The following is a 144,179-nucleotide window of genomic DNA, read 5'->3' as shown; positions in this document are numbered from 1 at the left end:
ACAAGTATAGAATCGATATAAAATAAACATTGACGGTAAATATAGCGCTTGAAATTGTGAAAAAATGATGAGGATCTTGAGCATATAGTTTATTGGAGAATATAGACATAGAATTGATTGGCCAAAATAGAACTATGCATGTGACATTTAATTTACTTGGAAAGTAAAATTTTAAAATTTTAATATGGGCATCAAGCGATATCAAGCCAGTAGAATACAAATATGTATTTGTGCGAAATTAAAATAAGGTCATGAGATATAAAGCAAACTTGTTGCACAAGTTTCTTTTGCAAGAACTGACATTTATTATGAGAATAAATACCCTTATATGGTGGATGCAATTATAATTTGATATTTGATTAGTCTAGCAATTTATGAAAATTCTAAATGTATTTAATGAATCAATGGCTGTCTATTTATACGCTAACTTGATGTAGATATCTATATGAAATATAAAGTTAAATTCTCGAGAAATTTATTCAATTAAATTATATAGTGCTCTATATGGATTAGTATATAATGATATCCGTGAAATATTGAAAAATGTTTGAAGGAAGCAAATAAAGACCCTGATAAATATATTCAAGATTTCTATATAGATTAAAGAAATCTCACTATATATGGTATAATCGTCTTAATGATATTTATGGCTGAGAAAATATTATATTATCATATTATTTGGTGAAAGTCACATGCTTTCATACTTTTGATAATTACGTTATGAAGTATTGTTACTACTTCTTTTAGCCATGAAGAAATTTTTTAGCAACTAATGGAGAAAGACAAGAATTTGTTTGACGGAGATAAAATATTTCAACATGTTCAAAGTACGTGAAGTCTACTTGTCAAGAAAGAAATCTGTACAATATTATATGATGATATATTAAAGAAATTTCTTCTTGGAAGAATGATATATGTAAGAAAACCAGAAGATCATATTTTACCAAAATTCTTCTTCGCTCATGATCTACAAAAAGAATAATGATCTTGAAATTCAACCACTCAAGTGACAATATTATTGATTTGCTCATCAAAGCACTTCTACTGCAAGCTTTCTACTACAAGGTTTTAAAGAACTAATGCACAAATTGAAAGGCACAAACTCAAAGATCTCAAGCTTTAATTTCATGTGAGCCGTCAAAACCACTACACTAAATTCCCCTCATTTTCATTTTTACAAGACGTGATGTGAACACTAACTTCTTTTCTTTCGGAGTACCATACGCCATCACTGTACATATATACACACTCTCAGCTGTAGCCGACTCTCCTTCCATTTGGCTTTTCTCCAAAATACACTAGTAAATTCTTCTTCTTCTTCTTCTTCTTTTCTTTCCTTTTCTCTTTCTTTCAACCTTTTTCTCTTTTCTTGAAAACCTAATCCTCATAATTAATAGCGATTGCTTTTACATAGACTCCAAGTTTCTTAGCTTCCTTTTGCTGCAAATGCTTCGTGTTTAATTGCCTCGTTGTAAAATAATTTATAAGAAGGATTGTTAATAAAATTAATACTCTCTCTGTCCCAAAATGTTTATCCTATTTACTTTTGCCTAAAATTTAAGAAACACATTAATTTTAGTGTCACTTCATACAAAATATCAATATTTTTCCAAACTTGTCCTCTTCAAAAAAAAAAAAAAAAAAGTTATTCCTAAAATTTAAAACCATTTATAATGAGAGATTTACAGGAAAAGTAAATGTCTCGTAAGTCAAGTAGAAAAATATTTTGAGACATTCAAAAATGGAAATATGGACTAATATTTTGGGATGGAGGGAGTATAATTATTACATTATACTAAAATACAAAATTAATATAAATAAATATGTAAATAAACTAGTTCACAAGTCTAATAAATGAGCCTGAAAAATAGATTTAAGTTTGATACATTTAGAAAATTAACTCGAATCCACCTAAATTTTTCTATTGAATTGAGACTTGAACTGTTCGTGAGCTTCCTGATTCATTTTATAACCGTATGAACATTCTTCTCAAACTTCCATTTATTCTTTGTAGAAAAAAGATAAACATATCATATCTATATTAACTACAACTTTTTAATTTCCTACTTGAATGAAATTCGTTTTTTGTTTTTGCTTTTAATTTAAGATTTGTACATTTAAGTTAATTTTAGAATAATTTTATTCAAAAATAAAAATTATGAGAAATTAAAATGAGTGTCTTAACATGAAGTACATCAGAATCTTTGGGGTTTAACCATTTTCATTAACAAATCCTATATGTTAATGACTTTCATTTTAAAAAATTGGCGTTCAAAGAACCAGAAAGGGCAACAAAAAATTCTGAGGTAATAAATTAAATTAAGAAACTTAAAACACATTTTTTTTCTAGAAAAATCAAAAGCAAACAGAGAAGCTAAAAGACCACTTAATTTTTAGAAAAGCAACTAACAATTAGTTGCATGACGTTTGACTGCACTCCTCAACTGCAAACAATCCCCTTAAACTTAGGGGAAATTTGAATTTCGTATACTTAAGAGCTGACTTGCACGCTTTTGCTTCCTAATCCTCATTATCAAAAGTCATTCAAACAGCCTAATTGAAAAGGATTTTTTTTTTTAGAATATTAAAATTTAAAATTTAGTCCAAGTGGTTAGATGGGTTGAAAAGAATTTTTTTTCTTCTTAACTAAAGCTTTTGAGTTCACTATCCATCTCTTTAAATACTCGAAAAGGGCCCCTATGCCCTCTTTCATAGACCAGTTTAGCACATATTTAAATTAATCGAGCTAGTGAGTTTTAAATACCGAAAGGTTTAATAAAAATAAATAAATTTAAAATTTTCTGTATCAATGTATTATAAATTACTCTGTGAATCTTAATGGTATTATTAACCTAAAAACAATAATGGTAACATTTAGTAACAATTAGTTTGTAATATAAAAAGAAAGGAATTAAAAATCTTCTTCGTCTTCTTCACAACAAACTTCCAATATCCTCTTTTTAATTATATATATTAACATTCTCTCTGGCAACTAGAATTGCTAAATTGCAGTTAAAAAAAATATTTATAATAATTGCAAATAACACCTCAGCTGCTAATTGCATGTGGGATTTTTCAGTTTTTTAATTAAGTTGATGAACATTAAGAATAGCAAATATAATAAAAATGGGAATGCAGTGTAATGCCAAATCATACTCTTTTTTTTTTTTTTTTTTTTTTGAAATAGCCAAATCATACATAATTAATAAAACAAGTCAGCCATATTATATATTAGTATTAATCAAACTAAGATTTTGATTCAGGGAAGTTGTTTAACATTACTCGCTAATTAATTAATCAATGAAAATGACACTTTAAATTCCATATTATCATTTTCTCTTAAAACAAATTACATCACCACAGAGAGAACAAATAATTAAAAATACAATAATATAAAAGTTTGTCATTTCTGTCGAAATATTTTGTAAAACATATCATCTTTGAATACGTTAATTAGATATTATCAAAAACAAATTTTAAGATAATTCTTAGCATATGTTTAATTATAAAATTCTACAATAACTATATATATATATATATATATATATATATATATCAGTATTTAAAAATGTGGCAGACTTTTGAAGTCTAAGAAAACATAATATTTTTATATATAAAAATTTTGAAGAAAAAAAAATCAAATCAAAATAATAACAAAATCTATAAAGAGAAAAAGAACAATAAACGTAAAAATCTATGTATTGAAAAACATAGACTAATAGATCTAAATAGATATGTATTTATTGAACAGAAAAATTAAACAATATTAATCAAGATAAAGTAAAAAATTAAATTGGTCCTAAATTAAAGTCATATTAACACATGAGGCTTCTATTTTTAAAAATAAAAGATTTAATAACTTACAATTTATTTACAATATGGTCTTTTCGTCCAAAAAAAGGAAGTAAAGTGTTAATAGAATCATAAGGTTATGAACATTCAATGTTATTTCTATTCCTAAAATCACAAAGGATGATTACGAATATTGTCTGGTTGGTATGCTACTGACTGTGTTGAGGATTAATTTTTCAGTTATGCAAAATATGTTTGCAGATCTGTGCCATCCAATGAGGGGTATTACAATCATAGAAATTGGAAGCAAGAGATTCCTTTTTCATTTTTATAATGAGGTTAATGTGGAAAGGGTTGTTACAGGATCTCCTTGGCACTTTTATAGGCATCTTTTAGTGTGGCACCAGTTGAAAGCGGGTGAGGATCCTTTCGAAGTTCCTTTGTTGTTCATTGACTTTTGGGTTCAGATTCATGATCTCCCAAAAGGTTATTATTCAGAAGCAATGGCCATTTTACTTGGGAACTTTGTGAGACAATTCCTTGACTATGATTCTAAGGCAGTGGTTGTTGGGATTAATTCCTATATGCGTATTAGAGTTCATTTCAACATCCGTCAATCATTGAAGCATAGAAAGAAATTGGTTACTAATGATGGAGGTGCTTTTTTTGTACAATTTTGTTATGAGAAATTGTCTGTTTTCTGCTATCTTTGTGAAAAATTAGGCCATCTTGATGCTTTTTGTGAATTGAGATTAGGTAGGCAGAAGGATGGATTAATTCTTCAATGGGATGATAGTATTAAGGTTCCTACTTATAGGACCAATCTGCCCAAAAGTCCATGGTTACGTGAGACTTCTTCTTCCACAGTTACTCTTTCACCAACACCTGGTTGTACTAATATTAGGATTAATGGAACTATCACTAAAAGCATGGAATTTCAATAGTTATTCCAAGGAAATCAGGGACATGTATCTACAATTGGAATCGTTGGGAGCATGATAGAAATAGAATCTGATGATGTGGGCCTGTTAATTAATATTGTGGGCCAGAAGGAGAAGGAAGCCCTAACTAGACTTGATGTAACTAGACCTAATGAGGTGAAGAAAAGAGCACGTAAGGGAGTTATTGCACAACCAGCCACTGTTGTTTCTGCAACCAAGGATTCTACAGTTTTGGCATCAAATTCTGATTTATTAGTTGATCTTGCTGTTAGATTATTTAATAATCTGTATGTGGCCCATGTGATTAAAGGGCTGGTTCTAATTAAGGTGGCCCAAGATGATGGTTATTGGGCTTAATGGATAAGAGCCAGTTAGGGTTTTAATACCCTTCCTCTGCCTTATAAAAGATAAAGGAATCAACAGATTAGGGTTAACATAGAAACAAGAGAGTGTGACGGCTCCCTCAAACACATACAGAGATAATTTGTTTGAGAGAGCTCATAAAAGAAACTCCCGCAGCTGTTGATTATTCTCTGACCATTAAGAGAGCACTTACAGACAAAAGGCCAGGGTGAAGAAACGTAGATCTGCTGTTACGGTGAGAATTGAATTGTCCCAACGAGGTAACCCATAACATAGATCTGCCGTTATGGATCAAGGTACGCTTTCGATTATTGTATATTCTTGTCAAACAAATTCTATGAACAATAGATCTGGGCTATATTAAAGTTTATTCAACATGTGGTATCAGAGCCTGTACCTGTTCTAGATTTGTATGATAGCGTTTTGTTTGGCTTAATTAATGAAAATTAATTTCATATGGTGAAATTGATTTATATGGTATAAGCGAAGCCAAAATTATAGAAATTTGAAAACTGTTTGTTTTCTTTATGCTTTATAAATTATTTTGTTATTATTTATAGAGAATGGTTATGACATATTATTGGGTTATGTCGTTAAAGTTTTGAGATATTAATTTAATCTTATAAAAATTTTGCATAAATCAATATTTAATAAATGAAAAACTTGTTAGTCACCAAAGTGGCCTTGTTTGGATTGTTTTAGACATTGATTATGCAGTTTTCAACTGTTCATATTTGTGTGATGCCGTTATATGACATGAAAGTGAAAATTGAACAATTGAGCTCGTTGATTATAATTTGTTAGGTTGCCCAAAGGTAGACCATTAATTATAATCAATGGCATTAAAGAGACTTATCATTGTACGAATTAATATGAATGTATATCCAAAGATAACATGCATATTGTGTGGAGCATTATTGAATGTTGAATGGAATAAAAAAAAAGTAACTGGATTGCAGAAAGTAGCACAGGCGTGCTGCAATGAGCACGGGCGTGCTTCTCTCTGACTGGCATAAAGGCTCACAAGTTGCTCCACAATGAAAGTCTATTAAAGTATTTTTCTTCTTGACATCATTAATGATTAAAGCTATGCATTTAAATATTACCCAAAGGTGAATCTAGATGCATAATTAAAGTTGTTATTGGTTTGAATCCATTTTATGTTTACTCAAAACATTAACTTATGAGTATATGTGTAATGTTGCAGCTTCTTTTAACATGTTTGCTATGGGCACTAGGTTGATTAAGTTCAATGGATTGAACTATGCTGATTGGTCCGAACAAATCCATTATCAGTTAGGAGTTCTGGACTTGGATTTGGCATTAGTCTCTGAAAAGCCAGCAGCCATTACAAGACCAGCACTGAAGCTGACAAGTCCCATTATGAGGCTTGGGAGCGGTCTAATAGGCTGAACTTGAACTTAATGAGGATGACAATGGCTGAAAATGTTAAGCCATCAATGCCCAGAACAAACAATGCTAGAGAATACATGCTGAAAATTAAGGAATACTCCCAATCGGACATAGCTGACAAGTCCATCGTAGGATCCTTAATGAGTTAGCTGACGACCAAAAAGTTTGATTGGTCACAATCCATTCATGATCATGTGACTGGCATGCAGAATTTGGCAGCTAAACTAAAATCAATGGGAATGGATGTGAGTGAATCCTTTTTAGTTCAATTTATTATTAACTCACTTCCTCTTGAGTTTGGTCAATTCTAGGTGAATTACAACACCCTTAAGGAAAAATGGAACATTCAGGAAATCAAGGCCATGTTAATACAAGAGGAAGGGAGATTAAAGAAATTGAAGGAACAGTTCATCAATCTCACATTTCATAATGGAGCTAGTAGCAGCAATAACAAATCAGGGAAGAAAGGCAAGAAAAGGGACAGTGCCCCAATGAAGGTTAATGAAGGCCAAATCCGTAAGGAATTGAAGTGCTACTTCTGTAGGAAGAATGGTCACTTCAAGAAGGACTGTCCTAAAAGGAAGATTTGGTTTGAAAAGAAAGGTATACTTTATGTTTCAATATGTTTTGAATCAAATCTTATTGAAGTGCCTAATAATACCTGGTGGTTAGATTCTGGTGCAACTACTCATGTGTCTCATATTATACAGGGATTTCTTTCGATGCAACCCATAAACGAAACTGAAAAGTTCCTATTCATGGGAAATAGAATGAAGGCACGAATAGAAGGAATTGGGACTTATAGATTGATCCTGGACACTGGTTGTTATCTGGATCTTGAAAAGTGTCTCTATGTTCCTGAATGTGCTAGAAATATAGTTTCTGTAGGGAGGTTGGATAATGTTGGTTTCAGTTTTAAGATTTGTAATGGTATTTTTTTCATTATACAAACTTAAGTACTATTATGGTTATGGTACTTTGATTGATGGTTTGTATCGTTTTAATCTTGATGCTGAATTTATTGAATCCCTGTTTAATGTTGAACACAATATAGGTATTAAACGTAGTGCACATAATGAATGTTCTGCTTTCTTGTGGCATCAAAGGTTGGGTCACATATCCAAAGAAAGGATTTTGAGGTTAGTGAAAGGTGGAATCTTACATCAATTAGATTTCACTGTCTGGGACGTGTGTATAGATTGCATTAAAGGTAAGCAAACTAAACACTTTAAAGAATCCAGCCACAAGAAGTAGTGAATTGCTTGAACTTATACACACTGATATATGTGGCCCTTTTGATGTTCCCTCTTGGGGTGGTGAAAAATATTTTATTACCTTTATCGATGATTTCTCACGGTACGGTTATGTATATTTACTGCATGAAAAGACTCAATCAATGGATATCCTTGAGATATTCATTAATGAGGTAGAAAGGTAGTTAAATAGAAAGGTTAAAGTGGTGAGATCTGATAGAGGTGGTGAATATTATGGTAAATTTAATGAAAATGGACAATGTCCAGGTCCATTTGCAAAGTTCCTTGAAAGTCGTGGCATTTGTTCGCAATACACAATGCCAGGTACACCTCAACAGAATGGTGTAGCTGAAAGGCGTAATCGTACTCTTATGGAAATGGTTAGGAGTATGCTGAATAATTGTACTGTACCTTTATCATTATGGATGCATGCATTAAAGACTGCTGTATATTTACTTAATAGGGTTCCTAGTAAGGCAGTTCCTAAGACCCCTTATGAATTGTGGACGGGAAGGAAACCTAGTCTGAGGCATCTTCATGTTTGGAGTTGCCCAGCGGAAGTAAGGATATATAATCCACATGAAAAGAAGCTTGATGCTAGAACGGTTAGTGGATTTTTCATAGGATATCCTGAAAAGTCAAAAGGGTACAGATTTTATTGTCCTAACCATAGTACGGGAATTGTTGAGTCTGGTAATGCTCGGTTTATTGAGAATGGCCAAATTAGTGGGAGTAGTGAACCACATAAGGTGAATGTGCAAGAGATTCAGATTGAAAATCCAACTCAGATGGATTTTCCTAATGTCTCTTCTTCGGTTGTTGTTCCACTTATTGTATCACGGTTTAACAGCATGGTTGAACAACAAAACAACATTCCGAACCCACAAAATGACCATATAAATGATGAACTAGCAAATTATGAACAATTCACGAATGATCAAGTGGTTTCACAAGAAATAGCATTATGAAGGTCATAAAGGCAAAGAAGGCCAGCTATTTCTACTGATTATGTGGTTTACTCACTTGAACATGAATGTGAATTGAGCATTGATAAGGATACAGTCTCTTTCCAGAAAGCCATGGAATGTGATAATTCTGAAAAGTGGTTTAATGCCATGAAGGAAGAAATGCAATCAATGAGTGACAATCAAGTCTGGGATTTAGTCGAGTTGCCTGAGGGGTCAAAACAAGTTGGTTGGAAATGGGTTTTTAAGACCAAACGAGACTCTAAGGGCAACATTGAAAGATATAAGGCCAGACTTGTTGCTAAAGGTTACACTTAGAAGGATGGCATTGATTATAAAGAGACCTTTTCTCCAGTTTTCAAAAAGGACTCTTTAAGAATTATTTTGGCTTTGGTGGCTCATTATGATCTAGAGCTTCACCAGATAGATGTAAAGATAGCCTTTCTTAATGGTGACTTAGAGGAGGAAGTATATATGGACCAACCAGAGGGGTTTGTGGTCACAGGAAAGGAAAACTTAGTGTGTAAGTTAAAGAAGTCAATATATGGACTGAAGCAAGCTTCCCGTCAATGGTATCTTAAGTTCAATAATACCATCACTTCATATGGTTTTATAGAAAACACTATTGATCGGTGTATCTATATGAAGGTCAGTGGGAGCAAGCTCATTATGTTAGTCCTATATGTTGATGACATTCTTCTTGCTGCGAATGATGTTGGGTTGTTGAATGATGTAAAGGGTTTTCTCTCTAAGAACTTTGAAATGAAAGATATGGGAGAGGCATCCTTTGTGATTGGAATAGAAATATTCCGTGATAGATCACAAGGACTGTTAGGATTGTCTCAGAGAGCTTACATTGATAAGGTATTAAAGAGATTCAGAATGGAAAAATGCTCCGTAGGAATAGTTCCAATTCAGAAAGGAGATAGGTTCAGGGAAATGCAATGTCCTAAAAATGATTTGAAACGTAAAAAGATGGAGCCTATTCCATATGCGTCAGTGGTTGGGAGCTTAATGTATGTTCAGACATGTACTCGACCGGATATAAGTTTCGCCGTATGAATGTTAGGGCGATATCAAAGTAATCCCGAGATGGATCATTGGAAAGCTGCAAAGAAAGTACTTAGGTATTTATAAGGCACTAAGGATCATATACTCACTTATAGAAGGTCCAGCCATCTAGAAGTGGTGGGATACTCGGATTCAGACTATGCCGGTTGTGTAGATTCGAGAAAGTCTACATTTGGCTACTTGTTTCTCCTAGCTGGAGGAGCAGTATCATGGAAAAGTGGAAAGCAGTCTGTCATTGTTACTTCCACAATGGAGGCTGAATTTATGGCATGCTTTGAGGCCACTGTTCATGCATTGTGGTTGCGGAACTTTATCTCAGATCTAGGCATTGTCGACAGTATAGCTAGACCGTTGAGAATTTACTGTAATAATTCCGCAGCTGTCTTCTTCTCTAAAAATGATAGGTACTCTAAGGGTGCAAAGCACATGGATTTGAAGTACCTATCTGTGAAAGAAGAAGTGCAAAAACACAAAGTGTCAATTGAGCATATCGGTACTAATCTGATGATAGCGGATCCACTAACTAAAGGCCTGCCGCCCAAAATCTTCATTAGCCATGTTGATAGGATGGGCATTATAGATAAGTCCTTGTTAGCATGATGGTTAAACTTGTATATATATATACATATGGTTGTTTTGCTCATATCATTGTGACATTTGGAAATTCAATTAAAGATGTGTTTTTGCTTATTTATGTGTTATCCTCATTATAGATGTATACAATAATGGTTTGAGTGAGATAACAATAACAGTTGATTGTAACAATGTATTGTTTGTTGAATAGTTTCTCCATTAAAGTTTTATGAATTGAAGTGGTCTGTGATATATGGAAGGAATCATGTCGATGAATGACTTGTGACGGCCATAATCCGATCATCTTAATTCTAATTAAGGTAAACATGATAGATTCAAGAAATGCACATGGGCCAAGTGGGAGATTGTGAGATTATTTAATAATCTGTATGTGGCCCATGTGATTAAAGGGCTGGTTCTAATTAAGGTGACCCAAGATGATGGTTATTGGGCTTAATGGATAAGATCCAGTTAGGGTTTTAATATCGTTCCTCTGCCTTATAAAAGAAAAAGGAATCAACAGATTAGGGTTAACACAGAAACAAGAGAGTGTGACGGCTCCCTCAAACACATACGGAGATAATTTGTTTGAGAGAGCTCATAAAAGAAACTCCCGCAGCTGTTGATTATTCTCTGACCATTAAGAGAGCACTTACGGACAAAAGGCCAGAGTGAAGAAACGTAGATCTGCTGTTACAGTGAGAATCGAATTGTCCCAACGAGGTAACCCATAACATAGATCTACCGTTATGGATCAAGGTACGCTTCCGATTATTGTATATTCTTGTCAAACGAATTCTATGAACAATAGATCTGGGCTATATTAAAGTTTATTCAACACTTGCCCTACAGGACAGCCACACATTATGCAAATATTAAGTTGGAACTGTCGAGGGCTGGGCAACCCTCGAACAGTTCGTGCTCTCAAAGATCTTTGCTTGATATATAAACCTGATGCCAGTTTTTTGATGGAAACTCATATTGATCAATCTCATATGGAACGGATTAAACGAATCATTGGTTTTGATAGTTGTTCTTGTATAGACACACTTGGAAGGGGTGGACGAGGAGGATTAGTTCTGTTGTGGAGTAGTTCGGTTCAATTTAATGTTGTCCGCTTTTCGAATTTTATTGATGGTTACATTCGGTTGGAAGCTGTAGATATAAATTTCAGGAATTTATGGTTTTCCCGAAAATTATAGAAGACGTAGTTCTTAGAATATGCTCCGGGCTTTGGCCAATCGAGATAATAAGCCATGGTTGAACTTTGGAGATTATAATGATATCTTATCTCCCTCTGAGAAATTTAGAAATGTTGATCGATTCCTATATCTGATATGTGGGTTTCAAGAAGCAGTTCAGATTGCAATTTGGTAGAAATTCCTTCATTAGGTTCGGTTTTCACCTGGATAAAATGAAGACAGTATGAAATTGTTTGTCATATAAGATTGGATCGTAGTCTGGCAGATTCATCTTTTTTAGCACTGTTTCCGAATAACCTTGTTTCTACACTTATGAGTCCTGCCAGAGTTATCTATCGGGAAAGCTAGCCATGTGGGAGTTGCTTCTCTCAAAGGATATGCGCATTATTACTAACCAAGTATGCTCCATGTTGAGATAGTTGGAAGAGAGTGATCGTATGCCATTGTTGATTCAAACCTCTTCTAATACTAATCAGCATCACCGTAATGTTTTTCGTTTCGATAATTCATGGTTGCTTGATTCTGAAATTCAGTCCATTATTCACAGAGGATGGTTTGAAACTGGCATATCTAACTTAATGGAAAAGAAAGCCTCTTGTGTTCAAGTTATTCAAGATTGGGCAAGGAATTGAAATCAAGAGTTTCATCAGAGGAAAAAATTTCTGCAACATCATTTAGAAGATGGGCAGCAGAATATGACTGATCAGGAATTTTTATGTTTACGGGTGTGAATACTCAAATTTTGAGGCTCAAAAAGCCTGTTTTCCCAGACTGCAAACAGTCCGGCCGGACCGAAGGCCATTCGGAAAGTTCACCGAAAATATGCCAATATGGTACTTGAAACGTCCGGAAAATTACGAGGATCGCAGAACTGGTCCCGGAATATTTTTGGAGGTACGGAACTCTCGAAGAAGCCTTCGGAACAAAAAATTAGCAAGTGGACAGCCGGCCACGGCGGCAGCGGCCGCCGTACACGGCGGCGGCGCCCGCCGTCCAGCCTGGTTTTTCCTATAAATCCAGCCCCGAATCGACAGTTTTAGGCACTCAGTCTGTGTTGACGGACGCTTTCTTCTCTCCTACGCTCCTTGCGGTTCTTTTACTGCTTTTCTGCATTTAGTGTAGGCTTTTATTACTCTGCTTTTGTGATATTTGGTCACTTAATTAAATTAATTTTAATTAATATTCCCCAAACGAGGAGCTTAATCTGGAATTTTCAAGCTGAAGCTAAGAAGCGGCTGCCGATTAACTCAGGTAATAACGAAACCCTGCCTATCTAATTTCAGCATTTTGTGCATATTCTCTTCTACTCCTAATTCTAATTAAACAACTGCATTCACACCATAATCATTTTGGCAGCAAACTGCCTTAAGTAAATAAGTTTAGGCTAAAATGCCCGGTTAATCAATAATCGTGGTATTAATGCTAAACTCCGAACATATTGGCTAAAGTGCCTAGTTAATTAATAACTACGGTGTAATTGCCTTTATTTCGAACAGTCCGACTAAAAGTCCAATTAATCAATAATTGTGGCTAAAAGCCTCAATCAATCACGTTTTGGCAACAAATTGCCTACAGCTCAATCAATCACGTTTTTTTTTTTGCAACAAATTGCCTATAATTCAAATAACCACCTTTTCGGCGACAAATCGCCCAAATAATCACCTTTTTCTTTGGCAATAAATTGCCTAAATTACATATCATCTTTGGCACGAATGCCTTAATCATTTTGGCGACAAATCGCCTGGCCAATTTTGGCAACAAATTGCCCAACTTTTGGCACAAATGCCTTAATCAACCATTTTGGCGATAAATAGCCCAAACATCATTTTCTGGCAATAAATTGCCCAATCAAACACCTTTTGGCAACAGATGCCTAAAACAAAAAATCAATCAATCTTTGGCAAAATGCCTAAAAAATGCACGAAGCATACACACACTCATGCATGAAGCATACCCCTTCAAGATGCCTTTGAATAGGCTTTATCGAACTACGTCGGCTGTGATCTCTCATTCAAACGAGAGTACGTAGGCATGTTCGGGATTTGACCCCGAGCGGCAAGTCGAAATTATCAAAACACTTTATTGGTCCAATTGCATCATTACTTTGCAAAGCATTCACACTTAGGTTAGTTAATCAGCATGACATAATCTCGGGATCCACCTCGGGTTCGTAGATTGTGCCTTAAACTTTGGGATAATTAACCTAGACTTAGGTTAATTAAAATTGGAGTCATTTAGGGTTCTTTCTTAGTTTTCCCTTATAAAAATAAACTAGGTGGCGACTTCATAAAACACGCACGTGAGCATACCTCGTTCTTCTAGCACAATTTTGCCTTCGGGGGAGGGTTCACAACGGGATGAGTGGAATCAAATTTTAGAACAAGAGGAACTTCGCCTTCGGCAAGAATCTAAGGCTTCCTGGTTGAGGTATGGTGATTAGAACACGAAATACTTTCATGCTTCTATTAAAACTAGGCATAGAATTAATAGAATAAATGAATTGCGAAATAATTCTAATAATTGGGTTACTACTAAAGATGACATTCATGATTTAATTTTAAATTATTTTCGCAACATTTTTTCCACTTCTATTACAAATCCTAGTCGAGTAATCAATCTCGTTGATCGAAAGGTTTCTACTTCTAATAATGCTATATTAATTGATCCCTTTATTCATGAAGAATTTAAGCATGCTATTTTCTCTATGCATCCGGATAAATCTCTAGGACCAGATGGTTTGAAAACTACTTTTTATCAGAAATTTGGGCCAATGATTGGTAATGATTTGGTTGCTGGTTGTGCTAAATGGTTGGAGGATGGTTGTTTTCCTACAAAATTGACTAATACTTTGATTGTTTTGATTCCGAAGATTGCTAATCTTGAAAAAGTTACTGATTTTCGACCCATATCCCTTTGTAATGTTTTATATAAGATTGTATCGATGGTTCCAGCTAACATATTGAAATTAATCTTGCCTCATGTGGTTTCTGACAGTCAATCCGCCTTTGTTCCATGTAGACAGATTTCAGATAATGTATTGGTTGCTTTTGAGACAATTCACAATATGAAACGTATGACTAGAGGTTATATTGGTTATGCCGCTTTGAAAGTAGACATTAGTAAGGCTTATGATCGGGTAAATTGGGTGTTCTTGGAGGAAATGCTTCGAGCTTTAGGGTTTTGTGAAAAATGGATTCACTAGATGATGTTGTATGTTATTGATGTCCAATATTCCTTTATGTGTCATGGTGAGATTATTGGTCCTTTGTCTCCTGGTAGAGGTATTAGACAAGGTGATTCACTGTCGCCTTATCTTTTTATTTTATGTGCGGAAGGATTATTTATTTTATTTCACGATGCTGAGAGAAGACGATGGATTCATGGTTGTAGGGCAGGGGTTCATTGTCCTGGAGTTTCACATTTACTTTTTGCTGTTGATTCTTTATTTTTCTTTAGGGCTTGTCAAACCAAAAGTAATCGTGTAAAAGGCATTTTAAGAGAATATGAGGATGCCTCTGGTATGGCTATTAATTATCAAAATTCTGGTATTCTCTTTAGTCCTAATGTGAATCCTTCTTTGAATGATATTTTAGAGGTTTATGTTGTTTTGGGTAATGGAAAGTATTTAGGTTTGCCCTCTTTTATTGGTAGAAATAAGAAACAAATTTTTAACTTCTTAAAAGATAAGTTTTGGGGTAAGATTAATTATTGGAATAATAGATTTCTTTCCCCAGTTGATCATGAGATTTTATTAAAATCTATATCTCAATCTATTTCTACCTATACTATGGGTGTGTTTCTTCTTCCTTTATCTTTATGTGATGAGCTTCAAAAGATTATGAATTCTTTTTGGTGGGGAAGTAAGAGGGGTGAAAGGAAGATTCATTGGTTGTCATGGGGTCGGATGAGTCATAGTAAAAGAAATGGGGGAATGGATTTTAGGGATTTACATTGTTTCAATATTTCTTTATTAGCTAAACAAGGGTGGACGTTGCTAACCAACACTAATACTCTTATATATAGGATTTTCAAAGCCAAATACTTTCTTGATAGGGATTTTTTGTCAGCTTTTTCGGGTAATAACCCTAGCTATACATGGAAGAGTATTATGTCTGCTAAGGAGGTATTGAGAGAAGGTATTAGATGGAGAATTGGAAGTGGGGAAAGTGTTTTAGTTAAGAATTGTCCTTGAGTTCCAAAAGCAGATTCTTTTCTAGTGGAAGATGACTATGATTTCATTAATAATCAAATGACAGTTAGTGATCTTATGTTCGAAGGGAGAAGGGAATGGAATGTTGGCAAAATTATTGATCTTTTTGCAAAGAGGGATATTAGAGCCATTTTATCTATTCCTATGAATTGGTATAATAATGAAGATAAAATGGTGTGGCATTATGAGAAGAGGGGTTTGTTTAGTGTGAAATCATGTTATTATTTATGTCAAAGATTAATTAGAGTTTTTGGTATTGGAAATAATAGTGGATTTTGGCATAAGTTATGGCTTTTAAATATACCCCCTAAAGTGAATCATTTTGTTTGGAGTATTTTCAAAGATATTTTGCCAACTAGAGTAAGACTCTTTTTGAACAAGGTATTAATGTAGACATGCTTTGCTCTGTCTGCTTGGGTATAGAGGATGCTGACCATATCCTATTACATTTCCACAAAGTAATGGATGTTTTGGAGTCTTGTGGTTTTTTCATTATTAATCCAAACATTTCTTTTAAAGATTATTTTTTGTAGATACTAAATTCCTCTAATATTGAAAAGGCTTCAACTTCGGCTATTGTCATATGGAAGATTTAGTATTGCAGAAATCAATTTGTGTGACATAATAATGTTTTGTCTACTCATGCTATATGTGAAGACATTATGAAAACTATTAATGATTGGAAGCACATGTCCCATATACCACACGTAGCATTTACATCTTATGGCAATGTTATTCCTGTATTTCGAGGACTCAACAATAGTACTGATGTGTGGCAATTGTTTGTGGATGGTGTTTGTTTTAACCATCTTCATACATCAGGCTTTGGGGCGATAATGGAGGATCAAGAAGGTCATTTGATTAAGGCAATTTCAAGTTATGTCCCAGAGTGTTATGATGTTATGCTTTGATTGTGGAAGCTAAGGCTCTTCAACAAGTTTTGCAATGGGTCTCTTCTTTTAGCACTGAAAAAGGCTGTAGTTTTATAGACTCTCAAACATTACTTTATGCTCTTTGCTCTAGTTATGTTGATGTTTCCCCTTTAGGTCTTGTGATTGATGATTGTAAAGTTATTTTAGCTAATCATTTAGATATATCCATTCGATGGATAAGGAGACAAGCCAATGTAAGGTCTCATTTACTAGCTCGAGACTCTTACAATCATGCTAAGTTTCTATGTTTGGAAGGGTATACCTCCATGTTTGTTATCTTTTTATGGTTTTTAATGAATTTGATCATAAATTATCAAAAAAAAAAAAAAAGAATCATAAGATTAGAGACTTTATGGTTAGTTTAACTATAATTTAAAGATCAATTTTCCAATTAATTGACGATAAAAAGGAACTACTTTTAACAAAATGATAAGTGTTAATGTAATAATAAATTAGGAACCTTATAATTAGTTTTTAAAAATAGAAATTCTCATACATTAAATTTAATTATAAGTTAGGAACCAATTTATAATTGTTTTTCTAAAGATAAACAAATGACAAAATTACCGGCATCAAAGAAGGCAATCAACACTAACAATGCAAACAATATAATGGGAAAATAACCACCACTACTATTACATGACTTATTATTAATAGACTCATAGATTCATGTCATAAACAAATTGACCCATTTATAACATAAATTAAAATGAATTGTGTAATGGTTAACTCATAAGCTTATTTGATTATGTGTCATGTTGGATTATATCAAACCACATTAATCCATGTCATATATTATAATATTAGGAATAAAACAGTCATATACAATACGTATTTAATATTATAGGTTATGTAATTACGTTACATTTTATGATTTGTATATGATCCATTTAATTGAATATGTTATACATATTACATGTAATCTATTTAAATTTCATATTACGTTAGAGTTAAAATATTTGACACAATTAATAAATGGATTGTATTCGTATTAGCTCTTATCATATAACATTTCAAGTCAACCTAACACCAACCATCAACCCATTTTTACATCCCTCAGCATTAGGCAGTAGCACAAAAACAACTCACATATGTATTTACTCTATAAGGAAATATCACAACTACTTATGGAAGTTTGTTTTTCATATAAATAATGTAGAAAATTCCATATGGCGAATTATTCCTATAATTAAAATCCAATAGACTATCAATCAAGTGTAGTCTAATTGATATATTTATATTTTATAAAAAAAATATAAATAGAAGGTCTCAAGTTTAAGTTCTCTCCATTACAAAAGTTTATCATCAATTTAATGAATGTTAGTCGCAGAGAGGTTACATGTACTGTGTAATATTATTCTAGTTAATTAGATTTTTATTCTAATTAATTGGTTCTTCCGTGTAAAAAAAAAAAAAATAACGAGTAACAATTATTATATCATAATAAAAACGTGTAACCTCTACTAATTCGCTCAAAGTTTTGGTTTTACACAATCTCTAGACCTCAATGCTTCCACGTATATATATTTATATATACCAAGTGTCACGAATCTTCACGGATTTATAAATAATGGAATTCTAAACATATGATACAAACATAAGTGTTACATACTCTAAAAGATTAGCTTTTCTCCGAGCTTTTTCCGGAGAAAGTAATGGCCTTGTGACAAAATCGTATTAGCGCCATTCGAACCCAACTCCCATGTCTCACCAACCATTATAAGGTCCACAACTCATAAATTCAATCTCATACTTTACATAAATAAAAAATAAAAGATTTCTTGGTACCTTCAATTTTTATATTGATCTATTAAACATTTTTATTAAACATTTTAACTTATAAAATTGTATAAATTCAATACTTCAATTTACAAAAGTTATTCTATTGAATACTCAAATTTATAACTTATAAATTTAAGTCAATTAAATACTTACTCGATAGTTGAAAAATATAAAAATTATTATTTTAAAAATTGTACTAACCACATATCAAGTGAATATTTTACATATAAATACTAAAAACACTAAAAAATTATTATTTCTGATATGTCGATATGTCCAGTGTTATCAAAATTTATAACTTTAGGGGCATAATAGACCCCTCACAGAATATTAGGTGGCACAAGGCTTTTCCAGTCAAGTACAAAGGTAATTTCATGCATTTGGCCATTCGAGTTAAGTTTGTCCAATCAAGTTACACCGGACCTTATTAAACTTGTAAATGAGTAATGAGTTTAGATTAAGCAATCAACTGTTAACTTCATACGCTTCAATTATAGAGTTTAAACCGTTCAATCAGGTTGCATTAACATATAAGTCGTCTCAAAATCTTATACTTCTATCTTAATTAACCCACATAAGAGTCACAATATCTATTTTAATCAAATGAAAAAGCTTTACGTACATTAATCCCTAAAAGCCCACACGCAAACATTGAAACAACCAAAAATGGAAATTAAAAACAATTTTTTTTATAAAGTTAAAGCACACTCCATGGATATGAATACCAAAATCTTTTCACTATCTTCCTAAAATCTCTTCTTCCCACACGAAACCTCAATGGCTTCAACTAATACTGTCACAGAAAGTTACTGACTCAACAGCATACCATGAACCAACGAGGAACAGTAAAATGGCTTTTGCATAAAATCAAACAATATTCATTTATTAGAAAAAAAAAACAAATTAAGAAAAGAAAAAATGCAATTGAATGACGAGAGATTATGAGACAAATGGGACACAAATTACAAAGCAAACATATTCTAAAACATATCATCATGATTAATTCACTTTCTATCAAAACCAAAATTCCCTTGGTCCCACTCGGTTCAAAAAGAAAGAATAAGGTCAGACATAAGTGTATCATTCAAGAACATTGACAAGGAACGCTCACTGTATTGTCATCAAGTGATTTCAGAAAGTAAACAATCTACTTTCCTTTTCCTATCCACCATAACTTTTGCTGCCTCTCGAGGGAAATCTAAAACAAAAGGAGGGGGAGGGGGGAAATTCGAATCCATTTTTACCAAAATAAAAAAAGATATTGCAAATAAGCATTTAAAGTTTTTCTTTCTTTTTTTTAAAAAAAAAAAAAAAAGATAAATAATAATATTAATAATTCCAGAACTTCTATGGCAAAAGAGAAATAATAATTAAAGCTTTCTGTTCTGTCAACTTTAACCTGTAGACTGTAGTGTCCAACTGATATTACAGGCAGTTACCCAAGTTCTCACTTATAGTGATTCCACAAGAAATGGCCAAAACATAACAAACAATATATAGTTTCTTCAAAAGATTGAGACAAATCAACTCCAAATAAGATTAGAACTAAGTCAAAATTCTGCTTCATGATTGGTTATTTGTCAGGAAAACATAACAAATTGGTTCAAGATTAAGCAATCACAGCATCCATTCGAATAAAAAAGAGACCCTTGGCACATGAATGGTCTTGGAGACCTTGGCACGTAAGATTTGAATCAAGTCAAAATTCTGCTTCATACTTGGAGTCTTCTTACCCCAGAAGGCTAGAACAAAGAGAAGTAGTACTACTACACTTTATGGGAAATTTATAATTGCTTGATATATGTTGCTGCATACTACACACAAATTATTCTTAAATAACGTGTACCATCCACACCCTTCAAACAACTACCACAATCCCTGGCCAACATAAGCAGAACGATGAAGGGGATAGATTCAGGAGAGAAAGGGGAGCACGTAGCCTAGAAGTTGAGACCATAAATTTCCGACTATTCAGGTTGTTCAACAACAAGATTTGCTAGAAAAGGGTATTTTGGCTCAGAGTTTTCAATCAAAACAAAGTTGATAAGAAATTCATACATGTTATCTTTTAGTGATTTCTGTTCCTCAAAGTACACTACCAGCAGTTAATAATTTGATTTCATTAATGATTAATCAGGTACAATGGCAACCATCACAATCATACCCCTGGCATCGTTACCAGCTTTTTATCCCATGTTAATACTTAGATGATTCAAAAGATACAAATACAAAAATCATCTTTCCGCCCATCAGAACCAAATTCACCAAACGGTAGAGTAGGAGAATTTCAAGAGATAACTCCAAGCTGACTACTAAATTAAAGACATGGAAACAAAAATGTTCAGCAATTAACCTCTGTAGAAATGGATTGGCCATTCAACTATGACAAAGAAAACCATTCACCTTTGCAAGCACTCCATACTAGATGGGACTGAGATAATTAGCAAATCTACCTGTCATCAAAAGACAAAGGCATAAATTCCAAGATCAACATTCAAATAATATAAAAGCAATATAAAAATGGTGCCCATGGGCAAATCACCTGCTCCTGGGCATTTCTTTTTTACCCCACTAAAGGGGGAAATTTTACTAAAAGGGAGATGGCAAATAGCTCTTATCTTTCCTATTGTACAAACTAATTAACCACATCGAGGGTCATTTCTTTCAACATTATAGACAATCAATAGTGTTCCACATCCTTATAGAGAGAGATGCATTGTGTTTACAATTATGCCATTTAACTATTTAAATTATAAGAATTATACTTTTCTTCATCAACCATTGTTTCTAGGCCAACATTTGGTCCCTTGAAAGCTTGAGTGGAAGAAAAGAAGACAAATTTTGAATCATTTCTTCCTTAAATATTTCATGTGTTATATGATAGGAGTATTTTGTTTTATTGAAGCACTGTTGATAAAAAAGATCTCTTGATTCCAAAAGATCTTACCTGAAACTAGAATTACAATTTTCCCACCAACTGGAGACCTAATATTATTAATATTCTCAACAAGAATAACTACCAAGCCTCCTAGGCAAGTGCCCTAGATCTTTCATTGCATCCCATGGTTTATAGATCTAAACAAATTAGCAAGCAACATTTTCTTTTCCAAGAGAAATCCCTAGCAATTGAAGAGGGTCAAATGCTTTCATTCTTGATATGGAAAAAACTTCCAATCAAGTCTGAATGCTACAAAACCGTAATAAGGAAACATTGTCAGTAAGTTACGGAATGACAAAATTACATGTCTGATTCAACCTTTAGTCATACAGCCACAGGAAACGTAGGAAATAAATAATGAGTCAATAACAAATGTTAAAAGAGAAATTACAATCTAAGAAAAAATGGCTGCAGTCTATCATATTATTCAAAACTAAGCACCAATATGCTTAAAAGTCACTTCCAACCTCGCAAAAAGGTCCTGAAGACCTGTACTAACCACATACATATGGGCTAAAAAAATCCATCCAAACAAACTTCATTGCACGGGTACTAGCAACTAGGTCAACTAAATGAGTTGGTGAAAGGTTCTTTTCATAGCAGCACACATCTAAATCTCACAGAGGTGGAATCCTATGCATGAGATAAATAATAGAGATTCAATAAAATATTCTCTGCACTCAACTGAAACTAACACAAGTAATCATCTTAACCAAGAACCAATTAGATTTTTCCAAAACAAAAACGTGACAATCAGAAACTTCTCTTTCTTCTTATCCTCAGTTTCCAAAGAAACTGAACTCAGGGAAGTAGATACGCATATGACATAACATTCATCTTTTACCTTTTAAGGAAGTAAAAAGGATATCTTTGAATAACTATACTCAAATTAAGCCTTCCTAGAACAAATCCTCAATATACACACTATGTTTTTATCCCTACAAAGCACTTTGAACAAATACAAACCTCTAACATATCCTATAAGGTGCATATTCCTAAATGCATATGGACTTAGGTTAGAATTATTTTTTCGCGTTTTCATTGAACTTTGTGTTGCTTCGCCCAATGGTTCTCCTCATCCACAACTAGGTCATCCGAATCAATCCATCATCCAACCAAATTCATCCACACAAGTCATAAAGTCAGTGCATCAGTGCATCCCATATTCCTTTCTTCATATAATGATCAACTTCAGAACTAGTATAAAACCATCTGTCTCATAAAATTTTATTTAGAACTTTTACTCAATTAATGTGGTATGAAACTAAGCCCTGGATTACATATCTCAATCATTGATATTCACTTTCTTTTTTCGTTTAAATTCCATTTGGACCTTTGCATTAAAACAACTTTCCTAGTACTTAAGAAATCATAAGGACACCATTTAGTTAAGAAGGCATCCATAAGCCAATATTTAAAAGCCTAAAATTTTCTCAGGTCCCACTATTACAATCTGATCCCTTTTTTTTCCCAGCAAAACGATCAAAAATATGACATATTAGAAAGTTCAGCCCATTTTTTCGATGTTGCAGGTGAGTGATGGACGTTTCCTATTTAGCATCCTTAAATGGATGCCAACAATGAGAGTTATTTCATTTAAATTTCCAATCATTAAGTTGATCTAATTATCAAATTATTAAATTACTAATTTTCTCAATCATCGTAGAATAAAAGTATCTCCAATATGCATTCATTAACAATTTGATAAAACAAAAGAAACGTCGATAGAGAGAGAGAGGAAAGGACCTTCGGCAGAGGTGCTGGCTTCACTGGGAAGCTTGGAGACAAGACAAGCGGAAGCAATCACGCTATGGACAGGTAAAAGTGAGCTCAATTCTCGCCGCAAAAACCTTCCATTTTCGAATCAGCACAGGTATACACAACATTAACATAGAAGAATAAGAAAAGTTGGAGACTTGATAATGCAAAAACGAAGAAGAAGAAGAAGTAGTAGCTAACAGATAGTTACTTTGGAGAAGGAGGGGGAATTCGGGACTGGCGAAGAGTCAAATTGGGACGAGTCCAAGAGCGAATCGAAGCTGGAAGCGAAATTCTTGTCGTTGCTGAGTTTGTTGCATTTGAAGCTCTCCATACTGCACGCGTCAATGTAGACGCAGATCTTCCTGTTATTGCCCAAGTAGCCATTGTTTTAATGTTATTGCTCTTTTCGATCTCTTTGAACCCTAAAACCTCTATAAAACCCCTTTTCCAAATTCCCCATTTTCTCTATGGCGTCGTCAGATCATGAACTATGAGATATCAGGCCCATTAAAACAAGCCCAGCCTAACGAACTTACCTTCAGTATGGCTTTTCTTCTAATACAAACCAAAAAAAAAAGAGAAAAGAAAAGAAAAGATATCCATTATATTGCTAATTTTCAATTTACCATGTAAAACAAAATTCCTTTTAGTCAACATTTGAATCGAAATTCTTATTTTGTGAATCAAAAACTAAACCGAATTAAAAGATTTACTATAACTTTTCAAAATCAATTAAAAATATTAGATGTATATTTATAAATATATTTTCTATTAATTTTATAAAAAAAAAACTAAATTCAATTGCTAATCATGTGTTTATATAAGTTTCATTAGGCATGGTTAGAAAATGAAATTAAGTAAGCTTCATTAAAAACTTTTATTAAAAAAGTTTTGGCATACAAACACGATCCCAAATAAAATTTGAATAATTCTATGCAATCTTTACAAACTGCAATTGAGAGTTTCAAGACTTGCATAAGTTGGAATAGAATTAATGACAGATTTTGCAAGGATTATATGCCCTGTGATGATCTCTTCTTTTTGCTTAAAGGAAAATTGAACGGTTTCGGTTGATTTTATTTAATAGATTGGTTTTCGTCATTAGACCCATTTATTGATCTTCGGAAAAAAAACTCTTACTTTGATAAGAATTTTATTTTTATGTCGTCATCCTCTTTAGGGAAAATTCTCGAATTAATCGATTCTTTAGAATTGACTAACTCGGGTTTAAACCAAAAACTGGATAAAGGAGATAGGTATGGTATCGGGAAAGTGTTAGGCACCAGAACCGCCCGGTTTAAGCCGGCATCCTAATTGTCCATTAATTTACAACAATTAATAATAAGATTGACTTAAATTGAGGTGTAAAATCGGTTTTGATGCAATTTTTAGAAACCGTCAATCATGCATGCAATCTCATCACAAAACATGAAACAATGGATCCAAAGAAAAGAGATGAGGAGAAAAAAGTACAAATCAATATCTAATGTACAATCTACCCTCAACCCTTTAAAATTCTCAAATACTTTAATTAATTACACATAAGCAATAATAGGACCCATTAAGGTCCTTTACATTAAGCTCATAATAAATAACAAGCATTAAAGAATCAATCATCAAAGCATAATAAACACAGAAATAATAGACATACACAACATCACAAAACATACATTCATTCAATCAATGGAAGTACGGTGTGTGTTTATGTTTACAAAGCAATAGCTAATGGATCAACACAATGGAAATCATAAAGCAATAAATAAAAGTGCAAGAATTTAAAAGACAAAATAGTAAATGTGCATAAAAGGAAAAGACAACAACTTAAATGCGAGAAATCTAAAGTTTTAATCAAGAGCCTTAATGTCCATCATGAATGATGAACAAATACACTTGTCACTACCTATACCTTATTTATTGGTGCTCATTCAACCCATTTATGGTTAAAAACGCAATTCAGAATAATAAAATCTGGTGCTTAACCACTGAAGTTCTGAATTGGGTCCATTTTATTGATTTTTAGCATTCTGAACCCTTGAAATGAAGTGCTTGGGACCACAACGGAAGGGGTGTGACAACGGAAGGGTGTGCGCCGCTTGAGGTGGGGCGTGCGCCACACGTAGTGGCGCTAGGCACTTGCCTTGATTAGGGTGTTACAGAGTGAAAAACAAAACATCCTGACTATAGGAAAAGTGGAGTGCGCCACATGTAGGGGCGTACGCCACTTCTGACGCAATCAAAAGCTATTGATTATTCATAGATTTCTCTCCCAACCAATCAAAGAAATGGTGCTTTCACACCTAAATGAAAGAAAGAAAAGACGAAGGAAAAGTTTAATGGCTCTCACAATTTACCTCTTTGAAAGAATCTAAAGATTTTTGGAGGATTGAATGCAAGAACACCCAAAAGCTTGCCTCTTGAACTAAAGATCCAAGATTAAGATCAAATGTATATATTTGTGGTTTTCTTGATTAGCCGAAGGAAAGTTTTCTTGATCAATGAATAAAACCCTACATCTAAGAGGAAACACTAGTTTTCTTGAATCAAATGTTTGAGTTTTTGAAAAGCAATAGTTTCCCTTAGCTAAGCCACAAAAAATCCCCCTTTTGGCACTAATTCCAAGGCCTATTTATAGGCAAATGGGATGTGTTGCCTTAATTGTAAGGCCTAGGTGGCATGCCACTGATGGGCCCCAAAATCGGGCTAGGCCCATTTTTATTGAATTGAATCGAGTGACATACAAAATGAGGCAATGCACCAGGAAGTGCACCGATAGACTCAAAGCGCTTCTTCGGCCTGGTTTAGCTACAAAACGCCTAGTAATCCGAAAAAATAAAAATGGTCAAATACATGTGTGACATCCTACTGAGTCGAGTCTTAGCATGGAGTCGAGTTGAGTCGAGTTGAACCAAACCCGGTTGGGGTAGAATGGGTTATTAAGTGGAGTTACTTGATTGAGAGAAAAGATCAAAGCATATAGGTGAGGATTGATTTGCATTAAAAGATTGAGTTTGGGTATTAAGTTGTAGCCTGTTTACAATTGATGTACCATTTAGGAAGTTTTACATAACATCCCTTGATTTTTGATGGCCTACCCGTAATACTCATTTTCACTTTCCCATTTGTCATCTTTATCTTTATCTTCTTCATTTTCTTCCTTTCCTCTTCCACCTTACTTTTAATGGTAGTTAAGCCTTAACTTCAATTTTTCTTCTATCCAAGTAAGTAAACCTTCTTGAAGTTCATAAGTGAAACATTTGGTGCTATTGTTTTAGAATTCATAAGAATTCTTATTTATAGGTGAAGGGAGTTCTAAGAGTGTAGAGAAAAGAAGCTAAAGAGGAGCTCAAGCTTTTGGAGTAAAGGTTTGATATCTCTTGTTATTTTCCATTTTCTTTGCATGAGATTTGTGTGGTATGTTGCTATTGAGATAATCTTGCTTTATGTTGAGTGGGAGGACTGGTAATGGTGAGAAAACAGGGGAGAACAGGGGAGGTATTGAATAAATGAAGTAAATCTTGAGTTTATGTTGAAATAGGTTTTGCTGGAAATTTTACCAGTAACTTCATCTTGATTTTGACCACATTTAATGATGGAATTAGGAAGTGTCATAGAAGAGTTATTTGTTCCTCTATGTGTTAGCTTTACATGGGTTTTTGAATCATCCAAATCGGAGTTGTATATTGAGAGATATGCCCAAAAGCGTACAGACAGTGCAGGCTGGAAGCGTGCGCGCGAATTGCATGAAGAGTTCGCGTTGCACTTCTCGCGCTCGCGAATTTGAATTACGCGCTCGCGACTTTCACCTGAAACTCTCTGACTTTCATTTGGCACATCTCGCGCTCGCGACTTTGAAGTGCGCGCTCGCGCACTTGGCCCTTGGCCTGTAAGCGCTCGCGACCTTCATCGCACGCTCGCGAAATTGGCCTGGGAATTCACTGTCTCTCATTTGGCACTTCTCGCGCTCGCGACTTTCAAGTACGCGCTCGCGACTTGTGCCCGATAACTCACTGTCTCTCATTTGGCACTTCTCGCGCTCGCGACTTGTGCCCGATAATTCACTGTCTCTCATCTGGTGCTCTACGCGCTCGCGACTTGTGTTTTCATGCATTTTTGGACTTCTTTTTCAATGCAATTGTATTCCTTTGCTTCACTTATATGCCTCCAATCATTTTAACATCAAATACAACATTAGAACATGTATCAAAACAACATGAAAGCATGCAAATGATGTGAAATCAAATAAACATTATGAATTATGAAGTTATGAACTATGACTATGATGTTGTGTGATATTATTGACATATCAACATTATGCTCCATTGAGGTTAAGTAGAAACCATGTAGATAAGGCTATGTCGCGACATAGGATAGCAGATCTGCACCTCATACAGTTTGATACTCCGGCTACAGGCCGTTGAGTGGATATGATTATATATGGGCCATAGCAGCCAAGCATACAGTATTCATCCAGTTTCATATAGTTTTTCTTATCACTTCGGTTTCACTATAACCTTATGGAGCCATACAGATATCTTGACATAACATTTCATGAATTATACAGTATATTATAAACAGTACAAAAGATAATTAAGGTATCATGAAAGTATCATGATGTATGTGCCATATGTGTTTACATGGTTCTTTCTATACATGTATGTGTTTAATTGTTTCTTTATATGTTGAGATATCCACTGAGCTTTATTTGCTCAGCGAGTTACTTGTTTAACTCGCAGGTTTTGAGATTGGACCGTAGAGAGTCAGCTTACAACTGCTGCAGTTCATCTGTAGAAGACTCAGTCTTCAGGGTAGCTACTCATTTGGATATGTATCTTTTATCTATCCTTTTCATGGCATGTACAGGGCACACAGTTGGGCCCATTTCATTTTGACATTAGTATCATGTTTTGTAAATATAAATTACATTATTTTTGTAAACAATATCAGCATGCTATTATAGTCAATATACATTATGACTTCAGCATGTCAGACCATACAGTCAACCAGTTTGTAGCGTCTCGGTCCGGTTCATTCGGGTTTACGGGTGGACCGGGAAGGGGTGTTACAACATGCATCATCTCAACCACAGACCATCGGTCCGAAAATCATAGCAATCGGGAGTTCCGATTCAATCTTATGTTAAAAAAAAAAGATTATCATCACTGAGCCATTAAGGACAAGAATTTAGAATCTACACCATGTTAGAGATAGATATCAACCTCGTTCGCTACTAAGAAGGAGTGTAGAAAAGGTTCCATAATTGGTTTCAAGTATGCTCTAGTAGCATGGTTCTCTCATAAGTCTTTTGAGTTTTGAAACTCTATCGCCATCAACATGAAAACAACTATTTTCATCGTAGCCTTTACCATGAGCAATTTAATATACTTGCAATACTATTTTAAAATTTCCATGTATATTGCCAAAATTAACTAATGACCGTATCTTTTTAATTATTTGTAGTATATTACTTTTGAAAGAATTTCTATTCTATCCTTAATTTTTGCCAAAATTAACTATTTGGTTCCGACATATTTTACAATTATTTGTGAATTTTAACGGGGAAAAGTACAAAACATCAACAAAATGATATAACGGTATAATGGAGGCAAAAGATAGAGAGAAAATACTGTATTTTCAAAAGTGCAAGGAGCAAAGTCATGTATCTTGAAAAAATATAAGGATAAAATGATAATTTTTCCTTCATTATTTTTGAGAGATGCGCTTTGACTGGGGTGAGCAATACTTGGTTTCTAACCCCAAAACAGAAATAAACCGACTTAATTTGATCGGATTCAGATAGTTATTTTAGAAATTCAATTACCGATTAATTTGACAAAAAATTGATTAGTTTGGATCCATTTTTATTTTTAAACCCAAAATAGCTAATCTAGATTGAAATAATCGAATTTAAACCAAATCAAACCACTTCAAATCGATTTGGATCAGTTTTAATACTATTTGATTCCAGATTTAGTTACTATAAAAATATATTTGGGTAAACCGAAATCGAGCTCAATTTGGTTCGGTTCGGTTAACTGATGATGACCCCTGGTTTTGACAGTTATTTTAATAACTTATGGGTCCCAGCACAAACTGCATAATAAAACAAGTACACAGTATAAGATGGCAGTAGATGTAAATAGAACAATCTTTAGTCAATGTGAGCAACGAGTTTATGCGCACGACTGAGAGAAAGCAAGAAATTTCATGACATTAGAATATTATATATACATAAAAACATATTTACATATATTATTAAGCACCTGATTAATGTACATCATGGTCACATGCCATTTGAGGATGGCTAACTTCCATATTGAATTATCAATTTCAAGTTGATATTGACAGGATATCTTCACAATCAAAACTCTTCATCATCTAATGTTGATCTTGTAATAGGTATAGACCATCTTCCCAAGTGAGCTGTGTAATTTATGCACCGAATAACACCTCTTCCAGCTGGCCCATCAGGGAAGTCCAAAACGCTAACACTACCTGCATCAAGATGAAATGATCCCATCCACTCTTTAGTTAGATTCAGGCAATGTACCATCATTGCTATATGAATTGCAGGATCACCCACTACAACAGTAATCTTTTCTGGGTCAGATTCATCGGATAATTCATTCAACAAAGCTTGCCAAGCTTTTCCAGACTGTTCCCACAGAGCTAAAAGTGCTTTATCCTCAAACTGATTCAAAAAACCAGGCTGATGTGCTGGAGCTTCTCTTCCGTCCTGTGAGAATTGCCAAAAAAAAAAAAAAAAAAAAAAAAAAAAAGGCAAATTGGAAATCAATCTAAGATTGGAAATTGTGTATTAGACTATTGCAAAGCAATGAGATCAATTGTGACTAAGAGCCCGTTTGATATAAACGAATTCCAAATTTTATAGAATTGTTTAACAAATCTATGCATTTCATGTTTGGTCTAACTAAAACTTCAATTGGAATTCTATAACATTTCTTCTAGGAGATTGGTCATATTTGAACCAAATCCAATTAAATTTTGTAGACGTTAACACAAGAACTCCAAAATAGTATGTCTACAAGATTTTACTTGACTTAGGTTTTTACTAGATTTATTTACCTGGGCAAATTTAATGGCTAAAGTACCATAATATGTGAATTCATTTGCAAATGAAATGGAATTCTCATTCGCTTGATCCAAACACCATATGAATCCAGTCCTTTGCTAAGCTAGGCTCAGTTCATACTTAGTGGCGGATTTATTCACAAAAAACGGGGTCAATTGACACCCCCCCCCCCCCTCCTCTTTTTTGGCTATTTTCCTTATATTTATAGAGTAATTACTCAATTGACGTTTTTTTTTTTTTTTTTTTTTTTTTTTGTTTGCCTATTTAGCCCCCTTCATAGTTAAAGATCTTTTAATGTTTTAATATTGGCCCCAGGAAAGAAATAATTCTAGTTCCACCGACGTACACACATACTCTAACTTGTGTACTCTAACTCAAACAGCGGAAAATTGGGCAACCACGGGCGCAAAAACTTACATCAGATAGATAGCAAAAAAGACAGAACTAATGTTATCAGTATTCTTTATATTTACCAAGAAAAAATAACAAAAGGGGAAAAATTAACCTTGCAAGTTATTACTCAGATTAAGGCATCATATTTTTTCCCTGGTAACTTGCCTTGTTTGATTGCTGAAGGATGTCTCTGACATCAAGCTCATTGATTTGTTTCATTTCCACATAACGTGGCACACAATCAGCACCCAAGCAATCTGCTGCTTCTTGCACCTAATAATGGTAGCCAGTTTGAATTAGACCACAGAAAAAAAAAAATCAACAGTAGAATAAAGATATTATCTTTCAGAAAGAAAATTGGATATTGCAGTACACAAAAAGCAGTCTCATCAAAAACAATTTATCAGATTTTCCATATAATTCATGAAAGGGAATAATATAATCTGCTGCTTCTTGCACCTAATAATGGTAGCCAGTCTGAATTAGATCACAGAAAAAAAAAATCAACAGTAGAATAAAGATATTATCTTTCAGAAAGAAAATTGGATATTGCGGTACACAAAAAGCAGTCTCATCAAAAACAATTTATCAGATTTTCCATATAATTCATGAAAGGGAATAATATACTGACTCAAGAATGAAGGGCATGAGCTTACTCTGGAGATGGCCATGGCTGTCCCAACACAAGCATTGTTAGGGCTGTTGACTATAGTGCTTACTTTCAGATCAAGAAGAAGCTCTGCAGTTTTCTGGGACTGTCAAGAATCCATATAAGAACTTCAGGACACAGCCATGCAACCAAATTATTTTACACTTTTGGATGAATGATTTACCTGGATAACTCCAAGCATATTCATTGGCTGATCCCCAGAATTAGGAAAACTAGCCTGTGAACATTGAAAAGGTTGACCATGACCTGATAGTTATTAAAACTGATGTGGCTGCAAAGTAATATTGTACAACGTCGCAGTGAATCTTCATGAATTATGTTTATCTAAAGTCAACATGAGAGGGTTAAGTATGAGATGGGCCAATAATGGTCTTGTTTTACGGTTATTTCCTGACACTGAATGCAGTGGAAGTTTGAATACTTATTTTCATGAAAAGAAAAATATAAATTCATTTCTGAATCGCACATTAGTGCATTATTCTTAACTTCTGTTCTTCTTCTGCATGCCAGCTCTTGTGTCTCAAAATCAAGACAATTAAGGAAAACATTGTTACAAACCGAACAGATTATGACTTTCATTACAACCCATTGGTTGAGATTCAAATCCAAGTGCAATCTCAGATGAAAAAGACTTGTTAACTTTTTTTCTTTTCTGACAATCGAAATCTAATTCGAAAAGATTTAGGAGAGAAGTCGGACATGATATGAGCAGGAAAAAAAACCCTTCAAGATATGGTTTCAAACCTCTGCATCACCCTGTAAGGTTCCATGACAAACAAGTATAATCCGCTTACTGGTTTTTCTTCCAGCAGAACTTCCAGCAGCAACTGGTGAATTTGGTGTCTGCATCAAGTTTCAATGAAATTTAAGAGAAAACAGAAGAATCAAGTCTTACTATGTTTATTTAAAGTTGCTGTCAACATATTGAAACCTTAATCCTAATATAAGCACATTATATGTTGATTTTATGCAGCTCATCAATCTGTTGAGGTAGCTCATAGTATTTTCCTCTAAACTCTTGAATAAGCAGCTGTTAAAATTTTGAAATAAAAACAAAGTAAAACCAATTCAACATTACAACCTTACCTCCATTTGAAAAAGAAAATTTGATTGGTAATCATCTGCCTTACTTCCACATGTTAATAACAGAATATTTAATCAAATAGTGTTATGAAACACATCATATACCTGATTCAAACGATTAAGACATATATTGGGCGACCCACCCTCAGCTCCTGGGGTGAAATCCAGCACACTTACACCACAATTACTCTGAAGTAAAATCCTGAAATACTCAGTTCCCAGTCCTGGATAACAGTAAAATGAAAGAGAGACAAAGAAAGTAAATCCGACATGATAATCCTGATAATTTCATGCAATTACAAAAACGAAAAGGGGAACAGTACCAATAGCTGTAGCAACAAGAGCCTGATTAACAGCATTGTGAGCAACCACAAGAACCGACCTACTTTCATGTAATAGGATTTGATTCCAGCAGTTTCTAGCACGAGCCCACAATTCCCTCACTGGGTAATGACCATCAATATTGAAATTTGCAGCATCTACCTGCCATTGACGAAACGCTGCACCAAATTTCTCCTTCCCCTCATGCTTTAGAAGGCCCTAGAATGAATTTTAAAAAATCGTTTGATAAAATATTCTTAGAATAAGATTATTTATGGAAAAATAAAAAATAAATAAATAACTTACTTGAAATGAGTAGAGATCAATTTCTCTCAAATCAGAGTCCGTAATTATTTCCTCTTTGCGAGATCCCCAAATGATTTCAGCTGTTCGTTTTGATCGAATCAGAGGGCTGAAATTACAAACCAGTAAATCGATCACCCGAAATAAATAAAAAAAGACACGAAATGGCAAGTCCTTTACCAGCAAAACGACAACAGACCTGCTGAAGCAGACATCGAAGGAGTCATCAATAAGCATCTGGCGCGAGGTCTCGGCCTGAGCCTCGCCTTTCTTGGTTAAAACAGAAAAATCAGAGCTCCCTTGGATCCTTCCTTCAGCATTCCAGCTGCTCTGCCCGTGCCGCACCAAGACCACTCGCTTCGCAACTTTAATTGAAGGAAACGGCGCCGAAGAGTAAAGCTCAGAGCTCAATTCTGTGTCTTGCGGGGATTTCTCGATCTCTTGGATGCTTGAAGAAGAGCGGACTGTAAATGGAGAGTTGGAGTTTCTATGGCGAAAAAGAAGACGATTGTGTAGAAGTGGAGAAGGGGAGAGTGAAAACATTTGGAAGTGTTATGTTTTTCGTTATCTGCGATTGCTTTTTGCGTTTTGGCGCTAATTTGTTTTCCTTTCTGTTTTGCACTTAGTGGTTACCGTTGTTTCTATCGAACTGATGATAAGCGTAACGATCAGCAGAATGACACGTATACAGGAGAGAGAAGATATTTTCTCGTACTTCTTTATATTTTTTTTTTCTTTTGAAATATCCATTCTTTTTAATTTTATTGCTTTAGTATATTGCATTCCCTCAAATTTTATCTACAAATCAAGAGTTCAAATTTAAAGTTAGCCACGCTAGAAAGACTTTTTAGATATTATCCTCGGCTTGAATATAAATACAAGAGCACAATTAGCAAATATTGGGTAAAGAGCGAAACAAAAATTTTCAAATTTTTGGAAGGTAAAAAATTAGAGTTAATTTCATTTATCTTAGATGTGATATCACATTATGGTTACTCAAATTTAATTTGTCACGTACGTATATATAAATTTCTATTAAAATAACATTAAAATGAAAATAACCTAATCACTTATTAAGATTACTGAAAATCTGATGTGAAAATTAAAATAACATTTATATAATGTCACATCCATCAGTAATAAATCCGTCCAAATGGTTAGAAGAGGCCAAAAAATAATTTTACTAAATATAGAGAGTAAAAATAAAAATTCTTTTCAAAAATTTCACTCTAAAAATTTTAAAAAATTTTTAATTTGAGGGTCCCACAAAAATTTTTAACACGGAAGACCACAGTCCCTCCCAACCTCCTGAGTCCATCCCTGACATCAACAGTCAACTTTCTCCTATACCTATTCTCTCTTATCCAATTAAGTTCTTATTTTTGACAAAGCCAAATAAAGATTTGGGAGGAGTTTTTCTTCTTTTACTATCATTCTCCATGGTACACCACCATCATCAACATGACATCCATGACCACTTGTGTATTCGTATCTCTCTACAATCCTAAAATCAACCCCATCAAACCAAGGCTTTTTTTTTTCTCTTTCTCTCCCGATCTAAATCCTCTTCCTCTTTCAGATCCTCTCTCTCTTTTCTATTTTCCCCTCTCTTCTCTCTCCGCTCTCTTCCCTCTCTGCTCTCTTCACTTTCTTCTCCTATCCCATTTATCATTTACTTCTTTCTCTCTCTTCCTTTTCTAAAGATTCTAAAGAAAGCTAGGGTATTTTAAAGATTTTCAAAAATAGTTTTTCATTATATTTGTTTCCATAATTGTGTTGGATTTTTCTAATTTTCACTTTTGGATCTTTTGTTGTGTTGATTTATTTGTCAAAGTAATCAATCAATATTTTAGCCATCGAATTTATGATCGAGTTCAGTGGTGTTACATTTGTCATTATTTTTGGTTCAATATTGGAAATGGGAAGAGAAGAAGGGTAAGAAGAAGAAGGACAAAAAATTTTTGGAAAAGAAATTGTTTATATGCTGAGATTTGAATGTTTTTTTTTAAAAAAAAAAAAGTGAAAATAAAATTTTCATTTAAAGGAGAATTGAAACTATATATTAAAAAAAGAAACTATTGGGAGAAAAAGCGAATTTTCCATTACTATAAAGTAAAAAAGTTGAGAGAGAAATGAAATATTATCAAGTAGGTCGCATCCTATTCAAATTATGTCTTTGAATGGAGAGAGATTGTTGACGTTGCATTAAATAAATGTAAAATTTACTTAAAACTTTTCCATTCGGTAATTTTAGCCGGTTATCAAGTCATTTTAATTTTAATGTTATTTCAATAGAAGTTGATATATGTTTATGTTGCAAATTGAATTTAAAGTATGATAATGTAAACCACCTATTAAAGCACAACGAGTGAAATAAACCTAAAAAATTACTCTTTGAGAGTTCAAAATGTAATTTTTATAAAGAAATTTTTATTTTAATTTTTGTGTTGTCCTCACCCCCTCCATCTAGTTCTGACATATGCAAACCAAAAAAATTAAAAAAAAAACATATGCAAACCATTTGTGTATGTGTGTCTGTTTGTGTTTTTTCAAAGAAGATCATGAGAGAGAAATGTCTAGTCTAAAGACATATAAACAATATTATTATGCTCCTATAAACTGATTTATAATGTCCATTTTTTAGAAGATGATAAAATTTTAAATCTACGATATGTTTTGTTATGAGGGAAAGTAATTCATGTCTAATAAAAGATTAACTTTCATTATTTTAAGAGAAACAATATCTCCCTAAATTACAGTGAAATTAACACATACCTCCTTTTATATTCTAAAACTAACACACGACTCCCTAAATTTTCATTCCGTCGTATAACCACCTCCCTCCTTCCAAAATCAGCCTAATTTTCTATTAGTCTACCTCATAAAGTAAGGTCAAAGGAAAGAGAAAAAAATAAAAGATAATTTCTACCCTTATAATCCCTAACCCCTAAACCAAACCTACTGCAATATTAGACTGTCGTTGCCACTACAATGAAATCAAAGTTTAATTACACCTGATAAATCAAAGTTTAATCTGGTTTCTAAAACAATTAATGACTAATAAAAGAGAAAGATAATATAATAAGAATCCACAACTGCATATCCAATGTTCATTAGAGAATGGACAGCGATGTATATCCTTATCTTGCTCTTTTCTTTCTCCCTTGTATGATTTTCTTGATCTAATATCTACAAGAAAAATTCAGATCCAACTAAGTAAGATTTCCAATAGAAATGAATCAATTGAGAAAAGAAATGAAAGCATGCACTCAAAGAAACAACAAAAAATTTTGAAATTGTACGTCAAAATCAATGCAAATGAATTCAAAGTCCACAACTTTTTCTCTGTAAATAGTACTCCTTTCGTTTCACTTTAATAGCAACAAATAGGTATTTACCTGGTTCCACTTTAAGTGCTTATTTAAGATTTTAAGAGTATATTAATTATTTTTTTTCAATTTTACCCATATGTATTAGGTGTTTTATAGCAAAATTAAATAGAGAGCTTTTAATTTTAAGAAGGGCAATTTAGACATTCTACCATATACTTTCGAAAAATTAATATATTCCAATCATTTTCTTAATCCTTGTGAAAAGATCAAATGTTGCTATTAAAGTAGAACAGAGGGAGTAATATATTGATAATAGCTGGCAACTACAAGATACAAAATTTACAAATGTTTAGACTTCGTGTGCGAATAAAACCTATTAACACAATGGGACAAAAATTTAGTTAAAAAAAATCCAGAATAAAGATAACAAATTTAAACACCTACATAATATATATTCTCTCATAATTCAGGTAATGAAAACTAAATTAAGCCCAATATTCATACTTTATGTAATCCAGCTAAAGAAAAAATAAAAATTAAAAAAATGCCCCTTAAATCTTAAACAAAACTAACAAAACAAAATGATATCAACAAAATTCGAAATCAAAGCTACAAAAACATAATAAAAAGATTCAAACTTCATTTCAACTAAAAAATCTGAATTATTAGCTCACTATCAACAGAAGCACAAGGAAGAAATCATCTAAAGAACATCAAGGCACAATATTTAAAAGAAATTCAAAATCGATGAAGAATCAACAAAGCGAGTGAAGTTACCACAGTAAATCTGAAAAATATCAACTTGATTTGAATCCGGTAAATTTGTAAATTCTCAAATGCATATTGGATTCTTCTTTAGTGTATCTGTGTTTAGTTATGAGCGAATAATAGGTTCTCACTATGTTTATCAACTCCTCAAGCTAGAGCTAAATTGGCAAAGACCATCACTTCCAGTCGAACTATCCTCAGGCCATGTTTTCACCATATTTGATTCTTTTTGCATAATACATAGAGTAATTTAGTTACAAAGTTAAAATATAGGCATTTTTAATATTTTGCGTAAGTAAAAATCTTAATTTCATCTCAAAGTAGTCTACATTGTCTTTTAAAATATTAAATTAATGTTAACTAGCCTTAACGGAGGTAGGCATGATCACCAAGCTAGTTTGAGCCAGAACCAAATCAAAATTGAAATTAAATTTTGGCAAATCGAGATCGACTCAAAATGAAAGTTTAAAAAACATAAGTTGGCACCGAGGGTTCATATATCAGTTAATGTTCATATTCTTGTAAAAAATTAACCAATACCGGCCTAAAATTGGATTTTGAACTTGCAATCCAAGTTGATTTGGTTCAATAAATGCATACCAAAAAGTTATACACTTTTATGGGAGAAAAGGATAACTATTTATATGTGCGCGCATGTGTGTGTTTAAGGAAGAACATAAGAGAGAAATGTTCAGTCCAAAGACACAAATAATGACATTTCGCTTTGGAAGATGCTAAAATTTTAAATCTACATTTTTTTATTATGAGGGAAGACAATTCTTGTCTAGTCAAAAATTTTTAAGGTTTGTAATCGTAAGTAATGACCTTGTACTTAGATTTTTTTTTCAGGTTTGAACTGTTTGTTGGTGCTGATCAACAACTCTTTAGTACAAGAGAATATATCAATGCATATTGTGTGTGTTGATACAAAGTGGTTCCTATTTCTTTATTCCCTTCATATTACCTTCAATATGAAGCCTTTTATTTTTCTTTGATCGCATATGACAGGCTCCATTCTAAGCCTAAATAGGTTATTTGACTCTTTTTGTATAATTTATTGAGTAATTTGGCTACAAAGTTCAAATCTAAGCACCTTGAATATTTGGCCCAAATAAAAATCCTTACTTTTATCTCTATTCTATACTATCTTTAGAACATTAAACTAATGCTAATGGAACTTAATGGGTAAGCTTGGCAGACTGGTTTGAGCAAGAACTCTATCTGAATCAAATCAGATTTTGGTGAATCGAAATCGACTTGAAATGAACGGTTCACAAATTTGAATTGGAGCCGATAGTTCATGGACCAAGTAACTAAAATTGGCCCAAAATTGAATATTGAACTGACAATCGAGGCGATCTGGCCCAATATATGCATAGTTAATAAAATTTATGAAAAAATTTTTGGCTCTTCAGTCTATTTTTAGCTATAGATAGGCAGAGTAGTCACATCTTTGAAAATTGAGGAAATTTATTACTTTCTCACTTGGTTTAGGAAGCAAAATTTATGTCTCTATTTTCTAAAATTAGCTTTAATTTTGTTTCTAAAGAAAAAGAGATGTGTAACTCTGAAATCCAATTCTTAATAAATTTTTTATTAGAAGAATATAACTTACTATTAGAATTATGGTCGGAACCAAAATCAATTAGGAACCATTAGTCCATGCACCGTTTCAAGTTTAAAATTTTAGAAATCTTAAACTGTTAATTTAAAGAACAAAAATCATCGATTCAATGGACCAGCCTTACCTAAATGGAGGTAATAGTTTAAGTGGATACATATTAAATAACAAATAACATCAAGATGTATGTACATGATATGTACTTAATGTTAATTATTTATTTCTGAAAAAGATCACACAGGTACATAAGATGAATTAACCCTTAAAGTTTGATCCTTTAGTCGATAATTCCCTTCCAGAGATCAGGACCTTGACCTTGACCTTAACCCTGGGTAAAGTGAAAGAGGGCGTTTATCGAAGAACTAAGTGAACCTTGAGTAAATTGAGACTTTACTTCAATTCATTTTCTGCCTCTTTCATCTCATTCGTTTTCCCAATTTGCAACTTGCATAGATTATAAATTTATCAGTAGATTGCAATAAAATGGAAATATATAATTTAGGCCATGTTTTTAGCTTATCTATCATATCTACGCTTGTCAACAAAGATTATATTATCCCTTATAGTAACCTAAAAGTACAGTGAATTGGGTTAATTAAAGATTTTGGTGAAAGTTTGACAGATTAAGAGGCAATTAGAATAAGAAGATGAAGATGAAAGGAAAAGGCAAATGAGACACAAAGAATTTAAAGAGGTTTAGCTATTCCAATCTTCTTCTTAAGGTCCTCCTCCAAAGTTTCAATCCACCATCAACTTCTTCATTGGATGTAGAACAAACCTTTACAATCTCTCAATGGCAAATCCTTACACTGTACAAACTCAATTTCATAATTGTGTAATAAATACACCTACAAGAACTTTCTCACTCAATTAATACAATATAAACTCATTCTCTGTAACACCCTAGATGCAATGGAAGTCTTATACCCCCAATGTTATGTAAATTAAGTAAATAAATAATAAAGAAATATTTTATAAAATATGTGACTTATTTAGATCATAAAGGACTATTGAAATATAAGGAAGTGAAATTTATAAAGTATTAAAGTGATTTAAATGGAAAATTCTAAAACATCTAAGGTATGATGACACAAATACAGAAAAATCTCCTAAGGAAATTAAATTGAAATGCACCAAAATTCTATAAAAATAAAATATAATCTTAATCTAATTAAGTGAACCAAAAACTATAAATTAAAATACTAAAAAAAAAAAAAAGAAGAAGAAGAAGCTTATGTAATAAAAATGTGAAATGACCTAAAAGGGCACCGAGACTACTACTTAACCAACGTGACTAAAGAGGATAAAAGGGAAATCTTACCTATACAAGCGGTAATCCATCTTTTTAACAACAAAGCAAGTCACTCATCTTTGACCTAAGGGAAAGAAGGATAAGTGTATGAGTGACTCACCTCTTTAGTAAGAGAAAGGAGGCAAGTGTATAGGTGAGTCATCTCCTTAGCGAAAAGAAAAGAGGACAAGGGTATTAGGAGATAACACCCATCTCTTCACCTTTCATTCCCAACGTAGGCTTCTTCTTTCTCCTTCTTCTTTCTATCATTCTAACATTTGCTAGAATTTATTTACCAAAAAATACCAAGTGAAGATAATATTATCAAAGGAAAAATGAAGCTAACAAAGAAAAAAGAGAAGAGAAAATAAAAGAAATTAAAAGAAAGGTATGGAATTTAAATTCTGCCTTTGATTTTCATATTTTCCTAAGCTTAAATCCTTAATTTGATGAATCAAAACTCAAAATTATCTTTTAAAAATATGAATTGATCAATTAGGATGCTAGAAATTGGTTTGGATTGAAAGGAATTGATCATGTAAAAGTTAGAAACTTAAATTTCCAAAACTGTCTTAATGAAACTGCTTCAATTCAGCCACTGTATTTTGTTAAATTAAATATGTAAACAAGCTTTAAAATTAATAAAATTTTATAGAGATATAGGTTGGGATGTTGGGAAGGTTTTGGTAAAAGGAAATGTCCAGAAGATGAAAGGAAAGGAATTTATAGCTAAGTGAATACAGACGGCTCAGTGTGACACTCTAAACAGATTTCAGCACTGTGTTTAGGCTGTTTGGCCATGTAAATAAACTTTACAAATTATGAAATTTTACAGAGATGTAACCTAAGATGTTAAGAAGGTTTTTTTGAAAAGGGAAAATCCAATTGATGAGGGAAAATGGAGATATTAATAAAAGAAAGAAGACTGCTCAGTATGTAAAAGCTGAAAATTCTGATTCTGTAATTGGATTATTTGAATAGGTAAATAAACTCTAAAATTCATGAAATTTAATATGGGAGTGCCTTAAGATGCTGGGAACATCGTGTGAAAATTTCATACCAAAAGGATTTTTAGAAATGAAAATATATTCAAGAGAATGTAAGTGACTGATATGCTGAAAATTCTGGATCTCCTAAATGTGCACTAAATTGAGCATATTAAAACATAAGTGAATAGACTATGAACATAAGCATATAATGGATGAACATAAAGCTTAATGTGTGTAATTTCTGTCTCCAAAATTTTAGATTCAAATTTAATGAATAAAAATATCAAAAAACCTTGAATATCAATAAAGAGCTAGAAGCAAAACTAAAAAAGTTTAATATGTGTTTAAATGTGAATATAGGCCGAGGATTACCACGAAACTGTTTTGAAAATTATAAGTGCTCGAGAGGAACCAAATTGTTGCTTTCAAGGTGAGTTATAATGTCTAATCCTTTCTTGTTACATTGGAACTTTTGATCAAATGCATACCGTTATTGGTATTTGAAACCATTTGTTAATTGTGATATTGAGATTGTGAATTGTGAAATTGTTTGGCCTCTAGGCCTATTTGATTGTATCAAGCCATTTGTTTAGCCAATATGACAGAGTCCCAACTGGATGGGGTTTATACCATCAGGATATGTGCACATAGAGGTTTGTAATTAAAGGGAGAAGTTACTGCCATAAAGTGTGTAGTGTGTGATAGCACTAGAACGTACATAGTAATATGTTTTCTTCAGTGCTATCTATGTGATTATTTGTCATATTATTGATATTGCCTTTGTGATATTCATCCAATTACTATGAATCCTTTTATATGGACTTATTTCTGTTGATGAGCTACAATGGTACTACCATTTTGTATTACTATAAATGTTGAACCTTGAGATACTTTTCAGTGTACATGCTATCAATAGGACACTATAATTTCACTGAGTTGATGACTCACTCAAGCGTATGTGGTTTTAGGTAGAGGTGATCCAGATCCATTAGCTTCTTGATTTCCTTCTTCCAACAAGAAGCCTGTGAATGATGTAACTAGTTGTCAGATATTATAAGTTGTTAATAAGCTATATGAACTCTAGTTTCTCCATAGTACCTTTGTGAATGATATTAGTATTGTTTGTATGAAGCTATAATGTAAACAGTATTTTGAGAATGTGATATATGATTATACAAAGTGTATGAAAGATTGTAATCAATAATCATGGGAACTAAATGAAAGTAAATAAATTGATTATAGCCCACCTAAGTAATTAATCAAGATAAGTAATGTGTGCAATTGGATTAGTTCAGTTGTGGGTTCTACAAGGTTCCCGATGGCCTTAAGCCTACCTGGACCCTAGGACCGTCGCACCATCAATTTTGGGGTGTGACACTCTCAATCCTCCAACTATAATAAATTTCAACAATAAAAATTATCACACTCAATCTATTAATATATCTCAAGTTCTAGAGAAAGAGAAAATGAAAACAATGGAAAAACTTACTTAATCTCTTTTGCAACGTCGTTGTCACTTCTTCCAAGTCAATTCAGACACATATTTATAGTTAAGGCTCAAAAATAGTTGTTAGAGGTGTATGTAATATAAAAATAGATGTTAACTACCAAAAGAGTCGCTATAAATGTTTGGCAAAAAATTCAAGTTCGGTAATGTAAAGCCACTTTAGGCAGCCTAAAGTTTGGAGGCAAAAATGATCAATTTAAAAATTGACTTTAGGCTGCCTAAACTCAAATTTGGGCACCTAAAGTGCCTGAACTAGAAAATTTTGAATTGTTTCCTGACGCCTAAATTGAACTTTAGGAGCATAAAGTGCAGCCTAAACTCCCTAAAATATCTATAGCTTTTGTTAGAAAACTCCATTTTCAAAACCATTTGAACCATCAAAAAATGTATATTTAAATAACTTTCCAAAAACATGAATTTCTATAATAAAATACTACTCAAAACAAAAATTCATTTCAAAATACAAATGCAATATATTCAAAATGTCACCAAGACTTAATTTATTTGAATGAATTCCTAATTTTAAAAGGTAATTGACTTTAAAATAATTTTTAAAATACAAGTTTTAATATCATGAAATATATTCAAAAAAAATTTCTAGAATTGAGTCAATTAATTCATTGAAAAGAATAAAAAATCTAAAGACTTGACTTGTGGGCTTCTAATATCTTGAATATTTATCACTTGAAGCTCTTAAGGTTAATTTTCTTGGATGAATCTACTAACCAAAAACACTAATTGAAATTAATTTGTAGCACATCAATTTTTTATTATCATCCAAACGTAGTATAAAATATTTTATCCAACAGATTCCTATCATCTTCCATTTTCGATTTTCCTGACACACATTATGAAAAATTACTGTTATGGAAAGAATCAGTAATATGAGTTAGGATTGGGGTAAATACTATTTAGTCCTTAGGATTGAATATACTGGTCAAGACTTCTATTCTCAAAGTTACATTGTCAAGTCCCTCAATTGTAGTTCCGTTACATTACTAGATAAATCCATTCAAAATAAGATAAATTTCTATTCGTCGATTAAAATTTAATAATAAAAATTCCAAAGTCAATTAATGGAGAATTGTATGCATAGAAAAATATTTTATTTATTTATATTATATTATATATATAAATGTGGGAATAACAAGATTTTCGATATTGCCTTTAATGAAATTTAAAATGTGGTAAAATAACCTTAGTTATAGCCAATTAGAAAATTATATTTTATTTTTATTCGATACATTTATAAAAATCATTTTAAAAATAAATACATATAGATAAATAAGAATTTCAAAATTTTAAGTTTTATCTTTTTTTAAAAAAAATTATTTTTAATAAATATATATGATAAGCATACACTTGAAAATTTTTATATTTTAGTTTTTAAATTTATTTTTTAAATACTTGATTGTGTTTTTATTATAATTTAAAATATTTTATTTATGAGAGAGATAAAAAAAAAAAGAAAAAAAAAGCATATTTTTAATATTCACATTAATCTCATATCAAATTTTGTTTCAACATTATAAAAATATAAATAATATAAGATAAAAATATAATATTTTATTTAAGAGAGAGGTATAAAAAAGAAATATATATATTTTTAATATTCTTTATATTCAGATTAATTTGATATTAAATTTTGTTTTAACACTATAATCAATATTTAATACTAAAAAATAAAAACGAGTATAAATAATAAGTAAAAGTGAATGATAATATAAAAAAAATTAAACGAATATGAATAAAAGTATAATCAACGTAAAACGCACGTCGTAAAAGACTAATAAAGTAAAAAGAGTTAACCACACATCCCATTTAGCGTAGTTGGCTTTCAAAAACCTTATTGTTTCAAACACATACACTCTTTGTTGCAATCTCTCCGGCTCTCTCCCTCTTGAACCAGGCTAAGCAGATGCTCAGTTAGAAGAGGAGAAAACCAAATAGTTTTAAGAGATTGATTGAAATGGAAGACAAAGGGACAACCGTCAATTTAAGGAGAGAAACGTATAGCGATGTAAGAGAGAGAGAAGAAAATGTTAACCATAAAACCATCTTAAAATCATGTGACAGACAAGAATATATTATTTAAAGCTATTTTTACAGGTTCAGATCCATTTAATGGGAAATTTAACAGCTTTACCTGCCAGTTCAATGAGAGCAAAATCGAGAGACTTGATCTGTAATTTTCAAAATAGAGGTCCAAACTAAATAGTATTTAATCAAACCTTAGGGACTAGGGACTAAATAGTATTTCATAAGAATATTTTATTGATAATTATTACATACTTCGGCTTTTGCAAGCTTAGAAATCCTATATTTTGTAATCTATGCACCGATCAATAGGACCCTTCTTCCAGCAGGTCCATCAGGGAAGTCCAAAACGCTGATATTCCCAGAATCAAGATGAAATGATCGCATCCATTCTTTAGTTAGATTCAGGCAATGTGCCAACATTGCTATTTGAATTGCAGGATGACCAACTACAATAATTATCTTTTCTGGATCAGGTTCATTGGATAATTCATTTAACGAAGATTGGCAAGCTTTTCCAAACTGTTCCCAGAGAGTTTCAAGTGTTCTATCCACAAATTTATTCAAAAAACCTGATTGATGTGCTGGAGCAGACACAGAAATAAGCAAACTCAAAATCAAGCTAAGACAGGAAATCCTAATGCCCTAACCAAGTTGAAATACAAATCCAAGTGCAACCTCAGATGAAAGAACTCGATAGCTTTTTTCGACAATCTGACGAACAGAAAATCAAATCAAACAGCTTCAGGACAGAAAGTTGGACATCATATAAGCAAAAACAGGCAAAATATTTCAAGTGATGGTTTCGAACCCCTGCGTCACTCTGTAAGCTTTCATGACAGACAAGTATGATCCGCTTCCTGGTTTTTCCACCACCAGAACTTCCAGCTACAAAGGTGAATTTGGTTAAGAGAGAACAGAAATATCAGGTCTTACTATGTTATGCGCAGTTGCTGTCAACATATCAAACCCTTAAAATCGGTTAATCCTAATATAAGCACAGTAATTTTTGGTTGTGTGCAGCTCGTCACATCTGTTAAGCTAATTCAAAGTATTTTTCCTAACACAATCTTGAATAAGTAGCTGTTCAGATTTTCAAATTAAAAACAAAGTAAAACCAATTCAATATTACAACTACACCCCATATAAGAAACAAAATTTTAGTTGGCCTGCAAATTAGACGCCTACTTCCAATTCTAGCGTAATGAACTTTCAGTTCTAGTTCATGAGGAAAAAAAAAGTAAGTGGATAGAGATCAGTTTCTATCAATTCAAAGTCTGATCATTTCCTCTTGCGCAAAATCCCCAAATGATTTGATCGAATCAGGGGTCTGTAATTACAATTCATTGAATGGATTACAAGAAATAACAAAATGCAGAACGACAATAAATCTGCTGAACAAGAAGGAACTATAAAGAAAAATGCAAAACGACAATGACCCTGCTGAACCAGAAAGAACCATCAAGAAGCGTGTAGTCTGTAGTCTTTTAAAACATTAAAGGATTGCCAACTGGCCTTAATTGAAGTTCTGTTTAAATTACATAATTTATAAGCATTTAAGTTTTCAGTAGATGATCTATACTGTATTTCTCAAAAGATACCACGTGTGAACGTAGGACAAGATCTTAACCCCTAAAGTTTTCTCCTTTAGTTGAGCTTTCCCTTCTCCATTACAATTGAAAGCTATTCTCTCATCTATGGCGAGAGTGGAGAACTGAAAGCAAATATAATAACAGAAGAAACGTTGAAATCCAAGAAAGCTTATAATGACAAAAGCCAAGAAAATATAGAATAGTTATATTAACTAGTTCCATTATCATTCAATATCATCGTCTTCGTCAAAAAGAGAGAAGCAAAAACACATCACCTTCTGTTACATCCCCTATATATCAAAATACTAAGGCAAGCTGCAAGTACAAGTGCAGTAAAACTCTAGTATCCTCCCAAGCTTCTCACAAAGAAAGAACAGGACAAAAGAAAGAGAAAATGACCATTGCAAAAAGCTTCAATGCGACCAAATAGACTAGCAACAAAATTATTCCTCCATTGCTTGGTTTTCCTGGGTTTGTTCTTGAGAGACCTTGACCTTGAGCTTGGGTAAAGTGAGTGAGGGCTCTTCTTGAAGAGCTGATGGAGCTTTGACCAAATGGATACTTTGCTGCAATTCTTTTTCTGCCTCTTTCCTCTCTTTGGTTTTCCTGACCTTCAACCTGCACAGATAGATATGTTAATATATTTTAATAAAATGAAATCTATAATTTAGCTCTTCCATAAATAGAGAGAGATGTACCTATTATCAATGTGTTTGGCTTGCCTATCAGATCTGACTTTATCGATCTTCTTAATAGCCTTCAAAGTATTCTCAGCAAGATTCCTGTCATATCTCTCAGGCCTATTCCTCTTTCTTTCAAACTCAAAGGTTGCATCCTAGTTAAGGAAGAAAGAAACGCGAGGGTAGAATTCATTTAGTGTAAACTCAACCTTAAATTGTGTATTATGATAAAAATACAAAAGATCATCTGAAAAAAGCAAGTTAAAGCAAAGAAAGGCTTTTAACCTGTGTCATGTCCTTTCCATGCAACCGCCTATAGGCCTTGGTCCATTTTACTTTGCGCGGGTTTCTCTTCATTTTAAAGTTCTTATGGCATTTGGATCTACAAAATCGAAAAATCTGCAGAAAGATTGGTAGACAGAAACTTGAGCGACAAAATTCACCCTCAAAGATAACATGGGTGAGAAACTTGAACTAGCTACACAGGTGAGAGATTCTCAGTTGGAGACACCATAACTAGTAAACAGAACCCTTCTCATAGCCATAATTTAATCCATTCGTGCCCAACATCATAGATAACAAACCAAGTCAAATAAGCAATTTCTCATTCAAATTTAAAATAAACTAAAGAAAATACTTATCAAATACAGATCTGGAAATGTTAAATTACGTCCATAAATTTAATCATGCTGTGACCTCAGACAACCAACAATTTAATTTGACCAAGGTAACAATTTCATGCTCATGTAGCGAGAATTGATTAATTAATTCTATGGATGATCAGAATAATGCTATTCAATGTCAAATTTATCCAACCCAGCTAATGTACTTTGAGATAAGAAATTTTTTAGGCAACAGCATAAAAGTACACTGCAAGCAGAGGCCTGTAGTAAGATAAGGCAGAATAATGGATGTCAAAAATTTACCTTTGCATCATTTCGAACAAACTGGATACCATGTCCAGGATATATAGTAGAGGAGCAGAACCAACACTTCTCCAACCTCATTGTGTCTCCGGTTTAAAAAACCAGCTTTCTAAGCAGAGAAATAGCAATATTCAGAATAAGTACAAAAAACAAAGTAATCAACAGAAACAAGATGAGACTGCAACTGCAAATTTCAACATTAAAAAGGAGAAAAACTGCCAGCAATCCAAGTCTATATGTCAAATTGTCGATGCATGAATAGTTGCCATATAGTGCTGTCAGTAATAAGCAGCACATAGAAAATCTGTGTATCAAAGAAATGGTATCACCACATACAAAAAAAGAAAGGGAGGAAAGAAAGGAAGAAAAAAGGTAACAAACAAAGAACCAAAAAAAGATCCTCAATCTAACCAAATTGATAATAAAATCAGTCCTTCATATGCCAATTATTTAAGAAATTACATGAGAGTTTTGCTTTGTTCATTATGAAGAAATTCAACCAAACAGTAACATATAAATGGAATAAGCTCAAATCGGAATTCTGAAGTGGCATTTAACAGAGACACACCAAGGACTTGAAACAGGTTGCATAACTAAAGGGCAATGCCCCAGATAGAGGCAATGATTATGGTTTTTAGACGAAACTACCAAATCCCACACACACACACACACACACACACACAAAAAAAAAAAAAAATTCTTTACTTAACTATCTACTTAACCCTAAAAACTTTCTTGTTGACAAAATCCATAAGATTTCTTATTGCCTAATGCCTGCTTGTTAAGAAAACATTTATAAAATTCTAAAATCAATAACAATAAAGAAAATTCTTTATTATCCAGTTAAATGTTTTGTAGAACTTCTTCATTAAGGGCACTATATTAATCTTTTTCTTGTCTCGAATTTAAAGCACAAATACCAAATCCCATACAGGCAGCAAAAGATGTACCCTATATAATTTCACCATATCAGGTAATACAGATTATGATGAAATAAGTAAAATTAACACGTTAATGTTAAAAAAAGGAGTCCATATCATGATTCAGCAATTTCAGGCGGGCCTTAAAATTTACTTTTTTTTCTACTGAAAAACCAAAACCTAGTATAGTCAAAAGAAAAAAGAAAAAAAAAATTACGTTGATAATAAACAGTGGCATACCTACTATAGCGACTTGCAATCGTCGGAAGCCACAGAGGAGATTTGCCGCCGCTCGTGGAGATGGCCGGTCTTTGACAAGAAGCCTACTAAGAAAGCGGCAATGAATCGAGGAAGAAATAAAGCTGTGAATTTATTGGAAGACCTAAAACCAAATGAGTTTAACATCTAACTCCCCATATCAAAACTACGTCGTTTTACCCCCACGTCAAACGACGTAGTTTTGATGCAGGTTAGCTTAAATCAGTTTACTTAAAACAGTTTACTTAAAACACAACCGTCGGATAAAAAGCTCTCTGCTTAATTACAACCGTCAGATCAAAGCTCCCTTCTCTGCTGCAGTAGCTTCTGTTCCTCGGCAGTCGGCACTCGGCAGACTCACTAGTCACTTGCCGCCACCCTCCTCTTCTTCTTCATCTTCATCTTTTTTCTCTCTTCAACACACAAAATCCCTAGCCTATGCCTGTGCCTTTCGCGGAAACGAAAGAAGGTTGAAATTGGTAACTAATCGACTCTATTTGTATTTATTCTTATTATTTTATATTTTCTTAGAAAAATGAAATAATTTTTCTGACACAGTTTGATAGAGAAAGATCTAATTCTGTTGAAATTGAAAGTTAGCTTTATTTATTTATTTATTTTTGTGAAATTAACTCACTGTCTTGCCGTTATTTAATAATATGATTTAGTTTAGTTTTAAAAAGAAATTCAAATTAATAATAACTAGAAATGGTAATTGGAGTGTTCCTTGTTTTTCTTTTTCTTTTTTTCTTTTTATGCATTATTGTGATTATCTTTTGTGTAATTGACTTATTTGGTCTGTTGTTATCTGATTTTATGTTTGCTTAACATAGCTATAATTGTTCAATCTGAGCTATGAATTGTATAAAAATGATGGAGTTATGAAATTTTTATTTGTTTTAGTTATGTGTGTGAAACAGAAAATGAAATTGATTGCAATGTATATTCATTAAGGTGCTCATTTCTGTTCTATTTTTGAAAACCAGGGTCCCTGGAGATGATAATGAAATTAGGGTTTGATTGAAATAATGAAAGCGTTAATTATTTGATTTCTGTTCTTTTCTTAGTTTTTGAAATTTTAGTTTTTTCTGAGGTTGAATTGCAAATTTGGTCTGATGTTGGTAGATAGTGATTTCTTTTTTTAAAAAAAAAAATTATTGAAAGGATTGTTTATTTTAATTATTGATTTGGATGACAACTTATTGAAAGGGTACTGACATGGCTTTAGCACTCTTGGATTCCTGATACATATTCAGATGTGTTTTGGGCTACTATGGTTCTTGTTTCTGTGATCTAAATTAATCAATCATTCAAGAAAGTAGGTATGCCAGTGGGAATCCTACTTGCACTTTGTAATTGCATTCTATGCCTCTTATAGACAATTCTTTATTTACAAGTTTTACATGTTAAGCATAGCTGGAATATTTAGGAAGATCTATCAAGGTCATGATTGCAGAAAATGGAACCGAACTGCTAATGCGGGTTATAAATTTAATCAAAAGGAAGAAATTATATAATTTATCGAATAATCAATTAATTAAAAAAAAAGCTATCTTCATCATTGAAATAAAATGAGTTTATGTTGATCAATTTGTGTTGTTTTTCTTCTTTTGTGCATATTCTAGATGGAAGTTCAAGGTCAAAGGGAATTGTCTTCACAAGATAATCTTGCATACATGGAGCTTGCAATGGAACAGGTAATCCAAGACCATCTCTTCGTAAGAAGATTTAATTAGACAAAATAGTAAGGCTTTCTTATTGCATTTATTTTCTATCTCCATTTAGTTTTTTATTTTCAATACATTCTATGTTCCTACTATTCTTTCTAGATGCTTACAGGATTTGAAACAACATCCTTCATTCTTATCCATAAAAGAACTTGCAAACAATATTTTTAAATACAACTAAATAGAGGTTCATTTTATGTGTGAATAGGTTGTAAGATATTTGTTCACGAGTTGAGATGTTACATGAATTTGTTTCATGTACTTGATAGGGTTAAGCTGCAACGAGCGGGGTGAGACGCAGACATAGTTTTTAATACATTTTGATTCCCAAATTATAGTTTCTATAGTTTATCAGTTCATATGAAAGTTTCATAAGGTCTTTTTGGGGAGTATTTGGTTCATGAACTGACTCCAACTATGAAGTTTGAGTTCCTATATCATTTGTGCTAAAGGATATAGAGGTACAATCCTATAGGACCTTTGTATCATTTAGCACCAAGTAGACATGAACTCAAACATGGTGGTTGAAGTCAAGGCATGACAATTGGTATCAAAGTTGGAAGCCCTCTAGTGGATGTTTGGTTCAAGGACGAACCAGGCAGAAACTGGTGGGCCTATGACATTTCGACCCGGCAATGTTGTTTAAAGAGGGCGGGTAGGGCAAAGCTCTTGGCAAGCTTCTAAGATGGCAAGCTAGCTAGGGTAGTGGGATGTGTGGTATAAGAATAAATCGAATCATACATCGAAATGGAGAAAACTAATCACTAGAGGTGTCTTTTGTTTAAACGTGTTTGCGTAAGCGAAATCCTAAGATGCGTGACCTCCTGGGAAGTTCTTTATTCCACCCGCGGAATAAAATCGTGCGAATCCTATCCAAATTTAAAATAGGGTGGAATTGACTTGATCCAAAACGAACAATTCTTTTAGTGATTGGAGTTAGGCATGACAATTTGGATTTGGTTATTGTGGTCGCTATTAGCAAATGGCTGTTAACTTTGCAATTTACTCCTCTAGTTTGTGGCCAATGGTTGCTAACTGCTACTCAGTTAGGAATAACCAAATGTCAACTACTAGTGTCAACAATTTCTAGCTGGAACTTTTAGCAAATCATAGATATTTGGGTGCTAAATCAATTTTGGATACCTGGAGTATTGGCATTCACCAGCTGCCGCAAGAAAGAAAAGAAAATATTTTTTTTAATAAAAAAATTGTTGATTGACATTTGGGAAGCTAACATTGTAGTTTCCCTAACCTTTTTTTCTCTCTTTGAATGTCAACCTACTTTAGGAAATCCTTAACAATGTGTATTTATTTTGCCATGTGGATAGCGTGATGACCTGTATATTCTTACAATTGCTGATGTTTAAAGTATAATTAGCAATAGCATCAATACCTTTTACCTGAATATAATAGTAGGCTTTTTGAGCAAATGGCTAAAGGTTAGCCTTTTTGTTTTAGGTTCATATTCTGGAAGCAGTAATTAACAAAAGAAGGATCCATCCTTCGATGATAAAATTTTCTTGTGATCAATTATTTGGCTCTTGAGGTACTTCCTCAGTTGTAGTTTTCTTCTTTAATGGATTGAGTAACTGAAAAAACTGAATCCATATCTAGGTATCTATGAAAATAAAAATTCTGTTAACTAATATTTCTGAACTTGACAAGGCTAATCAACCTTAGCTAAAGGAAGAATGGATAGAGGGGAGTAAGTTTCCCGTGCATTAGACGGGTCCAGGTCTAGGTTTTGTAGTTGCCATATGGTATTCTGCTCCTGACATGTTAAGAAAAATAATTTTTATGCTTAAAGTGAGTTAGATGTCTGCTGATTCTGTTAACACATTTCAACTTCAGTTTTGTGTTGGCTTTTTGACTTGTGAATCTTTTGAATATTATTTGTTGGTCATATGGCAGGCAAAATATGCACTGGATTGTCTTGAAGTGCCAGTGGGGTAAACTCTTCTAAATTATTTTACTTTGTAATTTCCTTTCTTTTCTGAAGGACGCCCTGGGTGTTGGGCCATTTTAAGAGAGAGAGAGAGAGAGAGAGAGAGAGAGAGAGGAGGGGAGGAATAAGCTAGTTAAGGTTTTATGTTACAAATTGTTCATCCTTACCATTTGCACTTGCACTTTACCTGATAGATTTTTTTCTCTATGATGTCATTTTTCTGAAGTTATATTTAAAGGTAAACTGACTATGGCCTAGCATGCCAATTATCATAAAGGATATGAGCAAGAGTTTGGATGTTCCATTCATGATTTCTGATGACAAGGAACTAAAGTTGTAAGGTTGTAAAAAAGAAGATAAAGAGTAAATCAAGTTGTTAAGCAAGTAAGAATCTTAGAGAGACTGGAAATCGGAAGAAGCCAGATGAAAGAGATTTGAATGCTAGGTTAATTATGAAAAGTAACTCAAACATGTCGTGCTGTTAGAGAATCAAAGATGGGATAAGGTTAGACTTCAGTAAATTGGGAGTAACTTGACTCTTTAGTTTTTCTGCTGGTATTTTATGGTTAGTTTTCATAATTTGTTTTGAACTGTTTGTTAGTTTTATCCCTTTTGTGATGCCACTGAAGGTTGTGGGGAAGTATAGAAGAACTCATCTTGGCTTGGGGTGAACTTACTATAGTTATCTACTCTGCACTTGGCTTCTAACATTTACCGCAGGCACAATAACTGGTACATTGGAGGTCCATTCTTCCTAATCCTCTTGTACTAGGGGAAATGTCCTCTCAATCCTCTAATGAAATGCAAGTAAAATATATGCATTGAAATTTCTAGTTTTTCCGAGACCACCCTATTTTTTCAATTAAAATACGTCATTTCAGCAATTTGGGTTTTTTTTTTACATTTGCCTTCCTTGGGCAAACCTAGTCCTTGTCATAGTTCATACAGAAGTAATAATATGTATGAGTAATAAGGAAAAAACATTTGATGTAATTGAAAATAACTTAATTTCATTGGTTAATTTTTCAATTATATTAGGATAATCAACTCAGTTGTTGCTGTAACTCTGTGTACTTGGTTTATGAGTTATATTGTTATGGCGCTGCTGGACTTACGGTAGTTTTACTGCTATTTAGGTTGTTTTTATTTAGTTATTCAGTGTGTATCATGTTATTATCAGTTTCTTTGTTAGTGGGTATTAGTGTGGTGGTTAAGCAAGTTACTTATTGTAATGGGTAGTTATTAGTGGTAGTGGGTAGTTTTAGCTTTACATTTAGTTGTTTAAAAGGCTGTTATATCAGGAAAAATGTAAGCAGAATTTTATGAAAAGGTTTTGAGTTCCTAAAACTCAGAGATTGTAGAGTTCTCTCTTAATGAGCTCTAGGAGATTGCAGATTCTCTCGAAGTCTGTCACCATTGATAGATGGAAGAAAACTCCATCTCAAACCTGATCCCCTAATTCAAAGACCCATAACTAGATCCAAATTTGGGACCATAACATATATTCTTTAAAATGTTTGTTTCCTTCTGTCATAAAATTCATTGCTAGTTTTATGAGCTCAAATGAGAATGAGCCAGGATTGACTGAGGAAATTATTGAGACCCTTCTTATTCTGCCTGAATTGAGGCCTAGGCAACTTCAAACAATACCTGCTGGGGTTTTGTGAGCTGGTTTGTTGCTTTACGTGTTAAGGCTTTTCAATAACCTAAATTCACAATTGCCCCTCCATAAAAGTCAGCTCTCGTGAGGTTATCTCCATCAACATTGATGTGCAGCTCAGATGTAGGAAATGGATTAGATTTTTATAAATATCTTGTCTTTTGTCCTGAAACATATTTCAAGTTTTGATCAACGTTGTAGTGCTCCCTTGAAATTAGTCTTTCTTCAATTAACCTAATCAATTTTTGCAGATTACACTTTCTCTTTCCAGAAAGGATATTGATTCTTTTGCTTAAAGTCTTCATTATTATTTAGGCAGATCCTTCTTCACTAAAACTATATTTGCATTGACCAGTTGTCTGATTGTTGAAGGTGGGAAAGTCATTGCATCTGGAAGAAATCGAACAACAGAGACAAGAAATGTAAGTTTATCAATGCATCAAATATTTTCCCCTTGGTTTGACTTTCTAACCTGCTTTCTATGATGTTCTTTGATTAGTTTAATCATCTGGAGGTCCCTCTAAATTATGTTAGTTTTGTGCATATAAATAGTTTTTGAGGAATCGTCTACTATATAATGAGCTAGCAGTACCTTGTAATTTAATAGCCACTTGGATGTTAATAACCAATCTCACCTCTATTAAAGTACTACTCAACTATGCTGATCCTGATCTTAGAATGTTGTTAATTTGAATCAAATAATAATAAGGCAGAAATCAGAAGAGCATTCAAATAGGTAGTCTCTAAAGCTTTTGCAATTTTTGAGTTTCTACTTCAATTTCTTATTGTAGGCCACAAGACATGCTGAGATGGAAGCAATAGATGTTCTTCTTAAGCAGTGGCAAAAAAGTGGACTTTCAACATTAGAAGTTGCTGAAAATTTTTCACAATGTACTCTCTATGTTACGTGTGAACCATGTATCATTTGTGCTGCAGCTCTATCTATTCTTGGTAGCCTCTTGTTTTGAAATAACGCTTTTCTAATGATTTTAAATCTAACATAGCTTTATTTTTTTTAATCTTATTACTACTTTTTCACTTCAGTTGTTCACTTGCTTAGGTATAAAGGAAGTGTATTACGGATGTGCAAATGATAAATTTGGAGGGTGTGGATCAATATTGTCATTACATTCTGGGAGCTTTCAACCACTTAATAGGTTCACTTCTACTTTTCTTTTGGGTTAATTATATCAGTGATTTTTGAAACTTGCTAATATTTGTTCGCACTTCTCTTTTGGGTTAATTATATTAATGATTTTGAAATTTGCCTATATTTTTATTTTAGTGTCTTCACTCCATTTTTCTATCCATTAAGTGTCTGGATGCACAAACTTTTTTCAGTTAAGTGCATTTGCCAAGAATTTTTCATCAAAATTACAATGGATCATTATGTTACATTTAAACTTCCATTCTACTTCTCTCTCTCTCTCTCTCTCTCTCTCTCTCTCTCTCTCTCTCTCTCTCTCTCTCTATGGTTTCTTTCTCACTTTTTATTGTTATTTCTCTTTTTCTTTTTTTTCTTTGAAAAATGTCAAGATTCCTCTTAACACTTTTCCATGTTCTAAGATAATATCACATACAGTACAGGTAGCAGTAAATTCATATGTCATTTACTACATCTCCATGGACCATAATTAACAAGTTTTTTTGAGAGTTTCATCATATGCCATTGCAATACATAAATCACTTCATTGGTTCAAATTCTTATGGCACAAATAACAAAATCTATCCTGTTGATGGTAGAAGTTCTAGTTATTATAGTTGTAAATTAACTTGATTGTCAGGTTCCTGATGCAGGGATCCTAATTTTAAATGGTGGATATTTCCTTTAAAATCCATCTTCCTTTGTCGTGCAACTTAGGGCATGTCTAACATATCCTACATGTTTGATAATGACTCATCAAACATCACCCAAGAGCATGTTATTACAACCAAAATTCAACAAATCAATCATTTCATACAAAATCCGAAAATATACACATGATAGCATAAAGGCACAAAATCAAAAATTAGAGTAAGGTAAGTGTGTTTATGAACACTAACCTTCAAAACAAGGTTTAGTAAGCTTTAATCAAAGCTTCTTAAGCTTTGGTCTTGCCCTTATCTTTGGTAGAAGGCTCTCCACCCTCTACATGTAAGAAACTCAAAATCAAAACAAAGAAAACAAATAGAAGAAGAAATTGGAACATGATTAAGCATGTATATGCTAAAAGAAAACTCTAAACCCAAACATGATGAGATTATCATAAAATCACTTACTTGACCCAAGTAGAAAAATCTCCAAATTCCTTGAAATTAGTTACCAAAAATCACTTCTCTAGCGTCACAACCATGTTGGATCACTAGACTACTAGTGACTTAATCCTAGCCATCCAAATTGGGGAAAAGATCAAAATAACCTTGTTGCTTTATATAAGTAAACCATTAATTATTGAGCAACCATTTTTCTTTCTTTTTCTTTTCCTTACACGTCTTCTTCTTCTTCTTCTCCTCCTCCTCCTCCTTCATTTTCTTCAATTCTTACTTACTAAACACATCAAATTCACTCCATCCAACTTGATTTAACTAATTAATCTTAGAGAGTGAAGCTAGAGAAGTGATTTTTAGTGACTAATTTGAAGGAATTTGGAGATTTTCCTACTTGGGTCAAGTAAGTGATTTTGTGATAATCTCATTATGTTTGGGTTTAGAGTTTTCTTTTAGCATATACATGCTTAATCATGCTCCGATTTCTTCTTTTATTTGTTTTCTTTGTTTTGATTTTGAGTTTCTTACATGTAGAGGATGGAGAGCCTTCTACCAAAGATAAGGGCAAGAGCAAAGCTTAAGGAGCTTTGATTAAAGCTTACTAAACCTTGTTTTGAAGGTTAGTGTTCATAAACACACTTACCTTACTCTAATTTTTTATTTTGTGCCTTTATGCTATCATGTGTATATTTTGGGATTTTGTATGAAATGATTGATTTGTTGAATTTTGGTTGTAATAACATGCTCTTGGGTGATGTTTGATGAGTAATTATTATGTGGTAGACCTTTTTACCTTGTGTCTTTGTTGTTCATGTTCTTTTCATGGTTGAAGAAAGCTGAATTTGGGAAAAATGTATTATTGAGTGAGATTAAGGACCATTTTTCAGTCCTTTCTAGTTTCCATTTGTGTCTGAGTCCTCCATAAAAGTTTTAGGTCTACTTCTCAGCTTTCCAACCCATCCTCTTGTGTCCAATTTGGAGATACATAGCTCAACTTATGATTGAAACACCCAAACTGACTCTGTTATGTCGGGCCATATGCATCACTGAATTGAGTGCCCATTTTGATCACCATAATAACAAGATTAGGTTAATGATAGTTGTTGCCCTGTGTCTTGAGACTTCCCTGGTTCTGGATTGGTTTAATTTGAGTGTTTGGTTACGTAGGAATTCAATAAACATTGGACTTGGTTCTGCTGAATCAAGTCTAGTCTGGTCTGTTGGTTTGTATTCCTAGCTTTTGTTTGCTATCTTACAGATTGATCTGGGCTGTGGGCCCTTCATAACATTTGTAGAATTTTGTCTTAGCTTTCGAATGATTTCATTCAATTTGGAGACTGATAACTCAAGTTATGTCTTAAAAACTCAACAAAGGTCAATGTTATTTTAATGCTGGAAATTTTCTATGTTAAGTCATTTTGTTTAAGTATGAGAATCTTTATGAATTTCTTAAAGTTTTTATTATTATTTTAAGAAGATTAAAGAAATGAATTTTATAAGAAATGTTATGAAGTAAGAATTAAAAACAAGAATTTTGGGCTCTATCATACTTGGTGTGAATTTGTTGCATGATATGATTTATTATGTAAGATGAGTATGCTTGGCATTTAATGTCATTATGATAAGAAGCTATGATGATATGTTAGGCACGTGGGTTTCTTATGTTAGGGCGGACGCGCTCTATATGTTATGATAAGTTGGCGACTTAAGGCCATTATGACTACACTATGAAAACTTATCTGCTTTTTTTTTTCCTAAGTGTAAGTGAGCCCTTATAAACTATTTTAAGGAAATGAAATAAATGAGATCACAACATGTTAATAAATCTTAGTTTACAATAACTTATTTATGATATCAAATGAGTTTCTAAAGCATGATGTGTTAGTGTATATATGTTAATGCATGTTACAAGTTAATGATTCTATGTATATAAATGATTTTATAAAGTTGTGGTTTGTTGTGTTTTATGAGCACCACTGAGTTTTATACTCAGGTTGAAGTCTGTGTTTGCTGCTTGAAGACCAGAATAGTAGCATTAGAGCTGAAGAGAATATTTTGGTAGTTGATTAATGTTTACGTAACTAAGAATTATGGCATGTATTATTTAAACTAAGTATTATATTTTTGGAGACTATATTATTTAATTTATGACTTAAACATGTTATTGTACATAATTTTGGTGTATATATATTGGAGATAAGCTTGGGACTTATTTAATGGTTAGACTATTAGAAATTGATAAATTTAAATGAATGTATTTAATTTATGAATATTAAAATGTTATTGAGGAATTATGTAGTTATGAAATTATAGAAGTGCTATTGTGTTGGTATTGGAGTTTAAATTTGGGAGTGCTTTGTATTCATATGTTTGGCGACTTTTAGGGGAAATTGTTGCAGTTTTCTATAGGACTCTCCCAAATCATTTTCAAAACAAAATATTATTACTTGCTAAACTTGTGAATACTAAATCACTTCTAATTCATAATATGATTGTATGATTTATATGTAGGTTAGGACGGTGCCTCCGGCACCGAATGTGGCATCCGTCGTTGGGTTTTTCGAGATTGGGCGGCAGGTGTTATATTTAGTGGTATCAGAGCATAAGTTTAGGCGGTTCTAGGACTATATGTATATATAGGAATTTATCTGTTTTGAAGTGAAAGTATGAGTATAAGTTAAATACATGCCATATTAGTTTGGTTTGGAACTTTTCTTTGATGGGAACCTTTTGGTCTTTGTAGGAGCTGAGTGATGTCTCAACATCTATCTGATGAGGAGGTGGATAGTTATGTCCCTCCTAGTGGTGGTATTCCTGTTGGTGATGCCGCTAGTGGTGCTGTGGGTACTGATGCAGAGCACGCCTCGAGGGTGGGGCAGGCTGTTGCAGGTCATTCTGGGCCTAACCGGGATACGCTTGTTCTGCAGTTAGTTGCTACTTTAAGGCAGGCAGCAGGAGCTGTTCCCCAGACTCCAATTGCTCCAGCCCTTATTCTAGTTCGTCCCCCTATTGAGAAACTGGGGAAATATGGAGCTGTTGAGTTCAGGGGTAGAAAGGATGATGTGGCTTCTGCAGCAGAGTATTGGCTCCAGTCTGTGGAGAGGATATTGAAGCAGATGCAGTGCTCACCTCTGGACAGTTTGGTTTGTGCCACTTCCTTATTGAGGGAGGAAGCTTACCAGTGATGGCATACGGTATCATTGACAGTCAGTGCTGAGCAAAGGACTTGGGACTTCTTTCTTTCTGAGTTTAGACAGAAATACATTGGGGAGCTTTACATTGACCAATGTAAAGTCGAGTTTTTAGAGTTAAAACGGGGCGGAATGTCTGTGCTCGAATGTGAAAGAGAGTTCATCCGGTTGAGCAGGTATGCTACTGAGATGATTCCTACTGAGTCGGATAGATGCAAGCGCTTCAGGAAAGGCTTGCATGATGATCATAGAATGCATCTGGTTGTTCATCCTCATACATCATTCTCTTCCCTAGTGAAGGCAGTTTTAGAGCTTGAGGAAGTTAGGAATGAGCAGCAGGCTAGGAGGCAACGGAGTCAGCAGGGTCAACAAAAGAGGTTTCAGGGTATGGCATCTGGACAGACTTCTGGGGCTCAGTTCAGTAGTAAGAGGCATAGAGGTGCACCACAGACCTGGTCTAGACCGATTCAGAGACATGGACAGGGTACTTATGGTAGAGCAGCTCCACAGACCACATCTGTTGCTAGTGGTGGAGGTGCTGCGTGGATTGATATTCTGACATGTACTCAGTGTGGAAAGAAGCATCCTGGGGTTTGTAGGAGATTTCCAAGGCATGCTTTCGATGTGGGTTTATAGAGCATATGCTTGGAGACTGCCCTATGACTTTGGCTAGTTCAGCTCCTCAGGTAGGGAGATCAGCTCCCTTTGTTCCGAGAGGCAGAGGCAAAGGTCGTGGTGATACAGGAGGCATTGGGAGTCAAAGGCCAGTTTCAGAGACAGTGGAAAAACTTAAGTCCAGAGCACCTGCCAGAGCGTATGCTATCTGAACTAGGGAGGAGCAGGATGCCCCAGATATTATCGTTGGTACATTTTCTATCCTTGATATTCCTGTATATGCTTTGATTGATCCTAGCTCTACTCATTCGTATTTATGCATAAATGTGTGTAGATTAGGTAATATGCATGCTGATATGCTAGAACATAGTATTGAAGTTACTAATCCCTTAGGTCATAGTGTCGTAGTTAATCAGGTGTATAGAGATTGTCCATTGGTAATATATGGCCATGTGTTTTTGGGAGATCTGATAAAATTGCCTTTCCGAGAGTTTGATGTGATATTGGGTATGGATTGGTTATCTAGATATTGGTTGTGTCAACACTGGAGCCTCAGTAAGCATCGTCTTAGGCTTCTCAAAACTATTCTAACATTTATCATTCCACTCGAATCTGACATTCTTTCGAAGAAGTCTAGTCAATGGAGCCGCAATGAGAGAAAATCCCTTGACAAATCTTCTATAATAACCAGCCAATCCTAAGAAACTTCGAATCTCTGTAACATTCTTAGGTGGCTTCCATTCAAGCACTGCCTCTATCTTCTTCGGATCAACTCTAATACCCTTAGCAGAAATAATGTGACCCAAAAAAGCAATCTCAGACAACCAGAATTCACACTTACTCAGCTTAGCATACAGTTGTCTCTCTCTCAATATCTGAAGTACAATTCTCAAATGGTGATCATGATCCTCTCTAGTCCGAGAATATACCAAGATGTCATCAATGAACACAACCACAAACTGATCTAAGTAAGGATGAAACATTCGATTCATCAAATCCATAAAAACTGCAGGAGCATTTGTTAACCCAAACGGCATCACCAAGAATTCATAATGATTATAACGTGTCCTAAAAGCAGTCTTAGGTACATCTGATTCCTTAACCCCCGGCTGGTGATAACCCGATCTCAGATCTATCTTCGAGAATACACTAGCTCCTCTCAACTGATCAAACAAATCGTCTATCTGAGGCAATGGATACCGATTCTTCACAGTAACTTTGTTAAGTTGTCTGTAATCAATACACAATCTCAATGATCCATCCTTCTTCTTTACAAACAATACTGAAGCACCCCATGGAGATACACTCGAATGAATAAAACCTTTATCAAGCAACTCCTGAATATGTATATTTAACTCTTTCAACTCAACAGGCGCCATCCGATATGGAGCAATGGATATCGGTGCAGTACCAGGCATAACCTCAATACCAAACTCAACCTCTCTCTCAGGCGGTAAACCAGGCAACTCCTCTGGAAATACATTCGGAAAATCACATACTGTAGGTATATCATGCACATTAGGATATTCTGACTTTGGAGCAAGTACACAGGCTAAGTATGCCTCACAACCATGCTGGATCAGTCTTCTAGCAGTAGAAGCAGAAATAACATTAGAGAGGTACTCCAACCTCTCACCCACAACTACAATCTCCTCACCAGATGAAGTCTGGAGTGTAATCCTCTTAAGTCTATAATCAATCATAACTCCATATCTAGATAACCAATCCATACCCAATATCACATCAAATTCTATATTACCAATGGACAATCTCTATACACTCGATTAACTATGACACTATGACCCAAGGGATTAGTAACTTCAATACTATGTTCTAGCATATCAGCATGCATATTACCCAATCTACCCACATTTATGCATAAATATGAATGAGTAGAGCCATGATCAATCAAAGCATATACAGGAATATCACAGATAGAGAATGTACCAACGATAACATCTGGGGCATCCTGCTCCTCCTTAGTCCTGATAGCATACGCTCTGGCAGGTGCTCTGGACTCAAGTTTTTCCACTGTCTCTGAAACTGGCCTTTGACTCCTAATGCCTCCTGTATCACCACGACCTTTGCCTCTGCCTCTCGAAACAAAGGAGCTGATCTCCCTACCTGAGGAGCTGAACTAGCAAAAGTCATAGGGCAGTCTCGAAGCATATGCTCTATAGACCCACATCGAAAGCATGCCTCGGAAAATCTCCGACAAACCCCAGGATGCTTCTTTCCACACTGAGTATATGTCAGAATATCAATCCACACAGCACCTCCACTACTAGCAACAGATGTGGTCTGTGGAGCTGCTCTACCATAAGTACCCTGTCCATGTCTCTGAATCGGTCTAGACCAGGTCTGTGGTGCACCTCTATGCCTCTTACTACTGAACTGAGCCCCAGAAGTCTGTCCAGATGTCATACCCTTAAACCTCTTTTGTTGACCCTACTGACTCCGTTGCCTCCTAGCCTGCTGCTCATTCCTAACTTCCTCAAGCTCTAAAGCTGCCTTCACTAGGGAAGAGAATGATGTATGAGGATGAGCAACTAGATGCATTCTATGATCATCATGCAAGCCTTTCCTGAAGGGCTTGCATCTATCCGACTCAGTAGGAATTATCTCAGTAGCATACCTGCTCAACCGGATGAACTCTCTTTCATATTCGAGCACAGACATTCCGCCCTGTTTTAACTCTAAAAACTCGACTTTACGTTGGTCAACATAAAGCTCCCCAATGTATTTCTGTCTAAACTCAGAAAGAAAGAAGTCCCAAGTCCTCTGCTCAGCACCGACTGTCAATGATACCGTATGCCATCACTGGTAAGCTTCCTCCCTCAATAAGGAAGTGGCACAAACCAAACTGTCCAGAGGTGAGCACTGCATCTGCTTCAATATCCTCTCCACAGACTGGAGCCAATACTCTGCTGCAGAAGCCACATCATCCTTTCTACCCCTGAACTCAACAGCTCCATATTTCCCCAGTTTCTCAATAGGGGGACGAACTGGAATAAGGGCTGGAGCAATTGGAGCCTGGGGAACAGCTCCCGCTGCCTGCCTTAAAGCAGCAACTAACTGTAGAACAAACGTATCCCGGTTAGGCCCAGAATGACCTGCAGTAGCCTGCCCCACCCTCGAGGCGTGCTCCGCATTAGTACCCACAGCACCACTAGTGGCATCACCAATAGGAATACCACCACTAGGAGGGACATAACTATCCACCTCCTCATCGAATAGATGTTGAGACATCACTCAACTCCTACAAAGACCAAAAGGTTCCCATCAAAGAGAAGTTCCAAACCAAACCAATATGGCATGTATTTAACTTATACTCATACTTTCACTTCAAAACAGATAAATTCCTATATATGCATATAGTCCTAGAACCGCCTAAACTTATGCTCTGATACCACTAAATGTAACACTTGCCGCCCAATCCCGAGAAACCCGACGGCGGATGCCACATTTGGTGCCGGAGGCACCATCCTAACCTACATATAAATCAAACAATCATATTATGAATTAGAAGTGATTTAGTATTCATATGTTTAGTAAGTAATAATATTTTATTTTAAAAATGATTTGAGAGAGTCCTACAGAAAAACTGCAACAGTTTCCCCTAAAAGTCGCCAAACATATGAATACAAAGCACTCCTCAATTTCAAATTCCAATAACAACACAATAGCACTTCTATAATTTCATAACTACATAATTCCTCAATAACATTTTAATATTCATCAATTAAATATATCAACTTCTAATATTCTAACCATTAAATAAGTCCTAAGTTTATCTCCAATATGTATCCACCAAAATCATGTACAATAACATGTTTAAGTCATAAATTAAATAATACAGTCTCTAAAAATATAATACTTAGTTTAAATAATACATGCCATAGTTCTTAGTCACGTAAACACTAATCAACTACCAAAATATTCTCTTCAGCTCTAATGCTACTCTTTTGGTCTTTAAGCAACAAACATAGACTCCAACCTGCGCGTGATAAAATCAACGCGCTGAGTATAAAACTCAATAGTGCTCGTAAAATACAACAAACCACAACTTTATATAATCATTTATATACATAGAATCATTAACTTGTAACATGCATTAACATATATACACCAACACATCATGCTTTAGAAACTCATTTGATATCATAAATAAGTTATTGTAAACTAAGATTTATTAACATGTTGTGATCTCATTTATTTCATTTCCTTAAAATAGTTTATAAGGGCTCACTTACACTTAGAAGCAAATAAGTTTTCATAGCGTAGTCATAATGGCTTTTAGTCGCCAACTTATCATAACATATAGAGCGCGTCCGCCCTAACATAAGACACCCACCTGCCTAGCATATGATCATAGCTTCTTATCATAATAGCATTAAATGCCGAGCATGCTCATCTTACATAATAAATCATATCATGCAACAAATTCACACCAAGTATGATAGAGCGCAAAATTCTTGTTTTTAATTATTACTTCATAACATTTCTTATAAAGTTCATTTTCTTTAATCTTCTTAAAACCTTAAGTAATTCATAAAGATTCTCATACTTAAACAAAATGACTTAACATAGAAAATTTCCAGCATAAAAGTAACATTGACCTTTGTTGAGTTTTTAAGACATAACTTGAGTTATCAGTCTCCAAATTGAATGAAATCAGATTCATTTGAAAGCTAAGACAAAATTCTACAAATGTTATGAAGGGCCCAAATCAATCTGTAAGATAGCAAACAAAAGCTAGGAACACAGATCAACAGACCAGACCTGATTCAGCAGAACCAAGTCCAATGTTTATTGAATTCCTACGTAACCAAACACTCAAATTAAACCAATCCACAACCAGGGAAGTCTCAAGACACAGGGCAACAACTTTCATGAAGAACTCAGAACCTAATCTTATTATTATAGTGGTCAAAATGGGCACTCAATTCAGTGATGCATATGGCCCGACATAACAGAGTCATTTTGGGTGTTTCAATCATAAATTGAGCTATATACCTCCTAATTGGACACAAGAGGATGGGTTGGAAAGCTGAGAAGTAGACCTATAACTTTTATGAAGGACTCAGACACAAATGGAAACTAGAAAGGATCGAAAAATAGTCCTTAATCTCACTCAATAACACGTTTTTTCCAAATTTAGCTTTCTTCAACCATGAAAAGAACATGAACAACAAAGATACAAGGTAGAAAGGTCTACCACATAATAATTACTCATCAAACATCATCCAAGAGCATGTTATTACAACCAAAATTCAACAAATCAATCATTTCATACAAAATCCCAAAATATACACATGATAGCATAAAGGAACAAATCAAAAATTAGAGTAAGATAAGTGTGTTTATGAACACTAACCTTCAAAACAAGGTTTAGTAAGCTTTAATCAAAGCTCCTTAAGCTTTGCTCTTGCCTTTATCTTTGGTAGAAGGCTCTCCACCCTCTACATGTAAGAAAAAACTCAAAATCAAAACAAAGAAAACAAATAAAAGAAGAAATCGAAGCATGATTAAGCATGTATATGCTAAAAGAAAACTCTAAACCCAAACATAGTGAGATTATCATAAAATCACTTACTTGACCCAAGTAGGAAAATCTCCAAATTCCTTGAAATTAGTCACCAAAAATCACTTCTCTAGCTTCACTCTCTAAGATTAATTACTTAAATCAAGTTGGATGGGTGAATTTGATGTGTTTAGTAAGTAAGAATTGAAGAAAATGAAGGAGGAGGAGAAGAAGACGTGTAAGGAAAAGAAGAAGAAAGAAAAATGGTTGTTTAATAATTGATGGTTGACTTATATAAAGCAACAAAGGTATTTTGGTCTTTTTTTTTCCAAATTGGATGGCTAGGATTAAGTCACTAGTAATCTAATCTAATGGCTACAAATATTCTCTAATTAAATTCCTTCAAAATATTTTTTATCTCCACAAAACTCTTTAATTTACTCCATAAAAATAATTCCTCAAATTTCCTTAATTAATATAACACCATAATTCACTATTCACTAATTATCTAAATTCTCCAAAAATATTCATTACGTATTTCCTACCCATAAAAACCATGCATACATGCTCCAAAAATGTTAAATAAAATATAAAACATATATAGGAATTTGTTAATTAGCTCATAATGAATTTACTAGCTTAAACTCAAGCTACGACGGGTAAGCAATCTTTCTTCATATATTTGGATTCAGCATTAATATTTATTATTTCATATAACAGCGTCTCTTTTGGTGGATTTTTAGTGTAAAACAATTGCTTCTAATGATCCACATGTTATGAGCAAACACTTTATACAGCAAATTCACCAACATAAGCTACGTAAGCTAGTATGTGAAAAAATAGATATGAATGGTGAATCAAGAAATTATGAAGAGAGTTCCGTTGCCATTTGTTTCCTGAGTTTAAAGCTAAAAAGTCCAATAATATGAACACAATTTGGTTTTAATCAATTTTAATGTAGCCACATCAGGTTGTCCTGCCACCGAAGGCCATCATCTAGCCATCCATCAAGGAAGGATAAGTTTAAAAATATCAGAGATAACATTGATAATATAAACAAATGAAAAGATTCCAATTGGCATATGTGTGAGGCAAAACTAACACTAATGGTGGAGACACAGAAACCTATTTATAGCAACGCACCTATACTAAAGGCTGTGAAGAATAAACTGAAATAAAGAAACATTCCTAACAGAAAACTAATGAGACTTGAGAGCAGAGTAAAGAGCAACATAAAATCTTCTTATATAAAGATATATGGGCGTTTTGGATTAGTTTGGAATTGTGCGTGGATTGGTGGACCAATTCTATGTGGGTCTAGCACAGCTGCTTCTCAGTGTGTGAATGAAAATTGAATAAAAGTAGTGCTGTTATAATTAGTTGAGATAGAAGTGAAAATTTCGTAATTTCTTTTGATGATTCCTTCGATTTTGGTGTTTTGCTTTAAAGTTTAGACTTTAGACTAATGTTTGGTTGCCTTTCCAGCTCCGAAGCCTCACAGGCCAGTGACGCTTCAGGTAATACACCACTCTTGAAACTACTGGATTACCATTTGTTTCCCATTATCATGATTTAGGACTTGTTCTTACAAAGAGTATTTGTTATAAATTGATATATGGACAAAGCAATTGTATTGAGTTAAGAAATATTTACTTAAAAATGTAGTATTTTCAATTTTCATTCACTTTTGGAAGTGTATACTTCAATTTCTTTTCTTACCAAGTATAGAACTCGTGATGACTTTTATTCTTTTGGGTAAAACCTTCGTTGAATGAATTTGTGGATGAGCTACAGAATATCGGTGGCTAACTTGTCCACCCAGGATTCAGGTTATTTAGGCCCTCTTGAGGAACTCCCATTTTCATTTTCCATTGACTAAAGTGTGTACATACTGTGTTTGGAAAGGAGAAGGGAGGGAGAGTGGTTCAAATGAAGGATTAGAGAACATAACTTCCAAAATACAAGACTTCTTGCCCCTTGTTCTTGGGAATGATTTGTTAGGATAGTACCAATCCTAATTAAAGGGATTAGAGATTGAGAAAGTAGATAGAAAATTTGAGGGGCAGTGAAAAAAAAAAGTGAAGTGATAGGAAAAGAAGGGGGAGAGAGAGAGAGAGAGAGAGAGAGATTAGGAGTAGAGGGAAGGAAACGGTAAGCATTGAATTCCTTGGTTGTGTATGCTAAATAGCGAAGTACCTTTAAGCATCCTAAAATGCATATTTTGTAGTTTTCATTAGTGTAGTTGCCCCACTGTATTGTTTTTTTTTCATTTTGAACTAACTTTTTAGTTTTTATTTATATAGACCCTACAGTTATGTAGCATTAAAATCTAAATATATCTCATTCTCAAAAAAGAAATCTGTAATAAATGTACAGAAATATTTGAATGGACAAAAAAGTTATTTATCATTAAAAATTGATTTCTAAATTTAAAATTTTCAAATTTTGATATCACAATTTAAAAATGATACTATATACTAAAAGTTTTAGTATTGTACTGCGTCTTTATTTTTACTACGGAATGAAGGTTTGAGCATTTCTGCTAAAGCTTCATTTTTGAGGTACTATGTTTCTTTTTAAAATGGATAGTTATAGTTATTTTTTTATTGTCATTGGTTTAGGATTGAATAAAATTGTACATTTTACGACAATAGCAAAATAACACATGAATCAGTATAAAAAAATTGAGGGGAGAAGAACTGACAGTGATCATTCTATGCATGTAATGTAAATAAAATAAAAAGAAATATAAATTGAAAAATTAGTGAACTATACAAAAGCTGTGTGATTTTTAAGATTTTTCAAATTTAGAAGAAATTTTATATTCTTACTTGGCTACAACATTTTTTTAACAATAATTAATGGCAACTTTTATAGCGTTTGTGAAAAATATTAATTTTTAGAATTTTATTCATATAGTTATTGATTTCATTTTCAAATAATTGGATTAATTGATATTGAATACTTTTTTCAAAAAAAAAAAAACATAAATTAAATATTTTGATAAGGTTGCAATTAGAAGTATAAAAACTTATATCTTACGCATAATTTCATCGTCACGATCGATATATGTTTGTTTAACACAAATTAGAAAGATGGGTTTATAAAAATTCATACCTCAAGGGCAGATAGAAAGCTGAGTTATACTCGTACAATTAGGCTAAATGAAGTCCAGGGGACCTTAAAACATACGAAGGATGGAAAAGCATGTGGTCCGACGGTATCCTCATGGAGGTATAAAAGAGTCTTGGCAAAGTGGGCATCGCTTGGTTAACCAACCAAGCTATTCAATGATGTGCTACAAAATGAAAAGATACCAAATCACTGAAGCTTGATACAAAATTAAGCTTATAAGTGTCAATGAAGCTTGGAAAAAATTACAAAACATAGACTTAAAAACATTATGGAAGTGTTGGAGAACTGATTCGGATTTATGTGAGGTAGATATACAGCATGCCTTATTTTTCTTGAGAAGATTGATAGAAAATTTTAGGAAATAAAAAAAAAGATCTACATGTATTATTCATTAACAGCTTATGACAGAGTGCTGAGATCAGTACTTTAGTGGGTATTATAGAAAAAAGAATTCCTGGCAATTATATAATTGTTACTAGATATAAGTATGAAAATGCAGTTAAGAGGGAATAAAAACAAATTCATTGTTATTGTTGGACTACCTCAAGGATTAGCTTTAAGCCTTTATTTGTTTACTCTAATTATAAATGATTTAACTAATGATGTACAAGATGAAGTGCCTTGATTGGTGCATGTTATTTGCTGATAATGTCTTCATCCACGAAACCTGTGAAGAATTAAACCAAAAGTTAGAATTATGGAGATACATTCTTAAGAGTATGAGCTTTAAGCTAAGCATAAACAAGTCAAAATACATTCATTGTGAGTTTGATCTAAATAATGATTAGGGAAAAGAGATTAAATTAGATGGTATGGTGGTACCTAGAATATCTATACTCTAAGGATAGTAAGATTATTGAGATTCGGAATAGCCAGTTCGTTGAACCACCAGTTCAAAATTTTTAAAATGTTGAACCTGAACCGCCTCTTGAACTGTCGGTTCCAGCCGGTTTCAGTGCGTTCGATGAATCGACGGTTCCGATCACGGTTTCCGGCAATATATGTTTTTCTTTTTAAAAAAAAATCGATTCTAATGTTATATTTTTCTTTCCTAAATATTAATATGAGTTTAAAAAATATTGATAAATTTTATTTAAATAAATTTTAGAATGCTCATACTCATATAAGAATAAAATTAATTAATTTTACAAAATAATCAAATAAATTATCACTTTATTTTGTTTAATTGTTATTAATTAAATAAATTCTAAGAAAATTTTGAAAAATGCTTCAAAAGAATGTAATTTTAAACTTAGTAAACAATTTAAAATGGTAAAAAAAAAATTAAAAATAATATAAGTTTAGACTAAATATTTCTCTTTTTTTTTTTTTTACCATTTCACTTTTTAGAATTTTAACTTTTAAAGTAAAGTGTATTTTAAGAAAAATCTTAAGTAAAGTATATCATGTAGTAAAATATTATTAAGACTTTAGAGATATATAAAATAGGCTAAATGATAATCATTTTGAAAATAAAAATAAAAAATTTTCGGTTCGAACTAGACCGAAACCGCCAGTTCCGGGCTGGTTCCGGTTCATATTTAACATTCATATGAACCTTAACTGGCTATTGAACCACCAGTTCTAGTTTAAAATTTTGAACCTACGATTCCGGTTCAGTTTCAGTTCATCTACAGTACGATTCGGTTCCGGTTTGAATCGAACCGATGGCCATGCCTAATTGAGATATAACTTGTAGAATTCAAGTTGGATGGATAAAATGGAGTGCCACAGAGATAGAGGGTGTTATGTGACAGGAAGATTTCTAACAAGCTGAAAGACAAATTCTATCGGATGATAGTGAGACCTGCAATATTATATGGGATAAAATGTTATGGTAACCGGTTATCAAACATGTTCATCAGATGAATTTTGCTGAGTCAGGAATAGTAAGATAGATGCATGGACACATAAAGTTAGAGAAGATTAGGAACGACCACCTTCACCAAAAGGTACAAGCAGCAGAAGTTGGAGATAAAATAAAAAACTCATATTTGTGATGACTTGGTCATGTGTTGCAGAGATTTCTAATTGTCCCGGTTCCTAAATATAGTACTTTGTTTATGGATTGAGCTAAATGGAAAGAGGTAAACTTAGAATTACTTGCAAAGAAGTAACGAGAAGGGATCTACAGTTTTTGGAGATTGATGAAGCTTTAGCAATGAACAAAACATAATGGAGATAAAAAAAAAAATCTATATACGTGACCAATCTAGGCTCGTCATGAGTTTTTTTTTTTTGATACTTTCTGTCTTTTGCTTGTTTATTACTTATTTTAAAAAAAATCTTTTTTTTTTTTTTTTTTTTTTTTGCAAAAATTAGTGTTTCAAAATACCTTTTCTATTTATATTTTTGCTTCATACTCTTTTATTTTATCAAAGTGAATATTGATTACAAATGATTCATACAATGGACTCTAATTAGTTTGTAACTAAGGCTTAGTAGCAGAAGTTGTTATAATATATAATTTACAATTATTTCATAATAGGTTTATAAGAAAAAAGTATTATAATTCTAAGCGATAATTATTTTTAAGAATAGGTAAAATTAATATATATATATATATATATATATATATACACATGCGCGCATTTGATTTATAACAGAGGTGTCCTTAGTCGTTGGTTAAGCCTAATCCAATTTACAGCGGAATCATATTTCCAATAGGAGCATTGATAATCACATCCAATTTTGCAACTATTTATTTTATTTAATGTAATCCAAAAAGATTATTATATCCTAAACTAGAAATGAATAATGATACATTGTTTCACATAATTTGCTTTAAAAATTAGTTAGTTGATATAACTCAACATATTATATATCATTATCATAGACTCTTAACATTTAATGCAATTAATATTTTAGTTCATATTTCTTTATATTTTTAAATTAAGTTTGGTGAATCGTAATAAAACGTAATTTAATATAATTAAAGGTGTTTTATTAATACAACTAATTCCGATAAAAATAAATTTTTAAAAGTGTTTTAAAATCAAGTTTCAAATATTGGCATTAATTAACAAATTTGAGAGACTAAAAAGTGTTAATATGGTAATTAAAATAAATCTTATAGTTATTACAATAATTTTATCTCAATAAAAAATGGTGGGTCCATGGAAAGGAAACCATTGCAAGTGATCATAGAAGCACATCAAATCCAACGAGCTTTTGCCGGTTAGATATGGCGGTAGGGTCCTTTAACCGGTTAACCCTATCATTTTTAAACCAAAACGGCTAGTTTGGCGTCCTTTGCCAACATTTTCTTTATCTCAATTGGCTTCCTACTCAAGCCAAAACTAGCCGTTGCTTTCACCATTGAAATGATATATTAAGCTTGCTCTATTAAAACCAGCTAGCAAAAGTCCTTTTCTTTTCTTTTCTTTTTTTCTTTTTTGATTTGATCAATTGTTTTTTATGGCATGAACCCTTAATGGATTTTTATCTATATATTCAACACTTTGCCACATGCTACCCTCCATACATTGGGGCTTATTTGTACTTTCCATCTTGGATTTTTAACATTTATAAATAATACTGACAATAATAATAATTTTCAATTAGGATTTGAGAAGTCGTGCTTAACAGAAAATTTGATTGATTTTTAGTTAAAATTGAATTGACTGATTCGATTCGGATTGAAAACCATTATCTATAATTTGGATCCTAAATAAAAAATGAGACTAGAAAATTCCATCTAGTCGTTTATAAATTGAAATTAAATGGATGCAAATATGGAAAGACACATCTAAATCTTTTTACGATGAGTTAGCATCAAATTTAAGTAACTCCCTCAAATCCATCCTAATTGCAATAACATATAACTTTTGTTCTTGATTGAAAACCTATCAAGCTGCTTAGTCATGCCCATGAGATTTATCGTCATGAACTATTTTCTTGGTCAAGAAGTAATATCTTAGTTAAAGAAACAGTCTTTTCATGGAAGAAAAATCCAGATTTGAAATTCATTGGAAACTAAATGGATCAATGGATCACTCAACTCATTTGATGGTAAGGACACTTGTTTCCGTACCCTTAATCTTCAATTCTTGAATGATGTTCTTCATTATGTTTGAGTAATCTATGAAGTATAATTTTTATGTTTCAAAAAAATAAAAATTTAGTTTATTGAAAAAAAATGATATATCTTTAGTATTTTGAAGGTGACTTATATTTGTCAATCCGGTGGTAGTTGATTGGTTTTCTCACTTATGTGAAGAGTGGAGTGGGAGGTCTCGAATTCGAATGTGTCGAGTTCAAGTCCTTTTGATCACTGATATTTTTACTAATTTGATAAGTTAAGAGAGCGCTATCCTTATTGTTTGGTAAGTTAAGGGGAGAGCTACCCTTATTGTGTAGTCTATAATCTTATTTTGACCCATAAAGACCTCCAATTAATTAAAAAAAAGAACGTGACTTATATTTACTACAATAAATAAATTAATTTTTCAGATTTTCTTTTGTAGCACCGATGGTAATGCAAATCAAAAGAGGATGAGTTGCTTAAATGAATAATACCCCATCCATTATGGAAGTATAATCTAATAGAGATTTCAAATTAATAAAGGATAAGATTCTAAATTTATGAGATTTAACTTGATTATTTCTAAATTTATGGGATTTAGCTTGATTATAACCGCATTACTATATATCTGACCCATAAGCATTTGTTTATTTTTTGACATATGGCTCTCTCTTTTCTACTCTTACACTGGTCACCTATTCACATTTTTGTTTATTTCTTCGCAAATATATAGAAATCTGAATTATTGTCGCTTAAATATTGAGATTACTGTTGCGCATATCGTGCGTTTTGTTCTCGTATCTAATTCTCAATTATAGCTATCACCATTATGGTGATTTTATGAATCGTATTTTATTTTTTGGATAATTAGGCAGAAAAGAAATTTGAAAGTAATCAGATCGGCTTTGTAGAAGGACCATGGAACTGAACAATGACCATGAATAGCTACCAAATACAGCAAACGAGCTTCTATGGCTCAAATATTATGTTCTCTCAAATCGATCAAATACTTTAAGTCAAGATTGAATTTTTTTTATTCTTTTATTATTAGACTTCCGATAAAAAATATGGAAACATATTATTAGATTAATGTCAATTTGAGAGAAATTCAAAGTCAGTCTTTCACATGATACCTTTTAATTGAAGCAATGAAAGCTTAAAAACCCATTGGCTTTAGGTTTGCAATTGTTACGTCAATTTACTTTTTTCACCAGAAAACAATGTTGGACTTCACCGCCCAATCCATTAAAGACCCACAACATGCACCGAACTTTCTCTTTGCTTTCCATTTTTTATTTTATTTTATTTTATTTAACGTTTCCTAAAATCTCAAAAGTTAATTAATTACATCATCCTTTTTACTTTAACTTTAAGATGTGTTGGAAACTATAAGGGCAGAAAAATCTAAAATTAATATTATTTTAGAAATTAAGTGATATAAAATTATTAGACATTTATTAATAATTATTTAATTTTTTTATGTCACCTTATTTATTAATTTTACAATAATAATACATTGTTTATTTTTTTATGTCACCTTGATTCTAGATTAAGAAAAATAATCTAGAATCTACCTCAGAAAACTAATATCACAAGCATCAGCTCATAGAATCAAAGATAAATACTATTATGAGTAAATAAATATTCAAGTAAAATTCTTCAAATAATAATGACCCATTGTAGCAGCGGTGAGAAAGACAAAATAATTTTTCAAAAATTTAGAAAGCCAAATAGGAAAATAATAGTTCAAGAAAAAATATAAAAAAAAATTCAGAGCAAAAATAAAATAAAATTTCACCTTGTCTTCTGCTATTGCCAAATAGTATTTAGATGCAATCCTACTAAGAACTACGATTCCAATTAATAATTAGATAAAGTTATAAATTTTAAATTCCTAAATTTTTAAGTAAAATTAATTCAGAAATGCAGCGTCATCCATACAATTACTCATATATATAAAATTAAATTAATTTATTTATTGTGATTAATCATCCTTGCATGCCTCCAAAGTCTAAACACGTAATTTTCCATCGACAGTTAACTGACTAGACTTACGAGACGTCAACAAAGGGAACATTTTCTATAATTTTATTACACAATTCCGATTATCGCGCAGAACAAACATAATCTGTTTTTTTTTTTTTTTTTTTTTTTTTAAATAAAAAACCGAACGAATTAATAATAATAAAATAAACAAAATAGCAAACGCGGTTTTAGCTCCTCCACTCCACTACTCTTTCTTATCTCTCTCTTGAGCTGTCTCTCTGTTGTCATCTTTCTTTCTCTCTCTCTCTCTCTCTCTAACACTCACTCTATCACTCATTTTTACTCTCTTCTTCAGGCAGACGAGCTTAAAACAGCTTTACTGTTTTTCTCTCTCTAAACGCAAAAACCCTAAACACTACTCAAAACCCTAACGACAGACCTTAGATCTACTCTACATTTCGCCTATTATGCACTAAGAAGTTCAACTATATAAAAATGTCCAACACCGACCCGAAAACCCGACCCAAGCCTGGTCCATGGCCTCCTGCGCCTGAATCCTCCCCAATGCCGCCTTCTTCTTGGGCTAAGAAAACTGGGTTTCGACCCAAGTTCTCCGGAGAGACCAATGCTAGCGATTCCGGGCAGATTTCTCTCCCCCCGAAGCCCAAAGAACCGTCCGATAACCAGCCCGATCTTGAAGCGGGCCGGGTGCGCCCAGCAGCCACTACCACCACAACCAACACCAACAACAACAACACGATGACCACTACTACACCATTGCCAGCTGCGGTGAATGGCACTGTAACGGGTGTGGCAGCTGACAATAAAGGTCAGACGGTGAAGAGGAGGAGGGACTCTGATGGTGGTGGGGCCCCAAAGAAAGAGTCTGGTCATGGAGCAAATGGGCAGGGTCCGGCGGGCCCTACAGAGAGTACGAGACGAGTTGCGAGGAATGACGAAGCGGTTGATGTGTTGCCACAGCCTGTGGAGGATGATGGGTTCGTGGGAAGGCATTCTCATATGAAGTATGAACTAAGAGACACACCTGGGCTTGGTATGTTTTATTTTTTTGATTGATTACTATGTTTGATTTTAGTTTTTAAGAGAAGAGGAGAAAAAGGTTTATGTTTTCACTTGTCATCTGAAACGATGTTATTGAGTTCGTATGGTTTTGTGGATTTCTACTCATATTTAGGTGTATATCAGGTTGTGCAAGAGTAGAACAAGGAGTGCTACTGATTTTTATTAATATTTAAACTCGTCCATATTTGTTTGGTGTGAAGTTTGGAATTTGACTTGTCTTAAGGAATGTCGGAGAGAACAATCTTTAATTTGGAAGAAATGGTTATGCTTGTTTCATGATGTATGAATTTTTCGTTTTTGGGATTATTGTTGATAATAAGACATCGATAGATATTAATTATTCTTTCTTTCTTGGTTTAGTTGTCACCTAAAATCAGCTCTCTTTATTTATGATGATCCGATGCTGACACTTGACAATCGTGCACTTTTCTTATTGGATATGTTGGCAATTTGGATAGGTTATGTTTGTTGTTAGAATTGTTGTTTATTGGCATAAATATAAATTTTATTTTTTCAGGTTCAAAAATTGTGATTTTCATTTGTTTTATGGATATTCTTAAATTATCTTATATTTGTTGTGTAATGTTTCAGTTCCCATTGGGCTATATGGGTTCCAGCATTACCTGTCAATGTTAGGTTCATTGATTCTCATTCCACTCGTCATAGTTCCTGCAATGGGGGGCTCTTATGTGAGTAGTGAATTATTTTTCATCAAACTTTTTATGATGTTCATTTTCTTGTTGAGAATACGGCGTGAATAGTTTGATCTGATTGGACATAGTTGGTGTAGGAGGATACTTCAATAGTGGTGTCAACGGTGCTATTTGTTACAGGAGTGACCACACTTTTGCATACATCTTTTGGGTCAAGGTTGCCTTTGATACAAGGCCCGTCATTTGTTTTCCTTGCTCCAGCATTAGCAATAATAAATTCCTCAGAGTTCCAAGGACTGAGTGGAAATGTACGCCCTTTTTCTCAGTTCTATTTTGTTTAAATGCACAAATTAATTGTCTTTTTGCTTTTTTCACCTTTCTAGCGGATGAAAAAGTAAACTTGTGGTGTTGTGCTTGTTGTAATTTCTTTGCCAATACATATAATAACAGAGATACCAACTTTTGACTGATATGTGATGTTAAATTTCAAATTTATGAGTGTTTTAATTTGAAAGATATAAAACATTGCATGCTTTAATGAGGCAAACAGCCTGTTGGTGTTTTCCTTCTCATTTCATTTTGTTTGCTAGGCTTAGTTTTTACCACCTCACAACTTAATATTTAGGTCACCAGGGTGATATTGTGCATTCTACATAGAATTAGATAAACATGAATTTATAATTTGCTTAACTGAATCCCATGTTTTAAAGAATTGGTGGGTTTCCTACAAATGTTTTTCCTTCTGCTCTTGGAATAAACTCATTGAATGACTTGTAAAATTGAGAAGTGGTAAAATGCGATTGGTTGATGGCTGATCATATCAGTTTCCTAGCATGCCAATTATATATATATATATATATATATATATATATATATATATATATTATTTTTAAGTTTTATTAAAATTTGTTGCAAAAACAAAGAGTTGGTTGTTATCCTAAAAAAGTGTTTCTGGGATTTCTTCCGAAGTTAGAATTATGATTGAACACAGAACAACAGCAGGACTGGAGCCAATAAAAATGGGTTATGACCTGTACTCCTTGATCGGAGATAGAAATTTTATCAATCTGTAAATCAATTGTAATGTAACTACATGCTGAGTCTGCTGACTATGCTTATGAAATCGCTTTCAAGCAAGTTCAAGATGATTCGACTATTACTTTTGGTTCTCAATGAAAATTCTTCATATCTAGTGAGATTTCTAACAAATATTTACTTTGACAGAATTTCAAACATATTATGAAGAAGCTACAGGGGGCTATAATTATTGCTTCAGCGTTCCAAGCATTACTTGGATATAGTGGATTGATGTCATTAATTTTGAGGTATGTTTTGAACATATATACTACATAATGCTTGAAATTGGTTAACTCACTCACGTACGAAGGTTACCTTACTCTCTCATTTTTATGTTCTGTTTATGAAGTTCAAGTCTATAAACAGTTGCATAAGGTGATTCAGCAGTTGGATTGCAAATTAATAGCTCAAGTAAATTAATGTTTGCTGTTTGTTATCCATGGAGGATTTTTATCTATTGGGTACCATGAATCATAATTAAGTACATCTCATCTTCAGCATTTGTTGTCTGAGATTATCACATTTTTTTGGAGAGTCAGAGGTTATCATTGTCGTATTATTGTTGTTATATTGCAGATGAGGGGCGTCATTAATGATCACTTACATCCTGTGATCTCTACCTCTTTTCTCTGAATATGCAAAGAATGTTGAAAAAAGATTTATATTCTTTTTTCTAGTTAATCGGAAAGCTCATAATACAGATTCTATCTTTGGTCGCTAAGTTATTTCTCAGTGAGGAGATGTAATCCACTTCATGCAGTTTTTGTAGGCAGAGGATGCATTTCCATGTTGATATCATGGAATTTGGTCTTTAGCATGTCACTACTTTAGCATAATTTCACTGTAATATATAAATTAGCTTTAATAGTTGTCTTTGTCTGTCCACATGAGGAACTCAGCTATTCAGGCTTGAGGTTGCCTGGTTCATTCATGCAATTTATAACATGAACTGTTATTCCTGTTAGATAAACAAGAACACATATTAAGTAATTCCATAATCAACCAAAAGCTTAAATCTTATCATATCAATTGGTTAAAAAATTTGAAACTATTTTGATGTTCCTCCAAATTATGAAAAAACTTTTAAAAAAAAAAAAATTTAAATACTCCCTCCGTCTCAAAAAGATAGTCCATTTTCTATTTTCACACAAATTAAGAAAATAGCATTTATTATGGCTAAAGGACAATTTTAGTCCATTTTCTATTTTCACACAAATTAAGAAAATAGTATTTATTATGGCTAAAGGACAATTTTATTCATATAACTTTCCTATTATGCGCATCTTAATTAACACATGAGCAATTATTATATTGAAATAATAAGTAAGAATTAATGAGGGTTATTGAAAATAAGATAAAATTTAAAAAGGGTATAGTAGACAATTTAAGGATTAATTATAATACAAAAAAGGAAAGTGGATTATATTGTGGGACATGCCAAAAAGGATAGATGGACTATCTTTTTGGGACGGAGAGAGTAAGTTTTACAAGGTTTACTAAACCTTGCCATCTAATAAATGATTGTGCAAATATTTTTCTATATGAGCAAAAGGCAAAGCGACACTAAATCTTGTAAAACTTATTTAAAAACTTTTTTTTAAAAGTTTTTTCATAATTTGGAGGAACATCAAAATAGTTTCAAATTGTTCAAGTCCAGTAGGATTAACAATATTCATCAAAATAGTTTGGAGGAACATAAAAATAACCAAATGATATACCTGCTCGAAAAACTTATTTCAATTTTCTTTTTCAAGTTTTCTGAAGCTTATAATTCTGCTTTTCTGGATCTTGTAATCATGTGGCTTAAATTTGTTAGCTTGTTTGAATTGGATTCAAAGTTACTTAATTTGCTACGTGCTTCAGTCTGTACATTGACTTTGTAAAATTAATTTATTGCTCTTGCTGGAGAGCTGATCGCATGGTAGTTCTTTCTGTATCTTGTTGAAGAAACTGTTCTGGCTCAGATTCCAGAATATAGCTTGTTGATGCTGCTGAATAATTGCTCAAATCCTATTGTATTTTTGTCATTCTGTAATTTTGAGATGAAGCACTAATTTTATCCTTAAGATTTCCATCTTCTCCTTCCCTCATCTTTCCTCTTCTCATTTTTTAATTTCAAAAGGCTCTCAGTTTTGCAAATGCATTAGAGCAGGGAAATAATTGTGCATCTCATTGTTTATGCACCAATAACCTCTTATCTTGCAGTTGTGGATTTGATGAACTCATATATAATAGCTTATCTATTTTCCACTGTTGAACCATCATGTTGCAAATAATCTGATGTGCTGAATAGCACGCCATTTGCAGAACTATCCCAATAACTCAATTCAGTTCATCGTTTACCTTTACAGGTTGATCAATCCTGTGGTTGTTGCCCCAACTATTGCGGCCGTTGGACTCTCATTTTATAGTTATGGTTTTCCACTAGTTGGTACCTGCCTTGAGATTGGTGCAGTGCAGATATTGCTGGTTATTATTTTCTCTCTTGTAAGTTTGGTGGACTAAGCCTAAGTTTACTTTCAATTATGGGAGCTTTTCTATTTCCTTTATGATATCTTTTTATTTTAATTTGGTTACTTTTGAAATGTTATGATCCATCTTGGCTCTCCATTGAAAAAGTAAAAGTAAAATCAGTTCAGTTGTTTGCCTAAACATCTAAAATATTATTTCATCTCTTTCTGCAGTACCTCCGTAAGATATCCGTTCTAGGTCATCGTGTATTTCTCATTTATGCGGTAAGTTTTGGCAAATTTATGTTTCAACCTTTCTATTTTCTATTGTTTCTGTTTTGCCCTCCCATTAATACTTATATCTAATCTTTTTCTTTTTGTTATTGATTTTCCATTATATATTCTACAATTGCTATTTGATGTTCACAACTAAGAGCCTTAGAATTGGAGAGACAGCATACCTAAGACTTAGATGTGTTCACAATCAATATTGGAAATTCCCCTTTATTACCCACTTCCACTTTTAGGTTCAACAAAACAAAGCCAATGTAGATGGTCTATAGGACAACTCAACTCAACTTGTAGATGGAAACTAAGGTTGTGTTTCATAACACCATTGGACATTTAAAATTAAAATTGTTAGTGCTTTTAGTTTTAATTTGTTTGATAAATTTCATCTACATATCAGTTAAAAGTTTTAATGAAACTAAAATCCACTTAAAATTGTATGTAAAATTTTTAACTTGAAATTCGGACCAAATGCAATCAACCATTGGACTTTATTTAATTTAGCAATTCAAGAAATTTCAACTCTTATATTATTAAACACTTAAAACTGCAGCTCTTAAATTTTCAATTTTACATGTCGTCCCCTAGTTACACCATTAGAAATTTAGAATGCAGCATTTCTAACAGCTTAAGGTTTTGAATTGTTGGTTGCTTAAGGTTAAGGCTATGCATATGTAGAATGTAATCTTGCTGTTTCTTTTTTATTGCTAGGTTCCATTGGGTCTAGCAATCACATGGGCAGCTGCGTTTCTTCTGACTGAAGCAGGAGCCTACAGTTACAAAGGTTGTGATGCAAATATTCCAGCATCAAATATTATATCTGACCACTGCAGAAAACATGTTTCCAGGATGAAGCACTGTCGAGTGGATACTTCTCATGCATTGAAATCTTCCCCATGGTTTAGGTTTCCATATCCCTTACAATGGGGTACTCCTGTCTTCGAGTGGAAAATGGCCCTTGTTATGTGTGTGGTGTCCATTATTGCATCTGTGGACTCGGTTAGTTCCTTCTTAATGGTTATGTTAATTCTTCAAGTGACATCTACAATATATTGGCATACAAGATTTTCTTTTTAAAATTCATATTTTGCATGATCATATTTGCACCACAGGTGGGTTCTAAGATTCACCTGCACCTGATTCATTTATGTTTGCCATTTTTGTAGACTTTAAGATTCATATAAAAACTCACATTTGTTATAATATACAGCTGATTATAATGTAGAGGGACTTGAGTGTTAATTCAAACATAATTTAGGGATTCAGTTATATTTTACCCTATTTCTGAAATATGGCATTGACTCACTCAATTTTCTAGAATGCTTATGAGTTTCTAATTGACTGTATTCTTTCCAACTTATCGAAGTTCTCCAATAGTGATGTCTGGATAAGCACATAACATTCTATATATATGGTCTGATTACTAAAACAACAATCATCTTTACCATTTGACTGGAAATCATCTATATTGATTAAATAATATTTTCATACATATTAATTTTTCTAGTACTATTGCATTTGTGACGTATCAAATAAAAAAGAGTATAAGAAGAAATGATTATTCCTTTGTTTTAACCTGTTAATATGATGTCCTGGGTAAAGTTAGATGACACTTCCTGATTTTTCTTTGTTTTTGAGATTAGGTTGGCTCATATCATGCATCATCTTTGTTGGTGGCATCTAGACCTCCAACTCCAGGTGTTCTTAGTCGAGGGATTGGCCTTGAAGGACTTTCTAGTGTCTTGGCTGGTCTTTGGGGTACTGGAACTGGCTCCACAACTCTGACTGAGAATGTGCATACTATTGCTGTGACTAAAATGGGAAGCCGCAAAGCAGTGGAATTAGGTGCATGTGTTCTGATTCTTTTATCTCTTATAGGTGAGCACTAATCATATTATTATGAAGTTCACTGATCAGCGGATAAGAACTTGAAATCTTTTCCATTATTGTTCAGAGGCATACCACACATGTATGTTCTTTATCATGTAGCCATTTTTAAGTTTTGCATGCAAAGTTGAATGCTATGATGGAAGTTTCTCTTCGCATGCAATTTAGCTTATTATTTGATAAAGTGATTAAAATTAAACTTTGATTAATATGAATATTGATCGTAGGAAATCCTCCTCTTTGCACATGTAATTTGTCATAATAATTTTAGCTGATAAAATGGTTGAAGTCCAAAACTATTATAGTTTCTATTGTATGTAAGTTGAATCTACTTCATGTACTCTATGTTTTGTATACTCTCTGGCATTGCTTAATACAGTTGGCATATTATATAAGAAGAGAGAAGAGAAAAGGATCTTTGCTTCTTCTGTGACTCCTTGAGGGTTTCCATTGGCATATTAATGTAATTGCATGGTCTATTATTTGTGCTTCAAGCAAGTAGTGGTGATATGTCCTGGGACTTGGATAAATTAACATGGCTTAGTGTAGTGTAGAGTTGTGGAATTAGGATGACGAAACAAATATTGTAGATTTAGGCTGAAGCATAGTTTTTTATGCATGTGTCATACTTACAATTCTACAAAATATGTGATCTGAAATAAGACAAGCGATGTGATGCAGATGCATTTGCATTTTGATGAGAGACATCCTACTGAATTCCTTTCTTGGCATTTGAAATTGATTACTCCTTTGATATATGCTGCTTTTTTTTTTTCCATGTTTATTTTCCCTCTTGTAGTTCCTGGTTTTTCTTATCAGTTCCTGTTTCTACAACTTGGTATGCCACATCTTGTTTTAAATATAAGGATTTGTGTTAATAGAAAGAGGACATGACAACTTGGTGTTGAGACTTTATGTATTATCTTGTTACTGCGCGTTCCATATTTATGCCTTCTTATATTTCTATTATACACAGGTAAAGTTGGAGGGTTTATTGCTTCAATTCCTGAAGTAATGGTTGCTGCTCTTCTTTGCTTCATGTGGGCAATGCTTACAGCACTAGGACTGTCAAATCTACGGTATAGTGAGGCAGGAAGCTCTCGGAATATCATCATAGTAGGGTTATCTTTATTTTTTTCACTTTCTGTGCCGGCATATTTTCAGCAGTATGGCATCTCCCCAAACAGCAACTTGTCTGTTCCAAGTTATTTTCAGCCTTACATTGTTGCCTCTCATGGACCAATCCGCAGTAAATATGGAGGGGTATGTCTCTTCTTGTACACTTGTCCTCACAATGTTGTTTTAGATTTTTATCAATCTCAATATTTGTATTGGTTTGAGTAGCAAAGACCCAAAAATAACTAGTCAACCAAAGATGCATGTTGACTGGCTCAGCTGTATTTGTTACCTTGTCGAATCTTGCTTTGTCATATTGCCAGAGAGCTTCTGGAATTATAATTGTTCATAGATGCTTTTACAATTCATTTAGATGTTTATCTTAAGTATCTATCTAATCACTTTCTTTTAACTTGCATTCTCATGAAAACCTAGGTGTTTTGTATTGTTTCCGCCCAACATTTTTCTTCCCTTTTTAACTGGAAAATATGTTGTCTTTGCAGTTGAACTACTTTTTAAACACATTACTATCCTTACACATGGTAATTGCATTCCTAGTTGCTGTTATCCTGGACAACACGGTACCTGGCAGTAGGCAAGAGCGTGGGGTGTATGTATGGTCAGAACCGGAGGCAGCAAGGGAACCTGCTGTTACCAAAGACTACGAGTTACCATTCAGAGTCGGCCGAGTTTTCAGATGGGTGAAATGGGTTGGGTTATGAGAGACCAAAGAAGATACTTGGTGTGCTTGCCATCATTGCTCGTGGAGCTCCTATTGAGGGCAGAAGATTGTGCTCATTACCTTTTGATTCTAGGTGTAAGTCCCCTGAGCTCATATGGTAAATAGCAGTGAACAAACTGATTTTTCTCACACGGCTGAGTCTTCTTGGGACTACAGGTCTTATATAGATGAGTTATTTGTGTACATTTGAAGATCCGTAGGGATCTAATTGTGTTGTAATTTTAAATTATGAAGAACAATGTATCTAGTTTTGAGTCGTTGAAATTGTCCAGAGGGAGTTTCTATGCTCGAGAGTGCTGAGAATCCATCCTCATCTTGTATATCTTTTTTTCTCAATCATATTCTTAATCAGCTTCTTTTGCAATTGCAGTATTCTTCTACAATGTCTTATTTTTCTGTTAGCAATCTGTTCCTGTAAATGTTTGTTTTTGTTGCCTTGAGTTGTATTAACTTTGGACGTCAGTTCTTCTACCTGTAAATGTCTGTTATTGCTGAGCCTCTAAGCTTGACTTGCTTGGGGTATGCCAGTGGCATACTCCCTTCGCTCCCAATTGATAGGCACCCTTGCTTTTTTTTCATTTGTCTCAAATTAAAGTCCATGTACAATTTATTTCTTTAGTTAATATGTTAAATCTTTATTATATTCATATTTAATCTTACTTGTTAAAATAAATTTTTTATTTTTATCAATTACTCTGTATTTTTCAACGTCATAATCTATTGACAGTCACTTGGCAAATTAAAATGTTAGGATTTACTAAGTTTAGCCATTTTCAATACACGATAATCGACCTTGGATAATTAATTAATCTTGATTGATGGAAAAAGTTAATAATAGATTAATAAGTATATCTCATATTAAGAGTAAGGGTATAATGAAAAAATATAAATAAATTTATATTTTTAATTAAAATGATTAATTTTTCTTAATTATTGTAAAATAGAAAGTGTTAACATGACTAAGATAACTAAAATATATGATTGCTTGCAAACATATGGTTTTATTTTGTATTGTTGTTTAAGCTGTTGTTGAAAAAAAATCATTAATATGTTAATGTTAATTTGAGACGTTAAAGTTTATTCTTAAGATGGATGTTATATGTTCGGCTCCACACATAAATTCTCCCTTATTTTTATTTTGACCTATTAAACATTTCAACTTATAAATTAAATCTGTTAAAAATTTTATTTGATTTATTAAACACCTTAAATTATAAAATTAGATTGATTAAATACTTATTGGATAGTTGAAAAATATAAAAAAACATTATTCTAGTAGTATTAACCATATACCAAATTAATAGTTTATGTATAAAAGCCAAAAACCTTAAAAATTGTTATTTTCAGTGGAAGAGGTATAGGATAAAAAAGTGAAATGTAGAATGCTATAAAATTGATTTTAAAGTTTAGAGTTTTTGTCACAGTTAAAGATTTAAATTATGTATTCTGGGTAATAGTAAATTCATTGAAATTGTTATTTAACATTTCAAATTGATTTTGTCATCTAAATCTCACACCACCACCGCCTAAAGTCTTAAACTAGTTGGAGTCAAGTTTCCATAACAAATGGACTCAATATCTCATCGCCATCCTCATTGTAAGCAATCTTTTTCTGTTCTATATAACTTCCTAACTTGAAACAGGCAGATTTGGATTTTTGTTTATGATTTCAGTAGTACAAAGGAAATGGCTTTTACTAGTTATAGCTTTAGTATACAACTGAGCACTTAGAAGCAACAGAAATTAGAACCACACAAGCATATACTAATGGCTTTAACTAATTATAGCTTTGGCACCAATGACAGTTTTCGACAACAGTTTTTTAAATAGTTCTTAGTCAAAACGCTAAACGCTAACTTTTATAGTGTTCGGTAATATAGCGTTTGAATTAACTTTTAAAGATTAATGTAGCATTTTATAAAAAGTTAACTCATGTGACATTTAATTTTTAGTATTTTATGAAAGGCTATTTAAACAGTTAACAGTTAAATACTGTTAAAACAGCTAATTGCTATTAAATCAACTAAAAAATTTGCGGAAGAAACGCTGTATACTTACAAAAATAATCCGCCACATTGCATACAATTAGACATATACCCTACATCTGTCGTATATAAGTTCCTGAGGACGAGCTAGTCTCCCACCTTTCTTGCTACCTAACCCATCAACCCCCACCTTTCATTTTTGAAAAGCCATGAACCACAAACTTAAGTAGCTTGGCTTTGTTTAAGTCTAGCATGGGCAAAAACATCATTAAGAATTTTAATTTTATTAGTTGAAAATAAAGATAATTTAATTTTAATTACTTATATTAATTTTTTATTTAAATTTAAAGTCTACTAAATAAAATAAAAAATTATATTATATACTATACGAGATATATAAATATGGTAAGAGCACGGTATATTTTAATATTATTAGGTGAAAAATAAATATAATTTAATTTTAGTTGGTTATATTAATTTTCTATTTAAATCTAAATTATATTGGATAAAATAAAAAATTATATTATATACTAAATAAGATATATTATCAAATATGGTAGGAATATAATATCTTTAAGGATTTTAATTTTATTAGTTGAAAAGATAAAGGTAATTTAATTTTGATTGGTTACATTATAGTATATAAGGTACATATTAAATATGGTAAGAATATGATATGTTTAATTATTATTTTTAATAAATCTTTAATTTGATTGATTATTATTATTTTCTACAAGTAATTTATTCTACAAAGAATAAATGTAGTTTATTATTATTTATTAAGGAATATATTATCTTATTTATTGTTTGATATAAAATAGAAAAAAATTCACAAGAAATATATATATTATCAGTTTTATTAGCAAACCATCGAAACAAATTTTTTTCTCAAAAAAAAGCAATTATAAAATTAATTATATACTCATAGGCTTTAAAAAAATATCAAATTATAAACGATTCTCTAAAATGATGATTAATATATTAATTATTATAATAATTAATACTGTTTTCTCATATTTTAGTAATATAAAAAGCAGTTTATCATAATATATTATATACGAAAAAGTTAAGTTAATTAAATTTAAATTGTTATAAAAAATTTAAATTGGTTGATAAGTAATTTGATTTTTAATATTTTATTATTATAATTAAACATGTTTTTTCTTTACAAATTATCTAATTATTAAATTTTTTATTCTATTATTTCATAAAATGTCATTGTTTCTATTTTGTAAAGATTTTTAAATTTTTAGTTATAAATTGGTCATAATATTATAATTTATAAAAAATTAAAAAAATTGTATATAAAATAAATCACAATTGCTTGCAACCAATAAAAATTAACGAGTATAAATAGCTTTTGTCAAACGTGCATCTATAATCTATAATATAGATGGTTATGAAAACGGGATTGGACTAGTTGGTTCGACTGGTTTAAGTGAGAACCGGACCATGGTCCGATCTGGTTGAATGCCTAAAACAGATGGGTAGAAAACCGGATAAGAACCGGTCAAAACCGAATAAAAACCGTGGAATCAGACCGGTCAAGACTATGGTTCGATTCGAATCAAAAAGAAAAGCCCAGATTAACTTCAAGCTCTTTGAACGCCAGTAATTTTATTTTTCTTAAATGATTCATAGATCACAAAAACTAAAAAAACATCAACGCATGGGAGTTCATAGATTTTAATATTGATTCAACCGTTCGTCTGCATTTTTGCCATCTCTTTTTTGTTTTTGGCTTACATATACCAGCAAATCTTCATTGCAGATAACATGGGATGAACCAGATTTGCTACAAAATGTAAAAAGTGTCAGCCCTTGATTCAGCGGTCTACAACATAAACTTTCTTTTTCTTCTTCCACACATCAATATTTACAAAGGAGATATAGCAGATCAAGAAATGGAATTGCAGGCCATCTGGTTTTTTTGCTAGGACTACCCGTTTGCTTTGATTGCTTTAGCTTTTTCTCTTGTTGGTGTTTTTGTTTGGATCACTGGCTAAGTTCATAGCTAGTAAATATAGTAAGGATATAATAATTTTCAAAATTTTAATTTTATTGGTCGAAAAAATAAAGATAATTTAATTTTGATTCGTTATATTGATTTTCTATTTAAATCTAAATTTCTATTAAATAAACTAAAAAATTATGTTATATACAAAATAAGATATATATTAAATATGGTAAGTATATAATATTTTTTTATAATTTTAATTTTATTGATTGAAAAAATAAAGATAATTTAATTTTGATTGGTTATAATATACTATATAAGAAATATTAAACATATAATATAACACGTTATATTAGCAAATACAACGTATTGAAAGCAAATTTTTTTTTTTTCAAAACCAGCAACCATAAAATTAATTATTAATAAACTTTAGTAAAAGGTAAAAAAGAAAAAAAAAATACTAAAATTATAAACAATGCTATAAAATAATGATTAATATATTAATTATTAATAATTATTTATCTATAATATAAATCCAAATAGTAATAAGTTAAATTAAACTAATCATCACTATGAGAAAATTTTTTATTTTTTATTTTATTATTTCATAAAATATTATTTTTGTAAATTCTTTTAAATTTTTAATAATATAAATTGATCATAATATTATAATTTATACAAAAAATTAGTAAAAATTTATATATAAAAATTAAATTATATTACCTAAATGAGTAAAAATTAACGAGCACTAGTTTGTATACATATATATACTGAGAGCCTGAGACTATTACCCTTTGAGTTAATTTATATTTTAATAAGTTGAATTTTATAGTCAAAAGATATGACATATTTTTATTTTTTAGGTAACCATAAATAAATTTTATTTGTTTATTTAAAAATAAACTCAAACTATGATCCATATCTGAAGTGACCCAAAAGGATGGATATGTCTGCATTTGTGTCAGGTGGTTCTTCTCGTGGCTACTCAATCTATGCATGTATATGACTTTATCAATATCATTTAATTACAGTGTACATTAGATTAGCAATTGTGGTATCCGGACTTTATTATCATGGATCAATTAATTTGATTCGAAATTTAGTCATAATTAAAATTATTTGCCTTTCTCTAGAAGGTGTATATAGTGAGAATTGAACACGATAGCTCTTTCCACATGTCCAACATGTGTTATCAATTGAGCCACAACCCATAAATAGTAATCTTGTATATTAATTTGTAATTGTTTATGGACAAAAATTAATTCAAAAAATCTGTAACAATTAGTATTTAAATGTCTGAGGTGTTTAATAATTAATTAATTATACTTTAGAAGTTTAGAACTAAAAGGAATAATATTTTACGCTAAATGACTACTATTTAAGAAACCCTACTTGGCAGAGACGAGAATAAACAACTCTTTTGCAAGATCATAGCTTTAGCTTCTTGGATAATCGATAGTATTTTTATTTTGAGCATTGGAGAAAGGAGGTTCGAATTTGTATTTATAGTCAAATTAATTATTATTAGACTATGTCTTTATGTGCCGGATATCTATAGCATTACTTAAAGGACACCATATATATATATATATATATATATATATATATATATATAACACTGTAAATAAGTAGAGTTGAGTTAAATTGAGTAGGATTGATCCAACAATTCGATGAATTTGACTAAATCAACCGATTTATTTCTTTAAATTAAAGATTGATTTTCAGTTTGATTGGTAAATTTGAATTTATTTGATAATCGGTTATGATTCAGTTAAAACTGAATTTAAATATATTAACTAAATTAGTCAAAGCAAATTAAACGAATCTAACCATATTAACCAAATTAATCCAACTATATGCATACTTTTAATTACGTTCTTTTATTGATTGAATGGATTTTTCAGTTAAACTCGATTAATGGTACATTTTGCCTAAAAAATCCGACCATTAATTTGATTTTTATTTCCATTTACTTCAGCAAGATTAATATAAAAGTTAATTCAGCAATTTGATGCAATAAATATGTAATTCAATTAGATTTAATTAATTAAAAAATAAATAAAATTATGCTTTACAAAAGAGATGGCTTTTCCCTTGCAATTTGCAAAGAAAAGCGTAGTTTAACAATTGGTCAACATTGACGTTGTCGCTTACACAAAATCAAATTGTTAGACCACACCCAGTCCTCTACGTGTATGTCACTGGAGGCTCTTTCCAGTTTCTGACGACGCGTACAATATGTTTATAATTACAAAAAAAATGCACACGTGTATACGTGTATACGTGAACATGTTAAACGTGATTATTGTAATTTTTTTAGACTTTATGTTTTATTATTACTATTTTTACGAAATTGAAGCAAAAGAAAGTGGTAGTTGAGAAGCAAAATTAATCTCTAAAAATTCCTCACCTACTTCTCTCACTACATGTCGTGTAAAGTAATCCAAACCTAAAACAACTTGTGAGCACTCATCAAGGTTGAATTATAGGGAACTATTTGCAATATTTACGTAAAAATAAAAAATAAAAAATAAAAAATAAAATAAAAGAGATCAAACCCAATTGTCAATGTTATTTTTTTTTTATTGTTTAATATGTATATATTTATTTTCTTAAGTTGTTGGAAATGAGAAGCTTCTGAAGCTTATGGTCAGGTCAAATATTATCTAGATGTGCAACTTTTATGATATCAGCAAATGGGCCAAATTAAATGGATGCTAACACTTTGCTACATATATTCTTTTAATTAATAATTTGTGACATTCAAGTTTAAACATTATGTGAGAGGTACTCCACTTTGCCGATCGATTCATGATTTTATTGGTCTTTTCATTTATATAAAAAGTGAGATTCATGATTTTATTGGTCTTTTCATTTATATAAAAAGTGAGAGGTATTTAATTTAAATCCTTTCAATTACATTTATTTTCATCAATTTGGTGAACCAAAAAAAGAGTTATCCTTATTATACAATCCACAGTGTTATTTTGCTCTACAAAAATAGCTGATGAATTAAAATATATATATATATATATATATATATATATATATATATATATATATATATATATATTATGTGAGAGACTCCACTTTTTATTGAATTTAATTAGCTTCCTTATATTTTCTTCCTCAGAAAAGCCATTTTACATTTTGTACTTTTATGTTTGATTTATTTCTAATATTATCAGAATGAAAATGAGTTATATAATAAAAATAGGTAATATATATACTAATTAAGTCGATATTTAATTACTAGATAATTTTTCAAAATTAGGCAAGAACTCTTTGAATAACATTTAGCTTTTTAACCAGTCAAAATGTTCGGAAACATAACATTTGAAGTAGTTTTAGAGATTTAGATAATATTGTATGAAAAGTTTACTCATATAACATTTGACTTTTAGTTTTTTCATGCAAAGTTATTCAAACAACTAAAAGCTAAATGTTACTAAAACAATTAACAACTATCGAAATAACTGATTTTGTCCGTTTTCAACATTAACTAATTTGATTCTTGAAAAAAATTAACTAATTTGAATTTGTAATAGGATGGATTTATTAATTATTATTTTTTATTTTGATGTATTGATATTATATTATAAATACTTCTTAAACTCAATATTGTAATAAAATATGTTATTAAATTGTGTTTGCTTTATTTTTATCTCGGAGATTCTAGATTGAATTTTACTTATTTTAAAATTTTAAATTTCATATTTATCTAAAAATTGTATCGTGTGTCAGTATTCTTCGGCTCTGCTCACTGCGTGAATTTGTTTGGCAGAATAACAAAAAAAAAAAAAAAAAAAATTACAAACAAATAATTTTTATACTAAAAAAAATAATAATAATTTTTGCCGCGTGTGTGTGAAACTGCATGAGTTCCAAATCGATCAGAGGAAAAAAAGAGTAGGTAATATATGAAAAATTAAAAATTAAAAAAGGGACGGAAAAAGTTTTCAACTATTTACCGACCATGATAACTTTTTTTCCCTTTCATATTTGGAAAATTTTTCAATAAGATTGAATATTTTTATATACACTAGTTTTATTATATTTGTGTTGAATGTTATTTGTACTCGTTGATTTTTACATATTGCAAGTAAATATAATTTAATTTATAGATAATTTTTTATTATAAATTATAATATTAGAGACAATTTATATTATTAAAAGTTTAAAGCGTTCACTAAATAAAAAAAATAATTTACGGAAAATTAAATAATTAAATAATATATTAAAGAAATAACATATTTATAATAATAAAATATTATTATAATTTGATAACCAAATTTTCGTAATATTATAATACTTATCGATCAATTTAAATTTTGTTACAACAATTTAAATTTAATTAACCTAATTATTGTCTTTTCTTCAATCTTCAATTATAATTTATCATGAGAGTGATCCCTATACGAATATTTAAAATTTGTGCATGTGATTGACATATATTTTCGATATTTTTCACACTTTTACAGATATCAATGCGATGTCCTTAAAGAAGCTTACTCACATAACATATATCTTAAAGTGATGAACCAATTAAAATATATGGCATTTTTTTCAGTTTTTAATTTTATTTTATGTTTTTTAGATAAACGCAATTAGAATTTACTTTTACTTTTAGACTTATTTTGGAGGTATTTTTTTTAAAATAAAAAAGTGTGACAAAAATATCAAAGGGATATTTGCACTACAAGAAAATACAAGATTAGAAATACATTTCCCATTCCTAAAATTTGAAAATTCCTAAAATATATGAAGAAAGAGAAATGAAGTGAAAATTTTTTCGATGTGTCAAAAGAATTGAAAATGAAAATCCAACATATTAATTTATTATTCTAATTTTGCTGATTTCAATTGACAATTAGTTTGAAAATCGATGAAGGAATAAAATTCCTCTTAGCTTCATTGAATGCATGTTACATTGTTTAATAACTTTTTTTATAAGTAGTAAAAACGGATATAAAACACAATATAATACATAAACTCAAGATTAATAAAATTGGCTAAAGATATATATTTAATATATAATATATTCTTACTATATTTATTATATATATCTTATATAGTATATTATATAATTCCTCAATTTATTCAATAGAATTTAAATTTAAATATAAAATTAATATAACTGATCAAAATTAGATGAGCATTATTTTTCAACCAACAAAATTAAAATCCTTATTGATATTTTGTCGATCAATAAACTTGATAGAAAGTTTATAGATTATAGATAGATTGTTTGGATCACATGAATAGAAATTCACCTGACTTTCATTAATAAAAAATTTATTTCTAATATTTCTCGTGTTAGACATCTTAAATGTTAATAACCCGTTTGAAACAAATGAGTTCCACAAAATTTATAGAATTCATTTGGAAATCCAAAGTTTTGTGTTTGAAATGAAAAAAAAAAAAATACAGATTTGAATTCCATGAATTGAATTCTATGGAATTTGGTATGCATTACTCAAATTCTATTAAAATTGATGAAATTTTCAAATGAATTTCACAAAATTAAAATATTGAAATTTTAATTGACAGATTACCCTCCACTGTAAACTCAATTATTTTTACTCTTTTTTTTCCTCTTTGTTTTTTTTTTTTGTCGTGAAAAGTTCCTAACGTTTTTTTTTTTTTTAAAATTCCTACTAACGTCATTTTTTTTTTTGAAATCTGATAATAACTAACTTTATATTTTTACTTTTTTTCCTATTTATTTTTTTTTATTTTTGGAAAATTCGTACTAACATATTTTTAAAAATCTTGCAATAACTAACATTATATTTTCACTTTTCTGGTAATAACTAAATTTATATTTTTACTTTTTTTCCTTTTTATAACTTTTTTGAAATCTGGTAATAATTATTTTTTTTCTTTTTATTTTTTAAATTCCAAACTATTTAATAATGTTATTTTTTTAAAAAAAATCTTATAATAATGTTTCTATGAAACTATAAAAATTGATTATCAATAGTTATTTTCAAATGCAATTGACAATAGTAACAACCTTTCAAATTAATTACTTAAATCAACTTTTAACAATTAAAATAATTATTATGATGAATGTTAATACTTATATAATTAATTAATAAAAACAACAGGTTATTTTATTGTATATAATAAATTGGTATTTGTTATTTATATTAATTAGTTATTATATGAAGGGTATTATAAGAAGTAAAGACAAATAAATTTTCATTTAAGAATTGATTCTAAATATAATTTCATATAATGAAAGATTGTGAAGCCAGACCCAAGCGCCTAGTCCAATCCATTAAATGTATAGAATCGGAACGTTCATTTTGAATTGAGTTCATGGTGTAAGACCCTATATAATCTTATTCCTTTCTCTGAAAATGGTCGCCACTTATAGTTGAAGGGAAAAAATCTAACAAAAACTCTGATATTTACTCTAGACATTGGTACAAAACGGATAAAATGCACTAATCATCAAAATCAAATAAGATTCAGTGACTAGGTTTTTGGTTAAAACAATCAAGTGATTGGCCTAAATATTAATATTTTGTCAAATGTAAAACATTTTTTATATGAGAATGTGCGAGGTAATACTATAAGGCAAGTAAAAAAAAGCACAAAAGGAAAGCGATAATAAAGTGAAAAAAGATAATCAAATAAAAGGTAGTGTCACCTCTAGCCCTCTTTTAGGGGTTTTGGAATGACTACACATCTCCCATCAAGAAAAATAAAGTAAGTAGAGAATGTAGTAAACAAAGCAATGAATAAATAAATTATAAAAGGAATGCCACCTCTAACCCTTCCGAAATTCTAGGATGATCATACATTTTTCCAAATTAAAGGCAAAGAAAGCAACAAAGGAAACATGAAAATCAACACAAAGAAGGCATAACAAAAGTAAGGAAAGGAATATTGCCTCTAGCCACTTTCTGGAGATTCTAGGACAACCACACATCTCATGACAAACTTTTTCGCAAGTGTACGAAATCGCAATAAGTAATAAAGAATGAGTAGAGTATCATTCCCACAAGGATTGTATATCAAGTATCAAAATTGTATTAACCTACTATTATTTAAACGACAATAAAGAAAATAATTCTACAAATAAAAGAAAAAAAAGAGAATAAAAAGAAATTAAGCAAGACAATTTGATAAAAAGAAGTCAAGGATTAAAAGCTACTATAGATTTTGATTTCACTTAATTCTATCCAATTTATTTTATTAGTTTGATAATCAACTTTAATTGTTTAAGTAGAGAAAACAACCCTAAAATCATTACAAGCTCTCCCGATGTATTGTTAGCTATTTTAACCCGGTCTAATTATCTATCTTCCAATAGCGCAATCAAACATGAATTAAATCATTAAGTTTTATCGGTTTTTTTTTTTTTTTTTTTTTTTTTTTTTTTTTGTGAATTCATAACCTTATGTCGTTAATTTATGAAAACCCCCTATGAATCAAACCATATAGCTTCCGCATCAAGTTATTATTCTCATGTAATTTATTACATTTTTCATATCAAAAACCATTCTCCCTATAGTGATTAATGAAATAAATCAATCTAATGGAGAAAATCTGCCTGAAAGCATTAAGTTCAATAATAAATTATATCATGAACAAGGAAAAACAAATCTAATATTATAAATTGGAATCGAAATTAAACTACATCAAATCCCTAGTATATAAATTTAGCTCGACATAGTAAATAAATTAAACCCAAATAAACTTGAAAATATTCTCATAATCAACATGAATATTGAAAATAAAACAAGAAGAGAGTTTAGAAATAAAAACTAATTAACGATTGGCCTGAGCGGCTTCCTTGAATCTTGACACCAAATGGAATACTGAAGTCTTAAAGAGAGAGAAAATTATGTAGAAAAAAAATGGAATAAGAGATAGAATATACAATGAATGGATTAGCCCACCGATCATGGCTAGTCTCTCTTTATATAGACTTTCTGGAATATTTTCGTGTTCGTTTAGAAAAGTGAATCTCTATTGAGTAAGAATTCTTTGGAGATTAGACTTTGTATTTCTTTCCAATTAGGACTCTCCCAGCGTCTAAATAGGATGTTAGCTTTAATAAGATACGTCCCACAATATCTTCATGTGGGCGGCACTGGCTTAATATGAAATTTCGGCCCAAGTTGAACTCTGCGGTGCTGGGTAGCACGCCCTGGGGGTGCTACTTGCTAGAAGTCTTTGACAATTGATCTTCTCTTGCATTTTTGGCTAGTTTCCTATAAAAATCTTGCAAAATTCCTCAAGATCAAGTGAAATATGATTTAAGGAAGCTTTATTGAAAAACATAAATAAAACTAATAAAAACTAACTAAAGTAATTAAAAATACTAAAAATCCTAATAAAAACTATATTAAAAATACTATAAAAATAACACCTATCATCTCACATCCAAGCACATAAAGTACACAACGCAAATCAGAAAGAAAAGAAAAAAAGAGGGAAGAAGGAGTTTATGAATTTGGTTCGCTACTCAAGTTTAATAATCGAGTCTACCGACTTATCCCGTTGAATAAAAATCAGAACCAAATAATTTTTTTTATTGTGAAATGAGGAGTTCTAGATTTAGAAAAAGTGTGTTTTTGTCTTTAGTCGCCATTTTGAAAGAAACAATGTCATTTGATTGAGAGGAGTGACTTTAGTCGCCAATTTGATTAAAAAGTGACTTTAGCCACCAATTTTTTTTTTAAAAAAAAAAGTAGTTTTAGTTACTACTTTGAAAAAAAATGGATTTAGTCGCGAAGTTTGAGAAAATGTGACTTCAGTTGCCAAAAGTTTGAGAAGAAAAAAGTAAAAGCATGCAAATCTCAAGAACATGCAATTTTCATCAAGGAAACATATACATTTCATCATAGAAGCAACATGCAAGTCTTAACAACATGTAACTCATTATCAATACAATATTCATGCCATAACAAAAGCTAAGGGACAGTCTTACTTTAAGGGCATACATGTTAAAAGAGGTAGAATTGCAAGCATGGAATCATGAAGCATAAAGCGTACTTTCAAAAGCTAAGGTCTAGGTTTCAATATCAAAAGCAAGGCATGTGTCTAAGTTAAAATCCTAAAATGTGTGTCTATGTATTAAGACCCAAGCATGTAATTAGATGTTCAAACCTAATCATGTAATTAGAAGTCTCCACTGGTTGTCTTGGGATAAGATGTGTGGGAAAAAGATGGCATGGGGGATGGGTTTTAAAGATCTCCATAGTTTTAATTTGGCTATGCTTGGGAAACAAGGTTGGAGGTTGCTTACCCAAAACACTACTCTTTTTTATAAGATTTTCAAAGCTAAATATTTTCCTCAGGGGAATTTTCTAGAGGCTCAACTAAGGAGAAGTCCTAGTTTTATTTGGAAGAGTATTGTGTCTACTCAAGGACTGTTAAAATGTGGGTTTAGATGGAGAGTAGGTAATGGTGAGGACATCAGGATAGCGACAGACTCTTGGTTGCCAAGAGATGAGAATTTTTTTGTGAATAATGAATTTGGGTTTATTGATGAAAATTTGAGAGTATGTGCACTTATTAAAAACGGACAAAGAGTCTTGGACATTGAGAAGCTTCTTTTGCTTTTCCACCTGAGGGACGTTGAATCAATTCTAAAAATCCTACTAAGCTTGTTTAATAGGCAGGATCATATTACTTGGCATTTTGATAAAAGGGGTATTATTCAATCAATAGTGGCTATGATGTGGCTTTGAGGGTAGTGGGCAGGGGGATTGATCATGTGGGAGGAGTGTGGTGGAAATCCTTATGGAACTTAAATGTCCCCCCAAAAGTTAAAGACTTTATGTGGAGATCTTTGAGGGGTATTCTTCCTTCTAAAGAAAGGCTGAGTAGGAGGGGAGTTAATATTGATATGAGATGCTCTTTTTGTGGAGATGAAGAAGATATTGACCATGCCCTTGTGACGTGTCAGCAAGCCAAAGGAGTTTGGAGGGTGGCGGGCTTCCAAGAGTTCTTAACTAATCATAATTTTGTTGATACTTTTATGCAGGTACTGGAAAGAACAAACAAAGAAAAATGGGGTGTTTTTTCTATTCTTGCTTGGTCTATTTGGTCAGCAAGAAATCAAGGCATATGGAAACAAAATTTTATTCCTCCTAACGTGACCCACTCAAAGGCATGCAAGTTTTATGATGATTGGTTAATAGCAAAATCACAAGTGGACCAACTGAATGGCCCTTGGTCACCTCCTAGTGCTCAAAACATCACTACAGGTATTAACTCTTCATGGCATGTGCATGTGGATGGGGCCATTTTCCAAGACGTGGGACTTGCTGGTTATGGGTTTGTTTTTGAAGATGAGATGGTCATTTCCTTCAAGTAGTTTCAGGATACTATGATGGCGGCGGTGATCCTTCCATTATTGAAGCTGTTGCTCTTCGTGCTTGTCTAGTCCATATCCGTGACTTTTGGGATGGTTATGGATTTATTTACCTGGATTCTCTTTTAGTTTTTCATGCTTTAAAGTCTAAAGTATTAGATTTATCTTATTTCGGTATTGTTATGTTCGATTGTAAGTTCATTCTAGATACTAGACCTGATATTAAGATCATTTGGTTACGTAGGCAAGCGAATATTAACGCTCATACTCTTGCTAGAGCGTCTTATCGTTTTGCTCGTACACAGATTTGGGACCGAGTCCCTTATTGTCTTCGGAATTTTTTCCTTGAGTGAATGAAGATTTTTTACTCTTTCAAAAAAAAAAAAAATGATATTTGGCTTTTAATTAAAAGCTAACTTAAATATGGTTTTAACTAATTAAATCTAATCATGGCATAATTTAATTAAGTGCTAACCTAATTGGGTGGGCTCATGATGTTTATCAAGATATCTTTATTTTGCTCAATGATAAATGATATGAAAAATCCAAAATATATCTTACAATCTTTTCTCTCGATATTGCTACTTCATGAGCATATTCGAGGTATATGTATTTTTGACAATTCTAGATCGAGAGCTAAATATAGGTTTTGAACATAATAACAACAAATTTCTTAATCATATTTAATAAATAAATCAATCAATTCTCAAAATATGCAGCACATAAATAATATACGCCAACATAATGATAATTGTAATAATAAAGCAATAACCTTAATATTGCAAAATTAAAATAACTTACAGTTTTACGAGCCTTGCAATGATAAAGACATCCATATTCATTGATGAGCCTTGAGTAATTGTACCTTTCTTTCAAACTATTCCAAAAAACAAGTGAATATTAATTATCAAATATTCAATTAAGGAAAATTATTACCTTTGTATTATTTTGATTTAATTCTTGATTTCCAAGATTCACAACAACCAAATATATTTCAAGATCTAATGTCAATGACAGACGAGTTTTGCCCATAATATTAAGAGTCATTACTTTCAAATTTTATAAAATTTGACAGAATAAAAGGTATTATATAAAAAGAATGAAATAATTATATTAGATATAAGATGATAATAAAGAATTTAAAAGGTTCAATTATAATAAAAGCTTCTTTGAGGATAGATGCTCATAATATAAAGATAAAAACCAAGTAATATGACGTGTAACATCATGGCTATCTCTACAGCCTGTGAAACCCGATAATCACTTTTTTTTTTTTTAACTTAAAAAAAAAAAAAAAAAAAAACTGATTTGCTTCATCTATTCAAGATGGATATTAATAAGTAATTGACTAATTTAATATCATATGTATATAATTGTTAAATACCATAATAAATTATTTGTAGCAGTCCAAAGGTAAAAAATAATAATAGATTAATGGTACTTAATTAAAAAAAAAAAAGTAATCCATGGCTTAAATTTATGTATTCAAGAATCAAAACAAGTGCTGGGTACAAAGTCACAATAGATTTTTTTTTTTTTTTTTTAATATCACGCTTTATGAAGAGTGAAAATCTAGAGATTCAGAAATATATATATTTATTATAAAAATTAACTGTATATCATATTGATTTAATATTATAATTATATACTATCATCAATTAAATATAAAAATCCAATATCTAGCAAATGTTTATAATTTAGATCTAAAAATATATTTACCGAAAAAAATTATGTAGAAATACCTGTCGATCGTGAACAAACTTGAATACACAAATCTCACAAGTCATCCATTCTTTAAGTGATCTGATCAAAAGAGCCACAGAATAAAATTAGAGCGGTAGAGTGAAATCATACTGATAGCGTGTTATAAAATAATAAATGGGTGATAAAATAACGTAAAACTAGAGAGAGAAATAAAGGAAAAATAGAGAGAACAATCAGAGAATACAGAGCGTTTATTATTGATGAGAAGCCGCATTATGTATAATTAAGTGGAACCCTAATAGAATCCTACACAAATTAAGAAGATAGAGTTCACAATAATTAAAAAAACAGACTTCTAGTTCATATAGGACATTATATATATATATATATAACGGATGTCGAGAGTTATAGAGGGTAAAACGCAGCATCCATGCAAAAACTGAACTTATTAAAATTTGCTATTAATATTCAAATATTTCAAGTTAAACAATAAATGCATAAGTTTTTAAATCAAGTTGTAATAAGAGAAAATACTTTAATTTGGATTTGTGATGATAAATCACTAACAAAGAAGGATCAAATTTTTTCCTTAATGAGAAAATGCTACATGATGTTGTGGCGGGGCCCACTCAAGTGGGACCCACACGTTTGAAAGGAAAACGTGTTCTTTGAATTGCAGGCAATTCTTTTGACAAAACGGAGAGCCGTGAATGAGTTATACATGGATCTCTCGTAACCTGCCTATAAATAGAGGCAGATGCATCTCAACAAAACACAGCAGAAGAAGAAGAAAAAAAATGTAGAGAGAGAGTTATCTAGTTTTAGGAAGAATTTCCTAAAACTAGGGGAGAGAAAAATAGTGAGGAAATTTTTTTGGGGTGTTTTGGAAAACACTTTGTGTGCCACTATTTTTGTATCACTCTCTTTGTGTACCTACTATGTTTTAATAGTGAAAGAATTATTCAGAGTTTGTCCCGTGGATGTAGCCCTAAACAGTTGGGGGTGAACTATGTAAATTTCTGTGTGTCCCATTTCTATTATTCTGCTGTGTTAATTTTCTCTTAATTGGTTGAAAAGGCCCAATGAGTGGTATCAGAGCTGATGCCTAACAAGTGGTATCAGAGCCGAAGGTTTCGGCAGGTCCAGCCGGTCAGATAGCCCTACTGGATCTGTGGATATATTTTGAAAATAAATATATCACGACGAAAAGAAAATTACGACGAGTCCATTGGTGCTGTCCGCTCGGAAAGACGTTGCAGAATCGACTTAGTGATGAATAGTAAAATAGTAACTCAAAGTTGATGATGAACAGTACTATTGGCTGGCTTTACTGTTGCTGAGTCCGTGGCAAGTAAGCCCAGCACTATTCATGCATAGTACTATTCACGTGTACAGTTACTATTCATGCATACAGTTATTATTCGAGTATACTGTTACTATTCATGGTCACTATTCACGTATACAGTTTATGTTGGTGATGATTTTCTGCGCAAGTCAAAATGGACAAGCAAAATGATCAGTCTAAATGACGGGAATTACCATATATGAAGAAATGAGAGATCTCCTTATGGTAATCAAAATGCGTTTGCCCATGTTTAGTTCAACTAAACCGGAAGAGAAGATTGATGAGGAATGGGCTTTGGAGCATGCGTCCAAATCTCGATTGGCGGATTTGATGATGAAGGTTTCTGTAGCACCTTCAGAAATGGTCAGTGGAAGCTCACAAAAGGTTCATTTATGGTAGCTAAAGACCGAAAGCTGTACATGATGCACTCTCCCAAGACACTTTGAGTGTAGTGGAGAATGACAGTACAATTGAATTCTGGCATAAACGACTACGCCACATGAGTAAGAAAACTCTGGCAAGAAAGAATGTACTACCTGGATTGGATGAAGTTCACCTAGACAAGTGTCCTGATTGTATGGCAGGAAAGCAAAACAGAGTAGCTTTCAAGATTACCCCTCCTTCTAGAATGAAGAATGTATTAAATCTGATTCATTCAGATTTGTGTGGACCATTGACGATGTCATATGGTGGAAATCGATATTTTGTGATATTTATCGATGACCATTCTAGGAAGACCAGGGTATACACATTGAAGTCTTCTAAACCTGGTTGAGAGATAGACAGGCAAGAAGCTGAAGTGTATCATGACAGATGATGGTGGAGAATACACTGGGACATTTGATGCTTTCTGCAAAGAGCATGGCATTCGACATCAAACGACACCTCCCAAGACGTCGCAACTGAACAATTTGGCTGAGAGGATGAACAGAACTTTGATGGAGAGAGTCAGATGTGTACTCTCACATGCAAAGTTATCTAAGAGATTTTGGGGTGAAGCGTTACTCACAGCAGTTCGCCGTTCACTCTGTTTCCCTCTACAGTATCATACTCCAGAGAGAGTATGGTTAGGAAAGGATGTTTCCTATGATCATTTGCGAATGTTTGGTTGCAAAGACTCCGTACATGTCCCGAAGGATGAATGGTCGAAGCTTGATGTCAAGACTAGACAGTGTGTATTCATTAGCTATGGCCAAGACCAATGTGGCTATAGGTTTTATGACCCAATCCAGAAGACGATTATAAGAAATCGTGATGTTGTATTTGTTGAAGATCAAACTATTGAAGATATTGAAGCAGAGTGCCAATAGATCTGATGAAGACTCAACAGACATATAGAAAGTCCCTCCAATAGAACGCAGAAGAATTGGAAATGAAGAAAATGTTCCACAAGAACAAGTGCCAGAGTTAGAAAATCCAGAAGTTCCTAATGAGAATGAACCAGATGAAGATTATGGTGTTCATGTTCAACCACCAGCACCGGAAGGTTCTCAAACATTAAGAAGATCTAGTAGAATCTGACAACCATCTACTAGATATCCAGTCAATGAGTATGTACTAACGACTGACGGGGGAGAACCTGAAAACTTTGAAGAATCTATGGAAAATGAACACAAGAGGAACTGGATTGAAGCCATGCAAGATGAAATGAAGTCCTTGCATGAGGATGAAACATTTGAGCTATTGAAGTTGCCTAAAGGCAAGAAAGCTTTGAAGAACAAGTGGGTGTTCAGGATCAAGCAGGAAGAACACAGCTCCCAACCACGATTAAAAGCTAGACTGGTTGTGAAAGGATTCAATCAAAGAAAAGGTATTGATTTTGATCTTTTCACTAGTTGTGAAATGGCATCCATTCGGATAGTGCTCGGAACGGCCGCCAATTTTGATCTGGAAATCGAGCAAATGGATGGAAAGACTACCTTCCTAAATGGAGATTTGGAAGAAGAAATATACATGGAGCAGCTAGAGGGTTTTGTAGAAAAAGAGGATTATGTTTGCAAACTAAAGAAGAGCCTGTACGGCTTGAAGCAGGCACTGAGACAGTGGTACAAGAAGTTTGAGTCTGTTGTGGGGAGCAAGGCTACAGAAAGACTACTTTAGATCATTGTGTTTCTATTCTCTGATGATGGCTACATTGTTTTTGCTCTATGTGGTTGATATGTTGATTGTTGGTCAGAATTCTAGCTTGAAGAAATAGCTAAGTAAGTCTTTTGCTTTGAAATACTTGGGATCAGCAAAGCAAATTCTTAGCATGAAGATCGAAGAGCCAAGAAATTATGGCTGTTATAGGAGTACATTGAGAAAGTACTTTAAATGTTTAGAATGAAAAATGCTAAAGCGGTTAGTTGTCCTCTTACTAATCACTTTAAATTGAGTTCTAAACAGTGTCCTTCGACGGATAGAGAGAAGGAAGCAATGGAAAAGATTCCCTATGCTTCAGCAGTTGGCTTGATGTATGCCATGGTTTGTACACGGCCAGATATTGTTCACTCAGTTGGAGTAGTGAGTAAGTTTCTTTCAAATACTGGAAAGGAACATTGGACTGCAGTGAAATGGATTTTCAAGATATCCAATCACATTTGCAGGGGGAGCCGTGTTGTGGCAATCAAGATTTCTGAAGCGTGAAAGGAGTTTCTGTGGATGAAGAAATTCTTGAATGAACTTGGAATTCATCAAGAACGATATCAGATATTTTGTGACAGTGAAAGCACAATTCACCTTGGAAAGAATTCCTCCTTCCATTGAAGATCAAAACACATTGATGTTAGATCAGGGATGTACTGGAGATGAAGCTGTTACAGCTTGAGAAGATCCATACAGAAGAAAATTGATCAGTTATGTTGACGAAGATTCTTTCAAAGGAGAAGTTTGAATACTGTCGGTTAGCTGCAGGAATGATGATGGCTAACGTCCCCACTTGAGTGTGCAGGGGGAGATTTGTTGTGGCGGTGCCCACTCAAGTGGGACCCACACAGTTTGAAAAGGAAAAAAAAAGAAGGAAAACGTGTTCTTTGAATTGCAGGCAATTCTTTTGACAAAACGGAGAGCTGTGAATGAGTTATACACGGCTCTCTCGTAACCTGCCTATAAATAGAGACAAATGCATCTCAACAAAACACACAGTAGAAGAAGAAGAAAAAAAAAATGTAAAGAGAGAGTTATCTAGTTTTAGGAAGGATTTCCTAAAACCAGGGGAGAGAAAAATAGTGAGAAAATTATTTTGGGGTGTTTTGGAAAACACTTTGTGTGCCACTATTTTTGTATTACTCTCTTTGTGTACCTACTATTTTTTAATAGTGGAAGAATTATTCGGAGTTTGTCCCGTGGACGTAGCCCTAAACAGTTGAGGGTGAACCACGTAAATTTCTATGTGTCTCATTTCTATTATTCCGCTGCGTTAATTTTCTCTTAATTGGTTGAAAAGGCCCAATGAGTGGTATCAAATCTGATGCCCAAAAACTGGTATCAAAGCTGATGCCTAACACATGAAATCCTCCATGAACATTTCACATGATTGACTAATGAGATTAGAATGATAAATGAAGTTGGAACTTTCAATGTTTATATAAACATGATATATCCATCGTTTGCAATATGAATACAATCTCAATATTTAATTTTTAAATAATCAATTAAAATTGTATTAAGAATTAATTTTGAAAGATTTAATTTTTTCATCATAACATGTAGAAATTTATTAGAAAGAAAGATAAATACTTATCTTTTAAAATTACGATCAATGATTAGAAATAAATTTGTACCTTCCTCAATTAGGATAACCACTTTATTTGGTGATTTCAATAAAATAAAAATTATTATTTATTCTTCTCCTAAGTATTGCATTTAAATCAACTAAGTTTATAGTTTTAGTTTAACATTCTTTCTCTCTCAATAGCATGAAAACATTAGATTTTTAAATAGTTCGATTTGACATTACACTTAGAAATAGTTTGTTTTTTAAGAAGAAATCAAACTAAAAATTTCATTAAGAGTAATACAAACTGTAAATAGATATGGAATACAAATCAATATTTTTAAATAGTTCGATTTGACATTACACTTAGAAATAGTTTGTTTTTTAAGAAGAAATCAAACTAAAAATTTCATTAAGAGTAATACAAACTGTAAATAGATATGGAATACAAATCAATATGTTTCTATATTTTTATATAGGAAGTCTAATAATAAAACACTTATACAAAGAATAAAAAAAAAACAATCTTATTTGAAATATTTAATCGAGTTGATACAGTATAATATTTGTGTCATAGGCGATCGTTTGCTCCACTTAGTGGCTATTCATAACCACTGTTCGATTCCCTATGTCTTTCTACATAAATCCGATCTAATTACTTTCAAAGTTCTTCCTTCCATTAGAAAGGAGATCAACACTTCTTTTTGCATAACTATCTAAATAACAAAATACGTTAGACAAAATTAGCATAATGGTGACAATAATAACTCAGAACTAAATATGAGAACACAATCCTAAGATATTGGCAAGTCTTACTACAATTTGTTGACAGGATTGGATGATCTGAGGACAATATCTAGATATACAGATCTGACAATATATTAGCAAGTCTTACTAGAATTTGGGTGATAATATACATATATGAGAATTATATGCAAAAAATAAATAAAAAGGGAAAGGGGTGACCACCGGTGAGGCTCATCGATGGCCGCATGTGGAAAAAGAAAAGAGAGCTTTTAAATTTTTAATTGTTTATTAATTTTAAGTTGTTTGATACTCTTTCCATTCCATATTAAGTGTACATTTACCAAATAATTCTTTTTTTTTTCCAATTTAAGTATTTTTCAATGAAATCAAAATAACATTATACAATTATTTCTAAATATGTCCTTGTTGTCATGAGTCATTGTAATTAATTTTTTAGCTTTTTTCAAAAGAATATTTTAAACTATCAACCATATTAATGATGTCATATGATTTACTTAATACTGGTGAAATTTTCTAAGTGATTTCATATAATTTCTTTAATCTTAGTAAAATTCTCTAAAAAAACACTTAATATGAAATGCCAAATTCAAACAGAATGAGATTACTGCAATTGGTAAAAATTTGAATCCTTCTTCCTCATCAACCGCAGTTCAATTTAATACTAAATAGTAAATAACATTTCTAAATAATATGGATTGGAATTAGCCAATCAAATAAAAAAAACATATAAATATAACAATAAATTAAATAATACATATGGTTGTGTGAGAGAGAAGAGAGGGGGTGCGGGGGTAGGTGTGAGATTGACCGAACCACCTTCCTCCAAAGACTTGTCCACTCCCTTCATATAAAACCCCCTTAACTCCCACCTTTCTTTCCTCAGCTTGTCGTTCCCTTCTATAGAGAACACCAAGCTGAAATCCATCTCTTTCTTTCCCTTCAACATATTTCCTTTTTTTTTCTTCTTTCTTTTAATAGATTAAATCAGAAAAAGAAAAAAAAAATTAAGGATGCAGGCGATTTCACCTCCCTCCCCTCTCAAGTCATTAATACCGACTCGCCGCCGACTCGCCCAAGTTAATCCCAACAAACTCGTCGTCCATTCCATCTATAGGCCGGACTCGGTTAACTTCCCCAACGGCGTCGGTGCAAGCCGATCTGACTGGCAGAGTTCTTGCGCTATTTTAGCCAGTAAAGTCGTTGCTCAAGAGCAACCAACTGATAAATCCGGAGGAGATAACGCCGGTGGAGCAGACCATGTCGCTGCCGTCAACGGCCATAAGACTTCTATCGACTTAAATCTAGTCCCTCTCAACAAAGGAAAAGCTGATGGCGATTCAAATAATAAGCCGATGAAGCCTTTAACGATTACTGATCTCTCACCGGCTCCTATGCATGGTTCTCAGCTCCGCGTGGCTTATCAGGGAGTTCCTGGCGCGTACTCAGAAGCTGCTGCTGGCAAAGCTTATCCTAACTGTGAAGCCATCCCTTGCGACCAATTCGAGGTGGCTTTTCAGGCGGTGGAGTTATGGATTGCAGATCGAGCAGTTTTACCAGTTGAGAATTCTCTAGGCGGATCTATTCATAGAAACTACGATTTGCTTCTTCGTCACCGCCTCCACATCGTCGGTGAAGTTCAATTACCAGTCCACCACTGTCTTCTTGCCCTTCCCGGCGTTCGAAAGGAGTACATTACTCGAGTAATCTCTCATCCTCAAGCACTCGCACAATGCGAGCACACGCTCACCAAACTCGGACTCCACGCGGCGCGAGAGGCAGTAGACGACACAGCTGGCGCAGCTGAGTATATAGCCGCTAACAACCTCCGTGACACAGCGGCCATAGCTAGCGCACGCGCGGCGGAACTGTATGGACTACAGATACTGGCAGACGGAATCCAGGACGACTCAAGCAACGTTACACGGTTTGTTATGTTGGCGCGTGAGCCAATAATCCCGCGCACGGATCGGCCATTCAAGACGAGTATCGTGTTTGCACACGATAAGGGAACAAGCGTGCTTTTCAAGGTGCTATCGGCGTTTGCTTTCCGTAACATTAGCTTAACGAAGATCGAGTCACGGCCGCACCGGAACCGCCCGATTAGGTTGGTGGATGACGCAAATGTGGGAACGGCGAAGCATTTCGAGTACATGTTTTACGTTGATTTCGAGGCGTCCATGGCGGAAGTTAGGGCGCAGAACGCTTTAGCGGAGGTGCAGGAGTTCACATCTTTCTTGAGGGTGTTGGGTAGCTATCCAATGGACATGACCCCATGGTGTCCATCAAGGGGAGATTAGCAAACCCACCAATAAAAAACAAAATTCCAAAAAGAAAACAAAACCCCCGGAAGTGTTGTTATTTGCACAAAGAAAGGGCAATTTATTTTAATTTTTAATCTCTTTTATTTTTGGAATTTTTTTTTTAAATTTTTAGTGGGAATTTTGAATTCAACAATGAATGAATATGTTGGGGTAAATATTTTAATTAAAAATGGTTCTGGGTGTTACGTGTAAACATGTGAATACCTTTGGGCAATCAATTCCTTGTATGTTGTTATTATTAATTATTATAGAATTTGGGGGACCCTTGAAAGGAAAGGGACAGAAGAAAAAACAATATATATATATATATATATATCAACAAAACTTTAGCCATATATTTCATTTTTTCTGTTTACTTGTCAAATTGTTTTGTGACAGAAAAATGTCTAAATGAACTAAATTTTTATTATGTTTTTTCTATTTTCTATTTTTGATTTTTCCCCCCATTTCTACTAACTTGTGTGGTTTGATGCTAGCCTAACTCCTATTCAATATTTTTAGGTGTTCTTTCATAATTTTTCTACTTTTAGATTATGTCATTTCACCTGTAATTTTGCTGATAATATTATTATTATTAGCATAATGTTTATTTCAATAGTTTATTGTATGCATTTTTACATGATTAATTGAAAGCTTCATGGATGGAAATATTATATTTAAATATTTGAAGTTTAGCTTCCATTTTTAAATAGATATATGCGTATAGAAAATTGCTTGTAATGTGGTTAACATTACAAGCAAAAGAAAGGTTTGTCAAGAGCATAACCCAAAACGATTCATTTTTCGATTACCAGATTCACCTATGTTATTCTTAAACTCTATGTCAGAAAACTTTGGAAGGTAAAAGGATTTGTTAAAGTTAGATTAGACTCTCATTTTTTAATGCAGACATGGTTATACTTTAAAAATTAATTTTTCCTAATCTAATTTCAAACCTTTTTTGAGAAATATATATATAGGCACCCACTTGTTAGTTTTGTTTGACTTGCACTTGTAGAATCTGTTCACACCGTTCTTGTTGTAGGTATTATGACCATTAGGTGACATACAATGCTAACACTTTGAGAGCTGCAAGGACATGCCTACCAAAATTTATTAGATTTGTGGTGGAAAAGCAGAGGGCTAGGTAGTTGTCATACCCTTTAACGGGTAATCTAATGGTCCGTATTTTATTTTGCATTATTATTATTATTATTATTATTATTAAATTACAAAAAGAAAGCATATCTGAAAGTTTCCTACCTCCCATTAGTAATTTAAAAGTGCAAAGTAGAATACATATGTAATATTAACCAACGCGTTGATTTGAGTGAAAACCGAAAAAGAATCAAAATTTTTAAACAAGAGGTCGCATTGTTCGATCGATGTAAATGGAGAAAAAATCCTTAAGAGCACTTCTTTCTTATGGACCTGTTGCAGCAAAGAGAATATCACCTGTATGAAAAAATTACTTACATGAATTCTTCAAACTTGTTTTTCTTTGAAAGGCAACATTTGCTAATTTGTTTGCACTTATTTATGAGACATATCTACTTCTCACTTGTCATTAAATACTTTTTGGAACAAAATATGTCACCCGTTTCCTGTTGTTCAATAACTTTTTAATGCTATTTTTATTTTTTAAAATATAAGGGTAGGTTGATATCATAAGGTATTTTTATAAAAAATGAAATCATTTGAAAGTCATATTGAAAATGAAAACCATATGTGTCTGTATAAATCCATATTTTGAACTTGAAAGTTAGATATTTTCAGTAGGAATTATCTAAACTAATCAGGAAAATATACTTGGAGGAGTAAATTTGAATATGGGTTGCAAGTAACTTTCAAACCAAGAAGGGATGTTTTTGAGTTAAAATTGTATTTGTATAAGATTGTTAGTTGCTCTTATTTCTATTCTATTTTCATAAGCATAGTTGGGACATAAAGTTGGATATTGATACCTCAGGAGTTGGTGAGATTTACAAATGTTGACTTACAATTATTAATTAAGTGAATGGAATAGCCATTTGATTCATTGATTGATCACATGTCTCCTAAGTTGTTTCTTTTTTTTTTTCTTTTCTTTTCTTTTCTTTTCTTTTTTGGAAAGTCTCTCCTATATTATATAATGGATTAATTTAATACATAATTTTACCCATAAATTTCATTAATATAATTTTGTGATACCTTCAATTTTTACTTTGACCCATCTAATATTTGAACTTATAAAATTATACTTATTAAACATTTAAAATTTTTTACTGAATATTTTAACTTCTAAAATTAGAGCAATCAAACATTTATTAAATAGTTAAAAATTGTGAAAATTATTATTTTAAAAGTTATGTTAACTGCATATCAAATCGATAGTTTATGTACAAAAGTAAAAGTCCTAAAAATTATTAATAATGTTTGTATGAAAAAATATACAATATTATCAAAATTTATAAATTCAACTACATATTAAGTTATCTGCAAAGTTCAGAGTGACACGAAACTAAAGTTACAAAGTTGAACGTGTAATTTATAAATTGAGCAATATATAACTAAATTAAATTATTAAGCTTCAGTGTATAAGTAGAATAATGAGTAATTATAGCTTGGAAACAATATAATATAATTGGTGGCCTTTCTCTATTAATCATTTTCTTGAATTTAGATGACAATATTAACCACTATATATATATATTTTGCTTGGTCATTTATTTAAAGGTATAATGTATTTAACACCTCTTTAGTAGATGAGATAGTGAAATTACCTTCATTGCATATAATAGATAATGTGATTTGTCAAGAAAAAAGCATGAAAAGAAAAGGGAAGTAATGACAAAGACTTTTCTTAAAGGAAAATATATCTAATTTTATGAGTAGTTATTTTTCATTTATTTTTCTAATTATCTTGAGTCATTGCTGGAGACCATTTCTTTTTAATTCAAAATTTTAAAAATAAAATGGTAAGAAAGGAAACTTGTTTGAATGATCCATTAAAGAAATTAATGAATCAACATTGGTTGGGATTGGGACTAAAAATGACACAAATCACTAGTACGCTACTCGAGATTCGGCTTGATAAAAATTCGCTCAAATTCGTTCAATAAGTTTATTGAACTCGTTTAATAAACAAGTCGAGATTGAGCTCAGCACATTAGCTCACGAGCCAGCTTTATCGAATCGAGTCAAGCTCACGAGCTAGCTCAATAAAATAAAATCAATTAAATCTATATTAAAACAATGATATTTCGGTTTGATAGATTTCGAGCTCGAGCTCGAGCTCGGCTCGTTTATGGTTATCAAGTCGAGCCTCAGAGCTTATCTATTTTTTAGATAAACGGAGCTCAAGCTCATATTTTCGAGATCGAGTATATTCTTATCTAGTCAAGCTTGAGCTCACCAAAACTCGGTTCGGCTCAGCTTATTTACAGCCCTAGTTGAAATAGTGTGGTTGGAACTCCTTCTCAATTAAATACAAGCCTCGGGTTCGAATTTCGAATATGAAAATTGCCACACTAAAAGAATTGTTCATTATACGGACCCTATAATACTCGAATTGTACGTTGTATAACACAATAGATTTTGAAATGCCGATGATTATAGACCGAAAAAAGAAAATTAATGAATATATGCATGCGTGCAACTTGTTTGATAGCTTACTTATTAGCTCAGCTCACCAAACTATGACAAGCTCTAAGTTAAAGCCTAAATTGTTAGCAAGTCAAGCTGAAAATGTATAATTTCAATTTCCTCTTTGTTCTTTCTTACTTCTACGTTTTACCCAAACCAACTAAATACCATAAGGTTGAAATTCACCATTCATACGTTCATTTCGTTATACATAAATAGATTCCCAAGAGCTCACGCCACTTCTTTTTTTCATTATTTTTTATTTTAGCAAAACATGATTATTATGATAATTATATATTTTTTTAAGATTTATAAGAAGAATACTAGCTACAAGCTTATTTTAATTTATAAATATAAGATTTATAAAATTTTATCTTATAAAATGATGAAAAATTACAAAATGGTGTCGTTTTACCCTAATAATTTTTTTTTTTTTTTTGAGAAAATACCTAATAGATTTTGATTCAGCCTTTATTATGTAGAGTTTTAACTACGTACTTTTATTCTAATTATAGCTACTTAACATTATAATAATAATATAACTATAACTTTTATAATTATAATTAGTATATATTAACTAAACATAGTATTATAATACCTAACATGTATAATAGTATTATAATTGAATCTTGTACTATACCTAACAATATTATAATTAATAAGAGTAATAATATTATAATTATAGTTTTCTAATTACAAATAGTATTATAAGCAATATGTAGATTTGTTTTCCAAAAACTATTCAATTATAAATACTTTATAAATAGAATATTCTAATCAATATAATATGTATTATAAGCAAAGTTATTGTGTTATAATTAATGTTATAGTTTCAATAAGATCATAATATCTAATGGGTAAAATGCCCTATAGTTTTATAAACTAATGTTAGAAAATTTTTAATTAAATTTAATGTAAATAATTGTTTTATACATCAAATTAATAAGTGAGTCATATTTTTTAAAATTTATTAATTCAAATGATTTTTTTTTTTCCATTTTTAGCTATCATACTATCCTAATATATAAACTTAAGAGCAAATAAATTTGATCTCCAAATATTTAGTAGTTCATATTTGAATTATAAGTAAAAGGAACATTTTCTTGTCCAAACATTATACGTGTTTGATCAATTTATTTCCATTTTGAATTGTTAGCTACAACAAGCAACTTAGAACTATTGGTTTCATAAAAAAAAATTTAGAACTATTAATCATTGTAAATATCAAAGGAATTCCCAATGAAAATTGAAAAGCAAGCATATCCTAATAGTAAAATATGGATATTTCATATATATCTATTTAAACCCAATTGAACAACATAAATAATAAAAAAAGTGATAAGACAAGTAACAATTGCCTAAAAATTCAAAATTCTTTACTTTTTTTCCACTTCATAGTATAAAAATAGAAAATAAAAGAGAGAAAAAAGATATTTAAATGATATTTATTTTTCATAAAAATAATACAAAATATTGAAGAATGAAATAATTATAGAATATAATGCAGAAAAAGAAAGAGAAAGAAGAGATGATGACAACAATAATAATGGTGATTAAGAGATAATTAAATATAAATTAGTAGATAATAATATTGAAGAAGAACAAAGGGATGAAGCACAAAGTTAGGAGAAAAGAGGGTTTGGTGTGCATGAGTGTATGAGTGAGTTGTAGTAGGTGAAGATGATATTTAGTGGTTGATAGATCGAACACTCTTCTTATTCGTGATGCCATCTCTTAGCTATTTCTGACGCAAAGTCGGCAATTCCTAACCTATCATTTTATTTATTTATTTATTTTTGTTGCTTTCAATTTTTTAATTAACACATGTTGGGGTGCGGTTTTAAAAAGATTTTATGTTGTTTTCTACCTTTTCTTTTTCATTTAAATTGTCAATTTATAGTAACATAATATAAATATCTACTTCATTGATTCTTTGACTAAAAAGATGTGATGTACCGGTGAGTTACCGCTTGTTATATAACACATGATATTATTTTGATTCGTAGAATTCCATATATAAAAAATATAATATAAATATCTCATAATATATATAAATATCTCAAACTAACTAATAGCCACTGGATTTTTCTATTTGAATTTTGATCATTAGATGATATAATAAAATGGAAACCACTTACCTATTTTGTAAGTGAACATCTCCTATTTAACTTAAAAGTAAAAATATTTTTTTAATTTTTATTCAATGTTTATACTCCAAAACTATTTTCATCAATTTAATTTTTTTAAAAAGTGATATTTTACTTATACAAAAGAAAAATAAAATTTGAATAATATTTTTTTATTACCTCTGCATATCATTAAATCATTTTTGTAAACAATAAATTTCTTGTTTGTCTAAATGTATAAGTGTTTGTATTAATGGTTTATTTCTTAGTTATTAATTTTTTCAAAAGCAATTTAAATACTCTGATTATTAATTTTAATGATCAAAAGCAAAGACATATAAACTTGTAATTATATTTTTGTAATTCTATTTAAGTAAATTTAGGAGTTTTAAATTGTATGTAATTTTCATTATAGTGTATTTATAAATTTTAAATATTTCTAGATATTCTATTGATACATTCCAAATACCCAAAAATATAACGATATTTTTTAATTTATATTTTTAATCTTATGAAAAAAAAATATTTATATATTTTAATATACCTAAATAGCTAATCATTTAAAACTTAAATTTTTGTGATTTTCAATATATTGTTTCTATTTAATTAGATTCCATTAGCACTAATAAAAATTATTTGCAAAACTAATTATCTTTAGCAAATTATTATGAATTTTGATTATTTCTAGATATAAAAAATAATGTGAAAATACTTTTAATATTAATTTCAGAGGAAAACTATTAATAATATTGAAAAGGAAGATTTTACACTAATGAAATTTGAATTTTAAATATTTACTCTTAAGTAATCTTATAGTTATTACTAAATGAGAAAATAATTTTTTATTTTTAATCTTTATATTGAAGAGTTATATATTTTATATAATATATATTATATAAAAGAAATAAGGGCTATAAAAAAAGAAAAAAAGGGAAAAAAAAGGTAAAAACTAAGAAATATGTTAAAAAGAAAAGAAAGAATTGTTGTGGATGATAAACTTGTTGCAACAAACTAGGAAAGTCTCTTAAAAAAGATACGAACGAACTAGTTATATTTGGAAATTATAGGATTTATTTTTTTCCTTTTTTTTTGTTCTTTTTTTAATTTTTTTTTTCTTGTAAGGACTTTCTTCTTGATAAATACATATGAAAAAGATTCGTACATTATGATTTTTAAATATGTTAAAGTAAGAGTCTAAATTACAAAGTAGTTAATTAAGGTCATATCATTTTAATAGTGATAGTATTAAACTTTGTCTCTATCTCTCTCTCTATATATAGTAGACAAGTTTTCATTTGGTGTTGTCATGTGGGATTATAAAAAAGTGACATGTGTAATATTTATAATTGTTTAAATTTATATTTATTTTTTGAATTAAATTATATTAAATGTGGTGGAGTTTCTCGTATTTAAAATGAATTACTTATTTTATAGATTTTAATGATATAAGGAGTTTCTCCTAAATTTTTGCATTTTGGCATATAAATAAATCACTATGGAACCTTTTTTTCTTTTTTTCTTTTTTTAGAATTTCAAGATTTCTCATTATGAAGTATATGCACATGAGATATCAATTATTATATTTGCATTATTCATAAGATTCATAGTTTGGAATCTCTAGTTCATATTCATGATAAAAATGTGTGCAAATTGTGATAAAATAATATATATATATATATATATATATATATATATATATATATATATATATATATAATTATCACAACATGTATACAATTATTTTAATCTTGAATCTTCTTTGACATATCCTTGTGATTGGAGAAATAATGAGAGCTCATTGTGGCCAATGGACTAATAGTAAAGTATATGTTTTATGGAATATTTTATTTTTTAGTCCATGATTTTAGAGGTTTTAATTTTGACTTTCATTTTTCTTTTAAGAAATTTCATTGTAAAAAATAAATAATAAGCTAGTTTTATTTTTGCCTATTGTTAAATGATTTGCATCCTTTGAACTGAATTTTGAAATATTTTTCTGTCAACTGAGATCTTAGCTAAATCATTCATCAGAAAATAAATATTAGAAAAAAATTGACAGTAATATTTTAATTTTAACATTACTGAAACTAAATCAAAAAGATAAATATCGAAACCTCTTAATAGTTAAGTACGCAGTTGGATTAATGGGAGTGCATTATATTTTCAAACAAAATTTATCTACAATATTAAGAAGTTGAAAATTTAAAATTACTACAATTAGAAGAACATTGTTTGAATATCATTTTTTTTTCAAACAATATATTATACTAGTCGTAGTTTCGTGCTTCGCACGCGGGGCAATGTATATATTAGTTGATAATAATTATTAGTATTGAATTAATTTAAAAAATTTTAATTTGCAATTGTTTGGTGAAATTTTATTTATTAATTAACAATAATTAACCTTATATTTAGCCATAAATCGATGATTATTTGAAATTTAAAAGATTTAAGTTTTTAAATCCCGTTTTAACATGATTTAACATAATAGAAATGATTTCAAACGTGAAATTGATAATTTTATATTCATAATAATTTGGATAGATATTGATCTAAAATTGAAATGGACACAATTAATTTGAATTTGAGTTTTAAATATAAAACTTAAAAAAAATTAAGTATAGTATTTTAGGAATCTAAATTGATTATCGATATATTTACTAATAATTTATTTATAAATTGATAAATCACAATTTAAAAAAGTAATAATAAGTATAACACTAATTGCAAATTCTGCTACTGCGAGAGGGGGCAATGCATGCTCCAGTATTAACTCTTTAAAACAGTCCTAAATGAGAGAAATACATACATGATAATACCTACCTTAAACATTTAATAAAACACAAAATAAAATCTTCCAAATAGCATATTATAATTTTTACATTGACTCCAATAAAAATACTAAACAATGCTCCTAATTATAGAAACTTGTTATTGAGGAAGACAACCATCAAAATATTTTTTACCAGCAAAGATTCGTTCAGCTACTTCTCTAACAACAATCCAATTAAATCAAACATAATTTCTAGTGTTGTTATTTTTTATTAGTCATATATGAAACTAATATTATACATAAAAAAATTTAAAGCTTAATATGATAAAATTTAAATTAATATATTTAATTAAATATACGTACCTCATTCACTCTAATATCAACTTTTTTTCTCTTCAAGAGAACTAAGATCACTAACATTAAACTTGTAAAATAAAAGTAATAATCATTTAAGTCACCAATCCTTTCACAAATAATCATTGCATCCTAATTAACGAAAAAAGAATATAATAACTAATGATTAATTTTTTGATTATGTACCTATACAAAAAAAGAAATGTTTAAGCCACCTTTTGAGAGATTATTACTCATGATCAATGGCTTTTCATCATCTTCTTCTCATTAGAAAGAGAGAGGAGCCCTGCATTTATCAAGGAGAAGAGCAATGATGCAAATATATAATGAGTTCTCAACAAAAAAGAGAAAAAAAAAAAGATTGCAAATTTTATCTTCTTCATTTATTTTCAAAATTGTTTTCTATACTTCTTGCACCATATAAATCTAAGCAAAGCAATAATAATTATTATGTGAGAAATGTAAGAACGCAATTCTTGTTTGGATTGACAGAAAGGAAAAGGAAGACACTTCACTTAGTATTTTAGGTTGTTTTGACAGATTCAATATCTTTTTATTAATAGAATTTGATTCGTGCGAAAGGGTGAAAAATGAGAAGTACCTTACTCAAACTATACACTTGAAAACTACTGGACCATATTGTGTTTTTGAAATAAAAGGAGAAAATATTAAGCGAAGATAGATAATAAGGTAAACAAAACACTAAGAGAAAAACATAAGCATGAAAGAATCCTTGCAAATAAAAAAACAGAGAGATTATATATAGCAATAACTTCAATTTAAACTTTATAAGTTAGAGTTGTATTTGAATTAGGTTAGATGACTATATTAAAGTAGATTTGAAAAAGTTATCAATTATTGTTTTTATATACTGAATATTATATATTGAAAAAAATAACTATTAATTTGGCCAATCAAATTAAAAAAATTAAAAAAAATTAAAATTTCCTAAAAAAAATAAAATTCTAAAAAAAAAAAAGCGTCTTTAAAACTTTCTCTTTGTTTCAATGTATAGATAGACTAGTGAAAGAAAAAAACAAGGCGTCAATAATCCAATTTAGTATTTATTTTCTAGTCAAATCATAAAATTTAGCATTGTCTTAAAGAAAACAAATATTTTAGTTGGTGGTTGGTAATCCACATTCATGTATATATCATATGTGCAAAGCCCCAATGTGAACACATTCCCTAGTTGAGTTGAGCGCACACCCACATGCTTCTTCCTCACCAACCTTTTTTTGTTAGTATTGCAATTTATTTATAGAGCGAAGAAAACCTAATATTAATTTTTTTGGTAAGAAATGAGAGCATAGCTCAAATATAATATTAATTTATTATTAGTGAATTTTTAAATTTTTTTTTAAAAAAATCTAATATTAATTTAATAATACAGTTCTTGTAATTTAAAGTTTGACATGATGAAATCACCCAGGTGAATATTATATTGATTTTGATATTGCTATTAGAGATATTAAAACCTACATTTTGAATCTCTACCTACAAATCTAAACTTCTTATATTGAAAAATTAATTTATTTATTATGATCAAAGAGTTTTATAGTTTATGCTTAATTTGCTGATTTAAGACTGATTTGTAAATTTAAACAAGAATCAATTATTTTGTTAACATAATTATAAAATATGGCCAAGTACAATTTGACAAAACTACAACAAGAAATTCAAAAAAAAAAAAAAAAAGTGAAAAGGTTGTTAATTACCAAAACGCTTTCTGCCTAACACGTGAGAAATTGAGAAGCTATGTGGAAATGTTGAAAGACCATTCAAAGTCATTCTTGGTGTCTTTCTGACCACATAGTGTCTTTCACCAACTTTTTTTTATTTTTTTCAGAAAAAGCTAAAAGATTTTTAAGAATTTAAAATTAATTAACCATTATTTCACTACCCTTCTTTGAATCTTCTTTAGCATTTCAAGGTAAGTTCTTTGGTCTATTTCAAGTTGATATGGAGTCCAAGGTCCTTTGTCTTTTTTTTTTTTCTTTTTTTTTTATATGGTCAAACAAATATTGTAATAATTGGTTAGGCTGTTCATCTTTCAGTGGATTGTTTATTTTGAGGGTACGTTGAGCAAAAATAATATTTTATAAACAATAGCAATAATTATTTAGCAACGTTTAGTTGTTAGTTTTTTATAAAATACTATTTTAATATCTAAAAATTAGTTTAAGCACTATTATTACTGAACACTATAAAAAGTAATATTTAATACTTTAATTGGTTAAAACGTTAAAAGCTACTAAAAAGGGATTACATATCAAATTAGAGTCTAGACATTATCAACATAATTTTCAAAAATAATTTCTTGTGCTATTAATTGCTAATTATTGTTTCTAAGATCTTATAATAAAGACGTAACTATGATTCTGAATGGCTTACTTAAACTCAATTGTCAAATGAAGGGTCTAATCAGGGTTAGTTGAAGATTTGTTTTTAACTATGTAATTAAGGAGAAGTTAATTTGAGAGTGATGATTGATTAAACCACCTTTCAATATCAGGTAAATACTTATTTGGGTGTCATTTAAATTTTAGATGATTGTCCCACAACTCATCAAAAGTCCCATTAACATGGACATCTCATCCAGTTGCTTTTTTAGTTTAATGAAAGTGTAAAATTTATATAAAATGATTTTTATGCTTTTCGAGAAATAAATTATAAAATCCCATATATTTCAATACTAATGAAATTGGTTTTCGATCACCTTTAATAATATGTACATATAATATCAATAACTTAATTAATCAAAATTATACATATAACTTACTTTGATTTTTTCTTTTTTGGTATGAATGAAACTTAGATCCGTAAATCCAGCAGAGCATAAATAAAAAATTAATATAGTGGAATAAAGTTTAGTTTTTTCTAAAAAAAAAATTAAATTAAAGTTTGGTTGTTGCCAACTAAATTTAGACCCATGAAATTCAATTTTTGCTTCAATTTCATTTTTCTTTTTATTGATTTTTAATAGAGTTTGAACTTATTTTTCAATAAAAATCTTAATTTTTAAATCTTTTTATTTGAGAGAAGTGAATTTATTTAAAAATCAATTTTAGTTCCTGAACTTGTTTACAGGATAAAACATATTAGAATTAATCTTTTCTATCAATTTAATTCTTGAAATTTTTAAAAACTGATTAAAGATATTAAATTTAATATTTTGACTCAATTTAATTCTTAAACTTATTTAAAATGATAAAAAAAAAAATTAAAGTTAACAATTTGGATCAATGTAGCTCATGATTCTTCATTGTATTTATATGTGAGAATTCTTATAAAATTTATTAAAATTATAGTTAGAAGAAATGATGTGTTTATGGATTTTAAATTTTTATTCAGAAGTGTTAAAAAAATTTGATCTTGGTAGTTTTATTGGGAAACAAGAAGGATTAAAAGTCAATCTTGTTAAATGAATTAATTGATTAATTTGTAAAAATTCAAAACTAGTTCAGAGGCTAAATCGGTCATGGGCCAAAAGCAAAATTCGCAATTAGGTCAGGTGGACTGACGAATCTGAAAAATTAAAGTCCAATGGGTTAAATATGAAGTCATTGGGCCCAATGTAGGCCCAAATAATCAGAAATGACAAACTTTCTTAATGCTTTGGTAAATTATTAACAAATATTTTCATTTAAATTCCTCGCAAATAACTCTGTTCCAAAATGATAAATTTAAAGCATAATTTAGTGTTGTATATATGTATATAATGTATATGAGCTGTCACCTTAAACCAACGCAGCTATCTCTGATGCTATGATTTGAAATTTATGATTATTTAAATAACAAAAATACTAAAATCAAATATTAAATACTGTTAATCATGTTTTTTTTTTTTTTTTGAAAAGTATTAATCATGTTATTTTCAAGTTTACAAAATGGATTTCGCATCATCCTAAATAATTTGGTGTGCAGATTATATCTTATTTGGTTAATTCCACAAGATGATATTAAATTTTAGATAGATGACACGCTACCAAAAGGATAAATTATTTAACAAAGGATTTTCACAAACAAGGAAAATATTTAATTTATTACTTTAATCTCAAGAATCAAACTTATAAAATAAAATAAAAGGTTTGTAGAAATTACAATTTTCGATCTAATTTTAAAGTGTAATTTTAATCCATTCGACTTCTAAGAGATTTTTAATTCTGTTGAAATTGCATAAAATCCAAAATACTTTGAATTTTTTTTTTTGAATAAAAAATACTTTGAACTTGTACCATAAAATCTATATAAATTACAGGTTAATTGAATGACTTACTTGACCTAATTTAAATTAAGAAAAAAAATTAAAATAATTTCGTTGAATTAAAAAAAAAAAGAGATATTAATGTTGAAAGTGATTTGATTTGATTCAAAATCTTTTTCTCTTCACCAACTTGAGGTTCACTTGAAATCCAACCATATTCGTCCAACCAAAAAGAAATTAATTTGGATCCGAAATGAATTGATCTAAATCCAACCAACCCTATTTCTATTTAAAGCATAAAAGCATTTATGAATAAATTAAATATTAAAATTTAATAACAGTATTGAAATAGGTAATAAAATTCAATTAAATCAGTATCACTTATGTGTCTCCATACCTCTTTAGGCTTTTCATCCAATTAGTGCTCCAATCAATCAAATCCTATTATATTTTTTATCATGAGGAAAAAGCTCAAACATCTTAGGTAATATGTGCTGTTAGCACTATCATTAAAAAGTAAACAGTGAGGCCATTGAACTTAAATTGGAAATAATTAAGAGTTCAATGACAAATATGAAACAAATTAGGGCCCTCAGTTATTGGTTGGGTGGTAAGCGACTCAATCCTGTAAAAATAAAAACAGAAATTTGATATTTAAAAGACGTATTTTACTGAAAGGATAAAAAACTTTTACACCTTTAAAGTTCGAGAAAGATTTCTCCTGATTATATAAAAAAAAATAACATAAAACATCGATTTAACTGGCAAAGAAAAACTTCCAGCCTTGTTGGATTTGATTTTGACAACTCAAATGACTCCAAGTGAGATTGTTCTGTGTCAATAAAGAAAGTTTGTTGATTTTAAACAATCTTGGGTAGGGACTTGGTGACTGTTGTTGTTGGCTTGCTTGCTAGGGCACATTTCAAGATGGGACTAGACCTCCATGATGGAACTTTACAATCTAAATGGACAAGTTAGGCATGTTTAAAGTTTTTGTTTTTAATTTATGCAACAACATTATTTGTCTTGGTTTAGTAATAAACATGAAATTATACTTATTGTTTTGTTCTTTAAATATCTTAATATAAGTGCAAATGATTTCCTACCCTACTGGTAAGGGGTGATGCCCTCCTCTCCCAGGTTCAATTTTTGTCTATGTAATGATTTAAATAATTTGTATGTGTATTCTTTCCCTTGTGGGCTGTAATGATCAATGCATTTTATCCCCTTCATCATGATTTAAACTTATAGTTATTAGCCTTTTATACGGGATATGGGTTAAGGTTTAATGGATTTTGATGTAATATGCCTTTAAAATTGTAATTGTAACTGTGTAAGTCTATCGAAATGCCGATTGTAATATATTTCTTGTACATAATATCCGATGGCAATATATATATATAGACACTTATGTATAATAATTTAAAATGTTATAATTAGATTAATAAATAATTTAGTTATTAAATATTTTTTTAATCCAGTTGTTAAATATCAATATTATAATATAAATTAGGATTCAAAAAATTTCCAAGGAAAAAAAAAATTTCTTGTTGTAAAAGTCTATGTTGGAGCTAAAAAGGGGCTGTGACTCGTGATGCTACATGGACAAGTGAACACAAAGTAAAATGAAGCAGAATGAAAACCATTATATTCTAGGAAGAAGCACATAAAGAATCTAGCTTTAGGTAAAGAAGAGGCTATACGTAACCCAAAAGATGACATGGCATTCATGGAAATGGCATCAATGCATTGGAGTTAGGACATATTCCCATAGCATTAGCTGATTCTGACAAAGCAATAAAGAAAGACAAAAGTGAATAGGAGGAAGAGAGCTTTTGCTTGTTCTCTTTAATGGCAGAGCTTCTTCTTCTTTTTTTTTTTTTTTAATCCCTTAATCTCAGAATGGATAATTTAACTTTTACGATGTGAAAGAGTTAAATTTTGGATTACAACATTCACAAGTTAGATTTGGATGATAAATAGGAGGAATCTAAACTAGCTTGCAGGATGACTTGGACTTTTCAGAATTACCCATATATAGCAATTTCCTTAATAAAAATTATAAAATAGAAATTACCCATATATAGCAAAGGGAAAAGGAAAAGGATTGAACCACTGAAGGTCAACGAGACATTGAAAATAAGAAAAATGTGTAGTTGCAGTGTAAACAGACAAAATAATGAAAGAAAATGAGATTTTATCTTGCTAGTCCCAATGATTTGTCAGCTCTATCTATATAAAATCCACTTGCCCGTGAGGGAGCTTTGTTGTGGTTTGATAGGAACCAAATGAAGGATGATATATTTTTTTTTTCTTTTTTGACAGAGTTATTATATTTTACGATGCTGCAATTTCAAACAGACTTTAAACTCAAGCTCATCCATCAGGACATTATTATAAGACAGTTAAGGATTCAATATTTACTTCAAATGAAGGAGGAAATTGAATTTACTTCAAATGTGAATTCAATATTTGCATTGTTAAACATTAGCTTCTGTTTTCTTTTCCCCTTCCAATGAGACAATGCAGATAAAATGATAAACAATGAAATTATCATTACCCAATGCCACTACATCAATAATCTCATTGTGTATCATATTTTCTATTCAGATTTGTCTGAGATTAGCAGACACAGGCTTCATATACACATTGGAACTCAATTCTCAAGGGAATTAGATAGTAAACTAATGAAAGTATATATCAACCTCCACAAAATCCAAACTCAGCAAATGACTTTCTTTTGTGAAATTATTTTATTAATTATTCCAGCTAGAAGATATGAAAGATTCAAATCTTCCAAAAGAGAAGCATAATCTCCATTTCATTTTAAAATTGCAAGATCACCTATTGAAAAATGACAAATAAACATTGCTAGGACTCTAATTAGTAGTGGCATTCCACCATTTTCAGCATGAAAAATTCCTTTAGTGCTCAAGGAATGTAGTGTATTGCCAAGTGTAAGAGATTGCTAATGCATCACTAGTAGGATTAAGCTTAAATTTTCCATATTCTTGGCTCTATAACTAAATAATTCATGAAATACAAGACTAAAAACATAGCATATAACAAGTTGGGTATAAAACCACACATAGGTTTAAAAAAAGGTGGACACAGGCACTGAAGGTAGGTGGTGCTGCCACTTATCCCCATTTGTTTTACATGTAGGATGCAATTTCAGTGATGGGTGGCTTCAAACTTTAGACTCTAAAAGTATCTTGTAATATGCTTTTGCTTTTAAATGATGTAATTTCATCATGTACTCTAAATCTTGCCACGTGTCAACAGATTGTGAAATGGTAAAATTAAGATATCTCGTGATTATGGGCAACAGCTGTCAGCGCATGTCTAAAAGGTTGACTTGTTTGACACTGTCAACCACTATTGCATTGCATTGATTTTTGGAGTGTTGTTGATAGACTTGCCAGAACCAGACCACTATGTGGCAGACAGTGACCAAAGCCTCCTCTTACTCTCTGATATTAAAAAAGGAACAAATATTGAGGGATTGGTCCCACATGATGAGGTAATGTAATGTAACGGCCTTCTCTTAGAGGACCTTCATCATGTGACCTATATATTAGATGCTTTCTTTGCATGCATTTATATGCACCTTCTTCTTCTTCTTCTTCTTTCCCCAACACCCAACTCCTAAAACCAACTCTTTTCTTCTGTTTGTTTGTTTTTGTATATTGTTTCTAAGCTAAGACCATGAAGCTAAGCCTATATCATAGTGTTCTTCTCCTCTTCCTCCTCTTTCTTCTCTATTCCTCAAAGTTATCTGCACGTCCCATTACAAGCAAACAAGGTATATCTCGTCTCATCTTATCCCATCCATTCACCCTTATTTGTTTATTACTAGATTGTTTCAAGAAACTTAAGTTTGCATCTTTTGCAGGGCAAGAAGAGGTAAACTTAAGTGGAATAACTAGTGAAGATTCTCTTGTGCAAATAGAGGGCAGTGAATTGATTAATGTATGCTTCCTTCCTCTTTTTGGTCCATATAATTTTAAAAACTTAAAAAATGTTCTGATTCTGGAATTTGTTTCTTGTTGCAGTTAATTGGGTCAGAGTTCTGTGAAACTGGGGATGAAGAATGCTTCAGCAGAAGAATACTCTCAGAGGCTCACTTGGACTACATCTACACTCAGCACCACAACAAGCCTTGATAACTTCAGAGGTTGAAGTTTCATGCTTTCTATTTCCAACTTGAGCCTAAATTCTATATTATTCAATGTAATTCTTCTCCAAATGATATTGTCATGTTCCAAACTTAGATGGGTTTTAAGTTTTCCTTTTTCTCTTGATAATGTAATAGTGTAACTATATCTATTTCTATATATATATATATATATATATCTCAACTGTGATATGCTGATTCCACATAGGTTAGTTTGTGATTTCTCAGTAGTAATGGAACACAGAGAGAGAGAGAGGGCGGGGGGGGGGGGGGGGGGGGGGGAGGAATGGAATTAGAATTTCGTCAAGGAAAGGATAAAACCTAAAGTAGCAGATTAAAAAGTTTCCAAGTTAATCATATGAGAACGAAACTGCAAAAACTTTCAAATCTTGGCAAGTGAATTTGGGACTAGACGATTAAGCAATTCACTAGGCAGTTGAGAAGTGAAGCTCACTGAATTTCAACTGTACTTTAGTTTCTATGGCATCGTCTTTAATTCCACAGCTGACATGCTCATGTCACGACAGGATAAAAAATTTTTTAACCATTCAAACATTACTAGTATACTTTCAAAGTGCTGGAAAGTAGGGCAGAGACATAATGGGTAAAGAATTTCAGTTAATCCCAATTTTCCTATGGTTAAATTCTTATTCAGGAAGTTGAAGATCTATTTCTTCCTCTTAGACTTCTCTTGGTCATAAGTGATAATTATACTCTACAATGATTCACTTACAAATGAAAATGCCAAAGGAATCGGTTAAAAATGATCAGAAAGTACTTAACCAAGATAAAGTTGCACTTGTAGGGTTAATCTCCTAATAGTTTAATTTGATAATCGAACTAAAAGCTGGGAAGAAAAAAAAAAAAAGCATTTACACCATGTTAATCAAACTACATGAACAAAAATGGAAGAGAATATTAATAATTTCAGGACGGACATTTCAATCCCATGTAGAGGCATAATTCCATATTCCATATGCTATTCTTTCTTGGCTTTGAGCAAAGTACCTCATGCATTATCATGTTTATTTATATTTTTTTTTGGTATAACCAGTAGGTTTTAATTTTTTCAGGCCATACAGCAATAAAATTTTTTTATCTCTCAGCAAAGTACGTTTTTCAAATATCAAACTTGTATTCTCGTTGAAATCATTTACCACCCCAACTTTATTAGTTACATTTTTCCATTACTAACGCTGCTAGTTACCTTGATATGAACCCCAGTCAACAATGGCACATGTCATATTCCAGTTCCCAATTGGGTAAAGCTCCAATCTGAAATAATCAGTTGTTTGAAATAAGATGCCAATGCACATAATTAAACAGTCCACCATAATGAACAAAGAGTAATTAGTAAATTTTCACAATTAAATTTTCTGTTCAAGATGCACTAAAGTAGTATCCTTTGACTAGAATTCTAGTCTTAGACAAGGTTCAACACCATTACATTATACTTGAGAGGATGCTCCGGCTAACCAATAAAACCCAGATAATGTTCAATTAAAGAAAATATAGACCAATAAAAAGTAAAGTAAATTGAACCACTCATTAGTAATAATCTGGGATTTATATAAATGTCTCTATTCTTTAAATATAGATTTGCAAGATTTGCCAAAACATTATGTATATACAGTATATATTCTCACATCACGAACATAAATGAAAGAGGAAACATCAGCATCTGCTTTACCTGCAACTAAAATAAATGTAAATTAAAAACTGAATATATAAAGAAACATAAAACAGTGCATAGCATCCAACATAAACAAATGTTTATGGAAAACGACAGAGCGTATCTGCTTGCTTATTTGAACGATTTGTAATTTATCTTTAATATATTTACATCAAATGACCAGAGGTCTCCTGTTCTCGATAATGTCTGTTATTTGAACCGAATGCACCCACCGGCGTGAAGGAATTGGCGGGATACAAGGAGAAATTGGCCAATGAATATGCTTTGGATTAATGGAGTTGTCGGAATAAATTGGCCCATTGTCGGGTCTTGGACCATTAGATATTTTGTAGCCCAAGCTTAGTTCTGTTTGTGTTTGCATTTCAAGATTGAGCTGATTATGGCAAGTGAACTGGAATTGAAGTTGGCAGAATTGAAATTTTAACTTGAAAATTTCTTATTTAATTGCATTATAATCCTATAAAAGAGTTGCAAGGAGAATGAGAATAATGTATACAATAATACTTTAATTGAATCAAATTGATATTTGGTTTAAAACATTAAACTCAAACCCAGTTTTAAAATAGAAATTGTTTTTAATAGGGTACTTTAGAATTGGTATAGGCATTCTCAATTTGCTTTTCTTATATTGTTTTAATGTCTCGATTATAAAATAAATCCTTATTTGATTATGCCAAAATGGAGTATTAAAAGTAACCATTAAACAATAACTCTCGATAAGATTGATAAAAAGATGATGTAGTAGCATCTCAAATCCAAAACAATACTTAATATTTGGGACTATCTAACCATTTGATAAAGGAATTTAAAAGGGAAAGACACAAAAAAAAAATCAAGAAAATTGTTATTGGATAAAAATTTGTAACTTTTAATTAATTCATGAAGAAACCAAAATAGATTGTGTATTTTATGAAGTTCATATGATAATATAATAAATAAAAATAAACATATAGAAATCCACACTCAAAAATAAAAGAAAGAAAAAAGTGTAGAAAATGAATAATATAACTAAATTTCTTTTGAGAAAAAAGGGATTGGAAAACACAAACAACACATAATTCAAATCAAGAGCATAAAAGCCTTAAACTTTGGCTTTGACAAAACCCAAAAAGCAACCTGGAAATAAAGAGAACCTGATAAAAAATAAAACTACTCCTTCCGTTTTTTATGTTGCAAAAGTTTCAAATTTTGGTGTTTTTTTTATATAGAAATTTTCACCTAATTTCGTAACTTTGGGAATTATGTCAATGTGATATTGATTATAATTTTTATCTTATATTATTTAGATTTTTATTATATCGTCATTTATCTAAGATTTATTATAACTATATAGGTATAATTTTACAATATCACTTAATAAATAAGTTTTAATATATATAGATACATAGATATAATAATTAAATATTATATATATTTTTAAAATTAAAACTTTCAATTGTTCGTCATCGAGACACACATGTTCAATTTAGTTAAAAATAAATTTTCAAAGGTAAAAATTTAAAATTTTGAAAGGCTTAATTATATATATTTTATTTGAAAATTTATTTTTAAAAAATATATCCAATCAAATTATACAAACATAAAGAAAAAAATAATATTACAAAAAAATTTACTTTTTTCTTTTTTAATTCTCCCCTAAATAGAATGTTTTAAATTATAATAAAAATATAATCAAATATTTAAAAATATGTTCTATTTTATTTTATGACGTGCGTTGCACGTTCTCGTTTAATACTCATAGTTTATACTTGTTTATTTTCATATACAATATTAACTATTTATTATAATTTATCTCTTATATTATGTATATCATTTTAATGTTAGAACTTCATATTTTATTTTGGATGCATAAATAGTTAAAAATATGTTAAATATTTTAATCAAGTTAAATCTACCTGAGTATAGGTAATTTATATTTAAAATCATTGAATTTTAATAATTTGTATACCTTTTAAATTTAAAAATTATTTATAAAGTTTATCAATTTTAAAAAATTAATTCAAATATAATCAATTTAATAGATAAAAATCCGGACTCCAGTGAACTTTCGCTTGTACTAAACATAAAAAAAATATGAATTTATACATAAATTATATAGAATTCATTTAGAACAAATTCAAATAAAATTCAAATAAAATCGTCAGTATTTCATAGAATTAATGAATAATTACAAAAATTTAATTTTTTACATGTTTGACCAAATAAGAAAATCATAACATATAATACTGTCAAGAAATTTTGCTTCACAATCTTTAATCAAATGGTTGTACTTAATAAAATGAATGATAACTTTTGAAACTAATTTTAAGTAAGTGAGTATACACGATTACCTTAATTTGAAACCACACCGAATTAAATCAAAATTAAAGTGAATTTTCAAAATGAAAATAGCCACAAATTAAACATATTTTAAAATCTAATTAGTTCATTCAGTTTTACATGCACTTTTAGGTTGGTTAATTTAATCCTTTCACTAAAAATGACCGAACAAAAAAATTCATTTCATCCATATAAACTAAAAACCAATCTAAATCAGTTTTACCCGATGTTTTAATATCATTAAAATTAGAAAACATCCCTAAAATTGCAAAGGGATATAAGTTCTCTTTTTTTGGAGAAATCTTAGACCATTAATTAACATAATTTTTAATTACTTAATCTAATAATAATATTTTTTGAACATATTGAATAACTCGAACTAAGTACAAACTAGGCAAAGTATATTGTATAATTCTTTTCTAATTACAATTTATCATTCTCTTTCTCTTTTTATTCTTAGTTATCCGATATGTGATGGATGGTTTAAACATGTATAAAAGTATTTTATATAAATATATTCAAGAAAAGATTAAAAGAAATATCAAATTTCACATAAACTCTTATATCAATTGAATATTTATTATTCTTATTATTGTATAAGATTTTTTTACCTTTATTGCCATAATTCGATTATTTCTAAAAGTACTATAAAAGAAAAATATCACATATTCTTTTCTATAATAAAAATATATATAAGGTAATTATTTTTTATCTTTGATAATCGTCTATAAGAAAAAGAAAGTGAAGGAAAAAATTAATTAAATATTCTCATATACACCACTTTATCATGAAATTATATTATTTTTTCCATAGAAAGAACTAAAAAAAGATTAAATATCAAAATATTTATTTGTAATATAATTTCAAAAATTTAAATTTAAAATTCTATTCTATTTAAAAATTTATTTTTTAAAAAAACATATCCAATTAAATCATACAAACATAAAGAAAAAAAATGTTAATAAAAAATTTTTTTTCTATTTTTATCTCATTACTAAGTAAAATACTTTAAATTATAATCAAAATAAAATTAAATAATAATAAATTTAAAAAATAAAATATAAAATTTTTCAAATTTCTGATTATCATATATATTCATTAAAAAATAAGTTTTAAAAAAATAAAACTTAAATTTTAAATGCTTAATTATCTATATATATTTATTTAAAAAATAATTTTTATAAAGTATATCCAATAAACTAATAAAATTTAATTTATATATATATAAATTTCACATAAATATATTGAAGAGAAATTAAAAAAATATATATCAAATTTCATGTAAACTATTAAATCAATGAAATATTTATTAATCTTATTATTGTATAAATTTTTTTCACCCTTATTGCCATAATCTGATTATTTCTAAGAGTATTATAAAAGAAAAATATCAAATATTATTTTCTATAATAAAAAAATAAAAATATTAGGTAATTATTTTTATTTTAGATAGTTGTCTATAAAAAAAGAAAGTGAAGAAGAAAATTAATTAAATATTTTCATGTATACCACTTTATCATAAAATTATATTATTTTCTCCATAGAAAAAACAAACAAAATTAATTATCAGAATATGTATATGCAATATAATTTCAAAATTTTATATTTAAAAGTTTTTCTATTTGAAAATTTATTTTTAAAAAATTTATCCAATCAAATCATACAAACATAAAGAAAAAAAGATTATTAATAAAAAAAATACATGTTTTCTATTTTTATTTTCCTCCTATATGAAATACTTTAAATTATAAAGAACATGAAATCAAATAAATAATAAATTCAAAAATAAAATATAAAAATTTTTAAATGTCTCGTTATCATATATACTTATTAAAAAATAAATTTAAAAATAAATTATATCCAATCAATTAATAAACTGTAATTGTTTAATTGGCCATCATTAAGGGTATTTTAGAATATTTTAAATTTTATTAAGGGTGATATAGGTAATCCCATTATTTCCTCCCTTATTTCCACTATTTTATATGGTATAGATATTAACTTTAGGAGAATTTCAAGAAAGTGGCAGATATTATCGTGGTTCGACAATTAATGTTCGAAAATGGACTAAACAGTGCATTAAGAAAATTAGAACTTCTTCACATTATGCGCACAAATTAAATTTTTGGAGTTGTAAGTATAGTCTGAATTATATACATAATTCATGCCTATGCTTAATAATTAAATGTGCACGTATAATGAGATTTACATACAACTTAATAAATCCAGAACGAAGGGGAATTCCCTCCAAGCCATGGTGCTTAAATCAAAATTGTTGTGCCTATTTATATTTACTTTTAGTTGTGTACACTTATAATTTAATTCTCATAAATAACTTTACCTTATAAACAACTTAAAGTACTACAAATACATGAAAAAATTAGTCCCTACTTATAGTAAAAATATCTAGAGATTTTTACATGACAATGCACTAATATACAGAATGTGTGCGATACAAATTAAGAATCAATAAGCATTTTGCGCGGTAGAGCTCTCGTTTTTATTTTGTTGGAAGTCTAAGCAAATAAAACTCCTCATTTAAGTAACGGCCTAATGCATAATTTTGTTCCTGAACTATCACCATTTCTCCAAGTGGCCCTTTGAACTTTACGGGGATTCTATCGTGACCCTGTAGTAACAAATCCATCGGTAACTATACTCCTTGCCACGTAAAAAATGAAGAGTGAGCATTCACTCGCGTTAGGAAGAGTAAACTGATTTTCTTTATCAGGTGAATGTCCAACGTGGCATGATTCTCTATCAGTTTCTCTCTCCAAAATGAACAATGTCTCTCTCTCCCTCCAAAATTCATCTCATAAACACTGTCATTCTTCTTTTTCTTTTTTTAATTTGTTATGGGTGTGCTTCATTTCTGCATTCATCCTTCTATTATTTATTTAAATTTGTTTTTAATCGCTTATTAGTGATCAAATGAGTGATGATTTCTTTTATATTCTTATTAAATCTGGATTTATTTAATTATATGCAAATGCAATCCCTCTAAGGCTTTAAGACTTAAAATATGAGTTTGATGTCAAACTTTTTCTACATCTACAACTTAATTTTCTGGGATTTTTTTTTACTAATAACTACAAGATGATTTTCAAATTTTCTAAAACATCAAATATTTATTTATGATAACCTTTTTCTTCATTTGGCTTGGATGATAATAATCTCCCATTCCTGTGGGCTTTTGAGGAGCGGGAGAAATTGTTGGAATTCTATGAAAGAGTCTCGGGAGCCAGGATGCATGCCAGTTTCATACGACCAGGTGGAGTGGCACAAGATCTGCCTCTTGGCTTATGTCGAGATATTGATTCCTCCACACAACAATTTGCTTCTCGTATCGACGAATTAGAAGAGATGTCAACCGGCAACCGTATCTGGAAACAACGATTAGTGGATATTGGTACTGTCACTGCACAGCAAGCAAAGGATTGGGGATTCAGTGGTGTAATGTTAGAAAAAGAGGAAAAGAAACGAGAGTCATGGCTATATCACGACCAATAACATTATTATCTTCACCAGAAAATTGTAGTTAAGAAAAAAATGCAGTACTGGAATTTAAATGTCCCCATTATAATCAAGCATGACAAAAAAATCATAGTTTTGAAGGGAAAGACAATTTTTTTTATGCCTTAATATCAATTTCTTTGTCTAGGTTAGTGGCGACTAGGGCTGTGCAAATTTAGTTTCGGTATGGTTCTTAAAAAAAAATTGGAATCGAATTAAAAATTCTGTTATTTCATTTTGAGGAACCGAAAGCGGAATCGAAGGACTAAAGAACCGGAACTGAACCGAACCAAAATTTCGGTACAGTTTCATTACAATTCTTTGATTTTTTTATTTCAATTTCTTAGTTCTGGTTCGGGTTCCGGTTCCAGTTTTCCCATTAAAAATTATTATATTTTTAAAATACATTACAAGGTTCCTTTATATAAAAATATTCTAATATCAAAATAAAATATACAATATATGCTGATTTAAAAAAAAAAAAAGAATCATATCGTACTAGTATATACATTAAAAAATAATGAAGTTTTATTTTTATTCATTGTAAAAAGAAACTCCCATCATCTTTCAAGTTCTAAGTAATCTCCAAAGTAATAACATGAACATTACAAATATCAACAAATCATAACTAACAATTGAATAACGAAATTTTATTTTTATTGTCAATAAAAAGAATTTAAGTTCCTCGAAATCTCCAAAGTGATAGTACCTTCATTGTCACACGATAAATTTGCTAGTAAATTAAGAATTTTTAAAGATTATTAAAATAATCTAAAAAATATTTTTTATTTATAGTAAAATACTATATAAACATTTATGAATTGTGACATTGTTAATATTATATACAATAAGAGATGATAGGGATTATTAGATATTAGTTTTTTATGCGGGATAAATAATTTTAATTTATATTCCATTTGTATTATTAATTAAAGAGTATCAACTAATAAAGATTTTATTTTCAAATATATGGACAAATCAATTTTTCGATTCGGTTCAGTTTGGTTTTAGTACGGTTTCGTTGTAGTTTCAGTACGGTTTTAGTATGGTTCGGCTCCTACTATCTCAGTTCTTTTTCAATTCAGTATGATTTCTCAGCTCGGTTCAGATCCCCAAGAACCATGCATGCCCTAGTGGCGGCAGAGTGTGTATACAGAGAGAAAAAGGTTGGTATAGAAAGTAGAGCAAAGGAGGAACAATTGTTAGGATCTGAGTTTAGTGGGATTATTTTCAAAATTAGACTTTGTTTTGGGGTGTTTTTAATTAGTCAAAGCCACTGGGCCAAGATAGTTTCAAAGAAATATTTTTGTATAGTTCACATTTTTTTTTAAGTGGATTATAATTTATGCGCGTGCATTTCACTTCTTTTTTACTTTTTTAAGTGGATTTGTTAGTAGAAGATCACGATAGAATCTCCACAAAGTGCAGGAGGTCACTAGGAGAAACGACGATAGTTCAAGCCCAAAATTATGTATTCGGCCTTTAAGTAACTCGTCCTCTCTCTCATCCTTTATCATCATCATGTACCACTATTTTAGTAAAATTTGAAAATCACTTAATTATCTTGTCATGGTAAATTAGGAAAAAAAATTCACAGAAAAACTACCTCATTAATCTCAGAAAAATTTTGAATTTCTCAATATAATTAGAAAGGAGCGAGTAATAGATGGATTTCAAATCATACTTATTAAATTTTTATCATACTTATTAAATTTTTATTTGGATGACTATAATTGCAAACCGTACTTTGAATTCTTATATGTAGCTGTGATTTTATGTACTTATAGAAGTATAAGGGGATTTAAAAATTGAAATTCTTCATGTCAAAAAAAAAAAAAATGAAATTCTTTGTCACTTACCTGAAAAATGTAAATTTGTTTTTCATATTACTTATTCAACATACATCTTGAAGTATATCAATAAAATATCAATATTATTGGTATTTGTGGTAATAACAATACAATTAAAACAAAGAATTATTAAAAAATAAAAATATTATAACAAGATTGAAAGTCCACAATAAAATGGACTAGACATCGCAAGAAGTGAATAATTTCCCAAAAAAAAAAAAGGTACAGAAACAACATGTCATCTCAGTTTTGAATGAATCAACAAGCACAGAAACAAGTACAAAAATCTTATAATATGGAAATTAAAACAACATGACTTATAACACTTCAAAACAATATCTTTGTCTCCTTTCCAAAAAAAAAAACAATACCTTAGTCAATTGGGTTGCTATCTAGAACTTTTTAAACCTGAGAAATGCAAAAAATAAAGGGAAAAGTAAACTCATACATCATCATTGTTTAGTATTCTTTCCAATGGTTTTTTTAGTCTGGTATTCTTGACATAGAGATGAATTTTCTCATTTTGGGTAACAATAATAACCACTCATTAGTCCTTTATGCCTCAGATTTCCATGATAAAATTTCAAAAATCATTAATTAGTTTCTACACATAGTTCTTCGCTCGGATTGAGAGTGCTACTTGGATAAAAATTTTCCATCCAACAGTGATTTCGTGTTTTAAACACTTGATCTTATAAATAAAGTTTGTTATGAAATGTAGCTTACTTTTTCTAATTCAATCGTCAGTTGGAATAATAATTCTTTTATCTTAAAAGTTTATGGATTCACACACTTAATAAAATAATAAACAATCTTATGTATGGTTTTCAATCTTTTATACTATTTGCTTTAAGTCTCCATGTTGGACATTAATTTATGCATGGACTAAGACTTTTCTGAGTCTTGTTGGTGTTGGGCATTTATGTACTGGCTGAATAGTCCACAATTTGTTTATTTCCTCTCCACAAATTTATAAAATCAATCATCAATTTCACATTGAAGGTCATGTTACGGCGGTGGGTATTGAATTGACTTCGAGGCGTAAAAGAAAACACTTCCTTTTAGGAATTAATTATCCCCACTATGAAAACTGCAGGGTTATGGCAATACTCCATTAGAATACAACAAAGTCTGAAATCCACAGAGAACGATTTCTCTGAGATTTTACTAAGAGCTTTTGAATAAGAAAATTAAGAGAGAAGAAAAAGACATTATTGTAGTTTAGAAGGAAACGTATTTTATAGATGAAAGTTTTCTGTTCATTTAGAAACATCACGCAAAAAAAAAATTATAAAATATAATTGTTTATTAAAAATTCAAAAATAAATAAATAAATGTATTTATAAATAAAATCTGTTATTTGAATGCTAAGTGCCATCTTTTGACATTTAAAATTACTTTATGAAATTTTAGATTCCCTCCAAAATACGCCATAGGATTCTATTTTTAAATTAATATCCTATACTACAAACATAATTTTAATTTTATATTTTTTTTCCATGTATGACAACTTTCTTTCTCGTATAAACCACATTCAAACAAGCTGTTACAATAGAGCATAAACTACAATATAACAAACATTACAAAGCCGGTTGAATACATATTGGATACTTAAAAAGAATGTCATATTAATTTTTTAATTTGAGATATTTTAAGGATTTTTATAGTACACTTCTTATATACTTTCTGTTGGTATGACCATGATTCCAAAACCACTGATTTTGATTTTAAAACCGACGGTTCTAGTTATAAAAAAAGTGGAATCAAAACTGAACCATTTTTAGATGGTTTTTAAAATGGTATTGAATCGCTGATTTCGATTTTATTCCGATTTTGAACCAAAATTAAATAATATATTTTAAACTTTTTAAAATGTTTTTTTAGATTTGTAGCTGGAATAAATACTAATAATAAATATTACTAATGAAAAAAACTAAACCAATTTAATACAAATTCTTAAAAGTTACTTTAAATAATTATAATAAAAAAAATAAGTTGAAAGTTTTTGTAAGAATATGTTTTTCACGGTTTCAAACCAAACTTTAAGTGTACGGTTTCGATTATGATTTGGAACCAGAACCGTTGACTACAGTTTAGTGCTAGTTTTGACCGGTTTGATTTCGGTTCGGTTCCGATTTAAAACTAAACCGTGATCATCCCTAACTTTGTGGACACTTTTAAAAATTTTATAAAATTTATAGGTAAAATTTATCAATAAAAATTTTTGAATTGAGGTTTCAAATATAAAAGGATAATTTATTCATACTTAAATTAAAAATTGATATATAAAACTAGGAAAAATATTTGCTGCATATCATATTCTCAAATTTCAAGAGGCGGTTTATAACATTGATTTCAAATTTAAGAACTAACTAGATGAAGGCCCGCAATTGTGCAGGTCACATCCGTATTTTTGTTATAAAATTCATTTCTCTGTGATTGCTTTATTAAATTTTCATGTTCTGCAGAAATTATAACATCAATAATTATAAAGCAAAGTTTTAGTTAGAATTTATTATTTAAACGTTTAAACATTGTTTTTAATCTTAGATAATTTTATATAGATAAAGTTCTGTAATTCAAATAATTCAATGTGGATAATAAAATAATAAATATTATTTATTATTTAATGGTAAAATATAATTTATTAATTATTACTAAACATGTCGTTACAATAATTTAGTTTACAAAAGTACTGTAGTTAAAATAATTAAATATAATTAAATGTAATATAATTTTTTGTAGCAATCTATTAAATTATTAAAGATAATTTTATATCTATTATCTATTATCATATAAATAATAATAAATTCACTTGAATATACTTTGAATGTATAAATTTAATATGTTAAAAAGGAAAAAAATGCTTAAAAATTATTAAAAATTTGAAAATTTTGTAAAAAAAGATGAAAAGAAACACTTCAAGAAAAGGATGCCAAGTCAGCTTGATAGATAATTTTTTTGCTTCTATATATATATATATATATTCACAAGACAATAAGATCCGGTATGTGATTTTTATAATTTATTTAATTCAATTATTTATTTATTTATTTTTGTTTTCTGCTATAATCCTAAATCCTAAAAATTTGGCCATGACGACTTTTGATATAAACAATAAAGTAATCTGTGTCAGTTATGACTAGTAAGTATACGACTTTAAAAGAGATTTTAGAGCAAATTGTGTTGAAAACTACAACAAATTATGCAAGTTAATATTTCACATATGATAGTACTAGTAAGTACTAATTATATATTCTGAATATGCATTTCAGCACAGTGTATTTTCGACATATCGTGTTTTACTTTTTTAAAAATTATCATTCAGTATCGGTGTTGTTATACCGTGTCTTTTATTTTATGTCCATTTCTGTTTTATTTAGATCAATTTAATTACATGTAATTTGATAGTTGTTATATAATCTGATTCAAGATTATATGTTATTATTATAAACTAGAAAAAGAAAAACTTTTTTCCTATATGGACTTTCAATTTGGCGTTAATTCAACTTACCCGCACCAAACTTCGAGTACTTCAGTGACGCAGTCTTCGTTAACCTGGCTTAGTTAAAGAAAACAGGGGACCAAAAAAAGAGAAAGAAAAGGCCAACCTTTTTTGTGGCTAACTGCTATAAATACATCATGAAAGGTAGGCATATTCACCACCAAGCACATTAAACCAGAACAAGGAACCCATAGAAATGGGTCTTCTTCTTCTATCCCATTTCATGCAAGCACTTGCATTATTAACTCTCCTTCTATCTTCCAACTACATATTTCCTATTTCAAAATCTACTGCTCTAAGCTTAGAGACAGACAAGGATGCCTTAATCTTGTTCAAGTCTCAACTAAGCTCACTGTCTTCAAATTCTCTGTCTTCATGGAACCAAAACTCCTCTCCATGCAGTTGGACAGGAGTTTCTTGCGACAGATTTGGCCAAAGAGTGATTAGTCTAAACCTACCCAACTTTGGCCTCGTTGGCTCCATTAGCCCTTACATAGGCAATCTCTCTTTTCTTGAATCCCTTCAGCTTCAAAGCAATCAACTTACAGGAAATATTCCAGATGAAATTTCCAATCTTTTTAACCTTCAAGTATTAAACATAAGTTCCAACAGCTTACAAGGCTCAATACCTTGGAATATTAGTAAGTTAACCAAACTCACAATGTTTGATTTGTCAATGAATGAGATTACAGGAAAAATTCCAGAACAACTCTCTTTGCTTACTAGCCTTAAAGTTTTGAACTTGGGGCGAAATCGTCTTTTTGGTGCAATTCCATCATCAATAGCAAATTTTTCTTCATTAGAAGATTTGGTTTTAGGCACTAATTCTTTTAGTGGTAATATACCAATTGATTTAACCCGTCTTCAAAACTTAAAGGTTCTTGATTTGACTATAAATAATTTTACTGGTTTGGTTCCTTCCTCTTTCTACAACATGTCTTCTTTGGTTAATTTAGCCTTAGCTTCAAATAATTTGTGGGGTGAACTTCCAAGTGATATTGGTTTTACTCTACCAAATCTTTTGGTGCTAAATACTTGTTTTAATAAATTTAGTGGAAAAATTCCTGCTTCTTTGCATAATCTTACAAATATAAAAGTCATTAGAATGGCACATAATCTTCATGAAGGAACAGTTCCACCAGGTTTGGAGAATCTTCCATTTCTAGAAATGTATAATATTGGTTTCAATAGAATTGTTAGCTCAGGAGATGTTGGTCTTGGATTTGTCAATTCTTTAGTAAATAGTACCTATTTAAAATTCCTAGCTGTTGATGGAAATCTTTTGCAGGGTGTGATTCCAGAATCTATTGGGAACCTTTCCAAGGATTTGATGAAATTGTATATGGGAGGGAATTTTATTTATGGTACTATACCAGCTTCAATTAGTAGTCTTAATAGCTTGACTTTGTTAAATTTGAGCTACAATTCTATCACTGGTGAAATCCCGCCTGAAATTGGTCAATTAGAGAATCTTCAAATGTTGGGATTGGCTGGAAATGAAATTACAGCAAGAATTCCAGATTCTCTTGGGAATCTACGCAAGTTAAACCAAATTGATCTATCAGGAAATGAGTTAATGGGTCAAATTCCTGCAACTTTTGGCAATTTTCAAAGTTTGCTTTCTATGGACTTATCCAACAACAAACTCAATGGAACTATACCTAAAGAAATTCTCAATCTTCCAAGTTTAAGTACAATCTTGAACTTGTCTAACAATTTCTTGAATGGGAATTTGTCAGAGGAAGTTGGATTTCTCGAAAGTGTTGTTACCATTGATCTTTCCAATAACAATTTATCAGGTAATATCCCAAACTCAATCTTAAATTGCAAAAGTTTGGAAGAACTCAGTATTTCAAGAAACAAATTCTCAGGCCCTATTCCAAGAACTCTTGGAGAAGTGAAAGGGCTAGAAACTCTAGACCTTTCATACAACAATCTTTCAGGCTCCATCCCTATTGACCTTGAAACACTACAAGGACTTCAATCCTTAAACCTTGCGTTTAATGACTTAGAAGGAATAATTCCTTGTGGTGGAATATTTACAAATCTCTCTAAAATCCAATTACAAGGTAATCCAAAGCTTTCTTTTCATTTGGCATGCGAAAAAGCTCGTGGTCGAGGGAGAAGACTAATCAAAGTCTATATAATTGTTGCTATAATGGCAACATTAGCTTTGTGCTTTTTTATTTGTTCTTTATTCTATTTAAAGAGAAGAAGCAAAATGAAAGTCAGTCATCCTTCAAGCTCCATAAAGGAGAAGCATCGGTTGGTTTCATACCATGAGCTTCGCCAGGCAACTAATAACTTCAATGAGCAAAATTTGATTGGAAAAGGTGGGTTTGGATTAGTGTACAAAGGTTGCCTTGTCGATGGTTCCAATGTCGCAGTCAAAGTCATTGATATCACAAAAACCGGATTTCAGAAAATCTTTCTAGCTGAATGTGAGGCTTTAAGAAATGTAAGGCATAGGAATCTTGTTAAGTTGATCACTTCTTGTTCAAGTGTAGACTTAAAGAACACAGAGTTTCTTGCTCTAGTTTATGAGTTTCTTGTCAATGGGAGCCTGCAAGATTGGATTCAAGGAAAGAGAAGGAAAGAAGATGGAGATGGGCTAAATGCTGTGGAAAGATTAAATGTGGCTATTGATGTTGCTAATGGAATGGATTACCTGCATAATGACTGTGAAGTTCCTATCGTACATTGTGATTTGAAGCCTAATAACATTCTTTTGGATGAAGACATGACTGCAAAAATCGGAGATTTTGGCCTTGCCAAGTTGCTGATAGAGAAAATGGCCGATCAAACTTCAATCAGCTCAACTCATGTCCTTAAAGGTTCCATAGGGTATATACCTCCAGGTTAGTACCTTCATAATATTCTCTTTTCATTCAAATATCGTTCATAATATTCTCTTTTCATTCAAATATCGTTGAGATTACTTTAACAACATAAATGTCTGAATCTAAGATATTCTATTCCAACAATATTTTTCAAAACATTAAATAGAAATTCAGCTATAATCGAATATCGAATCAAAATATTGGATTTTGGTCATGTTCGAATTTCTACTAAATTTTATTGAATTAGTATTCTAGAGATGTAAAAAAAAAAAAAAAAAAAAGTGATTAGTAGAAAATTCAATTAATTGAATATTCACCCCCTAAATTTAATTATTGTAATGTACAAAAGGGTCTTGTTAACCAAACAAATAGAAAATTAAAATTTTATTTCAAGAGCTGCATGTCCTTTCTAATTCCAGATTGGAAAGTACTTGCCTAAACCCACCAATGAAATTAAGAATTCTTTAGAAAGTATTCACGTTTTATTTTTTTTTTTTCAACTGTATGGTCAGAAATACCATCGTTTCAATAATCATCTTTAGCTTTCGTTTGTTTCTGAAAAATAACTTATATTTGGAACATATTTTCGAAAGAAAATTTTTTTTCTTGAAAAATATTTTCCAAATGACTTATTTTCCATTTGGTTGCGATATTGAAAATTAGTCAAAAATATTAAAAATTTTAATTCATAAGACCATAATAATAATAATATAATAATGTAATTTTCGTATTTTAAAAATTTTACTGTTAAATATGAGAATAATGCCAAAAAAAATGGTAAATTATGAAAGTCACGGTCACGGTCAACGATGGTGGTGGCCGGTGGTAAATGGTGAGTGGTGGTAGTGACTATCAATAATTAATAAATTAAAAATAATGGATTTATAAGGTTATAATAAGTTTATCTAATTCTGAAAAATATTTTAGGCTCTTGAAAATGGAAAGTCATTTTCCGTTAATCCAGAAAATATTTTCCGTTGACTTATTTTCCTAAATGCCCCAAATAACGAAAAATTGTGAAAAATATTTTCTTACAAATTATTTTACGGAAAAAAATGGAGCATTAATTTCATTGGTACGGTCTATATGTGCAGCTATGGACCCAGTCTAGAAAAGTTTTTGTCTTCTAGATCTAACCGAACTTGACCTAAATTTATATAAATAATTTGATGAACCCTTATTTGGTTAATACATATGCAGAGTATGGTCTAGGGGTAAAACCATCAACAGCTGGAGATGTATACAGCTTTGGAGTGATGTTATTAGAGTTATTTACAGGCAAGAGCCCAACAGATGACATTTTCATGGATGGTCAAAATCTAGTTGGATGGGTGGAATCAGCTTTCCCTGCTAATGCACTACAAGTGCTAGACCCTGAGCTGATACCATTTGCGAACGATTTTGAGAATGATGGAAAATCTGAAAAAATACATGATTGTTTGATCACAATTCTTGGGATCGGGTTGGCTTGCTGTGCAACTTCTCCTGATGGTCGCATCAGTATTAGAAATGCTCTTTCGAAGCTCAATGGTGTTAGAAACCAAATTCTTTATCCCTGTCCTACACAAGAAGCCATGTATTGGTTGATTATGAGCAATATGTTTAATTAATTCTGTATCTGTATGTTGGTTTTATTACTTCACATCTGTATAGGAAAATTACATATAAATATATATCTGATGGTTGTTAGGAAAATCGCTATTTTTCCCGCCCTTCGGATCGGCTTTAAGTAGGAATAAATGAGAAAATAAAATAATAACTGAGAAATTAAAGAGAACACGATATTTTAATGTGGAAAACCCCCCAAGTGGAGAAAAACCACGGCCGTTGCCAAACGACAACCAAGAAAAATATTCACTATGCGGCAAATTGTTACAACCACAATTACAAAATATTTTTCTACCCGACACCCTCAAAACACCCCAAATATTTTATACTCCAAGGGATTCCAAAAGATTCCCTAATATAAAACACGTTCAAGGGTTTTTGGTGTGTTTTGGTGTGTTTGGAAACCTAAACATTGCTTCCATTTTATAGCCAAATCACTACCTTCACTTTGCTTATCTCCCCGATGTGGGATTAAGCAAAAACTAATTTTTTATATTTTTTTTCTTTTGTTTTCAACAACGGCGGCTAACAATCTCCACCTTGAAAATAAAATAAAAAAACACAACATTGTCTGCTACCGACAATCATAATTCTTATCGTCAAGAATTATCATACTCCACCATAAAAGAGTATCGCCACTTAGAACCACTTTACCGACTCCAAGAATTTTCCATCGGCCATGTCGGATACCGCTAATAATTTATGGTGCAACCCTCCTGTTGACTTTTCCGAGAGTTCATTAGCCATCGACATATTTTTTTTTTACCACACACTTTGCATCAACTGTCAACCAATGCCGTGCGCATTTCTGTGAACCAGCCACCAATAATCCATCCTCTTCCATGGCATCTCAACGGGTAGCAATCATGCCATGAGGACACACATCTCTCAATTACAGAGAGAACACATCATCTCCTTCGCCACAGGAGATCACATTGGCAGCAACAACGTTAGAGCTTCTAGCCGAATCAGCTCCACCGTTCGGGCAATCCTTCCTCACGTGTCCAGTTTGACCACAAACCCAGCAGACAACCTTCCTCTTTCTGGAGCTTTTATTCTTTTTCTTGGTACCGACAAATAAAGCTGAATCCTCATATGATTTATTTTTCATTTCATTCAGTTTTCTCTCCTCAGTAAGGAGCTTACTAACCACATCTGCATACACCACTTCCTT

The 144,179-nt window shown here is 31.2% G+C and overlaps 9 protein-coding genes and 1 long non-coding RNA gene across 20 annotated transcripts; 7 read left to right on the top strand and 3 right to left on the bottom strand.

Annotated features, from left to right (window-relative positions):
* Positions 1-20,602: 20,602 nt before the first annotated feature.
* LOC105637367 (PPR containing protein) lies at positions 20,603-23,643 on the bottom strand. 2 transcript variants are annotated; one of them, XM_089721992.1, is made up of 4 exons: positions 23,405-23,643; positions 23,182-23,285; positions 20,901-20,950; positions 20,603-20,809 (listed from the first exon to the last, which is right to left on the bottom strand). In XM_089721992.1, exons 1-3 carry the CDS (start codon positions 23,578-23,580, stop codon positions 20,919-20,921), a joined length of 312 nt encoding a protein of 103 aa, XP_089578118.1. In that variant the 5' UTR covers positions 23,581-23,643; the 3' UTR covers positions 20,603-20,809; positions 20,901-20,918. The 2 variants fall into 2 exon arrangements, with proteins under 2 accessions (XP_089578118.1, XP_012076204.1); XM_012220814.4 differs by having other exon boundaries at positions 20,603-20,950; positions 23,405-23,640.
* Positions 23,644-29,099: 5,456 nt separating this feature from the next.
* Positions 29,100-33,679, bottom strand: LOC105637366 (phosphoglycerate/bisphosphoglycerate mutase family protein). Of its 3 annotated transcripts, XR_005179249.2 has the most exons (10): positions 33,256-33,679; positions 33,060-33,165; positions 32,756-32,972; positions 32,538-32,656; positions 32,094-32,192; positions 31,513-31,566; positions 31,336-31,434; positions 30,845-30,952; positions 29,457-29,929; positions 29,100-29,286 (listed from the first exon to the last, which is right to left on the bottom strand). XR_005179249.2 is itself a non-coding variant. In XM_012220813.4 (9 exons), the coding sequence occupies exons 1-9, from the start codon at positions 33,597-33,599 to the stop codon at positions 29,555-29,557; spliced, it is 1,521 nt and encodes a 506-aa protein (XP_012076203.1). In that variant the 5' UTR covers positions 33,600-33,679; the 3' UTR covers positions 29,380-29,554. The 3 variants fall into 3 exon arrangements, 2 of the variants coding, with proteins under 2 accessions (XP_012076203.1, XP_020536267.1); XM_012220813.4 differs by lacking the exon at positions 29,100-29,286 and having other exon boundaries at positions 29,380-29,929; XM_020680608.3 differs by lacking the exon at positions 29,100-29,286 and having other exon boundaries at positions 29,380-29,929; positions 33,237-33,417.
* Positions 33,680-40,203: 6,524 nt separating this feature from the next.
* Positions 40,204-42,236, top strand: LOC110009902 (uncharacterized). Its single transcript, XR_005179246.2, has 3 exons — positions 40,204-40,456; positions 41,418-41,487; positions 42,026-42,236. It is a non-coding gene; the product is annotated as an uncharacterized LOC110009902 (long non-coding RNA).
* Positions 42,237-46,386: 4,150 nt separating this feature from the next.
* Positions 46,387-49,117, bottom strand: LOC105637365 (Ribosomal protein L24e family protein). 2 transcript variants are annotated; one of them, XM_012220811.4, is made up of 5 exons: positions 48,960-49,117; positions 47,800-47,908; positions 47,159-47,272; positions 46,892-47,028; positions 46,387-46,811 (listed from the first exon to the last, which is right to left on the bottom strand). In XM_012220811.4, the coding sequence occupies exons 2-5, from the start codon at positions 47,878-47,880 to the stop codon at positions 46,637-46,639; spliced, it is 507 nt and encodes a 168-aa protein (XP_012076201.1). In that variant the 5' UTR covers positions 47,881-47,908; positions 48,960-49,117; the 3' UTR covers positions 46,387-46,636. The 2 variants fall into 2 exon arrangements, with proteins under 2 accessions (XP_012076201.1, XP_012076202.1); XM_012220812.4 differs by having other exon boundaries at positions 47,800-47,904; positions 48,960-49,083.
* Positions 49,118-49,240: 123 nt separating this feature from the next.
* Positions 49,241-67,570, top strand: LOC105637364 (tRNA-specific adenosine deaminase TAD2). 7 transcript variants are annotated; one of them, XR_016320375.1, is made up of 9 exons: positions 49,284-49,456; positions 50,603-50,674; positions 52,616-52,653; positions 54,665-54,731; positions 55,101-55,260; positions 55,370-55,466; positions 57,091-57,175; positions 59,300-60,611; positions 67,372-67,570. XR_016320375.1 is itself a non-coding variant. In XM_012220810.4 (7 exons), the coding sequence occupies exons 2-7, from the start codon at positions 50,603-50,605 to the stop codon at positions 67,460-67,462; spliced, it is 525 nt and encodes a 174-aa protein (XP_012076200.1). In that variant the 5' UTR covers positions 49,241-49,456; the 3' UTR covers positions 67,463-67,570. The 7 variants fall into 7 exon arrangements, 2 of the variants coding, with proteins under 2 accessions (XP_012076200.1, XP_037497943.1); XR_016320379.1 differs by lacking the exon at positions 57,091-57,175 and having other exon boundaries at positions 49,283-49,456; XR_005179239.2 differs by lacking the exon at positions 59,300-60,611.
* Positions 67,571-75,269: 7,699 nt separating this feature from the next.
* On the top strand, positions 75,270-84,691 carry NAT12 (nucleobase-ascorbate transporter 12). The gene is made up of 10 exons (XM_012220809.4): positions 75,270-76,085; positions 76,706-76,803; positions 76,905-77,075; positions 77,992-78,092; positions 80,196-80,331; positions 80,529-80,579; positions 81,294-81,581; positions 82,226-82,460; positions 83,446-83,732; positions 84,089-84,691. Exons 1-10 carry the CDS (start codon positions 75,527-75,529, stop codon positions 84,305-84,307), a joined length of 2,145 nt encoding a protein of 714 aa, XP_012076199.1. The 5' UTR covers positions 75,270-75,526; the 3' UTR covers positions 84,308-84,691.
* A 12,763-nt stretch (positions 84,692-97,454) lies between these two features.
* LOC149498894 (uncharacterized) lies at positions 97,455-98,958 on the top strand. Its single transcript, XM_089718960.1, has 4 exons — positions 97,455-97,790; positions 97,940-98,185; positions 98,276-98,498; positions 98,609-98,958. Exons 1-4 carry the CDS (start codon positions 97,455-97,457, stop codon positions 98,956-98,958), a joined length of 1,155 nt encoding a protein of 384 aa, XP_089575086.1.
* An 8,027-nt stretch (positions 98,959-106,985) lies between these two features.
* LOC105637362 (arogenate dehydratase 3) lies at positions 106,986-108,630 on the top strand. The gene has a single exon (XM_012220808.4). It carries the CDS (start codon positions 107,127-107,129, stop codon positions 108,411-108,413), a length of 1,287 nt encoding a protein of 428 aa, XP_012076198.1. The 5' UTR covers positions 106,986-107,126; the 3' UTR covers positions 108,414-108,630.
* Positions 108,631-125,097: 16,467 nt separating this feature from the next.
* On the top strand, positions 125,098-125,861 carry PSK3 (PHYTOSULFOKINE 3 PRECURSOR). Its single transcript, XM_089725488.1, has 3 exons — positions 125,098-125,305; positions 125,396-125,472; positions 125,556-125,861. The coding sequence occupies exons 1-3, from the start codon at positions 125,209-125,211 to the stop codon at positions 125,664-125,666; spliced, it is 285 nt and encodes a 94-aa protein (XP_089581614.1). The 5' UTR covers positions 125,098-125,208; the 3' UTR covers positions 125,667-125,861.
* Positions 125,862-138,732: 12,871 nt separating this feature from the next.
* Positions 138,733-143,092, top strand: LOC105637387 (uncharacterized). The gene is made up of 2 exons (XM_012220835.3): positions 138,733-141,415; positions 142,598-143,092. The coding sequence occupies exons 1-2, from the start codon at positions 138,754-138,756 to the stop codon at positions 143,005-143,007; spliced, it is 3,072 nt and encodes a 1,023-aa protein (XP_012076225.2). The 5' UTR covers positions 138,733-138,753; the 3' UTR covers positions 143,008-143,092.
* The last annotated feature ends 1,087 nt before the right edge of the window (positions 143,093-144,179 follow it).

The sequence above is a fragment of the Jatropha curcas genome, chromosome 1, assembly GCF_041381405.1.
Source record: "Jatropha curcas cultivar XTBG-Jc1 chromosome 1, XTBG_Jcur_1.0, whole genome shotgun sequence".
Classification (NCBI taxonomy): Eukaryota; Viridiplantae; Streptophyta; class Magnoliopsida; order Malpighiales; family Euphorbiaceae; genus Jatropha; species Jatropha curcas.
The sequence above is the reverse complement of the archived record's forward strand: the minus strand, read 5'-3'. Positions and strand labels throughout refer to the sequence as shown.

Coding starts and splice junctions, on each gene's coding strand:
- LOC105637367 (XM_089721992.1), bottom strand. CDS start 23,580: ATGGCTACTTGGGCAATAACAGGAAGATCTGCGTCTACATTGACGCGT. Junction 23,286..23,404: donor ATTCCCCCTCCTTCTCCAAA/GTAACTATCTGT, acceptor CGAAAATGGAAG/GTTTTTGCGGCGAGAATTGA. Junction 20,951..23,181: donor AGCCAGCACCTCTGCCGAAG/GTCCTTTCCTCT, acceptor TTTTGATGACAG/GTAGATTTGCTAATTATCTC.
- LOC105637366 (XM_012220813.4), bottom strand. CDS start 33,599: ATGTTTTCACTCTCCCCTTCTCCACTTCTACACAATCGTCTTCTTTTT. Junction 32,193..32,537: donor GTCTTAATCGTTTGAATCAG/GTATATGATGTG, acceptor AACTTGATGCAG/ACACCAAATTCACCAGTTGC. Junction 31,435..31,512: donor ATATGCTTGGAGTTATCCAG/GTAAATCATTCA, acceptor GATTCTTGACAG/TCCCAGAAAACTGCAGAGCT.
- LOC105637365 (XM_012220811.4), bottom strand. CDS start 47,880: ATGAGGTTGGAGAAGTGTTGGTTCTGCTCCTCTACTATATATCCTGGA. Junction 47,273..47,799: donor TTGTTCGAAATGATGCAAAG/GTAAATTTTTGA, acceptor ATCTTTCTGCAG/ATTTTTCGATTTTGTAGATC. Junction 46,812..46,891: donor GCCAAACACATTGATAATAG/GTACATCTCTCT, acceptor CTATCTGTGCAG/GTTGAAGGTCAGGAAAACCA.
- LOC105637364 (XM_012220810.4), top strand. CDS start 50,603: ATGGAAGTTCAAGGTCAAAGGGAATTGTCTTCACAAGATAATCTTGCA. Junction 50,675..52,615: donor TGGAGCTTGCAATGGAACAG/GTAATCCAAGAC, acceptor GTCATATGGCAG/GCAAAATATGCACTGGATTG. Junction 52,654..54,664: donor TGTCTTGAAGTGCCAGTGGG/GTAAACTCTTCT, acceptor TGCATTGACCAG/TTGTCTGATTGTTGAAGGTG.
- NAT12 (XM_012220809.4), top strand. CDS start 75,527: ATGTCCAACACCGACCCGAAAACCCGACCCAAGCCTGGTCCATGGCCT. Junction 77,076..77,991: donor TCCAAGGACTGAGTGGAAAT/GTACGCCCTTTT, acceptor TTACTTTGACAG/AATTTCAAACATATTATGAA. Junction 81,582..82,225: donor TTATTGCATCTGTGGACTCG/GTTAGTTCCTTC, acceptor TTTTGAGATTAG/GTTGGCTCATATCATGCATC.
- LOC149498894 (XM_089718960.1), top strand. CDS start 97,455: ATGGCATGGGGGATGGGTTTTAAAGATCTCCATAGTTTTAATTTGGCT. Junction 97,791..97,939: donor TTATTGATGAAAATTTGAGA/GTATGTGCACTT, acceptor TTTTGATAAAAG/GGGTATTATTCAATCAATAG. Junction 98,186..98,275: donor AAGATATTGACCATGCCCTT/GTGACGTGTCAG, acceptor ACTTTTATGCAG/GTACTGGAAAGAACAAACAA.
- LOC105637362 (XM_012220808.4), top strand. CDS start 107,127: ATGCAGGCGATTTCACCTCCCTCCCCTCTCAAGTCATTAATACCGACT.
- PSK3 (XM_089725488.1), top strand. CDS start 125,209: ATGAAGCTAAGCCTATATCATAGTGTTCTTCTCCTCTTCCTCCTCTTT. Junction 125,306..125,395: donor TCCCATTACAAGCAAACAAG/GTATATCTCGTC, acceptor CATCTTTTGCAG/GGCAAGAAGAGGTAAACTTA. Junction 125,473..125,555: donor AGGGCAGTGAATTGATTAAT/GTATGCTTCCTT, acceptor TTCTTGTTGCAG/TTAATTGGGTCAGAGTTCTG.
- LOC105637387 (XM_012220835.3), top strand. CDS start 138,754: ATGGGTCTTCTTCTTCTATCCCATTTCATGCAAGCACTTGCATTATTA. Junction 141,416..142,597: donor CATAGGGTATATACCTCCAG/GTTAGTACCTTC, acceptor ATACATATGCAG/AGTATGGTCTAGGGGTAAAA.